Source organism: Sturnira hondurensis, unplaced genomic scaffold (genome assembly GCF_014824575.4).
Source record: "Sturnira hondurensis isolate 20B ecotype Veracruz unplaced genomic scaffold, ASM1482457v3 Scaffold0013994, whole genome shotgun sequence".
NCBI classification, from domain to species: domain Eukaryota; kingdom Metazoa; phylum Chordata; class Mammalia; order Chiroptera; family Phyllostomidae; genus Sturnira; species Sturnira hondurensis.
In genome coordinates this window covers 992907-1133041 of record NW_028086625.1, presented here as the reverse complement: position 1 = coordinate 1133041, position 140135 = coordinate 992907, and the positions used below count along the sequence as shown (strand labels likewise).

The 140135-nt window shown below is 45.7% G+C and overlaps 6 protein-coding genes, 2 long non-coding RNA genes and 1 other non-coding gene across 31 annotated transcripts; 2 read left to right on the top strand and 7 right to left on the bottom strand.

Moving 5' to 3' along the window:
* Positions 1-37826: 37826 nt before the first annotated feature.
* On the bottom strand, positions 37827-46948 carry WDR13 (WD repeat domain 13). The gene is made up of 9 exons (XM_037062414.1): positions 46875-46948; positions 45982-46222; positions 45216-45325; positions 44966-45096; positions 44060-44367; positions 43047-43227; positions 42808-42949; positions 41113-41231; positions 37827-40709 (listed from the first exon to the last, which is right to left on the bottom strand). The coding sequence occupies exons 1-9, from the start codon at positions 46913-46915 to the stop codon at positions 40525-40527; spliced, it is 1458 nt and encodes a 485-aa protein (XP_036918309.1). The 5' UTR covers positions 46916-46948; the 3' UTR covers positions 37827-40524.
* LOC118998316 (uncharacterized) lies at positions 46929-58966 on the top strand. 8 transcript variants are annotated; one of them, XR_005068841.1, is made up of 5 exons: positions 46929-47021; positions 47381-47484; positions 51806-51893; positions 52212-52310; positions 52701-52735. It is a non-coding gene; the product is annotated as an uncharacterized LOC118998316 (long non-coding RNA). The 8 variants fall into 8 exon arrangements; XR_005068839.1 differs by lacking the exons at positions 52212-52310; positions 52701-52735 and adding an exon at positions 58613-58966; XR_005068840.1 differs by lacking the exons at positions 52212-52310; positions 52701-52735 and adding an exon at positions 58613-58966 and having other exon boundaries at positions 51806-51919.
* Positions 52735-53436, top strand: LOC118998317 (uncharacterized). Of its 2 annotated transcripts, none has more exons than XR_005068847.1 (2): positions 52735-52772; positions 52977-53436. It is a non-coding gene; the product is annotated as an uncharacterized LOC118998317 (long non-coding RNA). The 2 variants fall into 2 exon arrangements; XR_005068846.1 differs by having other exon boundaries at positions 52745-52772; positions 52967-53436.
* RBM3 (RNA binding motif protein 3) lies at positions 56459-62062 on the bottom strand. 7 transcript variants are annotated; one of them, XM_037062419.1, is made up of 7 exons: positions 61955-62062; positions 61257-61376; positions 60981-61087; positions 60214-60331; positions 60017-60116; positions 59472-59553; positions 56459-56916 (listed from the first exon to the last, which is right to left on the bottom strand). In XM_037062419.1, the coding sequence occupies exons 2-6, from the start codon at positions 61357-61359 to the stop codon at positions 59493-59495; spliced, it is 489 nt and encodes a 162-aa protein (XP_036918314.1). In that variant the 5' UTR covers positions 61360-61376; positions 61955-62062; the 3' UTR covers positions 56459-56916; positions 59472-59492. The 7 variants fall into 7 exon arrangements, with proteins under 7 accessions (XP_036918314.1, XP_036918313.1, XP_036918315.1 ...); XM_037062418.1 differs by having other exon boundaries at positions 59468-59553; positions 61955-62061; XM_037062420.1 differs by lacking the exon at positions 56459-56916 and adding an exon at positions 58693-59157 and having other exon boundaries at positions 59468-59550.
* A 5227-nt stretch (positions 62063-67289) lies between these two features.
* Positions 67290-83395, bottom strand: TBC1D25 (TBC1 domain family member 25). 3 transcript variants are annotated; one of them, XM_037062413.1, is made up of 7 exons: positions 83129-83395; positions 81014-81123; positions 79479-79633; positions 69487-69614; positions 69161-69349; positions 68265-68885; positions 67290-67883 (listed from the first exon to the last, which is right to left on the bottom strand). In XM_037062413.1, exons 1-7 carry the CDS (start codon positions 83246-83248, stop codon positions 67524-67526), a joined length of 1683 nt encoding a protein of 560 aa, XP_036918308.1. In that variant the 5' UTR covers positions 83249-83395; the 3' UTR covers positions 67290-67523. The 3 variants fall into 3 exon arrangements, with proteins under 3 accessions (XP_036918308.1, XP_036918306.1, XP_036918307.1); XM_037062411.1 differs by having other exon boundaries at positions 67290-68885; XM_037062412.1 differs by lacking the exons at positions 81014-81123; positions 83129-83395 and adding an exon at positions 79819-79924 and having other exon boundaries at positions 67290-68885.
* A 2630-nt stretch (positions 83396-86025) lies between these two features.
* On the bottom strand, positions 86026-90418 carry EBP (EBP cholestenol delta-isomerase). The gene is made up of 5 exons (XM_037062410.1): positions 90293-90418; positions 88966-89284; positions 87415-87451; positions 87156-87286; positions 86026-86521 (listed from the first exon to the last, which is right to left on the bottom strand). The coding sequence occupies exons 2-5, from the start codon at positions 89264-89266 to the stop codon at positions 86304-86306; spliced, it is 687 nt and encodes a 228-aa protein (XP_036918305.1). The 5' UTR covers positions 89267-89284; positions 90293-90418; the 3' UTR covers positions 86026-86303.
* A 979-nt stretch (positions 90419-91397) lies between these two features.
* PORCN (porcupine O-acyltransferase) lies at positions 91398-102477 on the bottom strand. Of its 5 annotated transcripts, XM_037062400.1 has the most exons (15): positions 102354-102477; positions 101527-101699; positions 100165-100357; positions 99798-99841; positions 99227-99408; positions 99016-99146; positions 98883-98900; positions 97615-97629; positions 97390-97515; positions 97136-97236; positions 96009-96085; positions 95852-95915; positions 95658-95743; positions 94541-94651; positions 91399-91835 (listed from the first exon to the last, which is right to left on the bottom strand). In XM_037062400.1, exons 2-15 carry the CDS (start codon positions 101660-101662, stop codon positions 91734-91736), a joined length of 1386 nt encoding a protein of 461 aa, XP_036918295.1. In that variant the 5' UTR covers positions 101663-101699; positions 102354-102477; the 3' UTR covers positions 91399-91733. The 5 variants fall into 5 exon arrangements, with proteins under 5 accessions (XP_036918300.1, XP_036918295.1, XP_036918296.1 ...); XM_037062405.1 differs by lacking the exon at positions 94541-94651 and having other exon boundaries at positions 91398-91835; XM_037062401.1 differs by lacking the exon at positions 97615-97629.
* Positions 102478-103597: 1120 nt separating this feature from the next.
* On the bottom strand, positions 103598-103730 carry LOC118998364 (small nucleolar RNA SNORA44). Its single transcript, XR_005068854.1, has one exon. It is a non-coding gene; the product is annotated as a small nucleolar RNA SNORA44 (small nucleolar RNA).
* Positions 103731-126829: 23099 nt separating this feature from the next.
* FTSJ1 (FtsJ RNA 2'-O-methyltransferase 1) lies at positions 126830-134993 on the bottom strand. 3 transcript variants are annotated; one of them, XM_037062407.1, is made up of 13 exons: positions 134707-134993; positions 132793-132951; positions 132442-132511; positions 132251-132341; positions 131822-131900; positions 130293-130345; positions 130155-130208; positions 129961-130063; positions 129775-129858; positions 128771-128874; positions 128487-128684; positions 128226-128267; positions 126830-127098 (listed from the first exon to the last, which is right to left on the bottom strand). In XM_037062407.1, the coding sequence occupies exons 2-12, from the start codon at positions 132911-132913 to the stop codon at positions 128235-128237; spliced, it is 990 nt and encodes a 329-aa protein (XP_036918302.1). In that variant the 5' UTR covers positions 132914-132951; positions 134707-134993; the 3' UTR covers positions 126830-127098; positions 128226-128234. The 3 variants fall into 3 exon arrangements, with proteins under 3 accessions (XP_036918302.1, XP_036918304.1, XP_036918301.1); XM_037062409.1 differs by having other exon boundaries at positions 128771-128868; XM_037062406.1 differs by having other exon boundaries at positions 130155-130345.
* Between the last annotated feature and the right edge of the window lie 5142 nt (positions 134994-140135).

Below are 140135 nucleotides of genomic sequence, written 5' to 3'. Positions count from 1 at the left end.
CTCCCTCTGATTGTTCGGTAGCAAGAGCTGGGCCTCTACAGCACTTCGGTAGGGCGTTCTGCCATGACTGGGAGCAGTCATGGGGCTGAGAGGCCTCCTTTCTCCTCAAAGTATCCAGTTAGCCAGGGCCTGAGGTGGAAAGCCCCCAGTGCCGAAGGATTACAGTCCTAAAACTTTTCTTTTAAGTACACAGTGAGTGCTGAGTGCCTGGGATTCCCATCCTTCTCCTGAGACCCCAACAACCCGGCTCACTTCCCCATCCCTTACCCTTGCCTTCCCACAGCTCCCAAATTACTTTCTGCTTATCATCACCTCTTTTTTTCCAAGAAAGGAATGCCTAAACAACATCTTGTTTCATTTTATTGCTTTTAAACTTTTAAAGTTTCTTCTCTTCAGAGACTTGCTTTCTCCCCCCTCGACATTTTGTTTTTATCTAACATTCATGCAGCCCTGAGTATGTGTGCCAGGCACTGTTCTGACCCCTTTGTAAATAGGGGTCACTCACTTAAATCCTCATAACAGCCTGTGGGACACAGACAATTACCATGTCCGTTTGACAGAGGGAAATGAAGGAACGACGTGCAGAGTGGTTAAGTGATCTTCCCATTAGCTCCCAGACAGCAAGTGGGAGAGCCCAGATTGCACGCCGGGCTGGCTAGGCGCAGAGGGCGCACTCTTCATCACTATGCTCCACACCTTCCCTTTGCCTGTTACTGAGACTTGTATTTGCCTGCAATGGTAGTTCATTTTGACAGCTATATAGTGTGACTGCGCAACTTGTTTATTCATATTCTCCTGCTAACAGCTGTTTCTGGCTGCTGCTGTTGGGAGCAAAACTGCTGTGTTCACTCCTGTCCACATTAACTGGCCCACACAGGCATGCACACTCTCAGGAGAGGAGTCAGGAAGTTGTAAGATTTGCATATCTCTAACTTCACCAGATAATGCTGAACTGTGTCCCCAAGTGAATGCTAGCTCAGTCCCTGCCTGCCCTTCCCCGGGTCTCGGTCTCCCATTTGGGGACACAAAGCTCTCAGGCACACATAGAGCAGGCTGGGGGAGCTGAGCATGTCTGGAATGTGACAGATTCCTGGGTACCTGAAGGGAAATAACACAACTCGAGGTGAGACTCACAGTGCTGCCTGGAAAGCTGGTTGGCTTCCCAGGCCGGTAGGTTCAAAGATTCTCTCCTAAGCCTGGGCTCAAAGCCCCTTCCCGTGTGGCAATTCCAACCTCTATCCCACTCCTCCTCCACCCTCACAACTCAGCTCATGCTGACCCAACTCACCAGGCAATTTCCTACCTCCAGGCTTAGGCCGCCTTCCAGCCTGTCCACGGGGGCAAGCCACTGCTTTTCCTCAAAAAAGCCATTGCGTTCGTTCATTTTAACACTGTCCCTTGAGCTCTCACTCTCTGCAAAGCATATATCCAGTATCTGGCACAAACCAGGCACTCAGTAAATGAAGGAATGAACGAGGGGTTAATGTCTAATTGATTTAATGTTTTCTGAATATTTTCTAAGTGCTTTACTTTATTAGTTCATTTCATAGTCACAGACCAGGCCAGGAGATAAACACAACTGTCACCTCCGTTTTACTGATACGGAAGCTGAGGCCCGGAGCTTAGCTAACTTGCCTGTGATCACAGAGCTTGTGGAGCTGAAGCTAATTAAGTGAATTCCTAAACTGTTACGTGCCACATGGGGCTGAGATAAAATTCTGCTCCTTCTCTGCCTCTTTTGTTCTCCACTTTCCCACTCCTTTCTCTGCCTCTACATCTGTCCCCTCTAAGTCTACATCAGGGGGCCTTAAATCTCTGCTACATCTGCTGGTTCTTTTTTTTTTTTTAGATTTTATTTATTTATGTATCTTTAGAGGGGAAGGAGAGAGGGAGAGAAACATCAATGTATGGTTGCCTTTCGTGCGTCCCCTGCTGGGAGTTGGCCTGCAGGGAACTGGCCTGCAACCCAGGCATGTGCCCTGACTGGGAATTGAACTGCGATCCACTGGTTCGCAGGCCTGTGCTCAATCCGCTGAGCTACACCAGCCAGGGCTTGCTGGTTCTTTTTTAAATTAATACTTAAAACTATATTTCCTGGTCTTACTTCTAAGCAGCAGACGGGTTTAAAATGTATATTTTGTCTAAATAATAAAAAAAAAACTAAAGTAGATTTTTGTTATTTGAGTTCTTAACGGAATGAGTTTCTCCATTTTGGAATATAGTGATTTATTAATCATCTTAATACCATTTTTCATATTATTCAGATTATTGAATTAGTGTTGACCTACATGAATAATTTGGAGCTGGTTTATTTTATTTTTATGTGCCCCATCCACTCTTGCTTTTCTGCACTGAATGACAGTATTTGGGGAGGTGATGACCTCAAAGGTACTTTGCTCTCCTGGGCCTTCAAATAGATTTAAAAAGAACAAAACCTTAATCCAGCCTTTCCAGTTGTCCTCTGCAGGAGTGTGGGTAGAATACAAGTCAGTCCAACACAACTGGGAGCAGTTCTAACTTAATTCTCAGCAACCCTGTGAATGTCCAGGAACCCTAAGAATTAGGATATGCCCAGTAATTTACACCCACCTCCTCTCTCACCACCTCCTCCAGCCAAACTCCCAGGAGTCACCAAATGAAGAGTCACTTCTTGTTTATATCTTGTGCTTATTTGCTTTTTAAAAAGATTTTATTTACTTATTTTTAGAGAGAGGGAAGGGAAGGAGAAAGAGAGGAAGAGAAACATCAATGTGTGGTTGCCTCTCGCGGGCCCCATGCTAGGGACCTGGCCCGTAACCCAGGCATGTGCCCTGACTGGGAATGAAACCAGCTACCCTTTGGTTCACAAGCCCATGCTCAATCCACTGAGCTATACCAGCCAAGGCTTATTTTGCTTTATTTTGAAAGGATATTGCCTACAAGATCAACTGCCACACCTGAAGCCATGAGTAGGTAAAAAGACATAGTTCAGGAGAAAGACATGGCAGTGCCTTCCATAGTGTGGTCGTCACCACAAGATTGAGTTCACGAAGGAGACATGGGCACAGGTAGGGTCCCACTGCTGTCTGCTAAGACCAAACTGAGGCCAAGGTGGCTGAATTTCCATTGCCACACCATGCTTCTCCTCCTCTTACCTTTCTGCCCCTCATGGTCCTCTGTACCCTGCCTGGGGGGTGCTTCCTGGGAACAGGCCCAACCTAAGGAAACAGCAGTTCGCAACCCTCCAACGCAATGCTCCCTTTTAATAAGAAACATGTTAGGAGGCCTCCTTTCATTGTACCATTCTAGAATGATATTCATGTGCTTTACAAGTCTTCTTCTTCTCCTTCTTTTTTATTTTTTTGCTTTATAAGTCTTCGTGGTGTGCAGCTGTCCCCCAGCATCTCAGGCTCCTGCTCACTCAATGCCAAGGCACCCCCATCACTCTGACAACCAAAGTCTGCTTATTAGGCATTCCCAAAATATACCCCCAGGGTAGGAAGGTACAGGACCCTTGTCTGTCTTGTTCATTGCTGTGTCCCCACCATCCTAGCACAGGACCCTGCATGCAGAAGCCCAACCAGTATTTGTTAAATAATCATTGTACAGTCTGGATTTCTCTGCTGTGATTTATTGTCCTCTTCTCACAGGCCTTCCCCTGTCATCTCTTCAACCCCATGCCTGGGGAAAGGAGAAAGAAAAAACTCAGAGTGTGCAGGGGCCGACTCCTCCCACAGAGATGTTTACACTGCTCACTGATGCTAGAGCAAATGGGTGCTTCAGGGGCTCTCAGGGGAGGTGCTGATTTCTAGTCCCCGTGGGATGGAGTGAGGACAGGGTATGCACAGGAAAACAGAGACACCTGTTGAAATAATAATAGGTCAAATGTTAGGATCATAGATTCTGGAGCCCTACATCCTGGATCTGGCACTTACCTTAAAGTCTGGTGACCTCTCAGTGCCTCCATTGGCTTATCTCTAAAGTGAAGTTAGTAATATCCCTGGCTGGTGTGGCTCAGTGGATCGAGTGCTGGCCTGTGAACCAAAGGGTCGCTGGTTTGATTCCCAGTCAGGGCACATGCCTGGGTTGCTCACCAGGTTCCCAGTTGGGGGTAATTGATATATCTCTCACACATCAATGTTTCTCTCCCCTTCTCCCTCCCTTCCCCTCTCTCTAAAAATAAATAAATAAATAAATAAAATCTTAGAGTGAAGGTAGTAATAGCAGTTAAGGTTGTTGAGACTAAATTAGATAGTTCACATATAGTGATTAGTACAGAGCTTAATATGATATGTATTACTGTTGTTTTTTATGAAATAGCTGAGTTGGATAAATGAACTACCATCCCTTCAGCCTAGCATTTTCTTTTTTTTTTAAGATTTTATTTATTTATCTTTTAGAGGGGAAGGGAAGGAGAGAAGGAGAGAAATATCAATGTATGGTTGCATCTTGTACGTCCCCTGCTGGGAACTGGCCTGCAACCCAGGCATGTGCCCTGACTGGGAATTGAACCACGATCATGTGGTTTGCAGGCCCGCACTCAATCCACTGAGCTACACCAGCCAGGGCCCCAGCCTAGCATTTTCCATGTCCCCCTATCCTTTCCTCATCCTTCTCCATCAGACTTCAGGTCCCACCACCATTGGCAGATGGTCAGTGATGAGAACACATGACCACCAATGCCCTTTCTCTACTTCCCCCTGATACACAGCCCATTCTCAGAGACCTATTCTATGGGCTGGCCTGTCCAGACTCTTCCAGGGTTCTCACATTGTCCTGGAACATTCCCTGCCAACCTCAGAGGTCTTACCCATTGTGATTCCTGCTTACTCCCCGAATCTGCACAGGAAATCACTGCGCCAGCCAGCCCTCTCCGTCCCTTCTAGGTTAGTGGCTACTAGCCATGCAGCCAGAAGTCCCCTCCTACTCGCTACACTGTCCACATCCTCTAGGTCACAACCAAATCTCCCTACATGGGTGTTCTCTACATCCCTGAACCCCAATCTATGTGCCCCCAAGTGTCCATTCCCCAGCCTGTGACACCAGGTGTCCACACCCAAGCGTGTGACCCCTAGGGGTATCTACTCCCTAATGTGTATGACCCCATGAGTGTCCAAGATCCCCGTGTATGAGTCAAGGGGTGTCCACTTCCCAGTCTGTAGGTCCCACCTGTGGTCCACACCCTCAACTAAGTGATCCAAGAAGTGTGTTAACGCTGCAGCCTGGAATGGACCACAGCGGGTGTGGGGAAGGATGCAAAATGGAACAGTCTGCCTGGGGTCGTATCACTGGGGGCGGGGCGCCCATATTGCATGACCATTTTGATTTGGGGCAAGGAATACCACGGCTGCCTCATGCCCTAATGGAGAGGGGAATGTTGCAGTCCCCATTGTCCTACGACCTGTATCCCAAGACTCCCAGCCGCCTTGGCGAGCCTCAATCTCTGGTCGCGCGGCCCGGCCTCTCTCCCATCTGCAACCTTAACCACTCACCACCACCGCCCCCGCAATTGCTCTCCAGCACCAAAGCTGGCAATTGGCTCCAGGGTGGGGAAAAGCAGGACCAGGGCCATCGTGGGCTCTGATTGGTCAATGGCCATATTCTCCTCCTAGTCGCTCTTTGAAGCTACCTGGCTTCTGAAAACAACGTATCCCCCGCTCCTACTTCCATGCGCCGGCTCCTATTGGTCACGGGTTCTAGGCTTGCGTATTGAATGCCAGACCTGTGCGATGTGCGATTGAATCATGGACTCTGGGGATGTGGGGTGATGGGTTCAAATATCGCATGTATCTCTGGCTGGTGTGGCTCAGTGGACTGAGCGCCAGGCCTGCAGACTGTTCCATTTTGCATTTTGATTCCTGGTCAGGCCACGTACCTGGGTTTTGGGCCGGGTCCCCAGTTGGGGGCATGGGAAAGGCAACCGATGGCAACCTGTTTCTCACACGTGGATGTTTCTCTCCCTCTTTCTCCCATCTTTCCCATCTCTCTATAAATAAATAAATATCGCCTGTAGAAGAGTGCTTACTGCTACTTGGAGATAGTGAGATCACACACAAGGGCGTGGGGTGTGATCCAATAATAAATTCTCTAACAAACCCAGTAAGGTTTTCACACCTGTACTGGGTGGTTCCTGTGTTCATTTACTCTCTAGTTTACTTTGCGTTTGGGTTTTAGGAAAACTCTCATAAACTGTAGTAATAAAATTAAGTCCCGCCCTGGCTGGTGTAGCTCAGTGGATTGAGCGCGGGCCTGCGAACCAGATGATCGCGGTTCGACTCCCCGTCAGGGCACATGCCTGGGTTGCAGGCCAGTTCCCAGCAGGGGACACACGAGAGGCAACCATACATTGATATTTCTCTCCCTCTCTCCTTCCCTTCCCCTCTAAAGATAAATAAATAGAATCTTTTTAAAAAATTAAGTCCTGCCTCAGTGGGGTGCCTGGCTTTCCTAATACTATAAATCTCAAAGTAGGCATCTTGTGGCCTTTGGATCCAATGTACTAAAATTATTGATTTTGCTCCTGATTACAAAGTTCACAGCAGTTAAAAGCCCTAATGGTGAGGCCTCTGACAAAGTGTGTTTAAGAGAGCAAACATTTTCCCCAGCTTTCAGTGTACACAGTGATGGTTAAGGGGCATTAGGTCTGGTCGGACGGGTACAGGGTACCTGCGTGTGTTATTTACCATACATCATAGCTGATATGTCCAGTTACCTGTTTTAAAGTTTGCCATTTTTATATTACATATAAAATAGTTATATTTATAAAATATGTTATTTAGCCTGGCTGGTGTGGCCCAGGGGATTGAGTACCAGCCTTCAGACCAAAAGGTCACTGGTTTGATTCCCGGTCAGGGCACATGCCTGGGTTGTGGGCCAGATAGCTGGTGGGGGGCGTGTGGGAGGCAACTGATCGATGTATCTCTCACATATCAATGTTTCTGTGTTTCTCTTTCTCCCTCCCTTCCCCGCTCTCTAAAAGTAAGTAAATAAAAATGTGTAAAAGATTTTTTACTTTTTAACTTTTTTATTAATGAGGGAAAGATATTTTGTCAATATTTTAAAATATTTGGATGCCCAGGCATGGGGGCTACGCAATGCAGGAAGAGCAAGAGCAGGACTTGGCTGCACAGCCCTGGAGCATTCCTGAAGGCAGGGCTTTTATTTTATTTTTTATTTTTATTTTTTTAAGATTTATTTTATTTTTAGAGAGAGGAGAAAAGAAGGAGAAAGAGAGGGAGAGAAACGTTAATGTGTGGTTGCCTCTTGTGTGCCCCACACTGGGGACCTGGCCCCCAACCCAGGCATGTGTCCTGACTGGGAATCGAACCAGCAATACTTTGGTTTGCAGGCCTGCGCTCAATCCACTGAGCTACAACCAGCCAGGGCAAAGGCAGGGGTTAAAAAAAGAAAGAAAATATTCATCTTTTCAGAACATTTTTCTGACTAATTACTAATAGTGTTAGAAAAGATAGATGAAGTCCTCATGTAAAATTTGAATTAAAAAGAACTATAGCACTGCCAGGTATTTGGCAATGAATGAGCTCAAGTACCAAACAGAATCTTTGCTCCCACCACAAAACTCTGAATACCTGCTGGTGATATCTGTGAATACCCTAGTGGTTTGAATTTTACAACCAGTAAAAATAGATGCCAGGCTACCATGCGGTTAATGGCCGGTTAGCTTCTGAACCTCATCCCAAAGATATATTTTCCCAGAAGAAATAAACCATGTACCTGAAATCAAAACAAGTAAATGGAGCAAGACATCTTATAATTGGTTTATAACTAAATGCATTTGGGTAGGTTGTTTGCAAAGATGATGTTATGGACCGAAATATGACACTCCAAAAGTCATGTGTTGGTTCCCTAACCCCTCATGTGACTGTATTTAGGGATGAGGCCTTTAAGGAGGTAGTTAAGGTTAAATGAGGTCATTAGGGTGGGGTCCTAACCAGATAGGACTAATGTCCTTATAAGAAGAGGAAGAGACACCAGAGATGCTGTGCAGTTCCCCTATCCAGTGGGGGAGTCTATTTCCTCACCCCTTGAACCTGTGCTGGCCTTGTGACTTGCTTTGACCAATAGAACGCAAAGGAAGTGCTCTTACATGAGATTTAGATCCTTCTTCTATGGCCCTAGTGGAGCACTGCCCTGAGCTCTCCACTCCACGTGAGGAGCTGGTCTGGCCTACTACAAGATGATAGGGGATGTGCCAGAGAACCAGAACATGCCTGCTGACAAACGGCACCAATTGCCAGACATGTGAGCGAGGCCACTGGACCTTCCAGCCCAGCTGAATCTCCGGTTCACTGCAGCCACACCAGTGAGCAGAGGGAAATCCAAGAGAGGAACCGCCAGCTGCTCCCGGCTCAAATTGCCTACTTGCAGGATTGTAAGCAAATAGAGTTAAGTCCTCACTTAACGTCCTCAATAGGTGCTTGGAAACAGTGATTTCAAGAAAAACAACCTATAGCGCTGACCAGATGGTTCAGTTGGTTGGACCTTGCCCCCTACACGGTCAGGCCCCAATGTTTTTGACACCAGAGACCGGTCTTGTGGAAGACGGTGGGGAGGGGTGGCAGACCTCAGGTGAGCTTTGCTTCCTCAGCTGCTCTGGAGGAATGGAGGAGGGGGAGAAGTCAGGAGGGGGAGCTTCCCCTGCTCCCCTGCCCTACACCAAAAAGTTGTGGATTCCATCCCCGTCCTCATCCTTCTCATCCCCCCCCCCCGCCCCCCGCCGCCGCCCCATCAGGGCACGTACCTAGGCTTCAGATTCTATCCTCGCCCCGCATGGAGGCACACAGCAGAGGCAGCCAACTGATGTCTCTCACACATCGATGTTTCTCCTTTTTTCTCTCTCTCCCTCTCTCCTCCGGTAAGGTTTAAAGAAAAGAAAAACAACCTATAACAAAATCAGTTTTACCATAGGCTAATTGATACAAATAAGTGTAAAGTTCCTGCAGCACATTGCTGGTCACAAAAAAAAAAAAATCACCAGACTTCTACATAAAGGCCCAAAACACTTCTAGTATTAAACATTGACATAAATGTGAGGTATATATACATTTAAGAAAAAAAATAATAAAAACAAGGCCCTGGCCTGGTAGCTCATTTGGTTGGAGTATTGTCCCATACACCAGAAGGCTGTGGGTTCCATCCTACTAAGGGTACATATCTACGTTGTGGGTTCAATCCCTGGTTGGGGCACATACTGGAGGTGACCCATCTATGTTTTTCTCTCACATCAATATTTCTGTCCCCTCGCCTCTCTGTAAAATCTATAAACATACCCTCGGGTGAGGATTTAACAAAAAAGAGAATCATAGAAACAAGGAATATCATTCTTTTCCAACATACTTATTTCAGTTCAGGGTCCTGGGTAGCGGGACTCTATTCTTACAACTCAGCATGCAAGGAGAGTCCCAGCCCTCTACAGGACATCTTCCCCTCACAGAACGAGCTCACACCCACCCACACCCACACTCACTCAGACTGAGACAATGTAGACATGCCAGCTCACCTCACGCATACATATCTTTGGGATGTGGGAATACACCAGAGTCCCAGGAGGAAACCCACCCAGACCTGGGGAGAACATGTGAACTCCACACAGTGGCCCTGCAAGGAATCAATGTTTTTCTCATTGAGGATGAACAAAACATTATTCAAGGGCCCACTGTATATCATCGCAGTTAGATGCCACTAAGTTTTGCAGTCGTTTGCTTTGCAACAGAAACCAAGCTGACACAGCATTCTGTCCCCGGGGCCGAGTGAACCTGACAATATCCCTACAGGGCAAATTTACTTTGGCAGATAAAGGACCTGTCCTTGTTGGTAAGCCGGGGAACTCCCACAAGTAGATAGAGAAGGCACTCCAGGCTAGGAGCCCCACTGTGACACTGGACACTTGTCCACTTTAATTCTCTTCCCCAGAGTCAGAATCGACAGCTTTTGCTGTCTTTAAAATTGTGGTAATAACTACTGGAAATTTTTTAAAAACAAGATTTCTTTCTGAGAGAGAGGGAGAGACATTGATTTGTTGTTCCACTTATTTATGCATTCATTGGTTCCTTCTTGTATGTGCCCTGACCAGAGATTGAACTCCCAACCTTGGGGTATCTGGATGACACTCTAATCAAGTGAGCTACCCAACCAGGGCTAAAAAAAAAGAGAGAGAGAGAGAGAGTTTTATGCAGTTATGAGCATAAAGAATAAGCAAAGAAGAAGCATCACTGCAAGTTGTACTATGGGCAAGTGATGGTATATCATTTTTCCTCAAGATTTTATTTATTTATTTTTAGACAGAGGGGAAGGGACAGAAAAAGAGAAGTATCAATGTGTGGTTGCCTCTGGCGCACCCCCTACTGGGGGACCTGGCCTGCAACCCAGGCACGTGACCAGACCGGGGACAGAACCCCAGTTTCACAGGCCAGCACTCAGTCCACAAGCCTCACCAACCGGAGCTAATAGCTGCACTCTTGATGCCTTCCTGGTCCACTCTTAGTCTGATCTACTCAGTTTGCAAAGCAGAATGACGGAGGTATCTACTCCATCAGATGTCTATGTAACATCTACTACATGCCAGCATTCTGCCAGATGCTTTATATATACCCTCTCCTTTAACCCTCAGAACAAATACGTGAGGTAGCTACTTCTGTCCCCATTTTACTACTGAGGAAACTGGAGTTCAAAGAGTTTAGGGGACTTGTTTGATCATGGCCACACAGCCAGCACAAATAAAGCTGAAAATGAACTGTGTCTTTAACATCTGGTCCCACCCTGGCCAGTGTGACTCAGTTGGTTGGAGTGTCTTCCCCAAAGACCACGGGTGTGATGCTAGGTCAGGAAACACACCTAACTTTCTGGTTTGGTCCGTGGTCTGGGTGATTGTGGTAGGCAACAAATTGATACTTCTCTCTTGCATGGATGTTTCTCTCTCTCCATTCTTGTCTCTGTAAAAACAATACAAAAATGTCCTCAAGTGAGGATACAAAAAATATAAAAACTCTGGTCCCCAGCTCACCCATCCCCTCGTCTCATTCGTCTGTCAAACTCCTATTCATGCCTTGGATCTTAGCTGAGACCTCGTTTTCCCTAGGATACGTACTCGGACACCTGAGTTCAGGTTCTTTGTCTCTCATGGATGCTCCCCATGGTCCCTAGAACGTACCGCATCACATTTACTACGCTCATGTTTCCCTCCTCTGTAATTGCTAGATCTCTGGCCTTATTTCCCAATTTCAGATGTATAGCAACTGGTCCAGAAATAGCTGTTGGGATGCATGAAGAGATGTTTGGCATCGCTAATCATCAATGAAATGCAAATCAAACCATAATGAGATATGACTTTATACCTGTCAGAATGGCTATTATCAAAAAGATAAAAAATAAGTTTTGTAGAGATGTGGAGAAAAAAAGGAATACATACTCTCTTGGTAGGAATGTAAATTGGTGCAACCACTATAGAAAGCGATATGGAGCCCTGGCTGGTGTGGCTCAATGGACTGAGTGCAAGCCTGCGAATCAGAGGTTTGCAGTTCGATTCCCAGTCAGGGCACATGCCTGGGTTGCAGGCCAGTTCCCGGTGGGGAATGCATGAGAGGCAACCATACATTGATGTTTCTCTCCCTCTCTCCTTCCTTTCCCCTCTAAAAAATAAATAAATAAAATCTTAGAAAACAGTATGGAGATTCCTCAGAAAATTAAAAATAAAACGACCATATGATTCAGCAATTGACTTCTGGGTATTTATCCAAAGAACATGAAAACACTAATTTGAAAAGATATACATACTCCTATGTTCTTTGCAGCATTATTTACAGTAGCCAAGATATAGAAGCAACCATCCATAGATGAATGGATAAAGAAGATGTAGTGCATATATACAATGTAATATATTTGGCCTTTAAAAAGGATGAAATACTGCCATTTGCAACAACGTGGATGGACCTTGAGGGTATTATGTTCAGTGAAGTAAGTCCAATGAAAAGGGACAAGAATCTTATGATTTCACTCATATGTGGAATATAAAACAAAAATAGAAAGAAACAAATGAACAAAAAACCCAACAAAAACAAACTAATAGATAAAAAAAAATCAGAGTGATGGTTACCAGAGGGGAAGAAAGGTGGGGAGGAGGACAAAATGTAAAGGGGAGCAAATGTATGATAAGGAATGGAAACTAGACCTCTGGTGGCGAGCACGCTATAGTGTATACAGATATTGAATTACAATGTTGTACACCTAAAACTTACATGATGTTATTAACCAATGGTATCTCAATAATAATAAAAAAAGATGTTAGACAAAGAAAAAATAGCAGTTGAATGACTAAATAAATGAATGCGTGACTGATACACTCCAAAGGTTTCCACAACCCCCCCATAGTTTCCCATCAGACACAGAGTGCCTCCTTACTTTGGGCTGACCCAGGGCTGAGCCCCTGGGGTGAGGTACAGAGACAGAAATGAATGCGTCCCACCTGGTGGGTTCACCGCTAATTAGGGAGACAATCCAGAAAACAATTGAGGGTAATGCTGTGTGCCCTGGGTTGGAGAAAACAGTGGGGTGGAGGGAGAGCTGCCGAGGGAGGGAAAATAAACCGATGTCATGGAAGATGAAGCAAATAACATTTGGTTTGTCCAAATTAGTTTCCCAATTCAAATACATTTGAGAAGAATAACATGAATATAAATTATGAGCTGGAGAATTGAACCTGATACCTTTAGAATCAGATGCTAATAAATAGGATGAACACATTATACCTGTGAATGACATTATACAGATGGATATTATTACAAGTGGCTTGTTATTTGCCAATAATTCCAGGGCATTTTGCCTGGCTTTTGTCCCCTTCTCACGGCTTTAATCTTCTCAAGCCCGGGTCCTGCGCGGAAGCTGCCCTACTCAGTCACACATTCCCTCTCCTCCAGACTCCAGCTCCCATCCTCGCTCGGCCATTTCTCTGGATAGTTCAGGGCTGAGTTCCCAAGAAGGCTGGAAGCAGTTTAAAGATAAGAATAGTGAGTGACTCATAGTTCTGTGCCCCCTCCACAGTGCTCAGTTCAAATCAGACCAAAAATGGAGAAAAGTATATATGCGTGTGATAGATAATACACTGCTTCCACATAAATGTGTACAGCAATATGTCCTCAGACCCTACTCTAAATTTTCTGGTCTAATGATTTCAGATATCAATGCTGCAGTCATCAGCAGTTTGCCAGATGGGTGAACCACAGAAACCACAGAAACCATAGAAATGTTTAGAGGGAGTAGACTTAGAACCTAGATAAGAGGTTTCTGTGTCCCAGGATTTGGAAAATATATGGAGCTTAACTCTTTAAGTTCCATTTGTGACCCTGAAGGAAACGTACTACCCTATTTTTATTTTACCTTTCCTTCTCTAATATATCTTTTGTTTCTTTGCTAATAGGAATAGATAGTATTGTGCTTTTAATTAGAGAAAATAAAAGCGATTTTGACTCACTGTTTCAACATTGCAACTCAAAACCCAAAACATAAAGGAAAAGGAGAAAATCGCCTTTGAATCCGTTACAAAATTCTTAGGATTTATAGATATAGGATGGGTTGATACATATTTACTGTCTGTAGTTGTTCTAAAATGCATGAAAGTCAGATAAAGTAGGGGTTGAGGGTCTGGAATTGGGATTGGTTAGTCTGCATATTAAAGTTGGCGCTCAAGGTCAAGTTGTTTGCTCTCTCTAGGAATTAGCCAGCCTTGGGAGGGGAAGTCTGTCCAGGATTAACAAGACCCCAACATGTCAAACTATAAGGCATGAAAACCATAAAATATAGAAAAAATACAAAAAATTTAAAACGGTGATTAATACATAACTTCATCACAGAAGAGTAAAGTGATTTGTGCAGCGACCTCTAGATGTCTCAATTTAGTTTACTTCATTGTCACTTTTCCCACAGCAAGTTAGCATTCTGTGCAAAATGGTTGGAAATTACTTTGCAAAAACCAAAGTAGCTTTGATGCAGCATCCAAAATTGAAGTGGTGCTGCTCAGTGGAGAATAATCTCAACTGGCAAGCCCTTCACTTTAGAGATCTCCCCCTACCGTTGCTTTTCATTCAAGTCTCTGAAGCTCTATATAAACTACAGCTTCTGTTCTAAGCAGGTAATTTAAATATTGAAATTATTATTAAACAATTTTATAGTTAATGTTTCAAACCTGCTTTAGATCTCTTGTATTTCTTATGGTAATTGACTTAATCTTCCCAGCAACCCTGTGAAGTAAGCACTATTATAATCCCCATTTTAAAGACGATGAAAGTTCAGTACCAAGACTTTAAGTAAATTGCATAGCTAGTAAGTACTGAAGCCCAGGCTCACTGATTCTGCTCCCCCCTCCCCTTTAGCACCACGCTAGCTCTGCAGGAATTTTGTTCTGCTTGCGAAGAAAGGTTTAGAAGTGGCCAATTTCCTTCTTTAAAAAAAAAAAAAGATGATTACAAAATGGGAAGACTAACCACAGACTGGGAGAAAATATTTGCAAGAGACATTTGATAAAGGGCTGTTGTCCCAAATTGCAAAGAATTCTTTAAAACTCAACGATAAGAAAACACATTAACTAAACTATGGCGGTGATCATTTTGCAGCATATACATATATGAAATTATTATGTTGTACACCTAAAACTGATAGATATGCGTCAATTAGATCTCAGTTTAAAGTGTAATAATAAACTTTGAATTAATAACCCGATTTAAAAATGGACCAAGGACCTGAAAAGACATTTCACCAAAAAAGATACACAGGCAGCAATTTAGGCATATAAAAAGATGCTCCACATCCTATGTCGTCATGGAAATGCAAATTAAAGCGACAATGAGATGCCACCGCACACCTATTGGGATGGCCAGGATCCAGAACACCGGCGGCAACAAATGCTTGTCAGGATGTGGAGCAGCAAAACTCTCACTTGTTATAGGTGGGAATAGAATATGGTACAGCCACTCCAGAAGGCAGTTTGGCTGTTTCTTAGAAAACTAAACATACTCTTACCACAGGATCCAGTAATCACGCTACTTGGTATTTACCCAAAGGAGCTGAAAACTTCCACAGCAGCTTTGTTCATAATCACCAAAACCTGGAAGCAACCAAGACGTCCTTCAGTAAGTGAATGCATAGACCGTGATACATCAAGTCAATGGAACACTGTTCCGCACTAAAAGGAAATGGCCATCAAACTATGAAAAGATAAGGAGGAAACTTAAATGCATATCCCTAAGTGAAAGAAGCCTAACTGAAAAAGGTACCTACTGTATGATTCCCACAATATGACATTATACAAAAAGCAAAACTGTGCAGCCAGTAAAAACATCAGCGGTTGCCATCAGTTCGAGAGGAGAGAGGGATGAATAGGCAGAGTACAGATTTTTAGGGCAGTGAAGATGCTCTCTCTGTATGAGACTATAATGAATGTAAATTATATATACATGCCATGATGTATATGCCCAAATCCATAGAGTGTACACCAAGAGTGACCCTTAATGTAAACAATGGACTTCGGATGATAATGTTCTGTCAACATAGGCAACAAATACACCACTCTGCAGGTGCTCACAGTGGGTGAGGCTGCGTGTGTGTGGGTAGAGAGAGTATGTGGGAACCCTCTACAATTCCTGGTCAGTTTTGCTGTGTACCTAAAACTGCTCTTTAAAAAAAGCCCGTTTTAAAAGATTCAAAACAATTCTATATGCATTGTAGGCATAATGGCATTCTGAGATTACAAAGTTATGATTATAAATGAGGTTATGGTTATGATCAATCAAGACTATAGGATTTGTTCCCTCAAGACAAGCTCTGAACTGTAAATTCGTGAGCATTAGTCAAGCTGAATGACAATGCAGTAAAAAAAGAAGAAAAAACACTGTTCATCTGTTCTCTCCAAATACAGAGTAGTTAATGGTAAAAGGGAAGCCACCGCTCTTCTGTTTTCTTCATTCATTTCGGACAGAGAAGAACAATTCTTAAATTGTCTTTGATGGTATTTGTGTGACACCATTAATTCTTGTCATTCAGCATTTTTTCTCTTTCAATTCTCTGCATGGGAAAAGAGGTGGAACAAAGAGAACCCCAGGCCGGGCCCTGTGAGTCTTCTTGGCCTTCTGTTACATCCCTGGCTTCCTAATTGGGCCACAGGTGGGGAGGAGCCCCCCTGCTTCCCCTGCCTCCCTGCCCCCCGCTGCTCCCCCTGCCCCCTTCCTGCTGCTTTACCTGCCCCCCCTGCTCCCTGCTGCTCCTTCTGCCCCCTTTCCTGCTAATTCACCTGCCCCCCCTGCACCCTGCTGCTTCACCTGCCTCCCCTTGCCCCCTTGTTTCCCTGCTCCTCCTGCCCCCCACTGCTCCCCTTGTTTTCTGCTGCTCCCTGTTGCTCCACCTGCCACCCCTTCCCCCCTGCTCCCCGCTGTTCCTTTTCTCCCCTCTGGAGACTCCGGGCTAAGAAGAGATTCTTGCTGCCACCTTGTGGGAAAGTGAATAACCAAACTCAATGTTAGATTACAGTCAGAGCAGGAAACGTTGGATCTTGCTGAAGATTCATCCTTTTCATTAATTCCTTTACTAAGCAGTTGACGTGTATTTGAAATCTTCACAGGAGAAATTTCATACCTTCCTTTAGGCTTTAATCAGCCACCGAAGTCTATGGCTTTTGCTTGGCTGCAGTTCTCCAATGATTCCAAAGGGATTCAAAATTGTTTTTTATGTATTAATTTATGAACTACCTTGTTGCATGAGGCATTCTGCCAGGCTATGTGTAAGGGTGATGAAAGAGGCGTGTCTTCTCCTCTCCAGAAAGTTATCGCTAAAGGAGAGTTCAGAGGTGCAAGGGGAAGAGCTAATCAGGGTGAGCCAATAGAAGCCTAGAAAACTATTTCCCTGAACATACTCCAACCAGAGACACATACATTTTGGAAACAGAGTTAAGAAAGCCTAGAATGAGTTTATATAATTTATGAAGTGATTTCTCCCAACACGTCTAGTACCCACCTAGCACCACACATAGCTGTTACAACATTGCCGACTATATCCCTGTGCTGTGCTTTACATCCCCATGACTCTTTTGTAACTACAAATTTGTAGTTCTTAATCCCTTCACCTTTTTTACTTAGTCCCCCAACACCTCCCCCCGTGGCCCCCCCTCCCGCAACCAGCACTCTGTTCTCTATACTGATGAATCTGTTGCTGTTTGTTCACTTATTTTGTTTTTTAGATTCCACATATAAGTGAAATCATATAGCCAACTATAATTTAAAAAAATAAAAGAAAAATAAACCAAAAGACAGGGTAGTGTGCAAAGAATAGGGAACACTGGGAAACAGAATTTTGACAGAGGCACTTGCTATTAAATTCCATGCAGTTAATGAAACAAAGCCCCTTAGCCAAGAATCCAAGTTTTCCTATATCGTATCTTTCTGTCTTCATTATCATCATCATTTTTTTTACTATTACATTACATGTTATTTACTTCCTGGGAGCTCATATCACTGACTCCAAAATTCTTATGCTTTTCTGTTTCCATTTGTTTTAGGGGCCACAGGAGAAGGATGGTAATCCTGGGCCATACAGCAGAAAATGTAACATTAAATACAGGACTTTCACTTAGCAGTTCTCTCAGGTCCTGTTGCCCCAGGACACACCGTTGTCTGGATACCAGGCTCCACATTTCTTCTCCTTATTCCTCTAAGATTGTCTCTGGCCACTTCCTTTAGCCAGTATCTGCCACTGGACCCGATTTGTAGCTAATATTATGTTTTTCTTATTATTATATGATGTTTCTTTAGAAGATCCACCCTTCTGTAAAGATTGCCATTTTTTAGAGACAATATTGTTGACTTTATTAGAAATCATTAATTTATGATAAATATTGCATACATCTTTAAAATGTAAGAAATTTTTTTTAATGTAAGAAATTTTATTTTTAAAAATATTTCATTTATTTTTAGAAAGGGGTGAGGGACAAAGAGAGGGACAGTAACATCAATGGGTGGTTGCCTGCAGCCCAGGCATGTGCCCTGACTGGGAATCAAACCAGCAGCCTTCCTGTCCACATGCCAACACTCAATCTACTGGGCCACACCAGCCAGGACTAAAGTGTAAGGAAATTTAAATGCGTAATATGGAAACTAGTCAAAATTTGTATGGACTAATGAATCCCTCTCTCTCTCTCTTTCTCTCTCTCTCTCTCTCTCTCTCTCTCTCTCTCACACACACACACACACACACACACACACACACACACACACACGGTGTAGCCATGTATGGGTATGTGTAGGAGAGGGCAGAGGTTGGTTAACTTTCAAATTTGCCAACTAACAAAGTCTCAACTTCAGCCCTGGCTGGTGTAGCTCAGTGGATTGAGCGCGGGCCTGCGAACCAGAGGATAGCGGTTCAATTCCCAGTCAGGGCATATGCCTGGGTTGCAGGCCAGTTCCCTGCAGGCCAACTCCCAGCAGGGGACGCACAAAAGGCAACCATACATTGATGTTTCTCTCCCTCTCTCCTTCCCTTCTAAAGATAAATAAGTAAATAAATTCTATTAAAAAAAAAGTCTCAACTTCTAACTATTCTCATCATCATTTTATAAAAGAAAAGTTCTCTTCACATAAAAAATATGAAGGACACAAAGAGGGGACATCAGGACAACTGTAATAGCATAATCAATAAAATATAATTTTTAAAAATATGAAAGGCATAACCTCAGAATCTAGTCACATTATTGTCTAGTGCTCCGGAGAAGGAAGCAAGAACGGGTGTGAAGATGTTAAAGGCTAAACAGGAAGGAGAGAAGGACGGCAAGGAAACGTTTACTTTTCCAAGTTCTGTAAGATGGCACATCTGCTGAAGGGATAAGGAAATATGTTTGGGGGGTACTTGTAAGACTTCAGCAGATCTTTTGAGGGAAGTAGCAAACAAAGGTATTTTTCATGGTGTTAAGGCCCAGGAGCAGCTGTGGTCTCTTCTTGGTTTAAGACATTGGTGTGGCTGCACCTCGCTTGTTATTGGTGATGATTCCGTGGGAAAGAAGGAGCTAGACGGAAACCTTGGTCTATTGGTGAAAGCCTGGAAAGATCTAATTTCAAGCCAAGAAAATGAAATACTATTTTTGTGAAGACTTCTAGGAAAGCTTCTCATAACTCTAATAACGGGTCCTCGAGGAAGTCAACAGTCTTTGGTCAGGAACATGGTGGTGCAGCATCGTCTCCTAGTCCTTGTTTCTCACGTGTGGCGTGAGGGTGAACCCTGTCTGGGCTTATCTTCAGGTCTCAAACTCTGGTTAGTGTTGCTATGGTTTCTGGGGCCAGATAAAGCTTGTCCATCTTTCCTAGTCCTGGCCGTGTTTTTTTATACCTTGATCAAGATATAATTTACATTCCATAAGACTCCCCCACTGTCAGTGTACAATTCAATAATTTTTAGTAAATTTATAGAATTGGGCAACCATCGCCTGGCTGGTATAGCTCAGTGGATTGAGCACGGGCCTGAGAACCACACGATCCCAGTTCGATTCCCAGTCAGGGCACATGCCTGGGTTGCAGGCCAGTTCCCAGCAGGGGACGCACAAGAGACAACCGTATATTGATATTTCTCTCCCTCTCTCCTTCCCTTTCCCTCTAAAGATAAATAAAAAATTAAAAAAAAAAAAGAATTGGGCCCTGGCTGGTGTAGCTCAGTGGACTGAGTGCGGGCCTGCGAACCAGACGATCGCGGTTCGATTCCCAGTCAGGGCACATGCCTGGGTTGCAGGCCAATTCTTGGCAGGGGCCAGTTCCCAGCAGGGGATGCATGAGAAGCAACCGTACATTGATGTTTCTCTTCCTCTCTCCTTCCCTTTCCCTCTAAAGATAAATAAATAAATATTTAAAAAAAAAAGAATTGGGCAACCATCATTATGATGCAGTTTCAGAATTTTCCCATCACATCCAAAATTGCTCTCAAGCTCACTCACTTATAGTCACTCCCCACCCCAAACCTGACCCCTGCCGGTCCTAGGCAACCACCAACCTTTCTGTCTCTATGGATTTAGCTTTTCTCAACGTTTCATATAAATGGAGTTATACATTGTGTGGGCCTTGGTGCCTGGCTTCTTTCACTTAGTATAATGGTCCTAAGGTTCCTTCATGTTGTAGAATGTGTCCGTATTTTGTTCTTTTTTATTGCTGATAGTAATCCCTTATATAGATATATCACATTTTGTTTATCCATTCACCAGTAATGGACATTTGGATAGTTTCTAGAATTTGATTATTATAAATAATGCTACTATAAATATGTCCATAAAAATCTCTGTGTGGGCATGTTTTTTTATTCTCCTGGGTTGATTCCTAGAAGTGAAATTGCTGGGTCATATCATATGGTCAGTTCATGTACACAGTTTCAACAAACCTGTCAAACTCCCTTCCAAATGGCTCCACCACCTTATACCCCCACCAGCAACGTATGAGGATTCGTTTCCCCACATCTCCACTAAACCACTAAACCTTGGTATTATCTATCTGTCTTTTTTATTATAGCCATTATAAATGGTGTGTAGTGGTATCTTCTTGTGGTTTTAACTTGCATTTTCCTAATGATTAATGACGTTGAGTATCTTTTCATGTAGTTATTAGCCATTCTTTTTTTAAAAAATTTTTATTTATTTATCTTTAGAGGGGAAGGGAAGGAGAGAAGGAGAGAACTATCAATGTAAGGTTGCCTCTCGTGAGTCCCCTGCTGGGAACTGGCCTACAACCCAGGCATGTGCCCTGACTGGGAATCGAACTGCGATCGTCTGGTTCACAGGCCCACGCTCAATCCATTGAGCTACACCAGCCAGGGCTTGATTGTGTTTTTTAAAAATATCTTATGAATAAAGTATTTACTTGTCTTCCCTCTGTCCAACCCACAGTCAACCACTTTCTTCACGTTGCCTGTGGAGGTAAAGGACAACAACATATAGACAGAGGAGACATGGGAGAAAGAGCTATGGGATGTGGAGACAGCTTTTTCACATGGCAAAGAGGATGAGAAGGGCCACAGTCAGGCAAAAGAGTCGTATGGCGTCTGAGAGGGCGAAGCCCAGAGCGGCGTAGGAAGAGAGCTATTGCTTCAGAGGAGGGTTCCTGGCATCACCAATGACGAGGCTCCCAAACATAGTCCTAATTCCAGCCCCAGAGCCAGCCACCCCTATTGTGGCAGCACCAATGAATTTGGCTGCTGTGTCAATGTCCCTTGAAATGGTGTTGGTTTGGAAGCTGCAGCTAGAAATAAGTAAAGTTGGGCAGGGGCCATGGGGCTGCCAAGCTGCAGAGGCTCCCCCCCATCTGACAGTGTCTCCAGTCGTTTCAGCGCCACTGCAGACAGCGACTGGCTCGGCAGCTACAAGACTAGGAGAAAATGTTTACAAATCACAGAGACAAATGACTTGTATCCAGAATATGTAAAGAACTCTTGAGACTCAACAGTAAGAAAATAAGCTCAATGTTTAAAATGGGGAGAAGAGTTGAAGAGACATGTCACCAAAGAGAATATAAGGATGACAAATAAGCACATATGGAGATGGTTAACATCATTAGCCAGATTATCACTACAACGTCCTTATGTTGAGTGAAAGAAACCTGTCTGAAAAGGTCACGACCTGTGTGAGTCCATTTACCTGATATGCTGGAAAAGGCAAAACTCTAGCAATGGGAACAGCTCAGTGGTTTATAGTAGGTAGCAGTGGGACAGGGTGTATCTATCTAGAAAGGGATAATATGAAGGAATTTTTCAGGTGTGTTGGAACTGTTCTGTATGTTGGTTGTGGCGGTGCTCACACAAATATCTGTATGTGGTGAAAGCCATGTAACTGTACAATAAAATTTAAAAACTCCATTTTATGCCCTTGCCCATGTGTCTCAGTTGGTTGGACATCCTCCCATACACCAAAAGGTTAGGGGTTCAAGTCCCTGTCAGGGCACATACGTAGGTTGCAGGTTGGATCCCAGGTCCGAGCATGTATTGGAAGCAACAAATCAATGTTTCCCCCTCACATAGATATTTCTCTCTCTCTCTAAAAAACAATAAACATATCCTCCAATGAAGATTTTTAAAAATAATAATTTGCCCAGTTAAAAAATGTGTCTTTTGTAACAACCAAACTCTTTTTGTGTTAAGGATATTAACCCTTTGGCTTTTATTTCCATATATTTTCAAGTTATTTCCCTACTATGTTTGTTTGTTGTAAATTTGGGGATAAAAGCAATTTCATTTTTTAAAAAAGCTTTAATTCATTTATTTCTGGAGAGACAGGAAGGGCGGGAGAAAGAGAGGAAGAGAGAGAAACAGATTGCTTGCCTCTTGCATGCCCCACACTGGGGAACCTGGCCTGCAACCCAGGCATGTGCCCTGACTGGGAATCGAACCAGCGGCCCTTCGGTTTGCAGGCCGGCACTCAATCCACTAAGCCACACCAGCCAGGGCTCAAATACTGACTATCAAAAAGAAGATAACAGTAATTATATATTTTATACTTCTGATAACAAGCTAGATACTAAATTACTGAAAATATCAATATGAAGGATAGGAGGAAGTTACCCTGTGATTCCAATGAATCTGTTCTTGTTAGTAAAGTGATATACATCGAGCTTTTAAAAAGCAGACAACTTTTGTTTTTAAAAAAGTGGAAATAAAAGCCAAAGGGTTAATATCCTTAATACAAAAAAAAGTGATAAACTAGTTATTCATAGGAAAAGTGTAGGTTTCAGTTTGTTAGGAATTCTACATAAATATTAAAACAACAGGAATAGAAAATACAACTTCCAAGCCATTGAGGGGGGGGAAAGAAATAAAAACTCCTAAACCAATCCTGGCAGTGAAACAAATGTACATATTGTCAACATAAGAAACACCCAAACCTGTAAGGATTCTTTATGAGTTTAATCGAGCAAAACTTATGACAATTGCCAGGAAGCAAAATTTCAACAAATTGAGAAAATGCTCCAGAAAATGGTTGTGTTACCACTTATTTTATACATCAGAATCAAAGGGGAAGAAGTTACATGAAATCCACTAGTGATAGATCTGGGAGGTGGGAGAAAGCAAAGCCGGAAAACATCTGGATAAAAAGTAACATGAATAGGCACATACCTCTTTTACTTAAGTGAGTACTGAATAGTTAACAGTTAACAATTAACATGATAACAATAACAATGAGGGGATTTGTGGTCTTCCCTCTCCTGCGGCGGTAGTGCTTTGGAGGAGGGGGATGGGAAAAGGAGATTACTTTGTTTTTTCCGAAAGGATGTTATCCTGGATGCAAAAAGAGGACAGGCTCAGTTAATGTGTAGATTGCCCTTTGTTAGGGGAAACACTGCCTTAGGACTTGACTACCTGCCAAGATCTGCCTTTAGTTAGGAAATTGTAATGTCAGACCATCGTATGTGGTTACTTACATTATCTGAGTTTGTAAGTCCCACCACGCTGGTCTCCCTGAGCTTGTCAGGTTTAGTTTGTGGCCCCTCTTTTGTCCACAGTATATATTGATATTTTGTTCTAAAAAAAGATATCTAAAGGAAGGATTGAGGGTAGGAGGTGGGGGTGGGTGGTGTGGGGCAATGTGGTGGCGGGAAAAGGGAGGCAAACTGTACTTGAACAATAGAAAAGGAACATAAAAAATAAAAATCCAAGTTTAAAGTTATATAATATATAGGTGGTTTAAAATGAGATGTTATATTAATTAAAGCAAATCATTATGCTAATTAGATGAAAAGATCATTAAGCCTTCATTTTGGGGGTTATTTGTGGAATAAAAACTTGTCATAACATGGTACTTGCAGAAATACTATGTAAAACTCTAGAAAATAATTTCACTTGTGTGTGAAATATAAATTATATGTGCATAAAATAAAATGTACTTGCATTTTTAAATGTGTAATTTTATATGAGGGATAAAGTAAATGATTTTATCCATTTTAAATTTTTCTGAACTTTGCAGATGAATGATGTGTTGACTTTCCAATCAAAATAAACCCTATTTAAGAAAAGCTATTAAAAACATAAAGAAGTAGGCAGGTACTTTGAGAATAAGTGTATGGGTCATTTTTATAATATGAGGGTAAATGAAGAGTTGAGGCAATGAAATACGTGATATGATTTCAATTGGATAAATGGAAAAATGTGATTGTGTATAAGTTTGCTTACATATATACTTAAATATACTTTCTAAAATAAGTGATAAAAAGTAAAATAAAATAAGATGAGTGATAAATATTACATGAATTGTGCTGATGAACACTGGGCATTCTTATCCATGCTCATATGTATTAGATATAATTCATTGTATGTAAATATAGTCTGGCGTTTTATGCACATCAAGCCAGTATTATTGGATATATTTCTAAAAAGTCATTAAGATTTGAAATATTTATTTTGTTTCTGTAGTCCTGAATTTTTCACTATAACCAAGTATTACATTTCTATTTAAAAATGGTAAAACATGCATTCACAAGTTATTGTTACTGGAAAAACTTCATAGTATATAATAATATGGGCCAGAAGTGGAAAAGTATGATCCAAAATGATATGTACAACCGAACACAATTTTATAGAAATATACTTATATAAATATAAACATGGAGGCCTGGCTGGTGTGGCTCAGTGCATTGAATTCCGGCCTGTGAACCCAAAGGTTGCTGGTTGGAGTTCTGTCAAGGCACGTGCCTGGGTTGCACCAGGTCCCCAGTTGGGTTTGTGCCAGGGGCAACCAATTTTGGGAGAGTAACTGATGGATATATCTCTCACACATTGATGTATTTGTCTTTCTCCCTCCTTTCTCCTCTCTCTAAAAAGAAATAAAACCATACACACACACACACACATACACAGTGATTTAAAAATGTATAAACGTAAATTAAGAAATGAGAAATTATTGCTAGGATGTTGGGTTTATGTTTCCCATTTATTTCTACAGCATAGCTCCTTGTTTTCTGAAAAACTTGCCAGCAGTGTGGATGACTTTTCTAATGGTACAAGAAAACACTATTTCTGAAATTAAAGAAATCAGAACCGCGTGTGTCCTCTAGGTGAGTATTGGATGGGACACGCTAATGGATTGATGGGGACCTTTTGACTGGTCCTCTGAGGACTTGTCCCAAATAGTTACTTCTCACTTAGCACAGCTGGCCTAGGGCACTGGTTCTCAAAATCCAACGGAGGGCTTGTTAAAACGTAGGCTGGGAGCCCTATCACCACGGAGGGTCTGGAGTGAGGGGTCTTGGCATTTGCATTTCTTAAAAGTTCCCATTGTTGCAGATGCATCCCAGGACCACACTTCCGCCACCCTTAGCCCAGAAGGTGTGTGAAGCCCCACCCCTCACAGCTTGGTGCCTGTGGGTGCCTTCCTCTAGGCCTTTAGCTTCCAGCATTTCCTGACAACACAGGAAAATTTCAGGATCTAATGTGGCGTTAACTAGGGCCTACTCACAAAGCCTAGGTCAAGTAGAAATGGAATTCTACCATTATGTATGATGAGAGTTGGCAGTTTAGATTGACTTCTGACTCAAAGAAGAAACGCAAGTACTGCTGCAGTGAGCGTTTCTGGCAAACCCACGAGCCCTGCAGTAGGCAGCCTCCTTTCCAGAAGCTTTTTCCGGAGCATTTTTTCCCAAAGTCCAAGGGTGAGAAAAGAGACCATGTAGATGGGGGTGGGGTGAGGAAATGCGGGTTTGTTAGTATTTCTGGAGCAACACTGTCACCAAGAGGCACCTCTGACGAAGTGGCAGGCCATGTGGGCGAACAGGATGAGCCTGATACCAGAAAGAAAGGCAGGCTTTGTTACAGCTGAAAATGCAGAAGTCCTGAGAAAAAAGCTCCAGGAGGCAAGTTGCAGACGATCCCACTAACTGTAGATAGGACAACTGAAACAGCAACAAGGATTGTAATTGCAATGGCATGAAACACATTAAATATAAACATGCCTACAGTTCACAAGCTCAGGATGATACAAAGATAGGTCATTGGTCGCCTTGGGAAAGATGCTTAGGAAACAATTTTATATTGAAAACTGGTAAATAGAGGGAAGAATCAAGCGATCCTGTTTTCTTATACAGGCCAGGGTAAGTTCTCCTTTATACATAATATATTAGGGCTAAGAACTGAAAAAGGAAAGAGATCAGGACATTCTGTTTTATCATCCCCTTGTGAATAAATGGATCCAATGCTCACCAATGACTGACGGCATCAGTAAGAGGGAGACACCAACAGTATGTGCCTAATTATATTAAAAATCAGGGTAACATGAAAGTTGAATGGGTATTTGACAACATTTAGGAATTATTATTTTTAGTTGAAAAATTGGTATTGAGGTTAGATTTTCTAACAAGTCCTTATCTTTCAGAAATACATATTTACATACTCTAGATGAAAATAATATATTGGGGTTTGCTTCAAAATAACTGAGGGGCCCCTAGTGAGTGGGATGTGGATGAAATAAGATTGGCCACAAGTTCATAAAGGTTGGAGCTGGGTGACAAGTAAGGAATGTTGATTATTTTGCTGTTCTGTCGATTTTTGTGTACCTTTCTAATTTGCCATAATAAAAAGTGAAAACAAAATTTGGTTACTGGAATTATGCTTTTAAAATGCACAGTGCCCTTAATTCAGAGCTAGCCTTGAACACACACTTGGAACATAATTCAGTTCTATAATTTGTATACCTAGAGCTTTTAAAAAATGTGTCTTGAAGTTTTAGATGTCCTCATTTTACGCAATCCTGAGTCATGTCACCACTTACGAGTCATTTCCCAAACCCATGGCACCTACTTACTGTTAAGAAAATAGCAGTTCAGCCCTGGCTGGTATAGCCCAGTGGACTGAGCACGGGCCTGTGAACCACACGATCGTGGTTTGATTCCCAGTCAGGGCACATGCCTGGGTTGCAGGCCAGTTCCCAGCAGGGGACTCACAAGAGGCAACCATACATTGATATTTCTCTCCTTCCCTTCCTCTCTAAAGATAAATAAAGTATTTAAAAAAAGAAAGAAAATAGCAGTTCAGTCCATGTTTAGCTTTTCTTTGTCTAGTAAAGACAGGCTTGAATTACTGTGGTGCTGCATTTTATACACACTTAGAATTTGGAATTAGGGTTTATTCCGAGGGTTCTGGTAAACACAATCAGAAGTTCTCAACTTGCCCTGAGCCATTTCATAGTTAATGGTACATGGAAGAAATTCATGTTGCTCTGACCTGAGTGGCTCAGTTGGTTGAAGCATCATCCCATAAACCAAAAGGTTGTGGGTTCGATTGCCAGTCAGAGCACATGCCTAGGTTTCGGGTTCGGTCAGGGTACACAAGAGAAGCAACAATCAATGTTTCTCTCTCACATCGATGTGTCTGTCTCCCTCTCTTCTCTCTCTTAAAATCAATAAGAATGTCCTCAGTGAGGATTTAAAAAAATATTCATGATTTATCAACCACTTGTGAGAAACGAAGTTGTTGTCCTTGGTCAGCAGTGCCTCAAAACCTTTCAATGAATTTCTGCCAAATAGGAGACACACTCCTTCCTTCAACCTGCAAGGCTACCTATTTTCTCCAGCCTCATCTCTCATCACTACTCCCTTGCACTATACACTCCAACATAACTTCAATCACAATAGCCAGCACTTATCAAGTGCTCATTGTGTGCAAGGTAGTCGGTGTTCTAAATACTTTCCACATATTAATGTATTAATCCTCATAATAACCTATGAGTTAGGTACTATCATCTCCATTTTACAGATGAAGAAACTAATGCACAGAGAGGTTGAGTAACTTGCTCAGAATCACACAGGGATAAGTGGCAGAAATGAGATGGGAACCTAGGCTATCTGGCTCCAGACGTAATTTTCTGTTCTCCCAGAAATGACATAGAATTCTAAGTCACCATGCATTTGTCCATAGTCCATCTTTGGCTTGGAATTGTAGGCAACAAATTACTCATTTTTTAAAAAGGCATCGCTTCCACGTCCCTTCTCTCTATAGCAGTTCTGATTTCCCCCTCTTTTTGTTTTCTAAAACAAACCAAAGCAAACATGATTTAAAAATCATGGTTAGCCGTGTCAGCTCAGGTCACGCTCTCAATATAATTTTGCGTCCATAAAATTGTATTTCTACTGTGGAAGACTTCAAACATACAGAGGAGAGAGAATAATGCAATAAATCTCCATGTATGCATTACGCCATTGTAACAGTTATCAATTCACATCCAATCTTGTTTCATTTACAGTCTCCATCCTTTCCCCCACCCCCACTGGACTGACTATTCTGAAACAAACCAGATAGCATATCATTTTGTCCATAAATATTTCAAGATGTTCCTGTAAACAAGGACTCTTAAACAAGTTAGCGATGCCACATTATCATATCTCAAAAATTCATGAATAGTTCTTTAACATCATCACTTATCTGGTCAGTTACTTTTTCCCTTTGTATTGTCCAGTTTTCAGGGTACATGCTGGTTCACCAGCATCCTCCAAAGGCCGCCAGTGATATCTTTCAGCCTCATCATCATCTTATGCCTAGTTGATGAATTTTAATTTATTGAAGTTATTCCTTTGAAAAAATTTATTTATCAATTGTAGAAAGAAAGAGGAAGGGAGAGAGAGAGAGACATCAATTTGTTGTTCCATTTATTTATGTAGTCATTGGTTGATTCTTGCCCACAGCCTTGGTGTACTAGGACAACCCTCTAACTCACTGAATAACCCAGCCAGGGCCTGAAGTTATGCTTTTTTATGTTCAAATTGCTCCATCTTTGGCGAGTGGAGGCCTTTTAAACCTGTTTGATGTGATCTCAGTAATATTCAATAACTTTCTTGCTTTGGAGTATGACAAGACTTCTGAAATAGAATATAAGTCTGTAACATGATTATTATATTGTATTTAATGGTTCCCAGTACAATAATAGTATGTTATATTCAGAGAAATCTGGCTTCTCTCCCTGTCTCTTCCGCTTGTTCCATCCTAAGAAATCATTTTATCTTCCTTTTTTAAATTGACTTTCTTGAAAATAGCTGTTTATACATGTTTTGGTTTATCCTTCCACTAAAAATATTTAGACAGCTAGATGTTTTAGAAATAAATTTAAAGAGCAACTTCTTGGCTGTGGAATTCTTGTATTAAAATGTGTATAAACTGGGTGGGGTCTCTCTGAAGCATGCCCACATCTTTCTTCCCTCTCAGGTGTGCATTTTTGCTTCTCTTTCCTAAAGTCTAAGGGTCCCCAGGAGACTTGCAACCAGGTGAACTATGGGCAGCTCATCCCTGAAGCTGCCTCCAAAACCCCCTTTTCTCTGACTTTTTAGTGAGCTAACAGCAGCTCCGCCATGGCTCACTCCTTTCCTGGAACGTTTCTAGAGCGTCAAAGCAAAGCATGTCCCTAAGTCTCTCTCCTGTTGCTTCTTCTACCGTAAGCCCTTCTTTTGTTGCACTGTTGCTTCTTTTGTCTCTCCTATTGTTTCTTCTACCATAAGCCCTTCCTTTGTTTCACTAAGATGCTTAGGGCAAGGTTTGGGCAAAGGGTACAGAGCTTCCATGTTCTCTTTGGGCTCGCCACTCCCCAAATCTCCTGGTGTTCACCAACAGAAGCTCTCTGAACCTCATCCTTTTTTTTTTTTTTTTTTTAAATGGAGGCTTCATTACAGAGGCATAGCTGATTACCGTAAATCATGGCCTTCGGTGATTGAATTCCATCTCCAGCCCCTCTTCCTTTCCCAGAGGCCAGGGGGTGGTACTGAAAATTGTAATCCTCTAATCATTTGGTTGGTTTCCCTGGCAACCAGCCTCAATCCTTAGGTGACTTGCAAAGTAACCTCATTAACATAATAAGAGACACCTTTATCACTCCCATCACTTGGGAAATTCCAAGGGTTTGGGGAGCTGTGAGCCAGGAACTGTGGACAAAGACCAAATATAAATATAAATCACAATATCACACCCTTTGTCTTTCAAATGTTGCTGCTATTTCCCCGAGCTTAACATTTGTCTATTTTTTTTGCATATTTTCTCCTGTTTTTTTTTAACATTTGTCTATTGAATTTGTTTTGGGGTACCTTTAGTTGTTTAGTGTTTTTCAAATATATCTAGTGTATCTTAAACTATGCATTTCACTCTGAGATCTGGTTTAGCTAAATCTCACACGTTTTGATATGTGATGTTTTCATAACAATTTTTTTTCAATATTATTACTCTAGATGTTCTTCAAATTCTGGTTTATCTGTATATTGATGGAAGAGTTGCTTAAGAGAGATGTTAAAATTTTTTTCAAAGCTATTGGAGTTTTGTGATTTTGTTTTTAAAATCCAAGTTTATTACATCATGACCAGAGAATGTAATGTATATCCATTCTTCCCTTTGGAATTTATTGAAATTTTCTTCGTGGCCTAATATTAGGGTCAACAATTATTAATTTACCATGGTTACCGACTAAAAGATGCATTCATGGTTATAAGAGAATAAGCTTGCTAGAGCTTTATTATACTATTTGTGCTGTATCTACTGGGTCCATGCTAGGCTGACAAAGAGAAGTAAGTGGGCTGCTGCTGTGTTTCTATTCATTTCTTGCATTTCCTGAAGGTTATACATTTTGTACCCTGGCACTCTATTGTTGAGTACATTTAGTTTATGACATTATAGCGTTATTATGAACTGTTCTCTTTAGCACGCACGGTACGTGCTTACGGAGTCATTCTGGATCTCCTGTGCTAAATGTTGAACAATGCCATACTTTTGTGTTCTGAGCATATGACATGTTCTCAGTTAGTGTTTATTTATTTGTGCACTCCTTTTCTTTAGGCTTCCAGGACTTCAACTACTACAACTATAAACATGTGAAATGCCAGAGATTTGTTTTACAAGGATTCCGGAGAATATGTGCTAAGATCGGAAGTATCTCACCATCCACCCACTCATTTGCAATTCAGTCCCTTCCAAAGCTGATGGCTTCCAGCAGCAGCGTTGGGAAATCACCTGCATTCCTGCGACTCTTAGTTTACAGCACTTCATTCCCTAACTATTTAGAGTGCTAGTTGTCCTTTTTTCAGCACTTACTCAGAGCCAAGCATTGTGAAAAAGCACTTAAATGACATTAAATTATTGAATCTATTGAACAGTTACCATCATAATTTTTCCAGATGATAAAACCAAGACTTAGAGAATTAATTTCACCAAGGGTAAAACATTCATTTCAAGCGCTCTTCAAATATTCATTAAAGAGCAGCATGGTTTGTACCGATAAGTTTCAGAGCCAGAAATGCAATCCCGTGTGAACTTTAAACTGCCTAACTCCAAAGCCCACGTACGGAACTGATGTCCAACATGCTTCCCTTTCATGTCACTTCCCAAAGACAGGCTTTGATCACAGCCACCAAACATAGGTGCCTCTGTTGGTGTGAGCTGTTAGGTTCTTTCCATGTAGAGTTGCCTTCTGCTCATACATCAACCTTCGGTCTCGTCAGCTGTGGCCAAGGTGGCAGGAAGATTCTCAATGAACAAGGAGAGAGCCATTGTAATCTGAACCATAAGCATCAAATGGGAACCCCTTCCTCCCAGAGAGCAACGTAATTAGCAGCCATTTTAAGGCTTCTGGAATCTGGTACGGAGCCTGTGCAGGAAAGAGCATGGCAGGCCTGCGACTTGTCCTAGAAAGGCTTGCTTGCAAGGTTGGTTATTGCTATGGACTGAATTGTGTTCCCCCACATCCCAAATTTATATGTTAAAGTCCTAACCCCCTAAAGCAACTATACGTGAAGAACAGGCCTCTAAAGAGGTAAATAAAGTTAAACAAGGCCCTAAAGTTACACAAGTGTGAGGCCCTAATCCAACAGGTCTGGCGCCCTTATATGGAGAAGAGCTTGGAGATCGCTCTTTCCCCTGCACCAGAGAGGGAAGCCATGAGAGTACGTAGTGTGCAAGCAGCCATCTACAAACCAGAGAGACAGTCCTCGCCAGCAACCAACCCTGGCGGCACCTTGATGTTGGGCTTCTAACCTCCAGAACTGTGAGAAAACAAATGTGTGTGGTTTAAGCCACCCGGTTGGTGCTGTCTTGGAGGCGGCCTGAGCATCTGGGAAGTCAGATTTGGGGAGGGATCCCCACCCCTCTCTAATGCGTGGCTCACACTGTGCCTAAACTGTACAAATACTGTGGTTTATGCTGAACACCTGCCTTCCTCCCCTGACTCTGGGACTTTGGCACATGCTAGCCAGAGGGTGCAGATGGGACTGGCCTCTGATAAAAGCCTTGGACTCTTTGGCTCAGGTGGTTCTTCCTTTTCCAATGTGTCACCACAGTCCCTGCTGGAGGAGGAGTTAAGCATGGCCTGTGTGACTCCCCTGGTAGAGGAGTTGTACAAGCTTGTTCCTGGCTCCCTGCAGACTTCACCTGTGGGCCTTTTCCGTTTGGCGATTGTGCCATGTGTCCTTTCACTGTAATAAATCATATCTGTGAGTATGACTACATGGAGTCTGGAGTCTTCAAAGCAAGTCATCAACATGGGGGGTGGTCTTGAGGAAGTCTGGAATTAAGGTGTCCTGTGGGCAGGGCCATGAGCCCTCTGAAGGCCCTAGGGGAAGATCTTTTCTTGCCTCTTCCAGTTTTAGGTGGTTACCAGCAGTCCTTGGCGGTCCATAGCTAGCAGCTACATCCCTTTAATTTCTGCCCCCGTCGTCACGTGGCATTCTCCCTGTGGGTGTCTCTGTTTCTTCTCCTGAGGGTACTAGTGAGTGGGTTTAGAGCCCACCATGATCATTTTAATTTACTATTAATTACATCTGCAAACGCCTGATATCCAAATAAAGTCACGCTCACAGGTACCAGGCATTAAGACGTGAATACGTCTTTTTGAGGGAACATACTTCAACCCACAACACCTTGTCTTAGCTGTACCAAGACGTCTCATTGTTCAATAATGATTATTGACAATAACTTCTAATTTTCACTGAGCACTTACCACGTTACAGGCACTATGCTAAGTTCTTTATGTGTATTATTTTATGTGACTCTCTCTACACTATAGACAGTAGTATTAATTTTTTTAGTGAGAGAGAAAGAAGCTTTGATGCCTTTTAAGTTATAGGTTGTCATGTCCCCAATTGTTTGTTAGAAGTGAGTCACTAAGTCTAGCCCACTCTCAGGGGAAGGAGAATTAAGCACCATCTCTTCAATGAGGGAGTACCAAGGAATTAACAGACATATTTTAGATGCAGCACACTAATATATTACAAGCTAATGCTCTTCAATCGCTTGTTTTAAAATTTACTTTTAGAGAGAGAGGAAGGAGAAAGAGAGGGAGAGAAACATCAATGTGACTTGCACGCCCCCAACTGGGCATTGGCCAGCAACCGAGGCTTGTGCCCCTGACAGGGAGTTGGACTGAGCTGTTCGGGGAGTTGGACTGAGCTGTTCGTAGGCCAGCACTCAACCCACTGAGACATACCAGCCAGGACTTCAATAATTCCTTAAAGTAAGACCCTATGGAACCTAGTATACTTTCTACCAAGCCACAAGCAAGCAGTAGGACCTCTGCTCTGGGTCCTGGGCCGCAGGGGGCCCCATGCTTCGGCTTGCCTTCCTCAAAGTGGTCTAAAACCCCCTCTAGTGGCTGGGACTGGCTGCGGCCAGAAGTTCATTTGACCGAGGTGCCCCGAGTCTGGACCAGGGCCCAAGTGGGTCCTGATCTCCACTTTCTGGGGTTTTGTTTGTTTGTTTGTTTGTTCTCCCACTTTTTGTTTTTTAAATGTGTTTTCTTTACCCTATGTATGGGGTCAGACAGGTTCCTTGATGAACTCTGGTACTTATTATCCCTATAAGGCTGTCCCAGGCCTCCGTGGCAGCTCCAGGGGATCTGACCTAGCAAATGGATCACTTCTGCTGGCCAGTGTGGCTTTCTTTCACCAGATCTCATGAGACTGGGCCATCCGTGTGGTGGTGACATGCTGATTTTGAGTGACCCTCATTCATGTGGTTTACAGGCCATGATCAAAGTCCTGGATCTGAACAATCCACTGCTGATCCTTGGGCTTGCACTGCACGCATAGGCCCACGTATCAGCTCTCACTTGTCAGTATTCCAACTGTGAGGCCACCTCAAGTCTAGAGCACTCAACGCTGGCAGAGCCGGTGGGCAGGTGCTTTTGTGTGTCCTTTGCCACTAGCACCCACGGCAGGCCATTCCCTCCACAGGCTCTGCATTGGGAATCAGGCAGTCTCCAGGCATGTCTGCCTCCTCTAAGGACTTTCAAGACTATTGCTCCACAACTCCAATGGTCTCCTGGCTCTTCAATGTGGGGGAATCATGCACCCCCCAGGTCAGTCTCAAGCTATGCCAGATAAGGAACAGACTTTTTTTTTTAAAGATTTTATTTATTTATCTTTAGAGGGGAAGGGAAGGAGAGAGGGAAAGAAATATTAACATATGGTTGCCTCTCATGCGTCCCTTGCTGGGAACTAGCCTGCAACCCAGTCTTGTGCCCTGACTGGGAATCGAACTGTGATCATGTGGTTCACAGGCCCGCGCTCAATCCACTGAGCTACATCAGCCAGGGCCAGACTTTCTTTTTACATTCCCTTCTCTTTCTGCCAGGGGCCCCTTGCTTTCCTCCTCACTAGTGGTGGTGCATGGAAAGCAAGGGTGCAGTCAAGCTCGCAATTTTAGGAATACAGCGATTACCATTTAAATTCCAGAGAAGACGCCGTTAGAAGATATGTTTTTCTACATTTATTCCAAACAGGAGGCAGGAGGAAGAGGACAGCGGTGGCACTTGGCAGGGAGAGGGATTATGGGGACAGGTAGTAAATGAATGTTAACACTTTTTAAATTTAAATTTTTTTCACCCTGGCTGGTGTAGCTCAGTGGATTGAGCGCGGGCCTGCGAACCACACGATCGTGGTTTGATTCCCAGTCAGGGCACATGCCTGGGTTGCAGGCCAGTTCCCAGCAGGGGACTCACAAGAGGCAACCATACATTGATATTTCTCTCCTTCCCTTCCTCTCTAAAGATAAATAAATAAAATATTTAAAAAAATAAATTTAAATTTTTTTCTAAGCACATTTGGTATACAATAGTATATTACTTTCAGGTGTACAGTACAGCAATTTGACATGTACACATCTCAAAATGCAATCATCCCACAAAATCTGTTCAATTCTTGTCACTGTGCAAATGAGAGAGAGAGATCTGTTGTTCCACTTACCCATGCATTCATTGGTTGATTCTTGCATGTGCCCTGACTGGGGATTGAACCCACAGCCTTGGCATATCAGACAACACCCTACTCAACTGAGCTACTCAGCCAGGTCCTCAACCTGGGTTCTTTAAAAGCCTCTAAGTTAGTTTCTGAAAGATGAATCTTTTAAAGTCTAGCACACTTACAGTATCGGAAGTTCAATTTCCTCATTTTCTTGGAATTTTAGGAATATTTATATAAGTGCTTATTTCTTTGTATGTGCCAATCAGAACAGAGCTCCTTTTTTTTTTTAGATTTTATTTATTTATCTTTTAGAGGGGAAGGGAAGGAGAGAAATATCAATGTATGGTTACCTCTTGTGAATCCCCTGTTGAGAACTGGCCTGCAACCCAGGCATGTGCTCTGCCTGGGATTCGAACTGGGATCTTTTGGTTCGCAGGCCCACGCTCAATGCACTGAGCTACACCAGCCAGGGCCAGAACAGATCTCCTTTAATTTAAGAGACTTCACAAAATAATTTGTTAAAGCCTTCCAGAGACAGGAAAACATTACATACTCACACAGCATACTGAGTGACACACATGTAGACACAGAGCTTAAAGCTTCAATTTTCTACACTGTTAGCCCCAGGGCAAGAGCTGTAAGCAATGCAGACTAACAAACCAGTTGCCCAGTTGTGTCTCGCTCATCCATTCATTCATTCACAGAGCTCACCAAATGGTCAGATCATAAACTAAAACCCCAATCATTGCTGCCACTGACAGGCAATAACTTGGCTACAAACCAATCAAAAATGAACATTTAACACAGAACTAGACCGGCAGTGTGGCGTGGCCTTGGCTGTATATTGTCTCTTATTTGACCTATGTGAGAAGAAGGGTGATATGCAATATAAAGTTCTTTTTTCTGCACTTTGCTTATTGACTGCTGGTGCAATAACCTTCCTAAAACTCCACACTTACCTCTTTGCTTTCCTGCTCAAGAACCGGCTGTGGCTTCCTCCTCTTACCATGTGAATCCAGCCGTTTGTTTCCTCGGCTTCCACGCCAGCCCCTGCCATCTATCTGAATCTGCATTGAAGCCATGGTGCTTTGTGTGTGTCTAACAGTCATTTCAAGCAAGGCCAGGGGTGACCTCTGCTGCGAGTCTGCATCACTGGATGGATTTTAAGGATGACTGGGAATGTCAGTTTCCTGAGGGCAGAGGTTTTGCCTGTTTTGTTCACTATCATGTCCTGACACAGTGCCTGGCACACTGTAGAGACTCAGTCAATATATGTCAGAAGAATAAATAAAATGACTCTTGAACCCTCAACTGAGTTTGGAGGAAATAGGCACAGAATGGTGGTGAGGTGACTGACTCAGGACCATGGGTTGAGTAATAATGGAAGGACCAGGATTTTACCTGGGTCCCCAGTTACTTACCAAGTGGCATATCCGTTTCTTTTCACAGCCCCTTTCCTTATGACTTTCCTGCCACTACCCAGACCCGTCAAGGAAGCACTTGCTGGGCAACTGTCAGCTCCGCAGGGTTGGCCCCAGCTTTGGGGAGCCACCTTTCCCAAGATTATGCCCTGCCTGTGCTATTCCACATGGTGACTGAGCTGGGAAGAGGGACAAAGCTGGGCGTTTCCTCCCAACAGGCCTGTGCTCTGACTGGCAGTGCTTGCTTCAGAGCTGACCACTAGGTCACCAAGGTTTTGTGGGGCCTGCATCACAGTTCAGCTGTCCCCCGCTTGGGATAACAACAGACTTGGATGTGGACCCCAATGTGGAATTGACACCATGAGGGTATTAATGATAAAATAACTAATGGAGGCTCCAATTCAAGGTCAGGTTTGAGGGTCCTCAAGGTTGGAACGGAGCAAAAGGGCACTCATGACAATTACCAGAATCCCAAAATTCAAGGTCAGGTCAGAAGACTATAGGTGGTAGAACATCACCGACAGACACTGGTTTGAGAACTGACCAGTGGTACACTAATGGGATAATAGTTAACTAAGGTCCAGCTTCAAGGTCAGACCAGAGAAGCTCTCAATGAAGTAAAAAACACAGATTCCAAGTGAGACAAAAAATGTGGAACAGTTAATTTGAGGCAAGACTCGAGTGGCACTGAGGGCAGAATGGTTAAGAGTTCCAGATCTGCCCTGGCTGGCGTAGCTCAGTGGATTGAGCGTGAGCCTATGAACCACGATTGCGGTTCGATTCCCAGTCAGGGCACATGCCTGGGTGGCAGGCCAGTTCCCAGCAGGGGACACACCCAGAGGCAACCATACATTGATCTTCTCTCCTTCCCTTTCCCTCTAAAAATAAGTAAATAGCCCTGGCTGGTGTAGCTCAGTGGATTGAGCACGGGCCTGCGAACCACACAATCGTGGTTCAATTCCCAGTCAGGGCACATGCCTGGGTTGCAGGCCAGTTCCCAGCAGGGGACACACCAGAGGCAACCATACATTGATATTTCTCTCTCTCTCTCCTTCCTTTCCCCTCTAAAAATAAATAAATAAAATCTTAAAATGAATGAATGAATAAATAAATAAATAAAATCTTAAAAAAAAAAAAAAAAGAGTTCCAGATCTGATGTTCAATCAGAGACACAGTGATGACAGACAAATTAACAGAAGCCCACATTTGACCAGTAAGATTATTTTTACCACATGCTCATTATTTTATTTCCCCACAGGTTGTTAATCAAGAAGAGATATCCTGAAGATGATTTTAAAACAGGGTGTCAACTCTGCCACCTCAGAATTAATTTCACAATGAGAAAGCCCATGACGTCATATATGTAACAACATCCCTAATCAGCCACCTTGAATCCAGATTCAGTAAAGAACAAGAAGAGTATGAAGAAAAGAAAGTGTTAAGAGATAAATGAAGTTCTCCCAAATGATCCCGCCCACACACTGACCTTCGTTGAAACTGAGCACCTTTTTGGTGTTGCATACTGGGCAGAAGAGCCAGCAGAGCAGGCCTGAACTGCCGTCCTTGGAAAGGTGTGCTGCAAGGTTGGCCCTCGGCGGGCATTTGGAAACTTAGACTTCAGAAGGGTTCTCACCATTCTCTCGCTATTCATACAAGCACGGTGGTTTATGCTGAGCTCTTACTTCCCTTTTGGGAGTCTGGAAGTCGTGTATGTGCCTGGGAGGGGCTGCCTAGGTGACCGGCCACCAACAGAAACACTGTGCGCTGAGTCTCTCAAGGAGCTTCCCTCATTGGCAGTTTCCTGTGTTGTCACAACCCAGGACTGGGGAAATTAAGCGGATTCTGCGCAACTCCACTGGGAGAGGATCCCTGGAAGTTTGTGCATGGTCTTCCCTGGACTTCACCGCATCGGCATTTTCCCCTTGCTGATTGATCTCTGCATCTTTTTGCTGGAGGAAATCATTGCCATGTGTACGCTGAGAACGAGAGTCCTTCTAGCAAATCCTTGAGTATGGGTAGTCTTGAGGCCCTCCACCACACATGCATATGTGACCTTGATTGTGAACAGTCCAGCTCTCCGATGGCCCCATCTCATCACCATCTACCTTAAGGTCTCTCAGATGGAAGTACAGTAAGTCCTCACTTAACGCTGTCCACAGGTTCTATACTTTAAGTGAAACAACATATAATAAAACCAATTTTACTGTTAGCTAATTGACAGAAGTAAGAGTTAAGGTGCTATGTCATTCCATCAACATGATAACAAAACGACACTGAAAAAATATCATTCAAGGACCTGCTGTACCAGGTAGAAATGCTTCTGGATGAAATAACGAGATGGTCAAATAACAGTGGCTTGAAAAAACAGGTTATTTTCCTCCCTCCACAAGACTGCTGGTGTTAGTTTAGCAGCTCAGCCATGTTTGGCCAGGTTGGAGTCTCTATGACTCTGTGGACTGACGCTGAGGTCTCAAGGTGGTAGCCACACTTCCCACTGATGCATCTAGACATGGCAGCCCATCGAAGGGAAGGGAAGGGGGCAGGTGGACCAAGAGACTCTTTTGACATTTCTGGCAACTTCGACATCTCCTGGTGACTCGGGTCATTGACAAGGGATTCTGATCTATCCCGTCTATACTCCAAGCTTTCTCTCCTCATTCAGGGCTCCCCTCAAATATTGAACATCAGTTGGTAGCCTCTGAGCAGTTCCAGGTCTTGACTTCGGGCCTTGAGTGGGCATAATAGAAGGTATGGGTAGTTTGGGGTTCCCCTGGTGGTGGAGAGAAGCCCCATCCTCTCCCAGCAGAGGCCACTAGCTCAGCTTTTGAGTCCAGGGTTGGTCCCACACCGGCATGTATTCCAAGTCCTCAGCTCCATGCTTGTGGGCAACAGCTCGCTGCGCAGACAGATGTGAGGCCCAGGCAGTGGTTGCCCCAGGGCTAGGGGGAGCCTGGGCCTCCCTGAGGCAGCAGAGCCCTGCAAACTCCTAGGATGAAACCTTGTGGTAGAAGCCACCTCAACTCCACTGCCCCCACCCTGGTGCAGGTCCCTATCATGCTTGCTTCGACTACGGCAGGGTCTCCTGACAGGTCCTCCTGCTTCCACCTTTGCCCGCCAGTATGTTTGAGCAGGAATCCTCTGCTCAAAACTGTTTGGTCACTCATCCCTCACTCAGATAAAAAGCCCAAGTTCTCACCATGGTCCACAGAGCCCTTCAGGATCGGGCCTGGCCAACCTCATCACCTCACACATCAGCTTCTACAACTGCCCTCCTAGCACACTCCAGCCTCAGTGCCTTTGCACCGACTTTTCTCTCTGCCTAGAATGTTGTTCTCCCCCATGCACTACAGTTCCCTTTCACTACATTCAGGTCTTTGTTTAAATGTCAGTCAGAAATGTCTTCCCTGATCACGGCATGAAAAAGAGCTCAGCCTCCCACTCCTGCAACGGTACCTCCTGTCCTCACTTTATTTGTCCTTACAACACTCATTCTTAGCTGACCTATTAAATATTTCTGTTATCTACTTGCTTCCATTAGAAAGCAAGCCCCAGGAGGACAGGAGATTTCTGTCAGTTTAGGTCACAGCTGTACCCCCGGAGCCTAGAACAGTTCCTGGCACACAGTAAATACTCAGTAATGTCTGTCCAATGCATGACCATAAAACACTTAAAAGTGTTGCCCACGACATGGCAGATATTCAGTGAATGATTCTTGAATGAAGGAAGAAATCAATACATGCATGAGTGAGTAAGTGAACCCGTTCCCACCTTGGGCCCTACAGCTGCCCCTCTCCATTATCCTGCCCTCAGCAGCCCCGGGAGCCAGCCACCGGCACGAGCACAGGAACTTTATTTACAAACACAAGGCTGGAGCACGGGCCGGGTGGGAAGGTGGGCATGGCAGGGCCGGGAGGCTCCTACTTCTGCTCGCGCCTCCAGACGATGACCATGCCACTGGCGTCACTGGAAGCCAGGAGGCTCTCATCACAGTTGAAGCTGACGTCCAGCACAGGGGCACTGTGGCCCTGCAGCTTGTTGACCGCAGCCTTGGCCGCCCGCTCCACGTCAAAGAAGTGTACGCACATATCCTCGCTGCCGGTCACTGCCCAGGTGAGAAGGAGAGGTCATCAGGAGACGTTGCATGAGGTGATGTGAAGTCTCTGAGGTGACTCAGGTGTTGAGGGAATCATGTCCGAAGTGTGAGGTCCCAGCATGCCTGGGGAGGTCTGGGGGGGAGGGGGGGCTATCCAGATGGGAGGTTAGCTAGCCATTTCGGTTTTGTGTCTAGAAAGTGAGGTCTCTCAGCTCTTTGGGAGATATGTTTCTTATGCTGTGAGGATTCTGGGCTGGTTGGGGCTCTGTGTTCAAAGTGGAAGGCTGTTGGGATGTGACAGGTCTCGAGGCCCAGAAGTCAGGGCATCAAGGTGTCACGATATATGAGCCACACCAGCCCCAGTGCCTACCCCTCCCCAGTCACCCAGATACCCTGACCCTATGAGACTCACCCACACAGGCTCCCTGGCGGAAGGACATGAGGGGGCAGAAGATGCTGCGAACAGGGTGTGAGCTCTGCTCAATGGGGAAGCTTCTCTTCAGCTGCAGGGTCCCCTCATTGTCCACCACCCTGAGGGGAGAATGAGGACAGGTCAGGGCATGGCCTCAGCACAGAGGGGAACGCATGGTGCACTAGCCTGTGTCCCCACTCCTGTGCCTGAGTTATTTCCAAGGTTCATGAAATCCAGTTTGGAGACAGCGGCAGAAACCTGTAAAGCAGGGGCTGGTGTGTGGTTTAGTGACAGTTTGGACACTCTACCTACTGATATAAATAGGAAGCCTCTGCAGCGCAATTCACTACTTTCTCTTCCTAAGGGCCTCTAAGAGCTCTGGTGTTCAGATGTGCACAAGGAGAAGAAATGGCTGAGCAAACTCTGGCACCCCTGTACCGTGGCTACCCCACAGCTGTCCAAAGGCATGACCGAAGCTACTGCAGGTGACCTGCAGCATGTCCATAGCATCATCTGGTGAGAAAAGTGAGACATGGAAAAGGATGTAAAAGGCACCCACTTCTGGAAAATAATGATTCTCCCTTAGAAATGTGTGGGCGTGTGCATGCTGAGGACTGTGGGAGAGGGAGCAAAGCATGGAACAGTACATATGAAGTTGTTATTATGCTTAACTATGGCAGGGGGTGGCCAGTGTGGCAGGAATGAGGATGAGAGAAGGCAGAGGATGGAGAAAGAGGCAAGAAACTTAGGAGTACACTTACATGAAAAATTGTCAGTGTGTGTGTATAAAAATTTTCTTAAAGCAGATGAAGCTAATCTTTTTAAAAAAGATTTTATTTATTTACCTTTAGAGGGGAAGGGAAGGAGAGAGGGAGAGAAATATCAATGTATGGTTGCCTCTCATGCGTCCCCTGCTGGGAACTGGCCTGCAACCCAGGCATGTGCCCTGACTGGGAATCGAACCGCGATCCGTGTGGTTCACAGGCCTGTGCTCAATCCACTGAGCCACACCAGCCAGGGCTGTGTATAAAATTTTTTTAAAGGGTAAAGAAAAATCAAATAGTAAAACGGCAAGCATCTGTCAGGCACCTGTTTTCAGACCTGGCTGGACAATACTTGGGGAACTTTTAATATACCGGTGCCCAGCCCACCCTAGAGCTTCTGAAATCCCCGACCTGGACTGGGGCCTGGTCATGAGTTTTGGAGCCCTTCAGGTCATTCCAGCATGTGGCCCAGGCTGACAACTGCATTTGAGTAACATGACACATGTGTATGGGGACAGTAAACTCTCCGCCTCAAAAAAAAAAAAAAAAAAGACAGAGGAAAAGGAAAACACGTCACTATTCTAAGGGGCTCTAGTTCACTTTATACCTCAGTCTGCTCATCTGTGAAATGGTCATGATAACAGCACCCACCTCACAGGGTTGTCACCAGGATTAAATGAGGTGATGTGTATAAGAAGCTATGAATAGGACCTGGCACCAGCAACTGTTACCTAAGTGCCAGCTACTGCTACTACCATTACTGCTACAACTGAGCTCATCATTGTATTATGATGATGACGAGGAGGAGGGGGAGGAAACTGGACCTCTTTACTCGGTAAAATTAACCTGTTGAAGGAGGCAAGCCTCCCCTCCCAGTCTGATGGAGGTGGCAGGCCCTGCATCTCCAGGTGGCTGGATTGGGGACACTGACCTGTAGAGCAGCAGCTTGTTGAGGCAAGCGTTTATGAGCAGTGAGGGGTCCCGGGCCTCGCGGCTGACCCAGGAGCGGGCGGAGATACTAGTCACAGGGCTACCCTCATGCACCACCAGACGCTTGGCTTTGGTCAGCTTCCCTGTAACCATGGAGGGAACAGGAGACAAAAGGGAGAGGGCTGTATACCGGGAGGGCAGGAGCGCAAGCACTTAAATGAAGGCCTGGGGCCTGCCTACCTGTGGCCATGTCGAACAGGAAGGAGAAAACACTGCCTCGGTCATCGCCCGCCCAGAGCAGCCGGCCAGGGGCATCAAAGGACAGAGCGAGGACGCGGCCTGTCAGCTTGCTGGAGCCGCCTTTCACTTTCTTTCCCGTGGAGATGTTCATGACGTGTATGTTGTGCTTGGCATTCCCCACCTGTGGGTGAGAACCGCACACCATCATCCTGCTTCCAGCCAGTCCCACCTTGAGTCTGACCACAACAGGATTGCTATTAATGGGACTGAAATTAAATTACAGTGGGGTCGTGACGGGTAATCTAGAGGTGACTCAGGCCTATAGTCTTCCCAAGCCAGCCCTTCTTGCAATCTGACCAAGGTAGACAGCTACTGCAGGGACTACAGGGGTCACACACCCATAGTGTTGCCCCTCGGCCAGCGCTCCCTGTGCTCAGCAACGCACAGTGCTATCCCAGAGCCCTGATAGTAGCTCATCTACTCCCTGGCTGGTCCTTCCTGGAGCCTTGATTGCACTGGGGCTGCTGCTGCCGCCACAACTGAAAGGATCCCAGAGCACACGGCTCCTTGGCCAGTTCCCCCCCACTCCCCACTCAGGGCCAGGCCAGGCTTTTCATTTCCTTCCCCCACTGCCTGCCCTCTGACTCTCTATCCTGGGGTCAGACCTCAGTTGAGCTTCCACCGAGGCGAGACAAGGTTTCCAACTAGTAATCCTACTCCCCAACCAGTAGCCCCTGCATTTGGAAAATGGAAGGACTGCAGCTGATGGGACCAAAGGAGTGGCAGACCTATGACCCTGCCCCCCCCACAACTAGTCACCCCTGTATTCTACCACAGTGAGGCCATCCCAAACTAAGAACTGCATGTTCTCATTCTTACTTGTTTCTCTCTGAGTTTGACTCCCAGGGGACTATGGTGATGGACTAGAGGCAACCCCCCCATACTGATGTCCTAGAACAGCCCTCCTGGCCCAGCGTCCCCGCCCCCGGTGAGTGGGCACCCTGGAGCCTGACCACAGTGAGGTTGTTGTTGACTGGCTGGAAGGTGCAGCAGAGCAATTCAGCGCCATCAGGGTCAGGGATCTCCCGGATGCAGCAGCCGTCCTCAGAGGCCCAGATGCGCATGGTAGCATCGAGTGAGGTGGACACGAGGATGTCATTGGAGAGGGACCAGGCGAAATCGGAGACACCACGGGTGTGGCCCCGCAACACGCGGAGCACAGTGGGTGGAGCGGGCACCAGCTGGCACAGCGAGATGCTACCATCAAGGGAGCAGCAGGCCAGGCGGTGCCGGTCGTCATTGGCGAAGCGCACCCTTGGGACTGCAATGCCAAGGAGCCACTTGTGGGAGTCAGTACACTCACCAAATGCTTTTTGTTTATAAAAGGTCCTGATGTGTGAGCTGAGGGGAGAAACCCACTGCACCAGGCACAGTGGTCTGAGCAAAGGGCTTTCCTTCACTGAGAAAGGGAGTTGGAACCCCAGAAAGCCCTCTGCCAAAAGCTCCCTATATCTTAGCAGGTGCTGTATGGATTGCAAGAGTTCCGCAGTGTGAAAAGGCCGCCACATCTCAGCAAGCACTATATAATTCCCAAGGTCTTAGCAGTTTGCAAGACCCACTCTGTCCTTTGCAAGAGGATTTCTCTGCAGCAAAAGCTTTCAACTTGTTCAAGTGACTCATGACCCCAGAAGCCCTCTGCAAAAGAACTTTTTAAGATGCTGAGCCCCTTTATGGTAAACAAAATGCCTGAGATTTTGCAGACAACTTTGTAGAGGGCTTTTAGGTTTGTGAAAGGTTTCATGGATAATTCCTCCTTCAGAGTTGGGCCAGAGACTTTGTGTTCCAGAAAAGGATACACTGGGTGGTTGTCACAATTTGGGAAAATCCATGGTGGTGGGACCTGCTATCTACTGGCTCACCTGCCTCATCCACGTGCTGGTCAAAAACATGGTACATGCCCGCAAAGGCATAGTTCTCACTCAGCGATGTGTCTCCAGCCATGGCTCGACTTGCTTCTGCTGCTGACGTGGGCACCACACTGCCGGGGGGTCTGGGCCCCAACAGGAGTAGGAGGTGAGAGGAGGAAGGTACTAGTGTTCAGGCTGCCATTGCCCCATGGCTCCTCTCCTCCTCAAGAACCCCCAGCCCTGAGCTGCCCCTGGTGCCTACCTGTCCTCATAGACAGCACGGTTCATCTGTGCCTGCAGCTGGTAGGAGCCTCGGCTGACCGAACGGCGGTGTCCTCGAGCCCCCAGGGCCCGAGGATCATCCTCGAAGTCCTGTGAACAGAGACGGTCAGGGTGGGCCCATCTTGGAAACAGCCCTCAAGAACCTATGCGGTCTGGAGCATTCAAATTATATCTAGGACCAGATCTCTTCTTACCCCATCCAGTGCCACCACCATCACCTGTGTTGTGGTAGCCTCTGCATTAGTTACCCTTCTCCCACCCTTGCCCCACTCAGTAGATAATAAATGTTCTCTGAAGAAAGAGTGAATGCCTTCTAGAACACCACGCAGCTCAGTCTCTTGCTTCATTCAAGTCTCAGCTCAATTTTCACTCCTCAGAGAGGATTTCCTTCTTCATACCCATCAAAAATAGCTTCTCTTTGTCCCCTATACCAGTCCTGATTTATTCTCTCAGTCTGCTTTATTTTTGTATCTTAGCATACCTCACTATAAACTATGGTAATTATTGACTTATTTATTTGGTTTGCTGTTTATTGACCTATTTATCTTTATTGCATACTTATCACCCTATTTATCTTATTTATTGTCCGTTTATTGACTTATCTCATATATGATCTCTTTTTGCCCTCTGCTCATCCTAAGAGTCTGGAACAATGCATTGCACATAGCAGATGCTTGACAAGTCTGTTGAGTGAATATACATGGAGGCAGGTGGTATGCATGGCAGGTGGTGTGGAGGGAGCTCACCTCCATGCGGTCAAGGGTAGTGCGGCTGCTGCGGACGATGCTGTTGCTATAGGCACGAGCACTGCCTGGCTCGGAGAGAGGCCCGTAGCGCTGGCCCAACAGCTGCCCACGTAACCTCAGGTACTGCCGACGCAGTGCTGGGGGGTGCCCAGCCTTAGCATTCTCCCGCAGTAGCTGGCTGCGCCGTCGGATATACTGTGTCCGAAACTGTGGAAACGTTGGTGTGCGGTACGCGTTGTACCTGCGATGGCAGGAGGCAGACGAGCAGCAGGCACAGGACAGAGGGAATCAATCAGCTCAGGGGACAGGGAAGGAGAATGAGGTATGTGGCAGGTAGGGGTCAGGATGGCAAGTAATCAGCAGTGGTGATGGGGGTTCCTCTGGTAATGGGATGAAAATGTGTCTTCAGTAAGAATGGAGATGAGGTCAGTATGGGGATGATTGAGGCAGTCTGCAGCTTTGCCTAAGTTGATATGGGGTAACTGAGTCAATGTACACAATAGTAGGGGTCAGTCTGACTTGGTGATGGTTAGTGTGGGGCAACGGTGGGGATCGGTATGGGATGGTGGTGGGGTCAGACTGGGGAAATGATGGTAGTAAGATTAAGTCTGGCGAGCAATGGTGGGAAATAGGATGTCACCAGCCTGAGCTCCATCACCTCCCCCACCCGCAAAAGTTCTAATAACACATTCTTTTTGCGCATACCCACATATGACTGCATTTTCCCAGCATGCTTTTTAGGACCCTCTCTGGCCTGCTCTTCTGATACTGCGCATGCTCAACCCCAGCAGGCTCGCGCAGCTGCATAAAGTTCCCCGCCCAGCCTCACTTCTCTCCATTGCGCATGCACTACAGTAACTTCCGCTCCCTTGGGATCTGACCCCGCGTCTCACCTCGCGTCTACTGCTAAGACCTGCTGCCACACCGCTGCCATTACCCGGCCTCCTCTTCCGCCGTATCCGCCCGCGGGCGCCTGCAGGACAAGGGCCTGGAATGTCAGCGTCTCAAGTTAAGGGATCTAGTTCCGCCCTTTCTGCCAGGTGATCATTTCCACAGACACTGACTCCCTCCACGCCGAAATGTCAAATCCCACCCGGCCATTAGCATGGTCAGCATCCCAGCCCTGCTCTGGCAGCTCCGGGAAGGCTCACAGCAGGGATTCTGACCTGACTTCGCCCCTCCCCCAGTTACCATAGCAACGCTCCTCCCCTAGCCTAGCAATCCTTGGCTTCCCCCACCCATCTTGCCCTCACCACCCCCCGCCTTTCCTTTTCGGGTCCAAGAACAGGGCCCGGGATCAGGGACCACCTCCGGGGCTGCCTCCGGCTCTTGAGGCCCCCAGGGCGGCCCTGAGACTAGTGTTGCCCTTTCCTTCGGTCTCTCTTCTCCCTCTCCCAAGCTCCCGGCAAGATGGCTGCCTGCTGCCAGGAAGAGCTACCAAGCGTAGAGCGAATGGATGGGAATCTTCCCCATAACGTGGGAGAACTACGCAAGCGCACGAAGGTACAGTAGCTTCCGTCACCAGGGCGGAGGCTCCACCCCTTAAATTCAATTCACCCCCAGCCCCTAAAGGCACTTTATACACAAAAATAATGTCCAATAGCCATAGGGACAGGGGCGAGTATGCGAATCACTCACTAAAAATCAGATACACGACTTTCAAAAAAAAAGCATTTCCCTTTAAAGGAGTGGTGTATAAGCGGCTTTTTAGTAGCACAGTCTTGGCCAAGCAAGATTTGAAGCAGAGAATAAAACAATCACACATGCAGAGGGTCCTACAAAGTTCACGAGTTCTTCGAGTAATTGATGGGCCTCCGGACACTCCCAGGATGAGGAGAGTAGGTTCTATGGGGAGAGTGGGAGTGTGTGTGTGTGTGTGTGTGTGTGCGCGCGCGTGCACGCACGCGCGCGCGCACACACACACACACACACACACTCGGTGCCGGATGGGTGTGGTGTTGGGTTTGGTGCTTCCAGGAAACTTGGTATGGGCGTGAATCACTAAATAATTAGGCGCAACAATCCCAAGAGCCTGTCTGAATCATCCTTATTTCAACTTCAACAGGAAACCACCTCTCTCTTCATCTTAACGTGGTCAGGATATATACAGTTTACAAAGTTGAAATACAGGGTTTAGTAGCTTCCTATTGGATCTTAACCTCAATTGATACAATTCTCAAAACTATTATTACGCTATTTTTATCACAAATACTACAATCTGAAAAATGTTCTAAAGCCATCTGAAATGAGCCACATCCAAAAATGTATTGCCCTTTTTGTGGGTCCTAATAAAAATAGACCACACTGTGTTTTATGGATCTGGCACCTCCCTTGCCATGTAACTAAGCTATTGGTGTCTTTCCAGGATATTAAGTACCCTTCTATTTCATGATTACTGAGGAATAACTATTTCACTGCACAAATGCATAACCACTAATATTTATTGGACAATGTGTTGGACACTGTTCAAAGTGATTTATATGTATTAATCTGTTTAGTCATAATAACTGAATGTTTTGGGACCTATGACTATCCCAACTTTACAGACAATTAAATCTGAAGCCCAGAGAGTTCAAGGGTGGCATTTTTATTAAACTGATTCCCTATTTGTGACCAGCATTGGTTTTTTTTCCCGACATTCATTTCACCATAAAGGGTGCTGTGATCAGTGCCTTTCCCATTCACCTTGACCCTCCCTGGACAGAGTCCTGCCCTTCATCCCATCACTCACCTTCCAAAGACACATGATGGGAAGAAGTCACAGGAAAGTCAGAGAAGCCAGGGATATTTACTGTCTCACTACCAGAATTGATTCTTTTGTTGTTGTTTTTACAATATCTACATGTTAAAATTTCAAAAACTATTTTTAAAACCTCATTCCTACAAGGCTATAAGATACTATATAAAACAACCCAATTACAAGGTTGTTATAAATAAACTAATGCATAAAAAGTACTATAAATTAACTAATGCATAAAAATTAATGCATATAAATTAACTAATGCATAAAACTAGTTATAAATTAACTAATGCATAAAAGAGCACACCCAGGCTGGTGTGGCTCAGATGGTTGGAGTGTTGTCCTGTAAACTGAAAGGTCACAGGTTTGTTTCGATTCCTGGTCAGAGCATGTGCCTAGTTTGCTGGTTTGGTCTGTCCCCAGTTGGGGCCCATACAGGAGGCAACTGATTGATGTTTCTCTCTCACAATGATGTTTCCCTCTCTTTCTCCCTCCCATCCCCTATTTGTGAAATCAGTAAGCATGTCCTCAGGTGAAGATAAAAAGAAGTGTTCGTAAGACCTGTTTCGTGAATAGTTTGCTATTATTCCGAGAGGTAGTACAGTAATGTGTACAAGGCATTATACCTTGGTCACTGCCACAGGCTCTGCCAACCTGGAGCTCTATGTATTTGGGCAAGTCACTTAGCCCTTTTGTGACTTAGTCTTCTCCTCTGAAAACATTGCCTCATGGGGTTACTGGGAGGACTAAATGAGTTAATACTTATAAAATTTAGACTAACATCTGGAACGGAGGAAATACCCACTAAGTGTTGACTACTGTTAGATGTTTTAAAAACTTTTCCCATTAATAGATTTATCTGCCAGAGGGACATATGGTGCAGAACTAACGTGAATTAGGATGACTGCCCTGGCTGGTGTGGCTCAGTGGATTGAGCACTGGCCTGCGAACCAAAGGGTCACTGGTTCTATTCCCAGTGAGGGCACATGCCTGGGTTGTGGGCCAGGTCCCCAGTAGAGGGTACGTGAGAGGCAACCACACACTGATGTTCCTCTCCCTTCCCCTCTGTCTGAAAATAAATAAAATATTTTTTATTTTTATTTATTTATTTATTATTTTTTAAATAATTTTTTTAAAATTTAATTTATTTATCTTTAAAGGGGAAGGGAAGGAGAGAGGGAGAGAATGGTTGCCTCTTGTGGGTCCCCTGCTGGGAACCAGCCCACAACCCAGGCATGTGCCCTGACTGGGAATCGAACCTGGATTGTCTGGTTTGCAGGCCCACACTCAATCCACTGAGCTACACCAGCCAGGGCTAATAAAATATTTTTTTTAAATAAAAAAAAGGAATGACCACAGCTGCTTCTTTCATCTGTTATGTGTTCTGCATTTTTTTTCAGTTTTTCTTCTTAAGCTTTTACATACTCTCACTGGATTAAAAATAGGATTTTCCCTGGCTGAGTGGCTCAGCTGGTTGGAGTGTAGTCCCGTACACCAAAAAAGGTCGCAGGTTTGATCCCCAGTTAGGGTACATACCTAGATTTCAGTTTCAATCCCTGGTTGGGGTGCATACAGGAGCAACCAATCAATGTCTCTCTCCCTCCCCCACCTCCCTCCATCCCCCCTTCCTCTCTCAAGTCAACAAACATCCTTGGGTGAAGATTAAAAAATAGGTTTTGAATAATGAGCTGATGATAGAAGACAACTTTCAGTTTGTTGGGAGTTTGGGGAGAAAGGGCAGAGTTTCTCAGCATGAATGGCAAGTCAGTGGGGGGAGAAAGGAAGGTCTCAGGCCTGTGGTATAAAGTCATGAGAATCAGTTCCTGGAGGTTGTGAATGACCTTGATTACCATCTCATGATCTCTGGAAAGCCCATAGGGGACCACCGGTCCTATTCACTCTAACAGGATCAGGGCTATTTCACTGTCTGAATGACTGTTGAGGGTCCTAGCCAAATGAACAAACTAAAACAGATTTGGACAGAAAAGGCAGGTAAGCCAGAGCTGTTTGAAAAGAACACATTACAATAGTGACTCAAATAGCGGCAGACACAGGTAAGGCCATGTCTGTCCTGGACTCCTTCCTTCATACACCTCCTGCCTATTTGGCCCCCAGAGTTTAGAAATACAAAGGCGAGCACTGGACCACTTTTCATTACCAACACAGGCTAAAATGAAACCTGAAGTTGGGGCCCATCCTACGAACAAACAGGAGCATGATCTGAGGGAAGCCTGGGTAGCTTGAAGGTGACAAGAATCAAGGCCAAAGAGTAATTGGGGGAGACACGGAACTGAGGTATAACTGTAGTGCAGATGCTAAGTCCTTACTCACTTATCTCATCCCTGAAGTTCCTCCTATATGGGACAAGTGGGGGTTGGACATTTGACCATTTCCTACTAGGAAAACATTAGCCTCTGAAGCCACAGTGCTCACAGTCCTCCAAATCTGAATGGTGATAACTCTCCATGACATGAGTCATAAACAAGGTTCTTGCAGTTAGGAAAAGCCTCACAAACCACTTGAACACCCCCGGCAAACTGAAACAGAGAGTGAGCCTTCCAACACGTAGTGATCAAGCCCCTACTAGGTGCCAGGCACTGGGGCAACAGCAGTAACTCAGGCAAATGGTCTCCACTCATGGAGTTGCCCTTCTAACTGAAAAGATAAACAATAATGAAGATCATTTAGAATTTGGGACTTACTGTCATTAAAATAGTTCCCTTAGTGTTTCTGAGCTGTGGGATGGGGAGAAGGATAAGAAATAAGTTTAAGCTGGAACCAGAATAAAAAGGAGCCAGAGACACATAGCTCTGGATGCTGAATGTGCAGATAAGGCCAGTGAGGCCAGTCAGTGACCAGTTCTCAGAGGGGGAGAAATCACTTTGTGGAACTGGGGCTGCTCTGCTCTTCAGTTTGCAATTCCTTTGACTCAGTGAGAGGTTCAGGGCCAGACTGTGGGCCTGGGAAAACCGGACCCTGGGTTTGGTACCAGTCCCAGGTGGTTTAGCAAAATGGGTATAGCCCCTAGTTCTTCCCATTTTTTTATTCTGCTAATACACTGGATTACATCTCATTGCTTTTCAGATGTTAAGCCACCCTTGCTTTTATGGGATAAGCCCTGCCTGCTTTTGGTAACAGCCTGCATTTACCGAGCTCTTATACATCCATTAAGGTAATTATCACGGCCACCCTAATGAGGTAGGTTCAACATTGAGCCCCACTTTGAAGATGAGGAAAGTGACCCCTAAAGGGGTTTACTTCCCATGGTCACAGACAAAGAAAATTTTAGAACTAGCAGTTGGACCAGGCAGGAAGTAGAACTGGACTAAATTTCTCATCCTGGACATCAGAAACCACATGGTAACCAGCCAGCAGTGTGGACAACAGTTCCCATTCCTTTCTCTCTTCTCTCTGTACACCCCCCCCCCCCTGCATCAAGTCCTAAATCAATTTTCTCTCCTGTTTCTCTCCCAACCTCCTGCACTGGTAGATCCACCCTGAAATTCACAATGACCCCCAGCTGCTCTAAGGAGAAGCTGATCTCATATGCCTCCTGTCCAACTTCATCCTTTGTTCTTCCTCAATCAGGGTATGTTCTAGCCACACTGACTTAATTGCACATCCTTTGAAAACTGCACAAACTGTTCCTGGGATCTGGAACACTCTCTTCTATGTACTCATGCAGTAAACATGTCAACTCACCCCACAGTAATATTACTGATACCAAGCACTTTGTGCCAGGTACTGTTTTAAGCACTTTGCAGACATAGAAAACCTTTTAATCCTTACAACAACCCTATGAAATTGGTACAATTATCTTATGCCACAGATGGGGAAATCGAGGCAAACAGTTATGTGCCCAATAGCACTCAGTTGAACTGCACCCAGGTCACCTGGTTTCAGAATGCTTGTTCTTGATTACTACGCTATTTTTAAACCCTCGCCTGAGGATGTTGTTGTTTTTTTTAATTTGAGAAAGAAAAGGGAGAGAGAAACATCAATCATTTGCCTCCTGCATGCGCCCTGACCGGGGATCAAACCTGCAACCTAGGTATGTGTCCTGACAAGGAATCGAACCCACAACCATTTTGTTGTATGGGACGGTGCTCTAACCAAGCCACCTGCTCAGGGCATCACTACACTACCCAACACTAACTGCCAAATTATTCCGTGCGAGCTCCTCTAGTGTAGATTCATAACAAGTACCTTCTTTTCCCCCACCCTCCTCACTTGATCTGTAAGCAGATATTGTTAGTTCCACCTTCAGAATTTATCAAGAATCCAACTCCTCTCCATGTCCACTGCCTCCGCTGCCTGGATTACTGCAGTGTCCTCCTCACTGCTTCAGCCCTCACCCCCTCATGTGTCCTCACAGCAGCCAGTGGGTCCTGTGACAGCCCAAGGGAGCCCAAGGCCCTCCTCTGCTCAGACCCATGTTGTGGCTCCAGCCTTCTCACAGAAAAAAAACAAAGTTCTCCCCATGGCCAGTGAGGCCCCACAGACCAGGCCCCTGTCAGCTCTCCGACCTCACTTCCTGCCCCCTGCCCCTGGCTCCTTCTGCTCCTGCTGCACTGACCTTGTTCCCTCACACACACCAACCACACTCCCACCTCAAGGCCTTTGTACTTGCTTGCTTTTCCTTCTGCCTGTAATTCTTTCCCAGGTTTGGGAAAGGCTGACTGATTTGGCCAGTAAAGAAATGAGTCCTTGTTCAATTCGGGTGTTTGCTACTTACATAGACAGCAAAAGCAAGAATAGTCTCAGATGCCAGCTCATGTTCCTCGTGTGGGTAGCACTGAAATACAAGGGGCCAGATGACTACAGCACGAGTGGCCCGGCACCCTGCTGCAGAGGAACGGACTCCAGACTAAGCACTTCTATAGCCTGAAGTTGGGGGTGGGGGGCGGAGAGGGATAGAACACCTCTGCTCTGACCTCATCAGAACCTCAGGCAATGAGAAACTGTCTCATGACAGTTTCTTTGGTAGATGGGGAGGTTAATGAGAGCTGGCCTCAAAGCATTTCCTCATAAGCTTCTAGTGCTCTGTGTTCCGAAGATCACGGAGTGTTCTGCCAATCCTTAGATCAGCTTGCCTACCTGGCTTATGTGGAGGCGTGCGAGGCAGGCAAGAGCACTGTGTGGGAATCATTGTCCTACACCGGATATCCTCCTCATCCGCTCTCCCTCTATCTGCAGGTCTCTATTGTAGTCTCCTCCTCTGAGTTGCCTTCCCTGACCACCTCGTGAAAAATACCACAACCCATCTCTCTCCACCCCCCACTTTATTTTCCTTAATGCTTGACACTAATGTTACCTTATGCACCAGTTTAGTACTTTACTGTCTGTGGACCCCTCCAATACATGCATGATTCTTGAGGGAAATATGTCGTATTCTTTGCTGTGTCCCTATTATTATCTGGCACATACAACATTACTGGCTACATCTAACTATCAGACACTGTTCTAGATGTTCCCCATGTCTTGACTCATTTAATGGGTATTATACCCCACATTACAGGTGAAGAGACAGGTTTTTTAAAGATTTTATTTATTTATCTTTAGAGGGGAAGGGAAGGAAGGAGGGAGAGAAATATCAGTGTGTGGTTGCCTCTCGTGTGTCCCCTGCTGGGAACTGGCCTGCAACCCAGGCGTGTGCCCTGACTGGGAATCAAACTGTAATCCTTTGCTTCGCAGGCCCGCACTCAATCCACTGAGCTGTACTAGCCAGGGCAAGAGACAGGTTTTTAAGGTCCTGGGTTTTGGAGGAGGGAAGGCAGGACCTCTGAAGCTGGGCAAACAGATGTTCCTTCTGTTTGGAGAAGCCAGAAGGGTCATGATGGGTGGGGAAGCAGGAAGGGGGTTCTAGGGCCATTGTCTAGAAAATATGAATGTAAAAAGTATCAGATATCAAGAAATAGCCCTGGCTGGGGTAGCTCAGTGGACTGAGTGTGGGTCTGTGAACCAAAGGGTTGCGGTTCAATTCCCAGTCAGGGCACATGCCTGGGTTGCAGGCCAGGTCCCCAGTAGGCTGTCTTCTCTAGACACGAGAAGGCAACTACACGTGGATGTTTCCCTCCCTCTTTCTCGTTCCCTTCCGCTCTCTAAAAATAAATAAATAAAATCTTTAGAAGGTAGCATTTATATGTCACAGTGTCTTCAGGCCCTTGGAATAGAAATGCCTGCAACTATGGAGAGGGCTTTGGGAGGCAGGGCAGGCCTTCGGAAAACAGAGGACAGCTACCTACCTCCAACGCCAATGTGGAGGTCCAACAAACCACACCTCAAACAGTTTTCTTTTTAACTTTTTATTATGGAACATCTCAAACGTACACTAGTATTGATAGAATGAACTTTCATGTACCAGTCACCTAGATTCGCCAATTATAAACGAAGCATTTTTTCAAACTGCAGCCTCCACAACGTGAATGGTTCCAGTCTAGCTGACTTTGTTAAAGTACAACAAACCAAGAGACATCAGGGAACTTTGCACGTCATTCATGAAAGCACTCTTCCACGTACACAAATGGGTGGGCTGTACCCCAATGAAGAAAAATGTACTTATTACCATGGACTGCAGTCATAAAGTTAAAAATAGGTCACAAATTCTGGGCTTGGAAAACTAAGAACTAGACAGAGTAAACTTTCAGAGGTGAGTTTTGCTCACAGAAAGTTTAAAATTGAGTTTAAAAATCTGACTTGATGGCGTATTAGAAATGTCTATGCAGAACAATGCCACGTTTTTTTTAAAAAATAAGTGTCTTAAGATCTTTTTCACTTAAAAAAAAAGATTTTAGCCCTGCCTGGTATGGCTCAGTGGATTGAATGCTAGCCTGCGAACCAGTGTCACAGGTGCCATTCCCAGTGAGGGAACATGCCTGGGTTGCAGGCCCGATTCCTGGTAGGGGACGTGCAAGAGGCAACCACACATGGATGTTTTTCTCCCTTTCTCCCTCCCTTCCCCTCTCTCTAAAAAATAAATCTTTTTAAAAAAAACAAAGATTTTATTTCTAGAGAGAGGGAGAGAGAGGGCAACATCAGTTGGTTGCCTCACATATGTGCCCCACTGAACCCACAACCCAGGCATGTGCCCTGACAGGGAATCAAACTGGCAGCCTTTCACTTTGCAGTAAGACACCCAGTTGAGCCACACTGGTCAGGGATGCACAGATTATGTGTAACAATTTAGAAACCTTAATTTTCTTTGTGTATTCACTCTATGTTGAAGTCCCCCCCAACCCCACACAGGTTCTAGGGAGACTTTCCATAACCACTAACATTTCTCCAGTATATTGTATGTGTATTCTACACTAAGTGGGAAAAATAAAGATTATAAAAAGCTTCAGGCCAGGCCTGTCACCAAATTAAAAAAAGAAACAAAAACCCTTCTGGTTTTCCAGATCTTGGAACACGATGAATTACAAGGGATCATGGTCCTTATGTTAGCCTGGGGAGGGGTGGGGGATAGCAGAGGTATGCAGCTGGGCAGGGACCTGGCCTGGTTTTTTTTAAAAAGAAGATCTTAGAGAGGGAAAGGGAGGAAGAAAGTGAGAGAAACAGCAATATGCCTTGCATACCCCTAACCTGCAACCCAGGCATGTACCCTGACCTGGAATTGAACCCGTGACCCCAAGCTGGCACTCAATCCACCGAGCCACACCACCAGGGCAGGATCGGGAATGTTTTGTCTTGATAAGCAGAGGAGTCATAAGAACACTGGCTACTGATCTTTGTCCAATGTTTTTTGACATACCTTAAGTATTCACAGCATTTTTATTTAAAAGGCTATTTGAGAAAGTTTTCTACACCCCTACATCTACAATGGGGGGAAAGGGTATGGGGGTATCAGGGACTTGCCCTGTTCTATATGTTCTATACATGTTGCCTTTAACACTCTTGACCCAGCCATCAGGTGGGCACTATTCCTTTTATACATGCTGAACCTAAGGCAACAGTGATTCAGTTTGCCTGGGTTGGGAGGGGCAGGGCTTGGGATTTTCTCTGGAACTTGAAGTGCAGGGGTTGTCTACGGGATGTTTGTAGATAGCTTTTGGTAAAAGCATGATCCTGGGCTTGAAAAGTATTTGCAGCCCTCACCGGTGGGGCCCAGTCGATTGGAGCGTTGTCCCGTACACCAAAAGGTTGGAGGTTCAATTCCCGGCCAGGGTGGGTATGGGAGGCAACCGATCGATGTCTCTCTAAAATCAATAAACATATTTTAAAAACTTATTTGCAGGCCAGGAATCTAGTCTTCACAGGCCTTGGGATACAGGTTCCCAAGGCGAGTGTTTGGGAGTTTCTGGTTCTGGTGGGTTCTTGGGAAACATGCACATTGGTGAGACCTTGGTTAAACGGAAGCAGAGGACAAACGGGTATTTTTGTCAGGAAATTTTATGTATCAGCAATTTCACTGCCAAAAACCCCGACTGTTCTCTAGGACCCTTTCCTTAGAGCAAATAAATAAGAGATTGGGTGTCCCTGGGCTGGACTACAAAGCACCTTAAACCAGGAGAGCAGAACTGACCAAGGTGTCATTCAAGATATAGGAGGCTACTCATGATCTTTATTGATGTCACCTAGGGGATCATTCTGTTGCAGGAACTTTGTAGTTGACTATGGGATTCTATCCTTAGGCCACACTGGTGGTGAGGACATTTTTTCTCCCTCAGGTGTAAGAAGCAGAGAAGCCCCTCCTCACCCCCTCACAAAGCAGTAATAGTGATCCACTGCCATGGCTCCCTGAAGGCCCAGCACACAAGGCCCTTCTCTGGACCACCTGGATGGGAGGAAGGGTTCTCGGGGCCTGTCCCAACTAGCTGGTAGACCTGGAAGCAGGCTGCCAACACTGGTACTCACAATACACGGACCCATGTTGTCAGTCTAGTTTGCTACCAGACTGGGTGGCTTATACACAGAAATTTCTCAGTTACGAAGGCTGGAAGTTAGATACCGGGCTGGTTCAGCTCTGGTGAGGGCCCTCTTCCAGAATGCCTTGTCCTCACGTGGTGGAACACAGCAGGGAAGTGAGCGCTCTCTAACATCATGAGGGCCACAACCTCATGACCTCATTTAATCCAAGTTACCCCGCAAGGCCTCTCTTCCTAATACTATCGTTATCAGGGAGGGTTCCAACCCATTTTGAGGGAACATAATCAGTCTATTAATGTTAAGTCCCAGTAGTGAGAAAATAAGGCAGTTTAGGTTGTTTTGAAACTTTTGATATATTGGTACTTAGCTCAACATAAGCCAGGTGGAAGCCATGGACATAACTGACTAGAAATTTGGGATGAAAGGCTAAACCCTATGGGACTCCATCCAATGCAGCCACCAGAATCCTGACTTAAAGGGAGTAGAATTGAGGAACTCACATTAGAAGCACAAAAATAGACCAGGCCTCTGCCACCACCTTACTGACCCTGTGATGGAGGGTGTGGCCAACTGTTCTCAATTGCTATATATGCCTATTAAACGTGTTTTACCCTCAGCAGGAAATGCTGACGCGATCAAGACAATGGGACCCTAAAGAAACCCAATTCCAGTTAGGGTACTTCACCTCAAGCATACCCTGCTCTATTGCACTTGACACATTTTTTTTTTTATTAAACAAAATGGAAGGCAAAGCCCTTTTCCACGAGCAAAAAGGCTGTGACTCACTTAATAGTGAGACTTGCCCTACTACTGCCGTGGTGTAGAATGAACCCACAGTATGTCTATGGTGTGCCTGCATAGACCCAAATCAGTCCCGAACTTTAAACTTTTGGCAGTCCTTGCCCACCCCACCCCTCAACTAAATTCTTTGCTCAAAGCCCCTCTTCCCAATGATCTTCCCTATTCATAAATTACAAACTGGGTTGAGTTAGGATAAAGCACTATCAATATCGATTTGTTTTTCAGGTTTCATCTTTTTAATCAGCTCCATGAAGGACATCCTAAATGCTACATGAAAACACAACAGAATATTTTTTCTTCCAGTATTAAAAAAATATGACATTCACAAGTATTTTAAGAAACATCTATATATCAGGTCAGTGATTTCAATAAAAAACACCACCTCTAAGTAATCATGTTCTTAATTTCTTATAGTTACATTTGGAAATTGCTTCCTAAACATGGTAAACACTAAGTTTTTAAAATGTCCCTAAATGCACATGATTTCTGGGAAAAAAAAGTCTGGTCAAACATTATTAATTTTTTTTTTTGCCAGAACCAATCCTGAAAGCACAAACTAAATGCCTCAGAATTTGTCTTGAAACGGGAGAAAAAAAACTAAAAATAAAAACACACGGAGCTTTCTAAAAGGTCTTCAACAAGCTACCTTGGGAGCTCAATTCAAAAATATGTTTATGTACTAAAACAGGTGTTTCAGTGTAGCTCCAAAACTCTATAAATACAGCCATTGGAAGGACGATCCTGGATCAGAAGTTTTATTCCTTGTGTATCTGAGAACAGTAAGAAGAGGAAGAATTGTGATGCCAGGAAGGAACAAGTTGACACGCTCACCTCCTGGGGTTAAGGATACTGAGGACTTCACAAGTACACACCCTCATCTCCATGTCCAGCAGGTTACAGGGGGACAGGTTTTCTGATACCCCTCCCCATATACCCTGGAAGGCAGAACAGCCCTGACAGGCACCTGAGATCAAGGGAGGCCTAGGAATGGTGTCAGGTGGGCCAGGCGACATACATGCAGGCAGGGTAAAGGTGAGGGAACACAACAGGGTCTGTTCAGTGGCAGCCTACAAGCCTCACCTACATTAGGTGCGCATGCCTCATCTCAGTTGTCATAATTGTCTCTGTAATTTCCTCCTGCGTAGCGGTCATAACCACCCTGGCTTCTGGGGAAAAAACAGTTGCAGGGATGTATCAGATATTCCCAGATAATAGTGAAATACATTTACATATTTCATCACATTATATATTATGAACTTTAATACCTGTAAAACAGGACATATGAAGCACATGAACATTATGTAGAAATCACATAATTATATGGCTTATAATTTGTATCACACATTAAATCATACTAAACTTTACTGCAATAGACAATTAACCAACACAGTACAACACACATCATCGCATATGGCAATTACAGCACCTTACAATTTGTCAATGCATTACACATAACTCAAAACATTATACTTCTTTTATAGTTTCATTACAGTTTGTAAAACAAACACTAGTAACAGCATAGTGAAATATATATATATATATATACACACTCACCACCCCCCCCAGCAGCCTGGTTCTTAAAGAGAAAGGCAGTACCACCAGAGTGCTCCAAACTCCTTGGTTACCCACCTGCCACCATAGTCTCTGGACCTTCCATATCCGTATCCATATCCATATCCTCCAGGTCGACTGTCGTACCTGCCACTCCCATAGCCCTGGTCCCCACCACCTACAACAAACAAAATGATTATTTTAAATTGCAATTGTCCTGAGACACATTAGTAACAGTTGGTTTTCCCTCAGACCCTGTGTGTGATCAAACTTACCATTGTACTCACCTCTGGAGTAGCTTCGACCACGCCCACGGGCCCCAAAGGAACCCCCTCTGGTTCCACGGGCCGACTTGCCCGCGTGGTCCACACGGATCTGGCGGCCATCCAGAGACTAAGGTGTGAGGAGACACAAAGAGGATGGCTTGGTGGTCACCCAGGGAAATGGTGAGGAAAGAATGGGCAGGGCAGGTGGGCAAAAGAGCCCAGAAACTCCTGCTGGGCACCAGATTCTGGGTGCCATGTTCACAACAAGCTCCTTGGACCAGAATGGCCTTATCAGGAGCTACAGAATCCCACAAAATGACCTGAATCCACCGTGTTCCCCTCCTACTACTTACATCTTGACTGATCTCAGGTGAGCTCTCCTCCCCACTCCTCTAAGCTGCCCAACTACAAGGGCTAGACAGACACCTCTCTTGGTTTGAGGCTTCAGAGTCCATCCCAGAAGACTCACGAGGTCCTCTCCGGGCCAGGCCCACAGGTCTGCAGACTCTACTACCTAAGCCCAGGGCAGGTCAAGGTCAACCATCCACGGGTGGCTTCTCGGCCTCATGCAGGACCAGTCGTCGCCTCCCAGGCAGCCCGGCTCTGTCTGCCGCTGCCCTCCACCCCCTAGAACAGAAGGCAGTCACGCTCCTGTGAGTGGGCACCGTGGGGTTTGGTGGCCGCGCTGCCCCTAGCAGACACAGAGGGAAAAACAGAAAGAACAGTGGAAGTGGCAGAGATGGGGGCAGGGCCCTAATGCAGGTAGAAGGCCTCACCTCTCCATTCATGGCTCTCATGGCATCTGAAGCATGCTCTGGATTGGTGAAGGTAATGAAGCCAAAACCTCGGGATCGCTGAGTCTCTCGGTCCTTGACAACGACCACTGGGGAAGAGAGAGAGAAGATAGATGTGAGGAAAATCGACAAGTATCAGGTAGAGAATGGACCCCTCCCACTAAGCCTCAATGAAAAGTTATCAGATTCTCCAAAGCCTGGGGTCCCCGGACTTCCTCTAACCGTACCCACCCATTATGAGTCTGGCCCATGTCTCACCCTCAGAAATTGGCCCGAAGCTGCTGAAGTGATCTTCCAGAGCTTGCTCATCGGTGTTGAAGTTGAGCCCTCCAACAAAGAGCTTCCCTTCTTCAGAGGACATGGCAGTGAACTTGAGTCCTACGAGAATGTGGAAAAGGGTGGGAGAACAGTGGGAGGGAGAGGTTGAAGGAAGGATAAATAGGAAAGGAGACAACAGAAAACAGACACTAAGTAACTAAGGGGAAAACGAAAAGGCAGGACCAAGAAGACGGAAATCCGCGGGGCAGGCTCAGAGAAGTAACCATTTGAGGGCCTCCTCCGCGCATGCCCACATCCCCTGCCAACACGCCAGTCATTTTGTGACGCCGCGCAGGCCCAGAACACCCACACGTTCACTCTGTTCCCGCAGAACAAGATGGCGGTAGTCACGTGGGAAAAGCACCCCCCCACCCCCACCCCGCAAGTCTCGGCCACCGCATGATCACTCCCGCCACCAATGCCATCAGCCCCTCCTGGCACTCCTGGTGCTTGGGTACACTGTGCCAGCTTCCCACCAAACCCAAAGTTTAACCTCAGAGCACGGTACCCGCCCGCCCCAGAGAAGCCCAACCCTAGGAGTCTGAAGCCGCTTCTCTTCCCACTCGCGCGCCTTGCTCAAGAACGGCGCGGCGCACACCAGAGGCGAGGAGAGGTTCCTTAAGTCAGACAACGCTTACCTAGAAATTAGGTAGAAGAGTCAGACGGACGGCAACCGTTGAAGAGGAGATCGACTGAGGAGGTTGGGGCGCGGGAAGAGGCTTAATAAAGTGTACGTATCATACACGTCACGGAACGTCCCCCAAGCGCGCCGATTGGCTGAAGCCAGCGAGAGGCGGGGTGGAAGGAAAGGACCGCCGAGCAAAGGAAGCGAAGTGTTCATTATGCTTCTGGAACCAAAGCGAGCTTTGTGTGGTCGGTGCAGTATGACATAAGCATCCCTCCGGCCCCAGCCATTTTCATCCCTTATGAGCATGAATCTTTTCTCTCGCACATCCCTTTCTGTTCTTGCCCTCACTGCTTTGACGTCATTTTCCTATCGATTCTGACGACTTTCTCAGGATCTCGGTCGTCTTTTTCTAGGTCTCTGATGACATTATCGCCCTCTGATAACCTCCTTCTAGCCCTCTAACCTCATATCCTTTGAGGGCCCTATGGTTTATGCCCCAAGGGCCCGATATTTAACCCCCGACTTTCCCTGACCCTTCATAGTTCTTAACGTTAGACTCTACATTTTCTCAGTGTCTAATCCGGATCTCTACTTTTTATTCTGTGTACCTAACATCTAGCCGCCTGTCATGGTACCCTTTTTCCTGGCATCATTCCTTTTCATTTCTGACTTCAGCCCTCATCTTTATCTGACAGTCTCCTGAAGACAGTCTTTTGATTTCTCCACTAGTAGACTGCATGAGATACCTTCCACAAAAGTGGATGCTCCAATCTCCAAAGGAAGTAAATCCCAGTCCACAAAACAATTTTTTGCTGTCACTCAGGGTTACTGAGCCCTTGATCCACAGAAATAACTTTGACAGTACACAGTAGACTTACGCAAATCAAGGTGTGCCTGAGTCCACTACCCACAATTTGGTCTTGTGCAGCCTTCAGAGTGTCTTAGCTACCTTTGCAGTGAATGGATTTGACAGAATTTATTTCTGAGCTGTCCATCCAGGAGGAATGGCTTAGTTTGCCCTCAAAGGCTACATTTCTCATCCATAGAACGGACTTGTGTAGTTTTCTAAGGGTCAGCCCCATCTCCCAAAATACAGACTAGATTTGTTACCTTTCAGAGTACAGTGTCATATGCACCAGGACGGATGTGAACAGATTTCATTGTCCACATACACATACTGGTGGTCTTGGATAGCCCTCAGAGAATCTGAGCCTCATGCAAAAAAAAGGGGGTACTTGTTTGCTTTTCAAAGTGTCTGCCCTCTGATCATATTCAACATGTTCATGATACATCATTTTTGTTCCATGCAAATCTCCTCATTTTATTCTTTTATTCCTGCACCCGAATATAATTTTCTTCCTCCCACAGTTCATCAATTTATTGGGTTTAATGTGTATCTTTTTTGTTATATCATATGATATCCACATTTTGTCCATGCTTTTAATGAAAGTAAATGGCAGTTATATTTTGGGGTTTTTCTCCAACCAGCATTATGTTAAGATTTCTCTGTGTTGTCATGGGTGCATCTAATCTATCTGTTGCTTCTAATGGTTGCAGTAAACTTCAACGTGTACATCCACTGCATCATTTTATCCCTGGGTGTTCCCAACAAGAGACACTGGGCTGCCTCCAACACCCCCATTGCAATAAATAATGCCTTGTAAATGCTCCCTTATGGGCTAGTGTGAAATTTTCTTTTGGATGTGTACTCAGAGAAGAATAAGCTGGGGCATAGGGGATGTACACATTTAATTTTTGTAAGCAGTGCCAGATTGTTATCTGCAATGCATGGAACAACGTATGCAGGTGCTTACATGCCCTTGTCTCTGTCAACACTTAGCATTACCCAGCATTCTAAAATTTTCCAGTTTAGCTCCCACTCCCTCTGCCCATCCTTTCCGCTCCTCTCCTCCCGCTCATTCAGTTGCCCCTCGCTCTTCACTCTCTCCCCCTCTCCTTTCTTCTCCTTCTTTCACCCTCTGTCTTACACACCCCCTTCATTCCTGTCTCCTTTCCGACACTGCACTGAGAATAAATAAATAAATAAATAAATAAAAATTTCCAGTCTATCTGGTGCAAGTTTCATAATTTTTAAACTTGTATTTCAAAATGATTGATAATGATTTTGAGTACTTTTCATGTGTTTGTTTGATTTGGGGTTTCTTCATGAAATTGCTTGTTCATATCTATATTCCTATTAGGCCAGTTCCCATATTCCAATATTTCTTTTCTTGTTGATTTTCAGGGGCCCCTTGGTCCAATTACAAATCCCTTGCTGTAGCCTTTCTTCATTCTTTCATTTTCAACATTTCTAAATCTTTGTATGTGTGTGTATACCGCTGGACCTTTTAAAAAATCTAATGAGGGGGTCTCTGTGCTCTATTTTTGTAATTACTGTTAAAATTTCTGACATCAGCCCTGGCTGGTGTGTCTCAGTGGATTGAGCACCAGCCTGAGAACCAAAGGGTCTTCGGTTCAAGCCCCAGATCAGGGCTTATGCCTGGGTTGCAGGCCAGGTACCCAGTAGGGGTTGTGCAAGAGGCAACCACACACTGATGTTTCTCTCCCTCTTTCTCCCTTCCTTCCGCTCTGTCTAAAAATAAATAAAGTCTTCTCAAAAAGAAAAAACACTTCTGCCATCTCATTTCATATTCTCCATTTACAGTGGTTTTTTGTTCCTTTTTTTTCTACCATCATACTCATCCCTATTATTTTCTTTGGGTCTTTTTTATGTCTTGTGTTTCTGTTTTATCTTTCTCATATTATCTATTATACTTGTTTAAAATTATTCATCTGTCTCAATACTTCTGCTTTAGATATTGTATGCCACGCAGTGTGGAAGGCAGCCTCCAATATAGCACCTGACAATCCGTGCCTCCTGTATAGTTCCCTCCAATGTTGCACTAGGGTTGGTCTGTGTGACCAAGAAAACATCACAGCAGAAGTGACGGAATGTCACTTCTGAGGTTAAGTTATAATAGACACTGTGGTTCTGTCTTTGTTATAGTCTCTCACCTGTTTATTGGGACCACATGCTGTGAGGAGGTCCGTGGAAAGAAAGGCTCAGGTCTCTTACCAACAGTCCCATAAGTGTGCCATGTTCAAAGTGGGCCCTTCAGGCAAGTCAGGCCTTCAGCTGACTGCAGTCTTGGCTCACAACTTGATTGAAACCCCAGAAGAGACCCTGGACCACTGGGCTCAACTGCCCCCAAATTCCTGACCTTCAGAAACTGAGAACATTGATTTATTGTTTTAAGCTACTAAGTTTGGGGGCTAATTTGTTATGCAGTAATATATAATACATCCAGTTTATTTTTCTCTGGAGGTAGTAATACTGTCCTAGTGTCTAGTTATTTTGGTGCCGAGCGCATACTTCCCTGATGTGAGCAGCTAGCTCTTCTGGCTGGTAAAACATATTAAGGGAAAGCTGAAGGCCAGACTCAACTCTGCTCAATCGCCTGGACTTCAAGGGATTAGGGGATGTGTGGGGAGATAAGCCAGAGATCGGACAGTCCCAGGTACCACAGAAACAGAGCTCCCAGTCCCACCTGCTATCACACCACCTGACAATTCCTATGGCAGGGGTTTCATCTTTAAACCCTCAGATGAGGCCATCTCCCTAGGTGTCACCACCAGCAGGGTGTTTGGTGCCCTGACACTAGTCCTTCAGACACCTGTACTCGTGGCTGGGATGATTTCTGCAGTGATGGGGCAGACAAGGGCCTTCTCAAGGCAACACGGGGGAGAGGTAAGAGCCAGAACTTAAATCTCTAACCTATCCTGTATTTGCTACCTCCAGCCATCTACCACTCAAAATACCGGCCAGTTAAAGACAGTCTTCCATTTCCCTATAGGTCTTCATTGCTGTGCTAGTTTCTGGAACTTCTGTTTCCCTCTGTGGTTTCTCCAGGATTCCTTCTGGGCAAGGGAATTGGTGGTTTGTGTTGTTTGCCATCTTGGCGGGCAGCAGATGCCCCAGTTAGGTATCCTCAGGGACTAACAGAGTTTTCTTCCTTTCAGGGTTATCTCAGCCTCCTATTCACAGAAAGGAGTCCTCTGGTTCTCAGAGGTCCCAAGTTGCCATACACAGAATTGACTTGTATTGCCCCTCAAATATATGCGGTCATTAACCACAGAATGCACTCAGGAGGGTGTCAGCTGGTTACCGAAGGTGGGGAAGACTTCAGGCCCTCAGAGGGCCAGATACCTCAATATCTTGGATGCTCCTTGGTATATGTATATGGGGCTACCTGTGCCCCTTGTATGTACTTATAGACCCACAGCCTTGGAGCACCCCAGACACAGAATGGTCTCGTCCTGCTCTTCCAGTGACTGAGCCCTTATCTGAGGAATGGTCAGCTTCCCCTCCAATATTGGGGTGTGATGGGAGCCTTTTAAGAGTTAGTTCCAGCTTTACATGGTATTCTTGGGGAGACAGATAAGAAGATGACTGCCATAATGCCCCTCATCTCTGTTAACATTGCCCTGTGCAGCAATTTCTGGCCAGAACCTAGCACAGCAAGGCCACCACTGTAGGACCCCAGTTACCCTACCTGTGGTTTGCCACATCCTTGTGGACAACAGCATCTGACCTGTGACACAATCCACCTTCGGAGAATGTAAGTGGGAAAAAGGACTTTCTTTTAGTGATTAACTTCTAAATAACTTCTTCTAGGGCCTGGGCTTTATTGATGCTTGATTTGTTTGTCCACAGCAGTGGGATGGAGAAGGCAAATAAAAGGAATGTGTTGGTGAAACAGTTAATACAGATACCTGTGAGCTGGAAATCCAGCTTAGGGCTTAGGGCCTTAGGCATGGTAAGGCTACAGCCCCTCAAGCTGGCCCTAAAGCAAGTGACAAGAATAGGAGCCTTAAGCCCCTGCCTAGGACTGCCAGCATTACTGCAGAAGACTCACAAGGAAGGGTCTAGATCCTGGAACCAATGACGTGTGGAAAGCTAGAGGGGGTTGGCCGAATGTTTCGAAGTAGCCCATACTTCCCAGTCTTTGGGATGAATCTTGCCCTTTTCGAGCCAGGATCTCTCTCATTCCTCATTCAGGTGCTTGTCCTGAAAGCACATATTCACAGCCCCAATCCAGATCCCTATGGGCAGACAGACGTACTGCACCACAGCCTTAAGGCTTCCTCAAGCAATCCTTGCCCTGGGCTCACCTTGTAGAACCAATTCTCAGCATCCACTCTCCCACCACTGGGGAAGAAGGCTCTGCATGACCCGCCCTCCACCAAGGGAACTATTTCCGCTCCATCATTTGAAAAGCCTCTGAGAACTCCACTCACAACAAAAACCAGAAAGAGGGCAGAGAAATAAATAGACCACAGTGACCTTCGTGTGTGCAAATTACAGTTGTTAAAAACAAAGCAACAAAAACAGAAAAGAGGCTGTAGTCTCAATGGGATGGTGCCGAAGTAGAGCCCTGTACTCTCAGACCCGCAGAGAGAGGCTCTCATACTCCATCAGGTCTAGGGCTGGCAGGCGGGGAGGTGGGGTCTCACGTGGAGGCCCTCATGGCAAAGAATGCAGATGTGGCGGGGCTGACGGTGGGCTGGAGGGAGCCTAATCAAGATGAGGCTGTAGCCTCAGCCCCCTCCTCTGAGTCCCACACTTCGGACTGCAGGTAATCAGCAAAGAGAGCCTTGGCCCTGCGTAGGACGCGCCCCAGGTGGTGTTTTCGCACGAGGCGGTCAAAGTGCATGGCCAGCTCGTTGTAATCCAGCCCATTGCGCATGATGTGGTCACGGTGCTCCAGAAGGATGGCGAGGCAGAGAAACAGCATGAATGGGTTTCCCCGGCCAAACTCCTGGGGCGGGGGCAAGCCCAATGGGTGTTGGGGTGGCAGGGACTTCCCAGGGTCTTGTGGGGAGCCCGCCTCTGGCATCAAGGGGGATCCTGCAGCTGCATCACCAGCAGGAGAGGCCTCCTGGGAGGATGGAGGAGATGAGGAGGATGGGGAGTCAGGGCGGGAAGAGGAGGAGAGCAGTGGGTCTGAGGAGTTGAGCAAGGGCTCGGAAAGGGACTTGGAGCTGATGAGGGAAATGGGATGGGGCAGCTGGACCAGGGGGTCCCTCCTGGGTCTGGTGTTATCCCTGAGTTGCTGGAGGTCATCCAGACTGGCCTGTCTTAGGAGACGCCCCCCACCACCAGGCCCCTGGCCGGTCATGGCCAAGTGGTCAACTGCATCTTCAAAAGCGCTGCCTCCCCCACCGGCAGGCCTTAACATGTGCCTCTGTCGTACGGGCCGCCCCCTGTGGCTACCGAAGCCAGTGTCTGTCCCTTGGCCGGGGGGTCCAACGAGCTCTACCTCATGTTCAGGAGGATCTGGGGGCAGTGAACTCCAGGTGACCTCAAGCATGCGGAGGGCGTCATCGAAGGCGAACTCGCGCTTGAGCTCGAGCAGCAGCCAGCGGTAACAGAAGAAGAGGTCATCAGCCCCAGCTTCTTGCAGATACTGGTAGAAGTCGGGGTCAGCGTGTCGCAGCAGCAACTTCAGGTGGGCGAACTTGGTGGCCATGGCACGGCCATCAGGATGGAAGTTTGCAGCTAAGCGCTTCATGATGCCACAAAAGCAGACAAAGGCATGGCCTTCATGGTCCATGACAGCAAGGATGGGTGAGGCAAGGTCACTCATGCCCTGGCAGTAGGACACCTGTGGGTGGGTAACGGCATAGGTGGTGAGCAGGTCGTGCAGTGCCCGCAGGTGTGGGCCATCCTCGGGCCCTGCATAGTAGGGGTGGGCCCGGTCGGTACGCAGCACATCCTTGAGGACAGTGCTGCGGATGAATTCCAGGTCCTCGGGGCTTGCTCGCTGAGCCCACTCACTCTTAAGCTGCTCATACTCCCGACTCTTGCGTTTCATGTAGTCCATCCGTTCACGGCCTGTCAGCCCGTCTGGGTACACATTCAGCAAGTACCTCCACACCACCTGGCCAGGGACAAAAAGGATGAGGCTGAGGTCCTACAGATGAGCCGCCACACCCCAGGGTACATCTGTCACCACCTGCCCACCTGCCCTGGACCTTTGTCCTCCTTCAGAAAGATCTGCCTTTCACCTCTGACTCCTAGCGCCTGGTAAAGGAGAGCCTGCTGCACTGGACCATCACCACTCCATCCCACGACCGCGTGGTCCACTGCATGTGTCTCATGAGTTACTCGTGACTGCGGGAGTGATGGGTCCAATGAGTGGCTAAGGAAGCTCACCTTTCGCAGGGAGGGCTCCACACCGCCATGATAGATCCGCAGGCGCAGCTCCTCGGGGCGGGAAAGCTGGCCCTCGTGGTTCAGGTATGTGTGGAACTCAGCGTCACTCAGGGGTGGCTTGAAGGGCTTGACATCCTCCCCATATGACCAACTTAGCACCTGCTGGACCTTAGACAAGGTGCGGCCCACCTGTGAAGGAGCGGGGGAGGCCACTTGTCAGGTGGGCAGGCTAGGGGCAGGTGCCAACCAGCAGGCTCAGAATGAGAGGAGCCAGGTAGGCCCTGCCCTACAACCACAGAAGGGCCCCGGGGGGCCCCTGAAACCACCTGAGAGAGGATGGACTGAGTAAAGGGCAGGGCAGCCGTGGTCAGTGACGACCGTTTCTCAGCCAGCAGCACGTCGGAGCCGATGACATCCTTGGGGCTGATTATGTCCCAGTCTTCCAGCAGTGGGCCTGGACACACGGAATGAAACAATGTGAGAATGGGGATGAGAACTCCAGATCTCCGGGCGCGGTTCCTCTCCTACCAACACCAGGCTACCACAAGACAATGAGCGACTCCCACCCTCTCTTTCCATGTCATCTAAACCATGGAAAAAAAAAAAGAGCCATAAATAATGCTTTTTAAAAAAATATATTTTATTGATCACTTTTTCTATTGGACTGTCTTTTATATTAGGTAACTGTCTCACAAAATTGCTGGGCAGACTCTAAAAGTAATACTTACTATGCGCCAGGTACTATGACAAGGTCTTAGCTTTTAATATATACAATAAGAATATGAGACAATATTGCCATAGTACTAAGTGCCAGGAGGTATTCTGAGCCCTTTGCAAATATTAGCTTATTTTATATTCACATCCACCCTATCAATTAGGCACTATTACTACTGCCACTTTCTATGAGAAAACAGGCACAGTCAGGACTAGATAGTTGCCCAAAGCCCTACAGCCAGGGAGTGAACAAACCAAAATTTGAAGCCCAGGTCCAAAGCTAGAGTTTCCACACTCTTAATCTATATTCATGCTACCAACATGAAATGGTTGGTTTTTAAAAATTATTCATACTCTTTTTAAAAAGATTTTTTAATTTATTTTTAGACAACGGGGAAGGGAAAGGAGAAAGAAAGGGAGAGAAACATCAATGTGTGGTTGCCTCTCATGCCCCCCACTGGGGTCCTGCCCCGCAACCCAGGCATGTGCCCTGACTGGGAATCAAACCAGCGACCCTTTAGTTTGCAGTCTGGCGCTCAATCTACTGAGCCACACCAGCCAGGGTTATATTCGTGCTAGTTTTTCTCCCACAAACAATATAGTTTACCATGATCATTGTTATTTTTATAGACAATGACAAAAGGGTTAGTAAATGGCCAAGATTCTACAGCTAAGCCTATGTAGATTTTAGAAAAAATATTTTTGGAATAGGTATGTTGTGTATGTTATACAGAGGAAACAATGCGATGCTTGATTTTCTCCAGTTCTGGCCTTTGGAACATCAGGAGAAGTCTGTCCCTTCTCTTGACCTTTTTTCCAACTCAAATGTGATGTGGACAAAGCAACAGTAAGACCCAGTGGCTTTCAAACTCTATTACGTGAAACAAATCAACTTGGATTTGTATAATGTGTTGTCACTTGCAGGCAAGTGCCATCCCTAAGCAGCATTTCCATGGAGTTCACTGTATGTTGTCCCTCAGAGCTAAAGGGGAAGCAAACCCTAGGCCTCATTTGGACGTCACTGCCCCTCCGTGGATGTCTCAGGGTGGACTGCAAACCGAAAGGGTCCAAAAGGGGAGCCTGGGAGCTCATCTAGATATGACCTCTTCCTCTGTTCCTCATGTGAGTTAACAGTGTATCTGTTCAGTTGCTTAAGCCAGAAACTTGAGAGATGTCCTTGCTGTCTCCCGCTTTCTCAACTCCCAGGGCCAAACCTTTGCTAAGCGCCATGGCTTCTGCATGCAGGACATACTTTAATCCCACCACCTCTCTCATTTGCACTTTGTCACCCTGTCTCTCAACTGAATCTGCCATCTAACCAGTCCCTCTTCCTATTCGCCCCTTTCTACTCTCTCCTGACAGCTGCCAGAGTGGTCTTTCTAAAACAGTAATCAGAGCATTAAAACAAAGCAGATAAAATGGAGGTCATACTACTGAATAGGTAAAATGGAGAAGACCAAAATAATGGTTTGAAAGAAAAACTCTAGAAAAACCCCTTCAAGGCACAGAGCTAAAGCTTCATCATGATTCAAGTGAAAAAGTCGAGAGACCTGGAGACCTAATATATACATACTGGGAAATGCAGGGGGGAAAGGGGGATAAGGAGGAGACAGTATAGTCGTACAGGCATGAAGGAGAAGGTCCATGAGGTGAAGAAATGACCCACCAACTCGTAGATGGCATTATTTAACAAACAACACATACATAGCAGGCCTCCTCTGACTCTATCCAGATGCTGGTGAAGTGCCCAAATTCCAAGAAGGAAGAAAAACGCTTGCCAGCTTCCAAAGACAAGGATGAGGCTGCTTACAACAGAAAGAAGGTCAGAATGGTGATGGGCTTGTTCCACACTCTGGAAGCAAGAAGACAGTAGTAGCTCGCAGTACCTATGAAACACTGAGAAGAAAGGCCTAAGATCCAAAGGCTCCATGCCCAGCCAAAACAATACATATCTATGGTGGCCAAAGAAAGACATTTTTGATCACTAGAGTACATCTAACCCCTGTACCTTTATCAGAAGAGAACAAAGAAGTACTTGAAGGAAACGACTACAAGGGTTCAAGGTAGGGAACGCAAAGGAAGGGTAAAGGGCGACGGGCCACAAGTTTGTAACATATATAGTGAAACATAAGCTGACAGAGACACTGTGATTGGGAGTTTGTAATCTCAAGTGTTACTTTAGCATTCCTGAAACATAAGTAACCGACTCTAAAGACAAGATAGTGATAGCCTGGAATTTAAAAAGAAACAAAAATTACTGTTTCAGCAAAACCCAGAAGTTAAGGGTTAGGGATCAGAGGAAGAATTAGACTTAGACATGTTCCAAAGCCAAAGCTTCCATTTTAGGGCTAGGAGGGCGGGGAACCCTGGAGTGGAAAAGTGCTCTAAAGATGTCACTGCCAATTGTGTAGAAAAGCATAAATCCAGCTATGGGATTTTTACGAGAGACATCTAAAACTAGGTGACAGAGAAAGGGGGAAAATTGAAGAAACCTGAAGGGATATTGTACCTGGCACACACAAACAGAAAGCAAGAGCAGCAATATGAATGTCAGAAAAAGCATCACTCAAGGCCAAAAACATTACAGGAAAATCGATATTGATTTTAAAAAGGAAGAACCCATTAATAAAATGGGTAAATGATTTCTACAAGTACAAACTCATCTAGTGGCAAAACCTGATCTGAACTAACATGAGATTAAACATAGTCTTTATGTAACCCCACTAAGTGTGAATGTGCACACATCTTCCTGAACAAACACCCAAGTGTTCCATTATGGGGTGTGACCTCAGACCCTGTTTGCAGTATTATATAATATATGCTATATGTACTGCATGTCCTCATCAAAATTTTGTCAAGCTTCCCAAACCCTAAATTAATATGTAAATGCTGTGCAATGCTAATCAGAAATCTAATGGAGTTTTCCATAGACATGGATAAAATTATTTTAAGGTTCATATGAAACAATTCACATTCAAGAATAGTTAAAAAAAAGAATAGTTAAGAAAAAGAAGAGTCAAGAAAAGAAGAGTGGGAAGATGGCAAAGCTTGCCTTATTAAAATTTACCACAAAAGTATTGTAATAAAAATATGATGTTAGCTAGCATAGCAATAGACAAAGAGAGCCAATTGGTGGAATGCAATAGAAAGACTAGACGTACATGTTAATTTCAAGTGCACATGGAAGCTCAATATTCACAAAAGTAGCATTTCAAGTCACTGTAGAAAAGGTAGTTATTTTAAAAAGATGCCTGCACACTTGCCGGTGTGGCTCAGTTCGTTAGAGCATTGTCCTGTACACCAAAAGGTTGGGGGTTCTATCCCTGGTCACAGAAGATACCTAGCTTGTGGGTTTGAGGACCAGCAGGGGCATGATGGGAGGCAACCAATCAGTGTTTCTCTCTCTCTCTCTCTCTCTCTCTCTTTCTGTCGTTCCCTTCCTTTCTCTCTAAAATCAATAAACATATATTTTAAAAAAAGATGCTGGCATGCCTTGGCCAGGTAGCTCAGTGGGTTAGAGCATCGTCCAGATATGCCAAGGCTGCAGGTTCGATCTCTAGTCAGGGCACATACAAGCAGCAAACAATGAATGCATAAATAAGTAGAACAACAAATTGAAGTTTCTCTCTGTCTCTCTCCGTCTCTCTCTCTCTCTCTCTCTCAAATCAATTTAAAAACCAATGCTGGCAGCAATGAATAAATACCTATCAATAATAACCTTAAATGTAAACAGATGAAATGCTCCAATAAAAAGACATAGGGTAGCTGAATGGATAAGAAAACATGACCCACACATATACTGTCTACAAGAGACTCACCTCAGAACAAAAGACTAACACAGACTGAAAGAGAAGGGACGAAAGAAAATATTCCAAGCAAATGGACAGGAAAAAAAAAGCTGGGGTGGCAATACTTACATTAGACAAAGTAGACTTCAAAACAAAGGCCATAACAAGAAATGAAGATGGTCACTACATAATACTTAAGGAAGTTATCCAACAAGAGGATATAACTCTTGTAAACATATATGGACCCAACATAGGATAGCCTAAGTATATAAGAAAAATTCTGGAGGACTTCAAGAAAGAGACCAACAGCAATACAGTCATCATAGGGGATTTTAACACCTCACTGTCAACAATGGACAGATCTTCCAAACAAAAAATCAATAAGGATATTGTGGCATTGAATGACACCCTAGATCAAATGGCCTTAACTGATATTTACAGAGCATTTCACCCCAAAGAAGTGAAATATACATTCATTTGAAATGCACATAGATCATTATCAAAGACAGCCTACATGGTAGGGCACAAAACAAGTCTCAACGAATTCAAGAAAACTGAAATCATATCAAGCATCTGCTTGGATCACAATGGCTTGAAATTAGGAATCAACCTCAAGGAAAAAACTCAAATATCATTCAAATACATGGAGACTGAATAATATGTTATTAAATAATGAATGAGTTAACAATGAAATTAAGGAAGAAATCAAAAAGCACCTAGAAACAAATGAAAATGAACACACAACAATTCAAACCTATGGGACACAACAAAGGCAGCCCTGAGAGGGAAGTTCTTAGCAGTACAGACTTACCTAAAAAAGATAGAAACATCTCAAATAAACAACCTAACCCGACATCTACAAGAACTGTAGAAACAACAAAAAACAAAGCCCAGAGTGAGTAGAAAGAAGGAACTAATCAAGATCAGAGCAAAATTAAATGACATAGAGACTAAAAAAAAAAATACAATTCAACAGATCAATGAATACAAGGAGAGGGTTCTTTGAAAAGATAAAATTGACAAGCCTCCAACCAGACTCATCAAGAAAAAAAGAAAGAAGACCCAAATAAATTAAATCAGAAATAAAAGAGAAGTAACAACTGATACCACAGAAACACAAAGTATTGCAGGAAATTACTATGAACAATTTATATGCCAAGAAATTGGACAACCTGTGTGAAATGTATATATTTCTAGAAACATACAATCTTCCAAAACTGAATCGAAAAGAAGCAGAAAGCCTGAATAGACCAATAACTGGAAAAATTGAAGTAGTAATCAAAAAACTCCTGGCAGCCCTGGCTGGTGTAGCTCAGTGGATTGAGAGTGGGCTGTGAACCAAAGGGTCACCAGTTCGATGTCCAGTCGGGGCACATGCCTGGGTTGTGGGCCAGGTCTCCAGTATGGGGCATGAGAGGCAACCACACATTGATGTTTCTCTCCCTCTCTTTCTCCTTCTCTTTCCCTCTCTCAAAAAAAATCTAAAAAAAGAAAAAAGAAAAACCCTCCTGGCACACAAAAGCCCTGGACTGGATGGCTTCACAGAATGATTTTACCAAACATTCAAAGAAGAACTAACTCCTATTCTTCTCAAACTACTCCAAAAAACTCATGAAGAGGAAAGAATCCCAAACTCTTTTTACAAAGGCCAGCATTACCCTAATTCCAAAAGCAGGTAAAGACACAACAAAGAAAGAAAATTACAGGCCAATATCTCTAATGAACATAGATGCTAAAATCCTCAACAAAATATTGGTAATCTGGATGCAGTAATACATTAAAAAGATCATATACCATAATCAAGTGGGATCAACCCAGGGACATAAAGTTGGTACAATATTCTCAAATCAATAAATGTAATACATCACGTAAATAAAATGAAGGACAAAAACCACACGATTGTATCAATAAATGCAAAGAACATTTTATAAAATCCAGCACACATTTATGAAGAAAACACTCAGCAAAGTGAGAGTAGAGGGAGCATTCCTCAACATAATAAAGGCCATATAGGAGAAACCTTCTGCCAGCATCACAGTCAATGGGCAAAAACTAAAAGCTTTTCCCTTGAGATCAAGAACAAGACAAGGATGTCCACTTCCACCACTCTTATTCAACATAGTATTGGAAGTTCTAGCCATAGCAATCAGACAAGAAAAAGAAATAAAAGGCATCCAAACAGGGAAGGAGGAAGTAAAACTGTCATTATTTGCAGATGACATGACAGTGTACATAGAAAACCCAACTTCCGGCCAAGACAGAGGTGTAGGTGGAAACACTGTACCTCCTCGCACAACCAAGTTTATGAACAACAAAGATTTATAAACCAGAATGCAACCAAAACAGAGAAAATTGAACTGTACCGAAGTCTGACAACAATGAACCACCCATCCGGACCGGTAAGAGGGGCACAGTCAATGGCTGGTGGAAAGGGGGTGCGGTAGGGAAAAGCAGCGAGACTGATCCAGGTGTACAGGTGGCAATGGGCAGACCCAGTGAGGGCACAAGGTGGCTGGCTGACCATGGTCACACATTCATGTGCAGATAAACCAGGTGAAAAAACAGACAGTGAGACAGACTGCACAAACCATGGCCCCAGTGCTGAGAAATAAAACCGAAAAGCACCAATTGGAAAAACTTTCAGGGGGCGAGGTGCCAGGAGAGGCCCCCAGGCTCACAGAGAGTTCGTTGGAGAGACCCACGGAGTTCTGGAGGATGCATAGGCCCACACACCTGGGAACCAGCACCAGAAGGGTCCAATTTGCTTGTGGGAAGCAGCAGAGAGGACTGAAATCTGAGAGCAGAAAAAAATGCCAATGGCCCTCTCTGACCACGCCCCCACATATAGGGTCACAACCCAGCTACTTGGGTTGCTCCACCCTGGTGAACACCTAAGGCTCCGCACCTCATATGTAGCAGGCGCGACCTGACCAAAAATGGCTCAATCAGAACAAATCAAAGCCCCAGAGCCAATACTTCTAAGTAACCAAGAGATAGCCAACCTATCAGATGCACAGTTTAAAACACTGGTGATCAGGATGCTCACAGAATTGGTTGATTATAGTCACAAATTAGATGAAAAAATGAGGGCTACACTAAGTGAAATGAAGGAAAATGCACAGAGATCCAATGGTGATGGAAAGGAAACTGGGACTAAAATCAATTGAGTGGACCAGAAGGAAGAAAAAATGACCAAACAGAAAAGAACAAAGGAACAAGAATTCAAAAAAAAATGAGGAGAGGCTTAGGAACCTCCAGGACATCTTCAAACATTCCAACATCCGAATTATAGGGGTACCAGAAGGGGAAGAGGAAGAGCAACAAGTGGAAAACTTACTTGAACAAATAATAAAGGAAAACTTCCCCAATCTGGTAAAGGAAATAGACTTCCAGGAAGTCTAGGAAGCTCAGAGAGTCCCAAAGAAGATGGAACGAAGGAGGAACACACCAAGGCACATCATAATTACATTAGCCAGGATTAAAATGAAGGAGAGAATTCTAGAAGCAGCAAGAGATAAGGGGACAGTCACCTACAAAGGAGTTCCCATCAGACTGTCAGCGGATTTCTCAAAAGAGACCTTACAGGCAAGAAGGGCCTGGAAAGAAGTATTCCAAGTCATGAAATCCAAAGACCTACATCCAAGACTGCTCTATCCAGCAAAGCTTTCATTTAGAATGGAAAGGCAGATAAAGCACTTCTCAGATAAGGTCAAGTTCAAGGAGTTCATCATCACCAAGCCCTTATTATATGAAATGTTAAAGGGACTTAGATCTAAGAAAAAGAAGATAAAAAATATGAACAGTGAAAGGACAGCAAACTCACAGTTATTAACAACCACACCTAAAACAAAAGCAAACTAAGCAGACAGCTAGATCAGGACCAGAGCCACAGAAATGGAGATCACATGGAGGGTTAGCAACAGGGGCGGGTGGGAGGTGGAGAAGGGGGGAGAAGGTACAGAGAATAAGTAGCATAGATGGTAGGCAGAAAATAGATAGGGGGGGAGGGCAAGAATAGTATGGGAAATATAGAATATAAAGAACCTGTAGCCCTGGTTGGCGTAGCTCAGTGGATTGAGTGCGGGCCTGCGAACCAGAGGATCGAGGTTCGATTCCCAGCCAGGGCACATGCCTGGGTTGCAGGCCGGTTCCCTGCAGGCCAACTCCCAGCAGGGGACACACGAAAGGCAACCATACATTGATGTTTCTCTCCCTCTCTCTTTCCCCTCTGAAGATAAATAAATAAATAAAATATTTAAAAAAAACTTGTGACACATGGACATGAACTAAAGGGGGAAATGGGGGAGGGGGTGTGCAGGGTGGAGGGGAATGAAGGGGGGAAATGGGACAATTGTAATGGCATAATCAATAAAACCTAAAAAAAGAAAGAAAAAAAGAAAGAAAACCCTGTAGACTCCACCAAACAACTACTCGACCTAATAAGTGAATTTGGCAAAGTAGTGGGATATAAAGTCAATATTCAGAAATCAATGGTATTTTTATACAGCAACAATGAATTATAAGAAATAGAAATTAGGAAAAACATTCTATTTACTATAGCAACAATCAAAATAAAGCACCTAGGAATAAATTTTACCAAGGAGGTAAAAGACCTGTACTCAGAAAACTATAGAATATGGAAAAAAGAAACTCAGGAAGATACAAATAAAAGGAAGCATATACCCTGTTCATGGATTGGAAGAATTAACATCATTAAAATGTCCATACTACCCAAAGCAATCTAGAGGTTCACTGCAATTCCTATTAAAATACCAATGGTACGTTTCACTGATCTAGAACAAATACTCTAAGAATTTATATGGAAATGGCCTTAGCTGGGGTGGCTCTGTGGATTGAGTGCTGGTTTTGCAGACCAAAGGGTCACTGGTTCAATTCCCAGTCAGGGCACATGCCTGGGTTGCAGGCCAGTTTCCAGCAGAGGACTCAGGAAAGGCAACCGTACATTGATATTTCTCTCTTTCTCTCCTTCCCTTCCCCTCTAAAGATAAATAAATAAAATCTTAAAAAAAATAAAAATAAGTAAACAAATCTTTAAAAAACAAGAATACAGGCCTGGCTGGTGTGGCTCAGTGGACTGAGTCCCAGCCTGTGAAACAAAGGGTCGCTGGCTGGATTCCCAGTCAGGGCACATGCCTGGATTGCAGGACAGGTCCCTGATAGGGGGTGCGTGACAGGTAACCACATATTGATGTTTCTCTTCTCTTTCTCCATTTCCCTCTAAAAATAAATAAGTAAAATCTAAAAAAATAAAAAGATAAAAAAAGAATACAAATTGTAAAAAAATACAATAAAAATTTAAAAAATTATAGAAACTATAGTGTACTGATGTTAAAAAAATAATACAAATGGATGAGTGCAAGATGAGTGAATGAATAAATACAACTATCATTATAATCAGCATTGTTATATTTACATATTATCATAATTGAAACATACAATCTATAGCTTTATTGTTATATTGCATTATATAATTATATATTACTAGATTATATGCTACCATAGTAAATATAAAATGATAATTATTGTTATTAGAGCTAATACTTTTTGAGTATTCACTACACAGCCATGCACAGTTACACAGGTACTTTACATAAATTTCCCTGTTTAATCCTCCCGATAGCCCTAAGATACCATTAATCAATAGGTAAAGAAAAGTGGCCAAGCCAAGACTTGGGCCTAGGCTACCGTGCTCCCTAACCCAATGTGAAGGAGGGTATTGCAAGGGGCAGAGTCATCATATGGGGACATGGTAGGTAGGTCCCAGAGCAATTCTGTGAAGGACACTGGGTACTCACTGTCCTCAGTGGGCCGAATGTCTACACGCAGCTGCAGGTAAGGTTTGGAGGCTGTGGCGAAAGCCGTGCTGAGATCCCAGTCAGACAGGAGTGAGAGGTAAGCTTCCTGCCCCAGCCGATCCCGGCCCAGGTAGCTGATGCCAAAGTTCTTCTTCCTGCTCATGAGAGGTGTGGCAGCTCTCAGTGCCCCAGTTGCCCTGGAGGCTTTAGGGACACTTTTCAAAAGAATCAAGGGATGGTAGATGGTGTTGACAACTATCTACTATATACTAGGTATTATGCTAAGGATTGTGGGCAGGTTGTTCATCTTTGCTACACAAACACAGAGACAGACACACACCTGCTTATATCTGGAGGACACATTGGAAACTGGTAAAATGTTGGTACCTTCTAGGGAGGGTGACAGGGTAGTTGAAGGATAGAAGTGGAAAGAAAGCAGTCTTGTTTCTGCATAAAAAAGCAATCTGTATGATTGTCATTTTTCACAACAAAAGATGTTTAAGCAAAATGGTCAAATAACAACTAGAAATTTGTTCTTCAGATATACTTATGTAACTATGCGAAGAGGCGTGTCATGTGATGACTACTGTAACCATGGAAACATCCAATACCCATCACTTTTGTACTCTTTTGAGTTTTGTTACCATGCGCAAGTATTCCTACAAAATAACCACAACAAAATAACCATCACACCTGCCCGTGAGGGACACTACTTTTTCATCTACCAGGTTGGCAAAATCTCCAGTGTTTTCTAATAACCAATGTTTATGAGGGTGTCAGGGAAACATATTTAATATGCTGCTGGTGAGATTATAAATTGGTAAAACCTGTCTGGAGAACATTTTGGAACCATCCATTGAAATTTTTTAAAAGGCTTTTTAGTTATTTTTAGACAGAGGAACAGAAAGAGAAAGCGAGGGAGAGAAACATCAATGTGTGGTTGCCTCTCGCACGCCCCCTACTGGGGACCTGGCTGGCAACCTAAGCATGTGCCCTGACTGGGAATCAAACTGGCAACCCTGTGGTTCACAGGCCGGCACTCAATCCACTGAGCCACACCAGCCAGGGCCAATTAATTGACATTTTTAAAAGCACAGACCCACCCTGGCTGGTGTGGCTCAGTGGACTGAGTGCCGGCCTGTGAACTGGATGGGATGTGGGTGGTTCCTGGTTCAGCTCCTGGTCAGGGCACTTGCCTGAGTTGTGGGCAAGGTCCCCAGTTGGGGGCACATGAGAGGCAACTGATAGATATTTCTCTTACAGAACATCAATGTTCTCTCCTTCTCTTTCTCCCTCCCTTCCAATCTCTCTAAAAATAAATAAATAAACTCTTTGAAAAAAATAAAAAGCATACCCCCTTTAATCCATGACTAGATTTCCTCAAATGCTCCAAGATACACCTATATGGCTGTTCACTGTGGGTTTATTTATGATAACAAAACAACCTACCGAACAACAATAACAAAAAAAAAATCCAAACAATTGCTTTTGAGGTAGGTTGCCCACTGGTTGACTACCAGCATCCTATTACTCACCCATTCAAGTCAAATGCTCTGATGAGGATGTGCTGTAACACATCAAGTGAGGTGATCTGGGGGTCAACAGCAAAAGAGCGGAACTCAGGTGGCAAGAAGCTCTCACATTTCTGAGGAGAGAAGACATGACGGAGGCTATCAGAGGCATATCATCATGCTGAAGTGGAGTGAGCAGTAGGAGGCAAGGTCAGAGAAGTGGCAGGGACCATATCAAGGCAAGGTGGGCATTCTAGATGATGGTGAGGACTTAAGTTTTTGCTTTGAGTGACATGGGAGCATTGGGAGGGTTCTGAGGAAGGAAGGATGTACTCTGACTTAAGATTTACAGGATCCTTCTGGCTGCTCTGTTTAGAACAGAGTGGAGGTCAAGGGAGACAGCAGCAGTCTAGTGAGGAGGGGGGTACTGCAATAGTCCAGGTACTCAGTCCTTCCTCTATTTCCCTTCGACGATGGTTGCCAGGATCATCATGTCCAGTCTGACCTTTATTAAATCAGTCCTCCATGCTGCAACCAATGTAGTACATCAAGCTACAACACTCCCCTGCTTAAATATCTTTTTTAAAATTGCTGGTCAAGTACAGTTGTCCCCATTCCCCACTCCCCACTACTCCCCCTTGCCTCACCCATCCCCACCTCCCACCCTCGATTCTACCCCCTTTGGCATTGTCCATGTGCCCTTCATACATGTTCCTTGATGACCCTTCCCCTATTTTTCCTGCTTAAATATCTTGAAAGGGTTCCCAACAGGTGGGCCTATAGGACCTCAGCCAGCCTGTCTCCTGTCAGCTTCTTATAACTTTACATGCTGGTACTACCAAGCTGCTGAAAGTTACTTTGAACACACCCTTGGTTTCAGGCCTTTACTTGTGCTGCTTCTGTTCTCTTGAGGGTCCTTCCTACTTTCTTCAAATGGTTCACTCAGCTCAGGTATCATCTCTTTTCTGAACATCCAAACTTCTACTTTAGAGTTTCCTCTAGGACACTGAAGGGATCCAATTACTTCTTCTCTCCAGAATCTACCCTTTTCTTAACATGACCAGTACCACCACCCTAGTCCAAGTCACCATCGCTGCTTGCTGGAACTAGTGTAACAGCTTTCTTTTTCTTTTTAAGATATTTTATTTATTTATTTTTAGAGAGAGGGGAAGGGAAGGAGAAAGAGAGGGAGAGAAACATCAATGTGTGGTTGCCTCTCATATGCCCTCTACTGAGGACCTGGTCCGCAATCCAGGCCTGTGCCCTGACTGAGAATCAAACCAGCAACCCTTTAGTTGGCAGGCTGGCGCTCAATCCACTGAGGTACCCCAGCCAGGGCTAACAGCTTTCTTACTCAGAGTACACACCAAAGGCCCTTCACAATCTCCCCTTTCTCACCTCTGTGATTCACCTTCATCCATTCTTACCCTCACTCCCTTGGCTCCAGCAATAAGGGAGCCTAAGGGCACATGCCAAGCTCATCCACACCTCCCAGCTTTTGCCATTGCTATTTATTCCCTCTACCTAGAACACTCATCCCCCTGATAGGCACATGCTGACTCCTTCTAATTCCAGTCTCTGCTTCTTCAATACCTCTCTGGGAATTTCCCTATACAACCTTGGGTAAAGTAACACCCTAGTTCAGAACCTTTTTATTATTTCCTCATGACATTCACCAGTGTCCGCAGCATCTCATTTATTTAGCTGTTCGTCTCCCCCACGAACTGTGAGTTCATCCAGGTAGAGACTTGCACAAAAGTGTACTCTCAACACATGCTAACTGACTTCGGTGCCTCCTTTTCAGGCAGCACCCACCCCCTTCCCCATTGCTCAGGGCCTCACTCCTCAATTATTAAGCCCCCTCCTACATCCCTATAGCCTCTCTTCTCTACCCATAATCTCCACTCATCCAACTCCATAGGCCCCTACCCCTTCATTTTCGTCGCCACGCCTTCCAGCCCTGCCCCACATTCCCAGCTCCAGTTTACTCCAACCCCTGCCACTATCACTAGACCCTCAAGCCTCGCCCCTAAGATAACACCCCACCTCCTCAGGTCCCGCCCTCCATCCTAGGACAGCCACCACCTTCTCCTTCCATGACAGCCCCGGGCAGTCTGGTTGAGCGTCAGCCAACCTCACCTTGACTCGAACCCGTACCACCTCTCGCTCCTCCTCCTCAGCCGCTGCTGCTTGGACTCCCCCGCCAGGTGAGGGCGCTCTGGAGCCGGCCAAGTCCGAAGACCCAGGGGCCGTCGCCATCTCGCCGCCACCCCCTTTAGGGAGACAGGTGACAGTTGCCTCCCTACCTCTGCGCGCGCTCCTTGTGAGGCGCCCGCAGCCCCACCTTGCGCCCGGGCGCAGGCGCGAAGGGCGCTACGCGACCCTAGCAACCCCTGCCACCGCCCCTCCCACCTGGCAGAGTGGAGGTCGCCTCTGCGCGTGCGTATACAGTACCGTAGCCAGAAGCCCCGCCCCCAATGTCGGGCATTTTGCCTTACTTCAGCCAGTGCGCAGGTGCCTACTTAGGCCCCGCCTTCCCTTGTCGCGATTTGGTTGTTTGGGTAGTTTACTTCTGAATTCTCGTAGTGTTAAAGTGATGACCTATTGGAGCGAGAGAACTGAGGGGTGGGTTGGGGTGGGGAAGGAAGGTACTGCGAGGTGAAGTTAAGTCCTTCCACAGCCTGCACCAAGTTGGCTCGTGCCTCAGTTTCAGATGATGTCATCTATTTCAAATGCTGTGGCCATCTCTCGTAATGAATACGCTGAACGGAAAAATAATCCCTTTTCCAGAATTAAGAAAATAAGATTTATTTACTTTTATAAAGAGGGGAAGGGAGGGAGAAACAGGAGAGAAACAGCAATGATATATAGGATTGGTTGCCCCTCTCACAGGCATTCAGCTGAGGTCCTGGCCGGTAACCCAGACATGTGCCCGGACCTGGAATCTAACGACATTTCGGTTCGCAGGCCAGTGCTCCATCCATTGAACCACAACACCCAGGGCAAAGTTGGCCTTCATTTTTTTAAAAAGATTTTATTTATTTGTAGAGAGGGGAGGGGAGAGAAGGAGAGAAACATCAGTGTGTGGTTGTCTCTCATGCGCCCCCTACTGGGGACCTGGCCTGCAATCTAGGCATGTGCCCTGATTGGGAATCAGACTAGCCACCCTTTGGTTTGCAGTTCGGCACTGAATCCACTGAGCCACACCAGCCAGAGCAGTATTAACTTTTTAAAGAATATTAGTGCCCCGGCTGGTGTGGCTCAATGGATTGAGCGCGAGCTTGCGAACCAAAAGGTTGCTGGTTTGGGTATATACCTGGGTTGTGGGTCAGGTCCCCACTAAGGCGAGAGGCAACCACACACTGATGTTTCTCTCCCTCTTTTTCCCTCCCTCCCTGTCTCTAAAAATAAAATCTTTAAAAAAAGAACATTAAGATTCTATTTTTGTATCGTTTAAAATACATTGTTGCCTTGATATTTATATTAAACTGACATCTATTTTCTGGAATGTATAAATGGGAAATTTTTTTGAAAACCAGAAGAGGGCTATTGGCACATTTATCTTGCCCCATGTGGTGGAATCAAAAAATACTTATGGCAGTGCTGGATTTTTTTCTTGATGGAAACAAGGAGTTTCAGAGTCTGCTTTTCATTAAAATTATAGGGTGGGATGAGTAAAACATTAGCCTGTAGCTTGGAGGTTATCCTTAGAGCACAGGTTTTAGATGTGGGTATGATGCGGTCAGAAGCCTCTGTCTTGGATGTGGACAGCCTTGGATGGAAAGGTAATGGAAAAAGGAGACCAAAAAGGAGGTTCTTACCATGTTTGGGGGAGAACTTTTTCTTTCATTTATTTATTCTTCCATTCAACAAATACATATTGTATGCCAGATAGTTTACATATATTAATTCCCTTAATCTGCATAAAAACCCTATGAGGTAGCATGTTACAGATGAAAATACTAAAGGTCAGGAAGAAACATGCTTAAGGTCAAGGGGATAGTGAGTGGCACAGAGAGTAGACCATGCAATGGATGGAAGGTAAGGCTATGCTTGACATGTTTGAGGAAGAGCAAGAAAGCCAGCATACCTTAAGAAATGATGAAATAAGTGATAGATATGAGGTAAGTTAGTAACTCATGGCTTTGGACTTAATACTGAGGCATTTCTCAAAAGTTACATTGTAGGCTTAAGCACAGCCAAGATTGGGACTGAAGTCCTGCTCTGCACAGGTCACCTGGAGCCAGCCTACAGGTATCTGTAGTTTTATTATTCATTCTTTATCACCTCCTCAAAATTCCTCAAGTATCCATTTGTTTTATGACTGAAGGTCTGATGTTAATGACAACTGTGAGATGAAGGATGAGGGGTATCTGTAGAGCAAATGATGGAAATCTGTGGAATAAGTGATAGGATGTGGGGTGAGTGATGGAAGATCTACTGGGTAATTGGGGTTTTGGGTGTGAGTGATAGAAGTCTGTCAGGTGAATGATGGGCGGTTTATGGAGCAAAAGAAAGGCTGTTGTGGGGAGAGTAATAGCTGTTTTAAGTGTTATCGGAGGGTCTGTGGACAAGAGCTTTGTGGGGTCTCTTGGGTAAATGATGGGGATCTTTAGGGTAGTGATGGGTGAGTGTGTGGGGTCAGTGATGTGGGTCCTTGGAGTTAACAAGGTGTCTGTGGGGTGCCTACTCAGGAGGCAAGAGGCTGAGGAAATTCTAGAACTTGAAGATTTGGGAAATTCTCAGCCCATTCCTATTGCAAAAAACGAGAAGGTGTGTTCTGGCAAGAACTTCAAGGGCGTGGGTAGATCACTCCTTCAAAGAGACTGCAGGTGTGTGACTCATGAATATAATCAGCCATCTTGGGAATCTCCAGGGTTAGTGATCAGGGTTTGTGAGGTGTATGTGATTGAAGGTCTATATGTAATGAGGATGGGGATCTATGGCTGAGAGAATGGTGGTCTGTAGAATGAGTGAGTGGTGGAGGGATCTGTGGGGTCAGTTATGGGGCATCAGTAATTAAAGATCTCTCAGTGTTAGGGTCAAAGACTTTTATTTCTTGGTTTTAAAAAATGCCACCACTGCAAACCTCTTAGGTTCTCTTGGACTTTTGTCCCAACGGCTCCTGGCAGTAGCTCCACACAGCTCCTTTCTTCCCCATTTCTGGCCCTTTTGGTGCCTGCCCATCAGCCTGAGTTTTGACAGATCAATTCACTTTATCCTTTCAACCTGTGGGAGCAAGAACTGGACTCTTCTGGCAGGTGAATTGTTTGTCATCAGCCAGTGTTCAAGCCTAGTCCATTCCTCATTAGTTCTACTTGCTCTTGGTTTTTGTGGCTTTGGCATCCAGCAGGCTCTGGGCACGGGTGAGCTGCTTCACAGAATCAAACACGAGGATTCCGGGCAGCACCAGCCACAGGGCATTCATGAAAACAAAGTAGAACCAGAAGTAAAGTGGGTGGCCCAGCTCCCCATGCTGGAATCCATCACGGTACTCCGTCAGAAAGTAGAGTAAATCCCCATAGATCTGACCTGTGGGAGGTGGAAGGGAAAGGGGTAAACCCTGTGAGGAGCTATTCCAAAGCATTTTCCAAGTCATCACTTACAATCTCAGGACTTAGGATTCCCAAATTCAGAGACCTAAGAATTCTGAATTCATATGGCTGCAAAGTTCAAAGATCAGAAAAGTGAGAATTCTAGAAATCAGAACCTGAGAATTTCAGAACCCAGGAGAGTTCATATTTTCAGAATTTAAGGGAGCTCAAAATCCTTTAATTCAAGACAGCTCAGGATTCCAGGACTAAAGAGAACTCACATTTTTAGAATTAAATAAAGCTAACCATGTAAGAACATAAGAAGACTAGATCTCAGATGAAAGAGGCTCAAAATTCTAAGCCCAGAGGACCAAAGGGCTTCCTGCCAGCATCGACAACCTCATGTAACGTTCAGAGGAGACTTTGTGATGGAAGAGGAGGAGAAATGAACACTTCCTGCTTGAGAAGATAGGCTGAGAGGGGATGGCTGTTCTGGAACTTCAAGGAATGTGTCATGCAGTCTGACTCAGCCCTGGATAGGCATAATTGAGAGATCCCACCAACATGGATGCCACCCATGTATTCGCATCCCTGATAATCCCTCCAGCAACAAGTGTGGGTCCTCTCCTCACCTACGGAGACCACGAGCTGTAGGACAAAGCGGAGAGGCTGCTGGCGGAGAAAGGCAACCACCACCCAAATGCTTAGTGGTCCCCACAGGAGAGCTGTCATAGTCTCCATGCATATTGTGAAGTTGTCATTCCTGTGAGAAAAAGAATGGTGTGACACTGGCATCACTGTGCTCTAACCACAGGGCACCCCATTAATGCCCCCTGACTTACCACCACCCCAAACCAATTCAGGTATCCCTTGATAGAGGCAAAGACTTACAGGATGTATCGGCTGTCTCCCTTGGCATACTCTTTCCCTGAAGAAGACAAGAGACATACGTGAAGAATAAAGGCAGGAAAAAAAATAAAGGCAGGAAAAGGAACTAAGGGCCTATGTAATAAGGCAGGCTTTATAACCTCTCCATGCCTCCATTTCCTTATCTGAAATGGGGTAGCTGTTTGGATTTTAGAGTTAATATATATGTACAAGATAATGTGTGCAAACCTCACATAGAACAGTAAGTCTTTCTGTGATTGCATGGTATTCAATAAATATCTGTAGAATAAAAGGAGGCAGATATAGATGATGGAGTGAATGAAGTAGTCAATGAGAAAGAGGGAGGAGAGGAAGAGGGAAAGAGGGAGAAAGGGAGAGGGAGGGGGGGGAGAGAGAGAGAGAGAGAGAGAAAATGAAGGTGAACAGATGAATTAATAAAAGAGTGAGCAGAAAATCAGTAAGAAAAAGGCAGATTACACAATATAAAACAGTTAGGAGACTGGAGTACATTCTTCACTTAAGAGGATTTCCAAATGGTTATTAAGTAAAAGTAAGTTAAAACCACGTAATGAGCTATCATTCACATCTACTAGATGGACTATAATTTAAGAAACACCTGACCATTACAAGTGTCAGTGACAATCTAGAACTCTCATATACCACTGGTGAGAATATAAAATGGTACAGCCATTTTTGAAAACAGTTTAGCAGTTTTTCATAAAGTTAAACACACACCTACCATACAACCCAGCCACTCCTCCATATTTACCCAAGAGAAATGAAATCAGATGTCCACACAAAAACTTGTATAACGTATAACAATGTTCATAGCAGTTTTCTTCATGAGGCCAAAAAGGAGTATTGCTTATAATAGCAAAAGCCTGGGGGAAATCCCACCAATACTAGACAAGTGAAATAATTCTGTGACATCTATGCTTTGAAAGCCCTTTATGAACTGATGAGGAATGACCTGGCTTAAAAAAGCAAAGTTCAAAAAAGACAGAAAGCTGTACTTGAACAACAATTAATTAAATAAATTAAAAAAGCAAAGTTCAGAAGTATATATAGCATGTTATCATTTGTTTACACAGGGAAAAATAAAAACAATGATGACAGCAATAGTTGTAGAGCACGTATTGTCTGCCAACTACTACTACTACTACTAGTAATAATAATAAACACTTATATGGCATCTACTGTTTGCCAAACACTGTTCTAAGTGCCTTACATATATTTGGATATTATCCCTCTTTTACGATTGAGCAAACTGAGGCTTCTGTGTAAAATTTATGTGTAAATAAACTCTGGAAAAAACAAGCAATTGTTAATAGTGGTTAATAATTGGCAAAACTTGGTGGACAGAAAGTAGATTTTCTCTATATACCTCATTACATGGTTTGTGTTTTTTTGACCTATGTGAATATATGTGACATGAAGTTAAGTTAAATTTTTAAACAAATTAATAGAAGAAAAGTTGGTAGGCAGCTAAACATTTAGGCCAATCCCTGCATAGAAAATTCCCTACCACAGCACATGAAAGAACTCAGGACTCACAGAGTTGGGACAAGAAGGCTTGGTCTCCAAGAAGGTCCTTGTGGTAGAAACTGAACCAGCCTTCAATCACTAAGTGAATGAACCCACACACTGCAAACCAGCACAGGGACAGTCGCCTCCAGCTTCCCAGTGGGATGACAGCAGCACGTCCTGACAACAGCCATGTGGTCACAACTAAGACCCCAGAGGCAGAGAAGAGGCCAGCCAGTATATGCCAGGTAGGGCAGTCATTAGGCACAAAGTTGTCCAGTTTCAGGTGCCGAGGCCAGTATGGGTGCAAGGGACTGGCATTGGTAGCCATATCTTTGTTGGCTGAAGGCTGTGAGTGGATAAGTAGAAAGAAGAGGAGTAAGAGGAAAATCTGAACAAATAAAATGCACAGAATGAGATCATAAATTCAAATCCAAATTGTTTATTATCACAAGAAATGCAAATGGACTAAATTTATTAGTTAATAGACTTGTAAAACTGGACTAAACACAAAAAGTAATTATATGCTGTTTTAAAAACGTGGCTATGCCCTGGCTGCCACAGCTCAGTGGATTGAGCACAGGCCTGTGAACCACATGATCCCGGTTTGATTCCCAGTCAGGGCACATGCCTGGGTTGCAGGCCAGTTCCCAGCAGGGGACTCATGAGAGGCAACCATACATTGATACTTCTCTCCTTCCCTCCCCCCCTAAAGATAAATAAATAAAATATTTTTTAAAACGTGGCTATAAGGCCACAGGAAGACTGAAATCTTGTTTCTGCCCTCTGGGAGCCATATGATGTGGTAGACACAGTAACCAGACCAGTTCCCTGCCATCAGGGGTCAGTGTCGGCTGAGAAAGATGCAGACACCAGGTTGAGTCCCATTGGAGGGGTAGGTGTCTTGCCCCGTTCAGCGGATAGCTATTCCCTCTCCGCAGCAGGGCAGAAGGGATAAGACTAATGAGAATTACAATCCTCAGGTTCAGTGTGTGGAAAGCCACACGCTTCCCACACGCTTCCCGCAATAGCATACATTACCTTTAACCTGCAAGAAAAAGCAAAGTGGAAAGCACAGGACTAGCGCTCGTAGCGCTTACCAAGGAAAAGGAGAGTTAAATATAGAGACCACCAATCAGAACTAGAACCCTCTCTAGTCCAGCTGCCCAATGAGAAAGAGGACTTTCTGTAGTCTGGACAACCACGCAGTAGCCGGGGTATCGCGCAGGCGCATGGGGGTGGTAGGAAGGGTGGTGGGGTGGAAGGGAAGGGTCTCATACTGGCGCGTCTCTGGGAGGGCCGTTTAGCAATGGAAAGCTAAGGGATGGCGTGGCAGTCCAGGCGCGGGGGCACTCACCCAGTAGCGCTGTCAAGAGCGGCTTCTCCTACAGGTTCCTAGGTTTCTTGGGGCTGTTCTGAGGGCTCCCTCAAGACACTAGGGTTACAACCCTAGTTCAAACCTACTTCTTTAGTTTTTTCATCTTACGGAGTTGGCCAATAGAGGGACTTGGGAGGCGGCCCGTGTTGCCTCCAACCAATAGGAGCTCTCTGTGTGCCTTCGGCCCCGCCCTCAAGCATGGTGCCATTTTCGCTGTTGGCTGAGCCACAGTCAGGAGGTGGGTGAAGTCCGGAACGGCCGAGGATGGTAGGCGTTTCCTGCTTGAAGCCTACCCGCAGCTAGTCTAGGCTTCAGTTTCCCAACCCTTGTCAGTCGTCTGGGAAAGTGAGTAGTCATCTTTATCGTCTGCGATTGAATCAGCATTGCGTTGCGTCCTTTCATCTTTGCCCTGATTTTCTAAGCAGGTCAATTAGTCAGTTCCCAGACAATCCTTCAATCTTAATGCCGGAATGCGCAATAAAACTATACTAAGACAGATCACATCCTGTACACTACGCCTCTATCCTCTACCTTAGCGTTCAGGACCTCTTAGCGGCCACCCTCACGTCTCTCGACTTAAAGTCAGAAAAAAGTAATCCAAACTCCTTGAGGGCCACTTGACATGGAGACCCTCAATCTCCCCGTGCCAGCTCGAAAAGAACCAATCGGAACTCCACAACTCTAAGCCCGTGGACACCCGGTTCACACAATCAGAACTCAGACTCATACCAGACCTCCTATCCAATCACAACCCTCAGTCCTAAGGATCAGTAAACATCAGCTCTGCCTTGCTTTCCATTGCTTCTATCTCAGTCAGAGCAACCAATCAGAATGGGGATCCCTCAGTTTTCCAGCTTATTGGTATCAGGCGTCCCCCATATGTAACTGTCCAATTTGTCCAGGCCCCATTCAAATGAAGCAGTGCCATCTTCAGACTCATCATCCAATAATAAACAATAGTAGATTAACCACTCTAATCACAACCTGCTTCCTGTTCGTGGTTTCTAGCTTCCAAACCTTAATCTAGGCTGTGCCCCTTTTCTCACTCACTTCTACTCCCCACTGAGCAGTGAAGAAAGAGTCTTTTGTATATTTCCTACTTTTATTTGACAATAACAAACTGTATATAAAAAGGGAGTACGAAAGTGGGGGGTCCGTGGATCTCCTCCACTCTGTTTCTCCCAGCATCCCCCACCCCTAGGCCCCAGCAGGGACTACCCCCTTTCCACCTTGTGATGGGGTGGGGATCAGCAGGCATGGAAATTGTGTGTGTCTGTGTGTGTGCATGTGTAGATGTGTTGGGGGGGTTCTATGATGAAGAGGGGTCAAGAACTAGAGAGGGGGCCTTCCCTCACCCTCCATCAGAGCTGGCACCCTGAAGAGGGATCTTGAGGGAGCTGGGAAGGTCCACAGATGTGCCTCAGGCTATGAGACGGTAGAAGATCCAGCATCCAAAAGTGACCCAGTGACTGGCCCAGCTGAGCTCTGACCACTTGTGTACAGTATATGCCATGCCGTAGCCCTGTGGGAGAGAAAGAGGTGATGGTCCCACTCAGTAAGAACAAACAAGGCCTCAGGAAAGCCCATCCTTTGCTGAAGGCCATATCTGTAACTCCATGATAACCCCAGGTGAGGCCCCAGAGAAGAGACTAGGTACATATAAAAGGCAAGCAGATTTACTTTTTTTTCTTTTGTTTTCTTTAAAAACCATTTTAAAAACTAGACAAGACACCTTGGCTGGTGTGGCTCAGTGGATAGAGTGCTAGCCTGCGAGAATCAAAGGCTCACTGGTTCAATTCCCAGTCTAGGGCACATGCCTGGGTCGTGGGCCAGGTCCTCAGTAGGGGGCACATGAGAGGCAATCGCACATTGATGTTTCTCTCCCTCTCTTTCTCCCTCCCTTCCCCTTTCTCTAAAAATAAATATATATTTTTTTAAAAGACAAAAATTGGTAAAGGAGGCAAGTAGACTATTCTCAGCAAAGAACAAACACAAATGGCTCTTAAACACCTGGCTTCACTCCTAATCTTCCCCCTGTCGAACTGGCAAACACATCCAGGAAGTCTGAGAGGCACCCTGTTGGTGGGGTGATAGACATGTTCATACACTGCTGTTGAGAGGGCAAAAAGGTAACTTCTTTTATCAACCATCAAGAGTAGATCCTACCGTTCTGTGTTCATTTGTGTGAATCCACATGGACACGAGGATATTAGTTGCTGCACTGTCATTTGCAGTAGGAAAGGATTGGGAAGCACCTGGATGTCCACTGATGAGGGACAAACTACACTGTGTCATATCCTTACAACAGAAGTAATGGGTGAGGACACTCTATGTTCTAATGTGGAAGATTTTCAAAGATTTACATAATAAAGCAACATGTAGCATTGTGTCATTCATGAGATACCTCTAGGGTAAAAACCAGGGGAAGGGAATGAAAATGTATTTTTATATTTGCTTATCATGCTTAACTTTTTAAAGGATATTTTAAAAAAATGAATGAAAGTGTTTACCTGTAAGAGGGTGGTAAGTAGATGGGTAGGAACAAGACTTCCCCTGAATAAGTTTTTTTTAATTTTAATTTTTTAAAAGATTTTATTTATTTATTTTTAGAGAGAGAGGAAGGGAAAGAGAAAGAGAGGGAGAGAAACATCAATGTGTGGTTGCCTCTCACGTGCCCTCTACTGGGAACCTGGCCTGCAACCCAGGCATGTGCCCTGACTGGGAATCGAACCAGTGATCTTTTGGATTCGCAGGCGGGCGCTCAATCCACTGAGCTACACCAGCCAGGGTCCCCTGAATATCTTTAATACTACTTGGGTTTTTGACCCTTGTGATATATATTAACTACTTTTTAAGTGTTTTAATTAAAATAAGATAAAAACTTTATTTAAGAGGAAGCAAAGCCCAGATTTTGCATACTCAACCAGAATAAAAAATTAAAAATTGTTTTTAATGAGCCCTGGCTGGTGTGGCTCAGTGGGTTGGGTGTTGGCCTGTGAACCAAGGGGTCACTGCTTCAATTCCCAGTCAAGGTACATGCCTGGGGTGTGGGCAGGGTCCCCAGTTGGGGGCATGTGAGAGGCAACTGATTGAAGTTTCTCGAATATTGGTGTTTCCTTCTCTCCCTCTTTTCTCCTCTGTCTAAGAAATAAATAAAGTCTTTGAAAAGTTTGCTTTTAATGATAAAAATGATATAAATAAGTTTTATTTTAATGAAAAATAAAAATTTAAAAGAGAACAACAGCACTAAAAAAGAGAAACAGAACCTGGATCCTTCAAGAGCCATATGAATAAACATTATTTTTAAAACTGTTTTCCATTTAAAAAGAAGTAAAATCTGGAGTGTGCATACTCTACATGAATAAAAATAAAAACAGTATGCACATTTTAGAGATATTACTTATTTATTTTTAGAGAAAGGGTAAGAGAGGGAGAAAGAGAGGGACAGAAACATCAAAGTGTAGTTGCCTCTCGCAGGCCCCCTACCCGGGACCTGGCCCACAACCCAGGCATGTGCCCTGACTGGGAATCGAACTGGCAACCCTCTTTGGTTTATGGGTCAGCACTCAATCCACTGAGCCACACCAGCCAGGGCATAAAATAGTATATACATTTTATTTTTAAAAATATTTTATTTATTTTTAGAGAGAGGGGAAGGAAAGGATAAAGTGGGAGAGAAACATCAGTGTGTGGTTGCCTCCTATGCATCCCCCACTGGGGACCTGGCCTGCAACCCAGGCATGTGCCCTGACTGGGAATCGAACCAGCAACCCTTTGCTTCACAGGCCCGCGCTCAATCCACTGAGCTACACCAGCCAGGGCAGTATATATATTTTAATATACATTTTAAGGTAGAACCCAGAGCTTTGACACTCAAGCTAAGTAAAGATATTTTAAAAAATAAGAAAGAAAACTCGCAAATTCTACCTAAACAAAAATATGATGAAATGAAAAAAGTAAAAGCTGGGTTTTACACTCCATCTGTATAAAATAAATCTTACAGGTAAACTGAACATATTTTGTGCACTTCACCCAAATAAAGGAGCCAGCAGTGCGAATCAACTGGAGGGACAATGGGAAAGAAAGGACTGGGAAGCACTGGGTGCACAAGCTGAAGACACCACACAAAGTCCTCATGCCTCACCCTCCCTGTCCTGCTTTATCTTCATGGTTCCCATGAGCAGGTGGCACATCCCTGGGCGCCCCCAACCCAGGGCCCCATCTCACCTGCTCCTCTGTGGTATCGTCCACATCGACATCGAACAGGGAGCCCAGGTAGGCCAGGTGGAAGATGGCCAGGGCTCCAAAGAGCAGGTTTAAGGCTCGTACCCCCAGGCCCTGTTGGGGGACAGGTGGATTTGATTGGCAGCTGGACCTACTCACTGCCTCTCAGTACCACCTGGGCAGGGGAGCCCAGGGAGATGCACAAAGTGCAGTGGGTTCCAGGAATGAGGATATCCACAGCACCCCAGGGGTGGGAAGAGATGGTTCAGAGCTCAAGAGGTATCCAGGGATGAGGGTACTGTTAATATTGAGGGCATCCAGGTTGATGGAGATGCGAGTATTCAGGCAAAGGAGGCAGAATGGTGGGGCTCTGAGTCAGGGGTTTATGATAATAAACATCGGTTGTCAGATGGGAGGCAAATCTGAGGTTGTCCGTACTTCTTATTGCAAACAGAATAAAACAAACAAAGAAGCAAACAAACAAAAGCAAATCTCCACCACACCTTAAAGGCCCACCATTCTCCCCCTTGCTCACTTTGCTCAGGCCACACTGGCTTCCTTGCTGTTCCTCAAATATTCCAGGCCCTCTCCCATCTCAGGGCCTTTACACTGGTTCTTCCATTTGCCTTGAATGCTTCTATCCCTCACCTCCTTCAGTTAAAGTACTCAAAAGACACCTCCCCGCTTAAAATCTAATCCACTTACCCCCGATATTTCCCTTCTCCTTTCCTTTGGCAATAATCACAGTCTAACAAACTATTATACTTTACTGACATTTTTTATTTACTGTCTCCCCTGTTAAAATGTGTGTCCCAGAGCACTGAAATTTTATAGTCTGTTTTGTTCACCATTGTTTCTCCAGCATCTAAAACCATGCCTGCTACCAGCAGGTGCTCAATAAATGGTCACTGGGGACAATGAATGCCTGGTGTGTATACAGCAGGTGCTTGAAAAATGTTTGTTGGAGACACAGGTGGCAGCGAACAGAGATGAGGTTCTGGGGATGGCTCAGGCACCAGGAAAAGAAGCTGGGCACCTTGAGACAGATAGAAGATGGAGACAGAAATGACACTTTTGAGGGGGAGTGTTGGGCTGGAGGTTGCCCAGGCTGAACTCTCACCAAGCGATGTTGGTGTGAACAGTCTGGTGGGCACCGTTTGGACAAGACGCAGGCACTGAGGATCCGAGCCAGGCGCTTCCGGAGGACTGGGATAGATGCGGGGAGGTAAGGGGGTTAGGTTAGCCTTAGGAGACAGTGGTTCCAGTCCCCTACCAATCTTCCATCCTGTCTGCTAGACTGGGCTCTGAACTCACCATGTTCCACATAAGTAATAAAGGCCAGGGACAGCAGCACCGCAGCCAGGTGGAAGCTGAAGCCCTGGTGGGGACCCAGAGAGCAATGAGGTGAGTGAAGAGGAGGCCCTGCCACCCCTGCCCATCTTCCACCCTAATCCCACTTCACCCTGCTCACATGCAGGAGGGCACTGGCTGCATAGGTGACCAGCACGGCTGAGAAGGTCCCCAGGCGGAGAGCATTCTTGAAAACATCTGGAAGAGGGGATGTGGGTCAGGAGTCTCCCAAGATTCCTTCTTGCCCTTCCTGGGGGGCGCCACAAGGCAGGGTGAGGATATACACAACATTTTGGAAGCCCCAGGAAAAAGTCTTTATGATGGTCTCATACTTCGTATGTCTAAAATTTGGCCCCTGAACTTCCCTCCTAACCTGCCCCTCGCATAGTCTTCCCAAGTGTAGCCAAAGTCAATCCCACCCTTCCAGTTCTTCAGGGTAAAAACCTGAGAATCACACTTGATCTGTCCTCTCCCCACTCTCACAACCAAATTCGGCAAATCCTATCATTTTTACCCTCATAATTTATCCAGAAGCCAATCTCTCTTTTCCACGCCCACTGCTGCTTACCACCACCCCTGGCCTGGACTACTGCAGTGTCCTCCTCACTGCTTCTGTCTTTGACCCCTCCCCATCTGTCCTCACAGCAGCCAGTGGGTCCTGTGACAGCCCAAGGGAGCCCAAGGCCCTCCTCTGCTCAGACCCATGTTGTGGCTCCAGCCTTCTCACAGAAAAAAACAAAGTTCTCCCCATGGCCAGTGAGGCCCCACAGACCAGGCCCCTGTCAGCTCTCTGATCTCACCTCCTACCACTGGTCCCCTTGGCTCTCTTTTAGGGTTTTTGCAGGAGCGGTTCCTTTCCTCTATCTGTTATACTTCTCCCTCACATATTCACGTTGCTTGCTCTCTCACCTCTTTTCTCAAATGTCATCTCCTCTCAAGACTGGCTTGGGCTCATTTATGTTAAATGGTAACCTCCTACTCTCACTGGCAGCACTCCCAAATCATTCTTTCCTGTTTTTTTTTTTTTTACCGTAGCACTTATCACCATCTAGACTATTGTGTATTTTTTCTATCTGCCCCCCAACAAAAACGCTAGCTCCACAAGGGCAGGGATTTGGGGGTATTGTTTTTTCACACTGCAGTATCTTCAGCAACTAGCACACAGTAGGTTCTCAGTAAATGTATGAATATGTGAAAGGGCCTGAGGTAAGGACGTTCCACTCTTGGAGTGGTGACCTGGTGACTCACAGTTATTTAGCCAATAAGACATGGGCAGGTTCCAGCTTGTGACAACTTCCACCATGGACCGAGGCAACTCCACGTTCAGTGGCTTGGACACTGTCAGGTCCCTGTGAGCAAAAGAAATACAAATTCATCTGGGATCTCAATCTAGCTGACTGCCACACTTTTGTCTCGGCTATTTCCTCCCCCAGGAGCACCCCCTCCCTGCAGCCCCTCCAGGCAGCACCCTATGGGAGAGGATGCCCCCCAGCCCTCCCCACCATTCCAGGTGATCCTTCTCCTCAGTAAAGCCAGCTCCCGCCAATGTAGCCGTGGCCTCGGACAAGAAGCCCACAAAATAGTTGCTGAAGTGGAAGGAGACGGCACTCTCGTAGGCTCGCAGCCACCTGGGGAAAAGGGAACGGGGGGGAAGAGGCATCATGCCCAGGGGCCAGCATGACACCCCACCATGTGTCATCATCCCCAGCCCCACTCTGTAGACTCACCTTACCATGGTGCCCCTAAGGCCCGCAGGGGTCAGGAAGGCAGCAGAGAAGAAAGGAAAGAGAGTCAGAGGCCCAGGAGGCTGGCCTGAATTATATGTAGACAAGACAGAAACATAGTGGCAAAAAGAGGTACAGTGTGATAGTCACACACATACATACATTGTCAGTTTCATGGGGCTCAAACAGATGTGTGAGCTGCCCTATGACAGTCTTGCAGCCTCACACATCCAGACCCAGCCACTGTCAGAGGCCTGACCTAACAGCCCCACACTGTGACACAGCTATGTGGCCAGGCACAAACACTATCAGACTCCCAGCCTCGTAGCTCTCAAACCTGACTCACTGACCATAAGACGCACAAAAGCCCTGTAGTGAGGCACAGAGATCATCAAGCACCCTGCCATGACCACATACACAAGTCCACACTCAAGATAATCATCCTGTCAGTCATATAACAGACAGTAAAAAACAGGCAGAGTCCCGCATTGAAAAAAGAGTCGGTTCTGGAATCAGGCCTGGGATTAATGCCTGGCAGCTTAACTGGGTGACACCGGGTAAGTCGCTCCAACTTCCAGAGCCTCATTCAGCATCAGACACAGCCAGTGGCCAATGAGTGGGGGAGGAAGGGGAGTCATACAATCACACAGCCGGATGAAATCCTGTAGTCATACCGGAGGCCGATGGTCAGCCCTGCACACAGGCACAGAGTGGGTCACAACTCCTCAGCTAGACAACACCATGCAGCCAGAGAAGGCAGACCCACAGGCAGAATCCATCACAGGCAGGCACATAACATGCTACAGGCAGACCCATTCCCAGCCAGTGTTACAAGGCAGACTTACCCAGTGATAGCCAAACACCCCATCATTGACAATGGCACAGCCAGACAGTCAGAACTCCAGTCCCACGTAGGGAATCAGTGGCTGAGAGACAAACAACCCATACACACGCCTAGCCAGAGTCACAGACAGGTCAGCATCACCAACCAACACATACTTGTCACTCTCTGTTACAGTCATGTAATTTGCTTCTAATGGTGAAACAGCAGACCAGATGGACATTCATATACAGTATATGTCAGAGTGTCAGTCATATGCAGAGTCACAGAGCCAATATTGGCCAAACAACAGCCACAGACAGACACTGTGTTTCTGTCCAGTCATGGGATAGAATGGTCAGATGGTCTTAGATTTAACAGAACCAAGGGGACAGACTGTGCCCCCACCCCCCAGTTAGCCCACTCGCCCTCAGCACCTGCCCTCATTTACCTGGCTTTGCGTTTCTTGCTGTAGTAACAGAAGACAGACAGAAGCATTAAGAGACAGGCTCAGAGCTGGGGAGACCCCAGGTCCCTACCCAAACCCCTCACTGCAGGGCAGAGGCCTCAAAGTCCGTGCTCACTTTCGAAGGAGGCGGTCACCATCAAGGGGGATGAAGTACGGGAAGAGGTAAGGACCCACACAGGTGGACAGCACAAGGCACAGCAGGGCCAGTGCCAGGCTCCGAGCCACCTTCTGCAGCCATCGGCGACTCTGTGGGAATCAAGGGTCCATGAAGACTGCCCCGTGGGGGTTCCCATAGTCCCTGCCCACCTGTCCACCCAGAACCTCACCAGCGGGCGACCTTGGACAGCCTGTAGGTAGCTGTGGAAGGATATCCAGGGCCCAAAGACGATGGTGCCCACGAAGTAGAGGTAGCCCATGAACTCCACGGGTGAGGGCACCGCACCCACCTCGCCCCGGTCCAGGTCGAAGCCCAGAGACACCGCCTTCATGGCCACGATCATCTGGGCCCCTATGTGTGGTGCCCACGGTCAAGTGAATGGGCAGAGAGCAGGTCAGCATGGGGATATGGGGAGCACCAGGTGAGGGGTGGTAGGAAAAGAGCAGTGGTCCCAGGGTGGACAGGTAGGCACGGAGTCAGATGGGCAGACGAGTAGGTAGGCCCAGGACTGGCAGATGCCCTTTTTCAAAAGTCAGGCACATACATGGGATGGGAAAGGCAGATGGGGGGGAAGGCGTGGTAGAGAGAGACAGAGATGTGAAGGGAATCTGAGGCCTGCACGTCCAGTGAGTTGGGCAGATAAGGGATAAAAGTAGGGAAGGAAAGACAGGGTTGGGGGAGTTAGGAGATGTAGAATGGGGCAGGGGCCTGGGGCAGGCGAGAGAACCAGGGTGTCCTACCTCGCATCTTGTGCCATGTCACAGTGTCCACCATGTGCATCTCACTGAGGAAAAAAGGTGGCAGTCTTGGGCGCATGACTCCCATGGCCTCAGAGACCACAAAGGGCAGACAAAGGTTCAGAGAGGGTTATGTCTTCCCCTGTCCTGCACAACCTCATGGAAGAATAATTCTCCAGGATTCCCTCCTCCAGAGGGAGCTCAAAGTCCAGCCTATTCTGTACAGCCTTTAGAAAGAACTAGTCTCCCGCATTCCCTCCTCCAGGAACCCCTCACCCACTTCCTGTCCTGGACAACTTCACACGGAGCAGCCAGGGGCCCTGCTCCACTCATCTGCCAACAGTATGAGAATGAGGGCTCACACCCATACCCCATGAGCAGGTAGATGAGGATGGTGACGGAGAGGAAGACGCCGCGATGGGAAGAATGTCGGCAGAGGAACAGCACGAGGTAGCATAGGAGGCTGAGCAGCACAACCCAAACCATGTGTAGCTGGAAGAAGTGGTAGAGGCTGAAGAATCCACCTGCCACGGTGCTTGCATGCTTCAGGTAGGATGGTAACCCTTCAGGCAAGAGAGGGAGAGAAAACAAGAAAGGGAAGTCGGGTGGGCTGACAGGAAGGGAGGGCAAACTGAGAAGAGAGCCCAGCCTGGGCAAAGGCCTAAAGGTTACAATGTGGTGGGATTGCAGGGGGACTCAAAGCAATGGGAGGGGGCAAGAGCGGTGGGCAAGGCCTGGGTTTAAAGAAAAGGAACATCTATGAAGGATATTTGGAAACCCTGGGAGAAATGTGAGTATCAACTTATATTGCATAATATTATTGCATCCAGATTAAATTTCTGAAGGGCGATGGTTGAGACGGTGGTTGTTGGGGGAAGATGTCCTTATTCTTTGGGGACACACACACCTATAGATTTGGGGTGAAGTAATTTAGGAAGATGATAGATAGAATGGGCATTAGTGGGAAGATATTGACAGTTGTAGAATCTGGTAATGCACATATGGATGTTCATTGTACTATTTTTCAACTTTAACTTCAGTAACTGACATATTTCAAAGCAATAAACCTAAGAAAAGTAAAATAAAATACCTTTTATTTTTTAAAAATACCTTTTAAAATAAAAGAAGAAGATAAAAGAAAGTGTAAAACCTTTGAATTTCAGGTTTCCAAAATTCTCAGCATCCTATAGGGACCTTGGGAACTTGTAATCTTATCATTTGGATATAGTCTTGCTATGATTGTAGAAACATTCCAGAATCCCAGCATCCAGAAATCTCATCATACCCTGATTCTGGAAATCCATAATACCAGCATTTTGAAGCCTAGAATATGAGAATTTCAACTTATCAGACCCCCAGACCCTGTAATGTGGTACTTTGGGATTCCATAACCCTTTGACATCAGCATTCTAGAATCTTATAACCTTGGGATGTAGACATTTCAGGATCCCCAAGTGCAAGAACCTCAACTTTCCAGAATCTTAGAATCCAGGAATACCGAAAGGCATGGTTTGGCATGGTTGGACATGGCAGCATGCCACAGGGTGGCTGGGTGTAGTAGGATGTGATGGGCTGAAATGGTGGTTGGCCTGGTGTGATGTGGTGGACTGGACATGTTGGCATCTGGCTTGGCATGGCAAGATGTGGCAGAATAAGCTGTGGCTTGGTATGGATGAATGTGGCAGGTGTGATATAGATTGGCATGGTGGTACACAGTGTGGCAGCCACTTACCGAGCCTCCAGAAGAGGCGGCAGGCGAGGCAGATGGCAAGGAGCAGCCAGATCTGGTCAAGGCCCTGCTGGGCAGTAGGCAGGAGACAGCCCTGCAGCAGCTGCTGGAAAAATTCCTGGCGGCTGAAGGTGGCCATTGCAGCCCCCCACGGATGGATGGACAGATGGATAGATCTGTGAAAGTGGGGACACAGAGCTGAGATGTCCATGGGGCAGACCATGCTCAAGGAATAGACTTGAGCGCTCAGATTTCAGTTTTGGGCTGTCCAATCCATGTAGACACAGCATACTGAAGTATTGGGGGAGGGTGTGAGTGTCAGGTACATCAGACTGAGCCGCCAACTGTGTGTGTGTGGGTGTCCTGGGTGCCCACACACAGCTCATGACCTGTGGTGAATGAAGGACCTGTGTTTCTCCTATGTTATGAGGAATCGGGGTCTGATGGGGAATGAATGGTGTACATTCCAGGCCGGTATATCAAATGGGGGAGTCTCTGGTTTCCAAGGTAGAGTCACTCTGTGTGGAGGGCAGAGAGGGAGATTCTGTGACATTTGGGGGCCATGTGCATCTCTCCTTGTACGGACATGAAGGGTGTCCTGTATCTCCAGCATGCCCCATCTCACCCCCACCCGGCCACTCCTGGCCACCAACAAAGCCCTGGCCCAGGCCCAAGGGCTTCAGGAAGGTGGTGGTGGTGGATGGGGATAGAGGAGGGGGCTGTCTGAAAGGTGATGGAGAGGGGACCCCAGAACACGCGCTGCAGACCAGTGAAGGGAGGCCGGCTTAGGATGGAAGCAGAGGAGCCGCGAGCGCATTCCTGCGACCTACCTGGCAGGAAGAAAGCTGCGGTCCTAGGGGCCTGGGACTCACCGCTGCCGCCGCCACCGTCGCCACCTCCTCCCGGCAGCCTCCCCAGCAGGCCGCAAGGCCGGGACCAGCTGCGGCTCCCTGGGCAGCGCGGCGAGCGGGCCCTTTAAATCCTGGGGAGGCCCGGCTTGCCACCTCAGCCAATGAGAGGGCAGGAGCGGGGCGGGACTGGAGGAGGAGGAGGGAAGCTGCAGGGTCGAGGGAAGGAGGAACGCGAGGTTGAGAGGTGCCAAGTGCTGCGGGATGAGTACCACATTTGCGCCCATACCTTTCCGGCTCCTGAACACTCGCGTCTGGAAGTCTTCTGATCGTCCTAAAACAAACTTTCCAATCGTCAGATTCCTAATTCTTGGAAGCTGACATGGGAAAGATGGGATAGGGAGGAGGGAAAGCCCGCTCACCTTGACTATTCACCCGCGCACGTCCTTTCGACACTCCTGAATCACAGATAGGAAAATAAGCCAAGGTCTCTCCTATTCCATCCTTTTGAGGGAACTAAAGGAATTTCCAATCCTCCCCACCCCCAGGGGCAGGCTAGAAATATATGAAAGTATTGACGATGTAACCGAGGAGCACCAGTTAGGTACCAGTGCTTCCCCTAGGGACTCCTTGTGAGCTCTTTGCTGGTTGTTGAGAACTTATTTGTTTGCTTAATTTCCTGTCCTTTAATTTTTCATCCTGAATTAAGGGTGAACCCAGCAACTAGTGAGTATTCCCCGTGAACCGGGGTGCTAGTATGGACCACCGACCGACACAGAGCATTTATGAAGCTTTTAGAGCATCCTCAACGGTAGTTTGTATCAGGCTCTATACGCACCAACACAGGATTTATACTACACTCGCTGTCTGCCTCCCCTACCGTGCAGTGTCTGGGCACTCCACTCTGTCCTTAGGCTGATGAAGGGCGTATTTTTTCCAAAGGAGCATCTGCTGTGCACGTACTGCATGGTTATCTATGACATGTAAGGGAGAAGGAAGCCCAGGTACAGCTGGGACCCTACCTTGACCTAAGGAGGTAAGGAAAACAGGTCCTAATTAGATTAGTACCTGAGCATATGGAGCTGGGCAAGCCCTGCCCACTCACAGGGCTTTAGTGTACCTTTCTGTTAAAAGAATGGGATTAATCGTCCTTTACTTGGAAATACCTGTGATAATTGAAGAGAAATATGTAAGTCCCTCCTCTTTATTTTATTTTTTTCCTGAGATATTATAGGAAAGGCGAGTGGCAGCTGCAGATATTATGCAGACCTGAGCTGTCAAAGTCTCTCCAGGTTGCTCTCCAATGCAGTTGGAAAGTCCCCCCTCTTTAAAAAAACATTAACGTGAGGTTAAATGGAGTTTTAACTCATACATTAATACTCATGTATTACAAATGAAAACTATTCCCTGCACAGGTAGCTTAGCTGGTTAGAGTCTGGATGCCCCAAGTTGCAGGTTTGATCCCTGGTTAGGGTACATATAAGATGCAGGCAATGAATGAGTAAATCTATATTTCTCTCTCTCGCTCTAAAATCAATAAAAAAGAAAAGTACTGAACCAGTAAGAATATATACAATGAATAAATTATGTATACCAGATATAAATGTATATGAATGCTAATTTCTTTTCCTCTTTTTATTTATTTTGTTCTTTTTGGGTAGTTCCTTTTCTTAACAGCAGAATACGGCATACATTTTATGCATTAGACTTCATTTTCATTTTTTTCTGTTCTCAAACATACTTAAGTAGAGTCAACAATGAAGCACAGCCCATGCCAGAAATATTTCCCTTAATTGCCAAATGACATTTGAAACTGAAAGATCCTCACTACACATCACACTGAGCTTCGCAGACTTGTTTCCATCTAGTTTTTTCATGTATGTGATAAAGAACTAGTATCTAGATTCTAGGATGTATAAAGGACCACCTACCAATCAATAAGAAAAGGACAAACAATATACCAGAAAATAGACAGTGGACATGAATAGGTAATTCACAGCAGAAGTTCCCTGAAGTGGCCAGTAAGAATAACCTATGAAAAGATAAACCAATCTCTTTCATTATGCAGGAAATGCAAAATTAAAATAATAGATACATTTCACATCTACTAGGTGTGGTGCTTCATATTTTTAATCACTGGAGCTTAGGAGACAAGTGGGTACTTAATAAATATCTGCCAAGTAATGCAATATAGCCTTTGTAGTCATTTTGCATTATGGCTTCTGGAGCATTTTAAATGGTCCCCCCCAAATTAAAAGTATGCAAATCAATAAAATAAGATCACCTTTTTGCTTATTAGATTGGCAAACATTGTCAAGCCTCATAATATTTTATCTATTTATCTATACTTCTGTTTATATATTTTTCTAAACTATTAGATAGTAGTTGCAGTCATGATGCCCTTTCAACAAAATAGTTAAGTATGAATTTCCTAAGAGCAAGGACATTTTCTTATATTCCTACCAGTAGTGTATGAGGGTTCCAATATCTCCACATTGTCATCTCCACTTGTTATCTGACTTGATTCTAGCCATCCTAGTGGGTGTACCAATAACATTTTTCTATGGGAAAAGGAAATCTTGGGTCAAGAGCTGCATTCTGTTATCAGGTCTTTTCAGTCTCCTTCAATCTGAGCAATGCTGCAGTCCTCCCTTAACTATCCTAATCTTGATGTTTTCTTTTTTAAAAAAGATTTTATTTATTTTTAGAGAGAGGGGAAGAGAGGGAGAAAGAGAGGGAGAAAAACATCAATGTGTGGTTGCCTCTCACATGTCCTCTACCAAGGACCTGGGCTGCAACCCAGGCATGTACTGTGACTGGGAGTTGAACCAGCAACCCTTTGGTTTGCAGGCGAGCACTCAATCCAGAGTCACACCAGCCAGGGCACTATTTCCCTTTGTAATTAGTAAATATCTTGTAAGGACATAATTTGAGATTGTGTAACTCTTCCATTTTCTTCAAACTTCCATTCACTAGTTTAGCATCCATTGGTGATTCTTGCCTGAAGCAATTACTAATATTAGGGTGGCCAAATGATTTTCTTTTACATGTACAGCTGGGATTTTACTCTAAGGAACAGCTTTCCCTTCTTCCCCACATATTTATTTATACATTTGTTTATTCGTATCAACATGAGACCCATAGATTCTTCTTTTAATTTACAGGCTAAAGTCAGTTTCTATATTTATAAAAGTAGATAAATTGAGGTATATTTTACATACCGTAAAATTTACCTGTGCTAGTTGTACAATTCAATGGTAGTTAGTATATTTTATAGATTTGTGTAAAAATCACCACAGTTTAATTTTAGGACATTTTGATCATTCCAAAAAGAAACTTTGTGCTCAGTAGCAGTTACTCCCCATCTACCTCTCACAGCACGAGGCAATCACTAATCTCTTTCTGTCTCTATAGATTGATTTGCTTATTCTGGACATTTCATAGAAATGAAATCATACAATTTGTCATTTTTTTGTGTTGTATTTTGTTTCTTTTACTGAGTATCACTAAACCAGTATTATATGAAACGTTAAAGGGTCTTCTTTAAGAAGAAGAAGAAGAGCCCTGGCTGGTGTGGCTCAGTGAATTGAGCACGGGCCTGTGAACCAGAGGATCGCGGTTCAATTCCCAGTCAGGGCACATGCCTGGGTTGCAGGCCAGTTCCCAGGGGACACACGATACATTGTGTGTCCTTGGCAGAGGCAACCATACATTGATATTTCTCTCCCTCTCTCATTCCCTTCCCCTCTAAAGATAAATAAATAAAAATATTAAAAAAAAGAAAAAGATAAAAAATATAAACAATAAAATGGGAGTATATATCTATCAACAACTGATTCTAAAAACCAAAATAAACAAGAAGAACAGAAACAGAATCATAGATACAGAGAAGGTTTTGATGGTTGCCAGATGGGAGGGAGTTGGGCAGATGGGCGAGAGGTGAAAGGATTAAAAGTACAAATTGGTAGTTACAGAATAGTCATGGGGATGTAAAGTTCAGTGTAGGAAAGATAGTAGTCAGAGAACTTGTATGCATGACCCATAAACATGAATAATGGTGTGGGGATTGCCGGTGGGAGTGCGGGGGGCTGGGTAGAAGAAGGCAAAGACAGAAAAACTGGGACAACTGAAATAGCATAAGCAATAAAAATACACATAAGAATTTTTTAACAGTAAAATTAAAAAACACAAAGAAGAAAAGCTGCTTTTCACATGAGGAACCAAACAGTCTTTCTTGCTGCCATCCAATAGTCCATGTTGGTTTGAAGTTATTTATTTTAGACAAAGGGGAAGGGAGAGAGAAAGAGAAGGACAGAAACATCAATGTGTGGTTGCTTCTTACATGCCCCTCACCAGGGACCTGGCGTGCAACACAGGCATGTGCCCTGACTGGGAATCGAACTGGTAACCCTCTTTGGTTTATGGGTCAGCACTCAATCCACTGAGTCACACCAACCAGGCCTTGTTGGTTTTAAGATTGAGGGATTTAACTTCACAAAGACTGGCTTTTACAGAGTGTTTAAGTTTTATCAACAATGTTGGAGCCTCTGCCAGTGGTTACGCCCTGACGCTGCCATCAGAGCCACCCATTTCACAGAGGCAGCAACTGAGGTCACAAGTAATAAGCCACATGAGGGGCCACCTATAGAGAGATATCTGTGATTCAAGCCCTGTCTATCTGGGCTACAGGAGATTTTAGAGAGTTAGCATTTTTTGTTTGTTTGTTTCTTTTTTTTTATCTTCGCCTGAGGATATGGCTTTTTGTTTATTTGCTTATTTGTTTAGATTTTATTAATTAATTTATTTTTAGAGTGAGAGCAATGGAGGGAGAAAGAGGGCAAAAAGCATCGATGTAGGAGAGAAACACCAATTGGCTGCCCCTTGTACTACCCCAACCAGGGACCTAGTCAACCCAGGCGTGCATTCTGACCAGGAATCCAACCAGGAACCACTATTTGCAGAACAACACCCAACCCACTGAACCACACCAGTTGGGGCATGAGGATATGTTTTTATTGATTTTAGAGAGAAAGGAAGGGAGAGAGAAAGAGAGAGAAGACAGAGAGAGAGAGAGAGAAAGGGAGAGAAACATCATGGATTGGTTGCTTCCCATACATGTGCCAACTGGGAATTGAACCCACAATTTATGCCTTGACCAGGGATCAAACCTGCAACCTTTTGATGTATAAGACAACGCTCCAACCAACTCAGTCACCTGACCAGGGAAGTATTTGTTTCTTTGTGGGATCCCGGGCTTCCCAGAAAATCTGATCAAAGCCCTCTCCTTAGGAACACACTGGGAAAGAGAAAAGCAGCCTCCACATCCAGGAGCTGGCCTGGCACTCACAGCCAGGCTTTGGCATCCTCCTGTTGAACATGAACAATTTCACAGACCACCCGCTTCAGACAAGGCCACTCTGCGACTGGGATATATTGAAACAAAATCAAGACTACTCTATAATCACATCTGAATACAGACAGAATATGAACATTGTCCAAGCCACACAAATGACCCTCTGACCCTCCTACATAGAATGATCTGTAATAGTCCAGAAGAATAAACTTCCCTCTTTAGAAAGACTCTTCCTCACCCTGCCTGGCGTAGCTCAGTGGATTGAGCGCGGGCCTGTGAACCACACGATCGCGGTTCGATTCCCAGTCAGGGCACATGTCTTGGTTGCAGGCCAGTTCCCAGCAGGGGACTCATGAGAGGCAACCATACATTGACATTTCTCTCCTTTTCTCCTTCCCTTCCCCTCTAAAGATAAATAAATAAAATCTTTAAAAAAAGAGAGAAAGATCCTTCCTCAATGTTACAAACTGATGCTTGATGAATACACAACTGCACAACAACTTTGGAGCAGAGCTGCAGTGAGAGGCTGACAGCTGGACAGATAGATCCCTCAGAGGAACGGAGCAGAAGAGCCTAGAGCGCTGACATTCCTGGGAGGGCCATCAACCTTGAATGGACATCTAAGATGAGAAGGAGCTTTTTATTACCTCCTGGGCAGCCTTTGTGCTATTAGGTCCACTGCGTGCTTGGAAGTCTCCCCAGAGACCTCCTGGGGCCTTTTGTCACACTGCCCTAAATTCCACCGTTAGATTAATTCTACCACTTCCAGTGAGGCATTGCCTTCTTTCACAAAGATATTTAACCATTTCTGGGAGACATTGACATTTTACTCTATTACCTTTTAAAAATTTATTTATCTTTAGAGGGGAAGGGAAAAAGAGAGGGAGAAAGATATCAATGCATGGTGGCCTCTCGTGCATCCCCCACTGGGACCTGGCCTGCAGCCCAGCATGTGCCCTGACTGGGAATCAAACCACAATCCTTTGGCTCGCAGGCTCATGCTCAATCCACTGAGCTACACCAGCCAAGGTGACATGTTACTATATTACCTTTTAATCTGTCACAGGAGATAGAATTTCTGGTGGCTGAGAGAGATGAGGTAACTTCACTGCATAAACCTGAGGAACTCCAAATGGTGGGCAGGGAAGGACAAAAGCTGCCAGTGATTTCACTGAAGGATACAGTGGTGGTCTACTGTAGTAGGCAGGTGTTCCTTTTGTCAACTAAGTACCCCTTCCATCTTCTATTAAACACCACCCTCCATTTTCTTTTGGCGACATACCACGCCCCATCCCAGTGCATGCAGTTCTTATGGGGCTAAGTCCTTCCGGACCTTCTGAAACTCTAGGAGTGGACCTGTGACTAACACATTCCACCAGAGCAGCCCGTCATCCTGAGCACAGAGTCAGGAGAGCCAAACCCAACCACATAACCTAAAACTGGGACTACAGGGAAAGAGCTCTTTCTATACCTTGGGGCTCCTAGCTGTTAGGTGGAGGTAAGGTGGCCCCACATGAGGGGCAGCCACTACATGAGGAGGGCCCACTGAGGGTGAAGCTGCCAATCAAAAAGTAGAGCCCACTCCCAGTGAGAAGTAGGGTCCTTAGCTGTGGGGTGCATGCCCCGTGCTCTCTCTCCCTTCAGTTACCTATGTATTTTTTCCTTCAGCTGGTTGGAATTGTACTTCTGGCACTTATAACCCACAGGTCCCTGAAGACTACATCTGCTTTCCCACCTTTTCATTCCCTAGTGGAGTTATTTGCTCATTTTTAAGGTTGGATCTCTGAGGTCAGAACGATGCCACAGCCAAGAGTCGGGGAACCCTCAGGTCTCAGTCCAGCCCTTTGGCCCCTACAAGTTCCTCAGACAGGCCTGGATCCAAGCGTCTTCCTCATTCGCCAAGAAACTCAGGCACCTGGGCTCTTGGCCAACTTTCCCTTTCAACCTGCTAGGTAACTTCCTAGGTTATGGAAGGGAGTGACTTTCCCCTTCTTGTCTGCTGTGCTTTGTCTCCAGAAGCAGGGCCCGGCCTGGGAGAGCTTTTGCTTCCAGCTCTAGTACTTTTGGAGACCATCAGTTCTTCCATCAAAGGTGGCTGCCAAGTCAGCAATTCCCAGCTCCAAAGTGCCCATTGTGCAGATGGAGAAACCAAGGCCCTTAGAAATGACTGCCCCCACGGTACCACACAGTTACTTGTAAGAATTCACCTTTCCTTATGCTCTTCCTCCTTTGTCCTCCAGGTCCCAGGATCCCATGGGTGGGAACATGGAGTGCCAAAGACAGCAGGCCAGGCGTATCCTCACTGGCCAGAGATCTGACTCACTGATTCATCATCCAGGAAGCATTGCTGAGTGTCTTAGCCAAGGATAGAGCAGCTGGGTCCGGCTAGGCCAGCCTCCAGCAGTCCCAGCATCCTTTCCCAAATGTCTTCCACTAAAGTTCTGTAAAGCAAACACACCTAATGACTGACAGCTGTATTTTTTGAGCGCTTACTCTATACCAAGCTATTTAAAGAGCTTCATGTCCGCTATCTCACTTACTCTTCTCCACACCACTCTAAGGCGGGAACCATAACTATCTGCATATTATTAATAAGGAAACTGAGAGGCTCAGCAGTTCAAACAATCCACCCAAGAATAAAGCCTTTCCCATAGGTGTCACCAGCATAGCGTCTAGGATGGCAATGGGGACATTTCAGCAGCTGTATATCCTGAGTAAACCTACCCAAACTACCACTGGGATGGGGATCTGACTGTGTCTTAGATCTGAATTAAGGTACAGAACAAAGGCTGGGAACCAAGGGGGGGGCTCACCCCAAAGGGATCATTCCACATCCTCAGAATGGGGATGTGTTACAGCTCCCCATTCCACGTCCTGTGCAAAGCACAGTCCCCTGCCTGCAGGAGCAGGGCAGAGCTCAGAATGGCCTGGATTCAGCTCTGTCTCCCAGCCCCTCCCTGAGAGACACTGGAAGTAAGTCTCCCTGCCCCAAGGTGACCTCAGCTGTACTATGAGCTGGTAGACCCAGTTAAAGGATAATTTCCAAAATGATAACATCACTACATACAAATAGAGAATGAATATGTGTCAAAGACCTTATTTAGGCCTTTTATCATTGAAAGAACTGACAAGATATAATTAATTCTCAAAGGAGAATCTGCAGAACAGATAGATACATAGGCTACCATGATACTGAATGAATTTGCCAATAGATGACTAGAATATTTGTAATCATCTTTTCTAAGGACATACATCACTTATATCTTGAAAGGACCAAGTGTATTTGCATGCTTGTGAATAGGAATTGTCAGCCCTGTACAAGTTAACTTTTGTGTTGTACAGGCCCAGAGACAAAGATGTGGTCGGCTTATAGAATCAGATAAGCTGGAAAGACACCAGAATTCCATTGAAAGGACACCTGGGGCTAGTTTTGCCCGTTAACAAGCCTTTCAGAGTCTTTCCTGAAAATGCCTAGGGCTGAACCAGACAATGACTGAAACTTTTCCATCTCAGAGGCACCCCGGGCTAAGGCGTGCCTACCCATCGGGGGAGGTCCACTTTCAGACTCTTCTCCTGACTTCTTTTGCCTTTAAAGATCTCAATGCTGCCCTGGCTGGTGTAGCTCAGTGGATTGAGCGCGGGCTGCGGACCACACGATCGCGGTTCGATTCCCAGTCAGGGCACATGCCTGGGTTGCAGGCCAGTTCCCGGTTCCTGGTGGGGGACACACGAGAGGCAACCATACACTGATATTTCTCTCTCTCTCTCTCTCCTTCCCTTCCCCTCTAAGATAAATAAATAAAATATTTAAAAAAAAAGATCTCCATGCTGAATGATGCCACTAGCTTTGTGAACTTCAGAAGAAGAGGCCCCTTCCTCCTGACGAATGCAGCCCTAAACTGGGACCCAGGGCACAAGAGAAGCTGGGGCTGCATTTCTGTCCCCACTCTTCTCCTTGGCCAGGCATCCTTTGTCAGGGCACAGTCTGTGCAATTGTCACAGTGGCCCGATGCTGCCTGACATTCACAGTCAGTAGTGGTGACCCCCAGGAACATCTAAAAGAAAGTCATCGGCTCGGCGTTGAGGTGAGAGCACAGAAGGGTCCTGACACTACACTTGAGGGGCTTTTGGGGGGTGACGCTGGGCAGGCTGGGGTGCTGAGATGGGAAGGGGAGACCCCTCTGCTTTCCCCAAATCTGTTTTATATCTGGGTCAGACTCGGAATTCAGGAGCAGCAGTCATCCCTTGTTCAGTCAGAACAAGGAGGAGAGTTGGGTTCCCTGTGCCTCCCCTGCCAGGCCCGAGTGGGTTGGTGGGGGACTGGGACTAGTGACGGAGGTGCCCCCTCCAAGCCCAGGGTTGTGTCCCTACCAGGTCTGGCCTTCTTGCTGCTGATGGGCCAGTGGGCATGGCTCCCCCGGCCCATTTCTAAGCCTTGCTCCTGTGGGCAGGTTGGGAGGACTCAGAGGTGGCAGAGGAGCAAGAGGGAGGTGCGGTCTTGGGGAGAATCGACCTGCCTGCTCACCACCTGTGAGCTACTCTTTCAGCATAAATGCTCCCCTGGGTCTGGGCCACAGACAGGCGAGCTATTTGGCAACAAGGAACACTGAGGCCTAGAAAGGGTAGGTGGCTTACCCTAGGCCCCTGCGGCCCATGGAACCTTAAATATCTTCTGAAGTGTAGGCTGCCTGCTCTAGAGATAGAGAGATGACTCCCCCTGCCACCAACACTCCTTCATTGCTGGGCCCCTTCCAGGCCTGGGCACTCAGTCTCTTACAAATGATGAAAGAACCACAGGCAGCTTCCCAACCAAACTGCTGTGCCACGTCCAGGCCTTTGCCTTCTGAGTTGTCTTTGCCTTAACTTCCTCCTCCCTACTCCCATCCCTGCAGGTCCAGGTTCCCTATCTTATTGCTGTGGGCTCCTTTCTCTGCCCCTACTTATCCCCCCACCCTCTCCACCCCCGAAGCCTTACCTGAGGCTCTTCTCCCTGCTCTGAGCAGTTTTCTGGCATTTCTCCTTCATATCGTGATGACTTATAAGCATTGCTCATCTTTCTTGGAGCCTGGAGTCTGGCCACATTATCTTTGGGTTGCCACAGAGTCCAGCACAGTTCTCAAGTTGGGAGCATGGGCTGAGTGGAGGGAGGGGAATTTTACAAGCTCCAGCCTTGTCCCAAGTAACAAAGTTTGAGAAAGTCAAAGGGGTCTTGACTTCTGCTCCCCTGGCTCTGTTGAAACCTGGATTCCTAGAGGAAGTGCATTCCTTGCATTTCCTTACAGTCTCAGCTAGGTGTATAGGTGGAATTAAACTTGCATACCCACCCCCTCACACTGCCACACATGCATTCACAGATGCCATATGTGGACCTCCAAGGAGACATGTGCACAAAGTCCAAGATCTAAGCCCACAGATAGGTACATCTGAACACATGACCACACCTATGGATGGGCCCCTGAAGGTATGCCCTGACCCAGAACCATGGCCACACCTGAAACCATACACACACATACATAAGCACTCAGAGTTACATATGCATAGATAATGAGGTCCAGGCCCATGTGCACAACTGCACCTGTCCACACATACACGTATATTCATACAGAACCCACGTGCACAAGCACCCAGACCCAGGCCCCAGGCCCATTGACAAATTTGCCCTTTTGTGTGCCTGTCCACACACACACACACATTTACCAGCACCTAGGGGCCCAGGCCTGAGCACATGGACACACCTGCACTCATGTACATACACATTCATGGCTGCCTGGAGGTCCCTGTACACAAACACCATGGTCCAGGCTACTGGGTGTTTGTACATTCATGCACACACATGTATGCATGCATGAACACCCCTGCCAGGAGACATTAGTACAGATATCCAAGTCTGGGCCCCTGGAAATACCTGGACCCATGCCACACACATGCCCAGGGGCAGGCTCTCAGGAGTACACATGTACCAATACCCATGGCCAGCCCCATGTGTGCACCTGTACATTCACACTTGCATATGCATGGTCACCCAGGATATATAGGCACAGACACTAGATACACAAGCCTGGGCTAATATATACCCCTTGCGCTTGTGCACTAGCATGCAGCATACATGTGCAGCTTGGGGCACACATGTACACACAGACACAAACGCTCAGGCTTGTACCCCCAGCCATAAGTGTTTGAACATGGAATCTCATTCATAAGCACATTCTCATGCATATGCACAATTGCTTTTCACAAACTCTTGTTAGGGTACAGGCTGCTATGTACCTGCTGGGCTCATCTCCATAAAAATGACATTACATCCAGACCAGCAAAGCCTGAATGCACATATACATACCACATATGCATGCCTATACAAATGAATGCATCATAAATGTGCACATACAAGCATAAGGACATCATGCACACAATTTTACACATGCTGAGATGCACACATGTGTGCACACTCCTCCATGCAGGCATACACACCCAATTACCCTTTGAAACTCTCATTGTCCAACCCTGCCTCACTGGTAATTGCTCCCAGGTTCTGTATCTGGCAGAACTTTCCGGTGTGATGCGGGCTGTGGACCATGACTCACCCTAGCTGCCCCCAACACCTGTCATCTAGGGAGACTCAGACATTTGCCACTTTTTATGGCTTCCACCAGGCCTGAGATGACACCATTACAGCTACTCTCCTGAACTGAGGCATTGATGGCTCTAAAGTTATGTACGTATTCCATGGGAAAAACGACCTGGCATGAACCAGGTTTGGGCAGAGCTTTAAAAGCAGACCCGTTCTGAAAGCTCCCCAAACAATTCTCACTCACCTTACTCACTGCAGTGTGGTCCATGGTCCATGAAGTTCTGTGGACAAAGTCCCAGAATCCGATCCATGGAAGTGCTGTGGATTTCATCTTGGGTTTCCCAGGGCCGCACATCCCTCTCTGAGCTCCAGAGCTACTTTCAACTAGACAAGGAAGCTGTGTCTGATTTTCCCTTCTTTAACTTGTACCCCTGCTGCCTTCACACATGGCCAAAAAGAGTCTCCTGAATTCAGACCTGAAACTGAGATGCAGTGTGTTAGTCTGTTCAGGCTGCCATGACAAAATACCACAGACTGAGTGGGTTAAACAACAGGCATTTATTTCTTCATAGTTCTAGAGGCTGGAAGTCCAAGATCAAGGTGCCATTAGGATTGGTTTCTGGTGAGGACTCTTCCTGGCTTGTAGAGAGATGGCTGCTTTCCCACTGCATCCTCACACGGCCCTTCCTCTGTGCGTGTGTGTGAGGAAAGAACACACTGGTGTCTCTTCCTCTTCTTATAATGCCACCAGTCTTACTGGATTAGGGTATACCTTTATCTCACCATTTAACCTTTATTATCTCCTTAAAGGCCTATTTCCAAATGCAGACATTGGGGGTTAAGGGACTAACATATATGAGTTTTGAGAGAACACAGTTCAAGTCCTAACAGCCAACAAACAGAGCACTACCTTAAATGGCTTCAGGATGCTCATGGCACCTCCTTTTCCTCGGAGGCATTCCTGAGACTTGTCTGTGCAGATACCACTTGGAGAGGAGGAGTAACAACAGGCATGATCACAACCCTCTCATAGAGAATTCTTTATTGCGTGCAAAGCATTGCACTTAAAAACACTCGCATTTATTGTGGTATATTTTACTCAGTAAAATTTCCCCTTTGTAGTGTACAGTTCTCTGAGGCTTGACAAATAAAATAGTTGGTTAACTGCCACCACAACTGGGACATGGAGCAGTTCTCTCACTGCAAAATAGTCTCCGCGTGGCCACTTTTTAAAAAAGATTTTATTTATTGATTTAAGAGAGGGGAAGGGAGGGAGAAAGAGGGGGAGAGAAACACTGATGTGCGAGAGAAACACTGATTAGTTGCCTCTCACATGTCACAGGAACCAGGGACTGGCCTGCAACCCAGGCATGGGCCCTCATTGGGAATGGAACTGGTGACCTTCATTTTGCAGGCTGGCATTCAATCCACTGAGCCACACCAGTCAGGGCTGGGCGGCCGCTTTTGAACCCAGCCCCTCCCTTCACCGCTAACCCCTGAGAACCACTGATCTGTGTGCTATTCCCATTGTTTGACCTTTTCCAGAAGGCCATACAATGTAATCATACAGTATATTGTTATTCGGGCTCCATTCACTTAGCATTGAGAATTTGAGAGTCATCTATGTTGTATGCATCAGTAGTTTGTTATTCATTACTGGGTAATAAGTAAGAATGTATCAGTTTATTTAGTTGCCGGTGGAAGGACATTTGAGTTATTTCCAGTTTGGGGCAATTACGATGAAAGCTGCCATGAATATTTATGTACAAGGTTTTTTATGAGTTTTCACTCCTCTGGGATAAATACCTAGAACTTATGGCTTATGTGGTGTGTGTTTCACTGAATGAGAGACTGCCAAACTTTTTTTTCAAAGTCACTGTACCATTTAACGCTCCCACCAGCACCATAGAAAAGTTTCATCCTCACTGATATGGTCAGTCTTTTTAAGTTTTGCCATTCTGTACTGGGGAGCAGTGTGAGGGTCCCTGAAAATAGCAGAGTGTATTCCTCATAGACCTTAATTGGGGGGAAGGGAGAAGTGGATGATAGGGCACTTAAGATACTTTCCATAACAATGGCAAGTTAATAGCTGTGCTGCTGCCTAGGGCAAAAGGTGTACTTGGCATATAGTTAGTGATTTGTGACATAGCCAGGGGAGGTGGATGCCCCTGTGTCCTGGGGAACCCTTGTCCTGACTAAAGATAGCGGCCAAAAGAAGGTAAAAGATAGGGGGGAACAGGCAAAAGTGACACATCATAGGAGGAGCAGCACGTGGAGTCACATAGGGTGTTCCGGGCTGAGAATTTAAAATAAGTGGGGAAGCTGAGATAGGTAGGTGCAGCCATGCAGTCTGCAGTGAAATAGTAGAAGCTCTGCAGGCTAAGAGAGAGGAAGAAGCCATGCGAGAGGAAGGGTGTGAGGAGAGAGCTGATGGAGCTGTGCAGGCACCCAGCAGAGCTTATGAAGCTGTGCGGGGAACTGCCTAACCAAGCACAGACTGAACTGTGACCAGGAATGCAGACTTCTGCTTCTCTGAAGGACGTACAGAGAAGTGACTCTCTTGGGACATGTACCTCCCTGGACTTCACCGTATCCAGTGTAACATGGCACACGTTTCCCTGAACCGCTACATGAAGGCTGAGGACAACACACTCCAGATTCTGAAGGAGAGGGCTGCTGTGAGAAGATGGCGACTCTGAAACCCACAAGAACATCTTACAGAGGGGATGGAAACCTGTTTGTGCAGCCAGCTTAAGAACACATAAGCATATGGGGAACTTCTGGGCATGGTTTTGGCTTATAGCCATTTGGGGAGCAAGGGAAGTGCTGGGTTTTGTGGGAGAACAGGGCTCTAAGCAGGAGTGCACGCAGATCCCCACCCTGAGGTTGGAATCCAATGAACAAAAACCTGTTTCCTTCAACGCTAATTGTTGGGTCATGTATCAACACGCCATGTGGCTGAGCTCTGGTTTGCTTGGTTACAGTTCTAATAAGCATATAAGGATAATATGGTTTTAATTTGCATTTTCCTAATAACTAAGGATGTTGTGCATCTTTTCACATGTTCGTTTGCCATGTATATTTCCTCTTCCATACAGTGTCTGTTCAAATCTTTTTTAAAAATTGGTTGTTGGTTTTATTATTGTTAAATTGTGGGAATTCTTTATATATTCTGGATATGGGTTCTTTGCCATATAATGCATTTTCTCCTAATCTGTGACTTATCCTTTCACTTTATATTATACTTTTATATCTATTATTTTGCTTCATTTATTCTTTCAACAAATATTTTTAAAGAACCTGCTGTGTGCCAGACCCTGCTTTAGGTACTAGAAACACAGAAAGGAACATAACAGACAGGTCCTCCTGTCTTTTGGGACCTCCTATATACTTGATATTATTCAATAGACACTGGAAAACACTAAGTTAACCTGTTAGATATTCTATTTGTTCCTCCAATCCATTCTTCCTCCTTCCTGTCCTGCTCTGTGTCCCAGAAGATTGACTGTATGGACTTCAAAAGCCAGGTTCTGCCCCAAGTGGATCCCAGCTGGGTTGGCCAATGAGAAGCCCTGACAGGTGGCTGGACAGAGAGAGCTGTGTGTTCTCTGCTCACATCCTTGCTGCTTCAGCAATGTATTTCTGGCTGGCGCTGGCTCCAGCTTCCTCTAGGTTTCAGGCTCAACTTTGGACACCCTAAGAGTCACAAACTTGGGGTCTGCATACTCCTGGGGTAATACAGACAGGGACAAGGACATGACTGAGGACATGTGAAAAGGGGACTAGACACTACTAAATTCAAATGACTGTGGTGTAGATGGTCCTGGAATATCATAGGTTCCACTATGGACAACCCTATAGTCACACTGCTTGTGGTATGGGCTCTGTTGGGGTCACACCAACTGGAGCAGAGACACCTCTCAGAACACACAGATGGGGGTGGCTACTCCTGTGGTCATGAATAATTTGGTGCGGAAATCCTCCGATCACACTGAATGGAGGGTTAATGCCTCTGTGGTCATAGGCACTGGTGTATGATTTCTTTGATCACAGGGATGGCAGGTGGCACCCTCCCCTGGACCACCTGGGCTGAAGTGTGAACCTGCCGGTAGTCACAGGCATGGGAATTTCATACTGCTGGAGTCACACTGAGAGAGTTTACTGTCTTGGAGCCACGGAAACTGGGATGTAGACACACTGTGCCAGAGACTGTGGGTTTGGACACCACTGGGGTCACATACATTTGGGATTGGATGTTGCTTCCATCACAGAAACTTAGGTTTGGACACCCCTGGGGCCATAGAGACTGGGGAATGGAAACTCATTTTTTAAATGTATCTTCTTTTCTTTATTTTATTTTTAGAGGGAGAGAAACGGAGGAAGACAGAGAGAGAAACATTGATTTGTTGTTCTACTCATTTATGTACTCACTGGTTTGATTCCTGTATGTGCCATGACTAAGGACTGAACCCGCAGCCTTCGCATATTGGGACACCGCTCTAACCAACTGAGCAACCTGACCAGGGCAAAATAACGGGATCTCAGATACCCTTGCCTAACATTGTCATTTATTTTTTAAAAGATTTTATTTATTTTTATTTTTAGAGAGAGGGGAAGGAAGGGAGACAGGGAGAGAAACATCAATGTGTGGTTGCCTTTTACATGCCCCCCCACCCGCCCCACCGCAGGGACCTGGCCAGCAACCCAGGCATGTGTCCTGACTGGGAATTGAACCAGTGAGACTTTGGTTCACAGGCCGGCACTCAATCCACTGAGCCACACTAGCAAGGGCTGTTACTATTTTTTTCAAATTTCATTTTAGAGAGAGGGGAAGGGAGGGAGAAGAGAAAGAGAGGGAGAGAAACCTCAATGTGAGAAACATTGTTCGGTCGCCTCTTATATGCCCCAACTGGGGACTGAACCTGCAACCCAGGCATGTGCCCCAACCAGGAATTGAACCAGGGACCTTTCACTTTGCAAGAAAATGCCAGAGCAACTGAGCCTCACTGGTCAGGGTTAACATTCTTTTAAAAAAAAATATATATATATATATATATAATCTTTATTATATTTTCCATTGCCATTTAGTCCCCTTATACCTCCCGCCCCCCAGCAATCACCACACTGTTGTCCATGTCCACGAGTCCTTTTTCTTGTTTCATCAATCCCTTCACCCCCTAACCTCCCTCAGCTTAGCTGTCATCTGTTCTCCTTCTATGAGTCTGTCTCTGTTTCACTTGTTAGTTTAGTTTGTTCATTACATTCCACATATGAATGAAATCATATGATATTTGTCTTTCTCTGACTGGCTCATTGCACTTAGCATAATGTTCTCCAAAGAGTAAAATTTTCTTTCTTTCTTTCTTTCTTTCTTTCTTTCTTTCTTTCTTTCTTTCTTTCTTTCTTTCTTTCTTTCTTTCTTTCTTTTACAGCTGAGTAGAATTCCATTGTGTAAATGTCCCATAGTTGTTTTATCCACTCATCTACTGATGAACACTGGGGCTGCTTCCATATGCTGGGGATTGTAAATAATGCTGCAGTGAACATACGGGTGCTTATGCTCTTTGGAGTTAGTGTTTCGGGTTCCTTTGGATATATTCCCCAAAGTGGGATTGCTGGGTCAAAAGGCAGATCAACATTTAACTTTTTGAGGTATCTCCACACTGCTTTCTTTCTTTAAAAAAGATTCCTTATTTATTTATTTTTAGAGAGAGGGAAAGGGAAGGAGAAAGAGAGGGAGAGAAACATCAAAGCACGGTTGCCTTTCACCCCCCACCCACTGGTGACCTGGCCTGCAACCCAGGCATGTGCCCTGGGCTGGGAATTGAACCAGTGACCCTCTAGTTTACAGGCCCACACTCAAGCCACTGAGCTACACCAGCTGGGGCCTCCATACTGCTTTCCACAGTGGCTGCACTAATCTGCATTCCCACCAACAGTGAAAAAGGATTCCCCTTTCTTTACATCCTTGCCAGCACTTATTTAATTTTTTTTGCTTTACTGATGATAGCCATTCTGACAGGTGTGAGGTGGTATCTCATTGTGGTTTTTATTTGCATTTCTCTGATGATTAGTGATGTTGAGCATCTTTTCATATGTCTATTGGCCATCTATATGGCCTTTTTGGAGAACTGTCAATTCAGGTCCTTTGCCCATTTTTTAATTGGGTTGTTTGTTTTTTGTGTGTTTTGTAAGTATTTTATAAATTTTGTATATTAACCTCTTATCAGATCTACTGGTGAATATGTTCTCTCATTCTGTGGGTTGTCTTTTTATTTTGTAGATTATTTCCTTTGCTGTGCAAAAACTTTTTAGTTTGATGAAATCCCATTTGTTTATTTTTTCTTTTGTTTCTCTTGCCTGGGGAGATATATCCGATAAAAATTTTTTATGAGCAATGTCTGAAATTTTGCCGCCTATATTTTCTTCTAGAATTTTTATAGTTTCAGGTCTAAAATTTAAGACTGATTCATTTTGAATTTATTCTTGTGTGTGGTGTAAGAAGGTGGTCTAGTGGGGGTTGGCTGGGATGGGAGTAAAAGACAGAAAACTGTATTTGAACAACAATTAAATTTTAAAAAGTATTTAGAAAGAAAAGAAGGTGGTCTAGTTTCATTTTTCTGCATGTATCTGTCCAATTTTCCCACCATTTATTGAATAAACTATCTTTAGCCCATTGTAGGTGCTTGTTTCTTCTGTCAAATATTAATTGACTATAAAGGTATGGGTTTATTTTTTAAAAGATTTGATTTATTTTTAAAGAGAGGGGAAGGGAAGGAGAAAGAGAGGGAGAGAAACATCAATGTGTGGTTGCCACTTGCATGCTTCCCACTGAGGATTTGGCTTGCAACCCAAGCGTGTGCCCTGACTGGGTATTGAACCAGGGATTCTTTGGTTCTCAGGCTGGAACTTAATCCGCTGAGCCAAGATGGTGTGGGTTTATTTCTGGACTCTCTATCCTGTTCCATTGATCTGTGTGTCTGTTTTTATGCCAGTACCAGGTCGTTTTGATTATTATAGCCTTGTAGTATAGTTTGATATTAGGTAGCATGAGTCCTCCAACTTTGTTCTTCTTTCTCAGGATCACTGTTGCTATGTGGGGCCTTTTGTGGTTCCATATAAATTTTTGAAATATTTGTTCTAGTTCTGTGGAATATGTCATTGGAATCTTGATAGGAATTGCATTGAATCTATACATTGCTTTGAGGAGTATGGACATTTTAATGTTAATTCTTCCTATCAGCGAACACAGTATGTGCTGACACTTTTTGTGTCTTCATCAATTTCTTTCTTCAGTGTCTTATAATTTTCTGAGTACAGGTTTTTTGCATCCTCGGTTAGGTTTAGCCCAAGGTATTTTATTCTTTTTGAAGCAATTGTGAATGGGATTGTTTTTTTTAAATTTCCCTTTCTGTTAATTTGTTATTGGCATATAAAAATGTAACTGATTTCTGACTATTAATTTTGTATCCTGCTACTTTGCTGAACTCATTTATCAGTTCTAGTAATTTCTTGGTGGAATCTTTGGGGTTCTGTATGTAAAGTGTCATGTCATCAGCAAACAAAAATAGTTTTACTTCTTCCTTCACAATTTGGATGCCTTTTATTTCTTTTTGTCTGATTGCTGTGGCTAGGACTTCCAGTACTGTGTTGAATAAGAGAGGTGAAAGCAGACATCCCTGTCTTGTTCCTGATCTTACGGGGAACACCTGTAGTTTTTTGCCCAGTGAGTATGATGCTGGCAGTGGGTGTCATATATGGTCTTTATTATGTTTGGGTAAGTTCCCTCTATTCCTACTTTGGTGAGAGCTTTTATCATAAATGGGTGCTGGATTTTTATCAAAGTTTTTTCTGCATCTCTTGATATGGTCATGTGGTTTTCATCCTTCATCTTGTTTATGTGGTGAATCACATTTATTGATTTGCAAATATTGTACCATCATTGCATCCCTGGAATAAATCCCACTTGATCATGGTGTGTGATCTTTTTGATGCATTGCTGTAGTGAGTTGGCTAATATTTCATTGAGGATTTTAGCATCTATGTTTATCAGTGATATTGGCCTGTAATTTTCTTTCTTTGTAGTTTTAAATATATTTTTTATTTATTGACTTTAGAGAGTGGGAGAAAGAGAGAGGGAGAGACAGAGAGAGAAAGTTGGTTTTTCACTTATTTATATATTCATTGGTTGATTCTTATATGTGCCCTGATTGGGGATCAAACTCTCAACCTTGGCATATCAGGATGATGCTCTAACCAACTGAGCTCATGGAGTGGACACTCTTGAGGTGGCTTGACTGGGGCGAAACCACCCTTGGAAAATCACTTGCTGAGCAGTGGACACCTACAGGGGTCACCCAGACTGGAGTGTGGACACCTCTGTGATCACACAGCTGGAGATGCATACACTCCTGGTGCCACTGAGACTACGGTGGGGAAACTCCTGCAATCAAACACACCAAGTTGTTGCCACTTCTGAACTGTCACCAAACATGGGGCAGACACTCCTGGGGTCATACAGGCTGGGCTGTGGGTATTTCTGTGGTCAAACTTTGGGATGTGTACACAGCCAAGGTAAAACTTGCTGGACCCATCTGGGGCCATAGGGACATGTGGGAGGACTCACTTGTGGTCCCATGCACTGCAGTGTAGAAACATTGTTGGGATGTGGACACTCCTGGCATCATACAGAAGGGAGTTTGGCTATTTTCCTTTGGCCACACAGATGACATAGTGAATGAGTGTGGGGCCATTGAGACTAGTGTGGTCACTCCTTGGTCTCACACCAGGTGGAAAATTCTGGAGTTGTAGGCTGGGATGTGATATTCTGGAAGTCACAGAGCCCGGGGCATGGAAACTTCTTTGGTCATACAGCCTGTAGTGTAAAACCCAGGAAGTTACACAGCCAAAGCTGTAGCACAGACTGGGCGGTGGCCCCTTTTGTGATCACACAGAAAGTTGATCACCCTGGAGTTATGCAGAGAGACTATTGTGTGGGCACTTCTGGAAACAAAGGTTGGCTGTGGGCCCTCCCAGGGTTACATAAACTGGGGTGTGGCCACACCTGGCATTTCATGGTCTGAGGACTGCTCACTCTTAGGGGATACTGACTGGGGGTGGGGGTGGAAAGCGCATGGTAACAGACTGGGGTGTGGACAATTCTGCAGTTACATCAACTGCAGATGTGTTCGCCTGAGGACATGCATTGGGGCCTGGAGACTCTTGAGGTCACACAGAGAGGGTGGGCACTCCTCTGGTGACAAAGGTTGACATATGGCCATTGGTGAAGTCACCCAGACTGAGATGTGGGTACTACTGCACACTCACATATTTGACAGTGGGCATCCCTGGGGTCACATAGACTGGAGTTTTCACAACTGTATAGTCATAAACTTCGGGATATGGACCCTTAGGGGGTCACCAGATTGTGTTTTGAATACTTCAGGTGTCACACAGACATCACAGCTCCTGTGGTGACCCAGACTGTGTTGTAGATATCCCTGGGGTGATAATGACTGGGGTGTGGTAACCCCTCAGGTCGCAAAAACTGGGGGATGGACACCCATTGTTATTATATAAAGAATTGACAGCCCTGGCTGGTGTAGCTCAGTGGATGAGCGCGGACCTACGAGCCAAAGGATCGCAGTTCAATTCCCAGTCAGGGCACATGCCTGGGCTGCAGGCCAGTTCCCAGCAGGGGACTCACGAGAGGCAACCATACATTGATATTTCTCTCCTTCTCTCCTTCCCTTCCCCTCTAAAGATAAATAAATAAAATCTTTAAAAAAAAGAATGGACAAACATATGGTCAAATTAACTGGGCCATGTACACTTTTGGGGTGACACAGACTGGGTTATAGAGAGCATCGGGTCACACACTGGCAAATAAACATTTCTGTCATCACAGATCAGGGTGGAAACACTCCAGGAGTCACTCAGACTAAAGTAAGTATTCCACTGAGGACACTTGGTCTGAGGTATAAGTGCCTCTGTGGACAAACTGACTTTGGCATGGAAAGTTCTGAAGTCACGCAGAGGTAGGGACACTCCTGGAGTCACAAAGACTAGGGCATCCACAATAAGGGCCACACAGATGGAGAGGGGCACTACTGAGGTCAGAGATGGCCTGGACCAGCTGGTCCCTCGAGGACCACACACTCGGGGGTGTAGACACCACCAGGTCACACAGACGAGGAGTTAGACATTGTTTCTGTTGTAGTCACTTGCATGTATATAGATGCAAGATGTGTACAGATGGGGATGGAACAACTAGAGGCACAGCTTCAAGCGAGTACACTGGCGGGTCCCAAAGGCTGTGTTCGTATTTGTGCAAATTTAGATGTGAACACTCCTATGAAGACAGAGACTGGAGTGGGCACACTACCGGGGCCTCACAGACTGCAGTGTTGATACTGCTGAATTTGCATGGTATCGGGCGTGGGTGCTCCCATGGTCACAGAGCCTTTTTTTTGTCTTGCGTTCCTGTAGTCACAGTGAGCTGGGTGGGAAGGATCCTGGGTTAATACGCTGTGGCGTGCCCCCCAAACCGTAGGGTTACAGAGACTTGGTATGGGCCCTCCTAGGGTCACATGGTCAGGTGGAGAAACACCTAGGATCACAGACTAGGATGTGGACAAAGAATATTGAGTTTCTAAAAGTATGGGAGGGAGCTGCAGAAACCAGTTCTGCCGGAGTAGTTACCGAGTTTGTTGGCTCCTGTTTGCCAAACTGGAGAAATTCAAGACTGCAGTCAAGACACACTTCCTAATATTTCTTTAAGAGAACAGCTTTTAACATCAAACATTGTTCTGGGGAACACTTTGGCATTCGGTTAAACCTGTGGACCTCTTAACAGAATATTTTAAAAAGCACGCACATGCAAAAAGATACTCAAATACACAGGATGACTACGAAAATCAATGATAACAGTACTGAGGTTCCTCAAAAGGTTAAATAACTACCACATGACCCGGCAGTTCCGCTTCTGGATATTTACCCAAAGGAGATGAAATCACGATCTCAGAGAGGCATCTGCACCCTTATGTTCACTGCAACATCATTCAAAACAGACAAGATATGGAAACAACCTAAGTGTCTGTCAACAGATGGACACAGAAAATGTGGCGCAATGTGAAATGTGAAAGCTGCATGTATGCCAATCCTACTCCTAAGAACAGATTGGGAGGATGCATAGCCATAAAAAATGAACTGCCGTGTGTGGCAATATGAATGGATTTGAAGGTTAGGGTTAGGAAGATAAGTCAGATAGAGAAAGACAGATACAGTTGGACTTCGCTTATACGTGGAATCTAAAGAAAATGAACTCAGGGAAACAGACCAGATTGGTGGTTGCCACAGGTGAGGGTGGGATGGGAGAAAGAGGTGAATAGCCAAAAGGGACAAACTTCCAGCTATAAATAAGTCATGGGGATGTAATATATAGCAGGGTGACAATAGTTAATAATATTGTATTGTGTATTTGAAAGTTGCCAAACCAGTAGATTTTAAAAATTCCCAACAGGGCAGGGGGTGAGCAGGGTTGGGAATATAAGACAGAAAGCTGTACTTGAACAAGAATAAAAAAATTATTAAAAAAATAAATAAAAGCAATGTATTTGTAAGAAAAGGGGGCTACAGTTTAAATAAAGGCGACTTTTCAGAAAAAAAAAATAAATAAAGGCCCTGGCTGGTGTAGCTCAGTGGATTGAGCACAGGCCTGCGAACTAGAGGATCGCGGTTCAATTCCCAACCAGGGCACATGCCTGGGTTGCAGGCCAGTTCCCTGCAGGCCAACTCCCAGCAGGGGACGCACGAAAGGCAACCATACATTGATGTTTCTCTCCCTCTCTCCTTCCCCTCTAAAGATAAATAAATAAATAAAATCTTTAAAAAAACAAAATAAAAAAAATAAAAATTCTCAACAGATGAAAACATGTATAACTATGTGATCTAATGGATGTTAACTAAACTTATTGTGGTGATCACTTCACAATATACACACGTCAAATCAATGTGCTGTTATATAATATATAACTCATAACATATATAACATTATATAATAATATATATTATACAATATATAACTCATGTATTATATTTTAATGAAACTGGGAAAAATATGACCACCTGTAGTATAATGAAACAACACTGGGATGCAGTAATATAGGAATTTTTTATTATTAGATCAAATTTTAAGATCTTCCATGACTTCAAGTAGTGACAAACATGAACAATATCTCAAGATGCCTGCAACAACCCTACAATAAAAATGAACTTATTGGTATTGGTGGTAAAGTCACAGGCACTGGTTTTACAATCATGCTTTACTGCTAGAATTTTTATTTGGGAATAAAGCTACATTTCAATGATACTAGTGAAAATTAAGATGTAATCTTTTTTTCCATCAAGTTCATGGATACCCCTGACTTCTGTCCAGGTTAAGAACCCGAGACTATCGGGGGGTGGGAGGGTGGGCAGGGCTGGGAATATAAGACATAAAACTGTACTTGAACAAGAATTAAAAAAAAAAAAAAGAACCCCAGACTATGGGGTAAATTCCGGACATGGGACAGCCCTTGAAAGAGTTAGAGAAGAGGCAAGATTTCACAGAAAAACCCCTTCTCCAGTGGAAACAAACTTTCCTTGATGTTTCCTTCCTGGCTGTGTCCTTGGTGGTCGTTGCAGGTTCCCACTTGGAGCTTGTGTGCTGGATCCATCAGTGAGCTCATATTTGAAAAACAAGTTCATCAGTGCAAGTTCTGGCTCTCCTGATAGCAAACAGCTTCTGAGTTGTCTCACATTACCAGCTATTAAAAGGTCAAAGAAAAAGCTTTAAACAAAAATGTATTTTCCCACTTTTTGCTACTTAATCATGGTTCACTCGGCCCCTAATATTTTTGTGAAGTTTTTTTTCCCTACTTGTATTGTAAACAGGGACATACAGAAAAAAAAATGCACAAAACATATACATGTTCCACTTAATGAGTAATAATATAGGGTATTATTTCATGTAATTGTAGGATGTTCATTTTCATTGCCAATAATTCTCCACCACGAATATACCACAATTTAATGACCCATTCTACAGTTGATGGATCATTGGGCTGTTTCTAGTCTGGGGGTACTACAAATACTGCCAGCTAGGAACATCCCAGTACTCATTTCTAAGCCGCTGTCAGAAAGGGATGTCTTCTAACATGAGGTCCTGAGGATGACAAGCCCTCCAGCACTGCCGGGTTTGGCCCACTGTGCTACAGGTAAACTGGCCCCCCACTGCTCCCTCACACCCCAGGCCCAGTTCCACCTCAGGACCTTTGCATTTGCTATTTCTTCTCCCAAGAATGCTCTCCCCTACATAAATACATGAATTCCCTTCCTTGTTTCCTTCCAGTCTCTGCTCAAACATTACCTCTGTGAGGCCTTCTATTGACAACCCCTTTAAAATGTATATGCTGTCACCCCCAGAATTTCTGTAATTACCCTGCTTTATTTAAATTTTTTTCATGTGCAATATTACTTTACATATTAAGTATAACATATACATAGTGAAGTGCAAGCTCTAGGTGTGAGTACATACATGTGTGTGTGTTGGGGGGCAACGCCTGCATTCAGACTGTGTTATTGTTTATTACCTCTTTCCCAATCTAGAAGCTCTATGAAGGCCATGGGATTTATCTGTTTTCCCCACTTTACCTCTAAACCTAGAACAATGCCCAGCACACTGTATGCACTTAATAAATGCTTAGAGAATGCCTCAATATGTAATATGTAAAATGCTTAAAGCAGTTCCTGACATATAATGTCACATGCTCAGTAAAGGTTTGCTGACTGAAATCTTATCAGTTGATGTAAAAATGTCAAAGGTGAAAATTTTGCTAATCTTTTTCTTAAAGGTGTCCTTTTCTCAAACTCTTTGACAAAGAGGCAGATTTACCTTAATGTGTTAAGGTGAACAATTCATTTCACTGTCTTCCACCTACCCAAGAAAAAGAAAAGGGATTCAGATACTTGGCTAAGGTATTCCCATTCATTATTCTTGGTTTCACCCACTGATTTTTATAGCTACGGGGAGGCAGGGAAGAGAATTTTGACCCCCCAAACCATGTGATTTGGAGGCAGAAAGAGGAGTACGGGGAGGGGTCACTGTGGGTGCACAGAAAGGGCACTGTAGGCCCCGGGCCACATGTTTCCAGACCTCAGAGGCCAGCAGGGTGTGGCACTGCGGGGCAGCCAAGGGCTTGGGCAATGTGTCCATTGTGCTGATGGGGCAGTCCTGGGGGCGGGTCTCCTTGGCCAGCTGCCCCTTCTTCTTCAATGAGCATGCTTCCTGGTACGGTGGCGAGATGGGGGGCTGCGTGGGTGGAGTGTATTTGTACTCTGAGCCGTCCTCCAGCTGCAGGGACACACGGTAGGAAGATGGTAAGGACCTGGGAATTTGGGTAGCACCCCCAGTCTGCCTACTGTTGGCTGGGCACTCACGTCCAGTGGGTAGCTGCGGTCTGAATCATAGGAGCTCAGGTCCCCACAGGTCACGAATGGCACAATGATGCGGGAGGGACCATCTAATTGGTTGAAATCTGGATCTGACAAGCAGGGAGAAATAAGACAGGACAGGGCTGGGATGCCTGGGACCAGGCATAAGGCAGGCTGAAGCGTGGGTACCAAGGCCTCCCCACACATCCACCAGCTACTCTCATACTCCTCCACCGGAAACTCTACATTCGGTTCAAATCACCACTTCTAAAACACTGCCCCAACCCCCGACTTTTTTTGCACCACACACAAAAATATTTTTAAAAATCCTCACCAGAAGATATGTTTATTGATTTTAGAGAGAGACAAAAAGAGAAACATTGATCAGTTGCCTTCTATATGTGACCAGACCAGGGATTGAACCAGTGACCTAGGTCTGCGCCCTGACTGGGGATTGAACCCACAACCTTTTGGTGTACAGGATGACACTCCAACTGACTGAGTCATCTGACCAGGGAATCACACTGCACTTTTATGTCTACCTGCCTTTCTATATAGCCCGGACCTTGTCTCAATCCCGCTCGCTGCATGAGCGGGCAATGTACCTTTTCCTGCTAGGAGTCAGGTGAAAGAATCTCATGGGGCAAAATTACCACGTGGGTAAGGTTTTCACCTGGGGGAGTGACTGAATTTTCCTAGGTTATAATCTCCTTAGGTGGGTGTCTCTGCTTGGTGCAGAACTCAGGACCCTCCTTGGACAGAATTTCACCAGGTCCAAGTGTAGTTACCACGAGGGTACTGGGCTGAAGATCCTCCTGGGATATAATATCCATGTGGAGCAGAGGGCGAGGGTGAATTTCCACCAGGGGTGGGGCCGAGGAACCTCTAGGGACAGAATTCCCACAAGGAACAGTCTCTACCAGGGGTGGGGCTGAGAGCTCTCCAGAGGCATAAATCCCACAAGGGGGCGGAGTCTCCCTAGGGACAGGGCTCAGGGCTCTGGCTCTCACCGTATGAATGGTCCAGTAGGGGTTTGGTCAGGTCCGGCAGAAAGCCCTCGGGAGGGTCATAACCCTGACAGACAGCGAAGGCCTCTGTGGGTGAAAGGTGGAGTGAAGGCAGACTGTCACCTCTACCCAGGGGCTGGACAGGTCCCTGAGATTTGCACTGCCTGCCTGACCCTACTCCCCACTGACCAATACTGGAGTTGCGGCTGCTCCTAGGCTTGGCACAGAGCACACTGGAGAAGAACACACGCAGCTGGCTGTAGATCAGCGTCACGTCCCGGCCTCGGAAGATCTGCAGGGTGGCGGGGCAGAGGTAAAAGGCATGAGTGAGCATGACCCTCAGGGACCCGTCTCTGTCCCCCACCAGGTTTCCCAAGGCTTACCTTGGCTACAAAGCAGCCCCCAGGCTTCAAGACATGTGTAGCAATGTTCAAAGCCTGTGGGCAGGACAGATAGCTAAGGCTGAGGCGGAGGTCGCTGGAGGGTGATAAACTGAGGCAAGGGCAACCAAGGTTACTCACGGCTAGGAGGAGCTGGGCCTGCATATACTCATCAACATCATGGAGGCCAGTTACTGCGGCAAGAGGAACGGCATTAGGGGAGCCATCCAGTTCTAGCTATCTTCTTTTCCCAGAGAGGTTAGAAGGCTAAAAACATTTCCCAGGCTCTCTTACTGGTGAGGTTCTGCATGTGAATTATTACCTGTCAACTAGATGCATATTCTGAGCTTCTAATTCCTAGGAGCTCATTTTAATGCTCAAAACCACCTTATCTGCCACTCTCTTTATTATCATTTCTACCTCCAATCTAGACTTTTAACTCCAGACTCAGATCCGACTTGACATCTCAGACCTGACCTGTCCAAAACCAAACTCCTAAGCTTCCTGCTCAAATGCGCTCTTCCTACCATCTTTCTCATCTCGTCTGATCCCTCCAGTTGTTCAGGCCAAAAACCTTAGTTGCCTTTGACAACTTCCATTCTCTCCTCATGCCCACATTCAAGCTATTAGCAAATCCTCTTGGCTCTACTTTCAAAAGACCTCCTGAACCAACCCTATGCATCACTACTGTCATCAGTCACCTGGACTACTGCAGTGGCCTCCTCTTCCCCAGGCCCCTGGCTTCCACCCTTGCCTCTCACACTGCTCAGAGCAGCCAGAGGGATCCAGTCACAACTCAGAGACAGGGATGGCCCTTGGCTGCTCATAACCCTCTCACAGTTTTCTCTTGAGTTCCTACCTCAGTGAAAAAGCCCAACTTTTCACTGTGGCCTGTAAGGATCCACTCAAGGATCTGTGTCCTGTGACCTCACTGACCTTACCTCCTACCACTCTTCTCCTCACTCTGATCTTACCACATTGATCTCCACACTTGTGTTTACATGCCAAGTACCCTCCCACCTCGGGGCCTTTGCACAAGCTTGGCCCTTTGCTTGGATGGTTCTTCCTCCAGGCAGTCCTCTGGCTTACTCTCTCACTTTAGGTCTTTGTGCTAACACCTGTGAGGCCTTATACGTCCACTGTATTTAACATTCCAACAGGACTCCCCCTTTCCCCCTTCCATTGATTTCCCCATGGTACCTATCACCTTCTGATATGCTACAGCTCAATCATGCTTCTTTTCTAGCTGTTCCCACTAGAACACCAGCTCTATGAGGGAAGAGCTTAGTGGAATTTTATTCACAAATGTTTTCCCAACATGTACGACAGTGCCTGACACATGATAGGTGCTCAGTAAACATGTGTTGAATGGATGACTGACTAAAATGAATGGGCAGTAAGAGGGACTTGAGAGCTGCAGAGAGCATAGAGAGGAGATAAGAGAAGAGGGAAGGTAGGCAACAGACAAAATTGAAGTGGTAGAGAGTGAGGAGGGAGAAGACAGAGGCAGAGAGCAGGCAGCAAGGCAGGGAGAAGGTGCCAGATGTTGGGAACAGCTGACAGAGGAGGAGAGGTAGGGAGTCAAAGTGGGAAAGAAGCTGCCAACAAAACAGGAAATACAGAAAGGACACACGCAGGGTCCCCCACCTGGCCTCCCAACCCATGTTTACCATCGGGAGCCCCGTCGCACACCACTAGGTCTGCAGGACAGCCCTCAAAGTGCTGGATGATCTCCTTGGCAGTGGACAGCTATGGGAGAGAGGGTGAGTGAGTGGCCTCAAGGTCCCCCCATGCTGCAGCCTTCTAACCCCACCTGCCCATGGCCCTGCTGCAGGCCCTGGGTCACTCAAATGCTCAGGATTTGCCTAAGACCACACTCCGTTTGTGGGGATCCAGTCCTATAATTTGTTGCCATCTCTCTGGGATGACATTCTGCTGGCTCTGTTTCTCTGCCTCTCTGTTATATTCTTGGGTTCTCTCAGTCACTCCGTCTCTGAATCTTTCTCAGTCTGTTTCTCTGTCTCTTGCACTATCTGTAGCCCCTAGGTTGGGGTATCTTTGCCCAGGAAACACCTCAACATCCCCAGCCATGTTCTTACCTGGGTGATGTCGCCCTGGATCTGTAATACACCTGGTAGTGGAGCCATAGCCTGAAGGTCCACAGCCACCACATGGCCGGACCCCTGGCTCCTGTGGACAACATGGCCCATGTCAGCCCAGTTTTTACTTCTAGCCTGCCCTCCACCTAGCCTGCCCTCCTGGGCGCCCCCATCTGGGACTCCACACTCACCCAATCTTCTGGCTCAGCACTTGGCTCCAACTGCCTGGGGCTGCACACAGGTCAACTGCCCGTGTCACGCCTGAGCACACACAGGAAGGTGTAGTGTCAGTTGCACTCACCTCTCCAATCTGGGAACTCTGCAAAGTTCATTGCTCTCCCCAGGGGAAGCACCCACATCTATCTGCTGCCCAGGGGGCCAACTCCTCTTGAGTATCTGTACATCTTCTTGCCTGGCCCCTTGCCCCACAGACCCGTCCCCCAAATCAGCCCACCCACTACAGGTTGCTTTGCAGACCTAGCTCATTTGTCTGTTCCCTGTGCCTGCCCCATCCCCTAGGGACTTGCCAGCCAGGTAGGGACCTTGGAAGAGTTGGAATTCCTCATTGAGTTGTAGCAGCTTGAAGGCACTGCGGGCACGCCAGCCATTCTCCTTGGCCAGGCGGTAGTAGACATCCCGCTTGTCCTTCGACGTCCGTCCCATCTCACACACTGTTTGCCCAGGGACCTGCCAACAGTAAGCTGATGCCACCCTGTATCAGTAACTGGGTGAGTGGGCCACCACCTACCTCTGCAGGGCAGCCCAAAACACACAAACCAAGTTGGGCTCACCTGACTCTCATGAGGGCTCACTCAGCAGATCGGAAGACTGGAGCGCAGTCACTGACCAAACTCACATAGCCTGAAGAACCCCAGCACTGAATTCTCAGGCTCCACCACTCACCCCACAGAGCCCATTACTCACCCCAAAGATCCCCCAACCCAACACTTATCTCACAGATGACGCATTACTGTCAAAATTCACTGTCACCCACACTCTGTATAATAAACTCTGTGACTCTATCAACCCTTCTCTGCCCATCTTATTCCCATTAACATCTCACTGTTTCCCCAGCTGTCCTCATTGCCCCTAGATTCATATATCCCTATTAGCTCCCCCATTAATCCCTTGCTTTCATCCTCATTATCTCAATACTACCTCATTGTACTCCCCACCCCCTTAATCTCTCTCTCCCTACCCCATTCCCCATTAATTCCTGAAATGATTAGGTCCCCAGTAATTCCTTTATTACTACAATGTTATCAACACCCATTAATGCCTAGTGGATCATGGCCTATTAGCTTCCCATTAAGCTCTCAATTACAATGATTTATCAGCCCCCTATGAACTCAGCCCTCCAATGAATCCTTCCTAGATCACACCATTAGTGCCCTGAAATTCCTTCATTATCACACACTCAGGTTACTTCTGAGTGATCAGTTTCCCATTCTCCCTTCACTGCCCACCTGGACTCCCAATAATTACTTGATGATCACACCCCAAAACCTTACTATTATCCTTTCTTTGCTCACTGTTAGCATTAATTCCTCGATGCCCATACCATGATCACCCATTAAAAGCCTTTGACTATGGCCCTGGCTGGTGTAGCTCAGTGGATTGAGCACAGGCCTGTGAACCACAGGATCCCGGTTGGATTCCCAGTCAGGGCCCATGCCTGGGTCGCAGGGCAGTTCCCAGCAGGGGGTGCACGAGAGGGAACCATACATTGATATTTCTCTCCCTCTCTCCTTCCCTTCCCATCTAAAGATAAATAAATAAAATCTTTAAAAAAAAAGCCTTTGACTACATGTCTTCCACCTCTCACTCTCACTTCTTTGATCACTATCTCCATTAGTTCCTTGATCATGACCCTCCACTGGCCTCTACTACTCCCTCCATAACCTCATCATTATTCTTTTCATTACTATGCCTACCACTCTTCATTAACCTATTGAAATCATACCTCCACCAACCCCTCAGGGATCACATCCCCATCTGCCTCGCATCATTTTTTAGTTCCCACTCTACCACCCCCTCATTCATCAGTGAACATACCCCACTAGTCCCCATGATCATGTTGATCATTAGCCCCTACTGATTCCTCTATGAAGCCCTAGCAGACCTCCGTACACTCATGCAGCACCCCCCTCCATTAACAGCCCTCTGGCCATACCCTCGATACCTCCTCGACCTTAATTCAACGGATCATGTCTCTTTTGGGGCCTTCAGAGCACCCTCAATGCGGCTCCACTGGACCCCTGCCACTCCCAACCTCCCCCCTCAGCCCACCCCGCAATAGTGGTCCCGTTCTAAACACAAACGTTGGGTCTGCAGCCTCCCTGGTGTCAGCCGCCCAGACTACGTAGCTCTTTCCTCTTTCCTTCACCCGCGGGACAGTGCAGTCGTGCCTCCACTGTTTTGGCCTGGACCCACGTCCTCCGAGCACCTGGGCCTACCTTAGTTTTCGGAGTGGGGAGAAGAGGAATTAAGGAGGCCGGTCAGCCAGCAGCCGGAGCCGCGTAAAGAGCGCAAACTGGTGAGAAATCTGAGCGCTTCAGTTTCCGTTCTTAGCTGATCCGAATGCCTTATTGCACACACCTAAGGGCTACTGCAGTGTGGCAAGTCTATCCTCGTGGAACACCAAGGGTGGCGCGAGATATAGACCCGACCGGAACTTAGAGCATTAGTCCAGTCCGCTAATATCGACTTCGCTGGGCTGGAGAACTGCGCTTCCCAGCATGCAACCGGCGCGACCAAAGCGCGCGCGGAGGTGGGGGGGGGACTCGTGCATGCGTAGTTGAAACGTTGCGAGGCGCGAAAACGGGCTCTGCTTTTTTTGTCCCCCATTTACGGTTGTGTAGAGGTACTTCCCCGCTCCTCCCTTCTAGCGGAGATCGGTTCGTTGATCTTATAGACTACATTTCCCAAAATGCAATGAGAACGACAGCGCCCGTTCATTTTAGGCGTGCAGCGAAGTGAAATTACCGCTGGAGTCTTGAACGTGAGAGGAAGGAATGTGGGTTAAAGTGCATCCCACACTAGGCTGCAATTTTGAATTTCACTTCCCCAAAATGATATTGCTGCCCGAACTGTACCATTTTAGAACTTCAGTTTGTCCATCTATGAAATGGGGATAATAAGTACTACAGATTTCAGAGTTATTTGGAGCAATAAATATGGGCTCACGTAAGAAACATCCAAGCCGGTAGAAGATTTTGAGTTTGAGTCACACTGACAACATACTGGGGAGGAGAATCTCAAATGCTCCTGAGGATAAGAGTTTTGCAGCTTCTTTTATGCATTTGATATTAAGGAGAAAATGTACATGGAAGATTGGAGAAAGCAAGGCGGGGATTGGTACAGGATAGTTAGGATTATGTGCTCTCTTGAGGGTTAATATCCTTTTTGAAGGGTATTACTTCTGATATTTCAAAGGTGTGTTAAATTAGATGCACAAGAACAATGGACAGGGCTGGCTTAAAACTTTCACTAAGAAAGTTAAAGGTCTGGCCCAGGCCAGTATGGCTCAGTGGATTGAGCACCGGCCTGAGAACTGAAAGACTGCTGGTTGGATTCCCAGTTGGGCCCCCAATAGGGATTTGTAACGGGGTCCAAAAGAGCTTGGAGATGATCAGCTCCACACCACAGGGCCACACCTGCCTGGCCTGCAGCAGTTGTGGCCAATTGTGAGAGGAGCAAGAAATGAGGCTGCAGGAGAAGATTGGCACTGGGATTTAAACGGAGGCATGGCAGCTATTTGGGGGCTCTCTCTTTGGGAGTCTGTGTCTCTTTCGTGGACCACGTGGCTTTGGTGTCTTGGTTGGGACCACGAGGCTTTGGAAGTGCTCCCTTTTGCCATGCAGAGGGTGCTGGGAGGACTGTGAGCGTTTATGGAGAACTTTAGTTTGTATTATTTCAAATAAATAATTCCTTTCCCTTTCACTGATCTCTGGTATTAAGAGACATGTTTCCTCAGGCAGCGGGCAAAATGAACTCAGTCCTGGGCCTCCCCAGAAAAAGGGGTGGTCTTTTATATAGTTCAGCCCGCCCCCGCCCCTGTTTGTTCTGTAACATTACCCATGGCCCTAGGCATTATCAGGCCCTGGGGGAAGCTAAAACTGTTAAGTTTCAGAACTTGCTCCTGCCCGCGCAGCTAGAAAGGGGCAGAACTGGGAAAGCTGTCGCTGTTAACCGCTTTGCTCTGTGGCTCCCTCCCCTGAAGGCTGCTGAGTTTTAATGAAAAGCAGGGGTCTGCTTGGAAGAACTGACAAGAACCCAAACTGACTTTAAAGAGACTCAACAGGATTCCAATTGTCACCCAAAGATCTGCTTTCTTGAACCATCAAAAGCCTTAAATGACCCCGAGGAAGGGCCCTACTGATATGAACTAATAAAGTATTATTTTCCCTGACACAGCCTCAGTACCTAGGTCAAGCTTAAATGTATCTGTTACTTCCAAAGCAAGTTTCCCACCCCCAACACCAGATTTCACTTTCCTTTTATTTTTCCTCCTACGAGCATATGTTGAGCACCTGCTATTTTCAGTGCCTTGCAATTTAGCTGAGCTATGGGGTGCAGAGTTGGATGAGCGTTAGTGCATGCCCTAGAAGAGTTCACTTGGCAGAAATAAACAAAATAATGATGATAATATGATACTCGATAAGTGGCATTTATGGAGCACAGGCTGTATACCTGGTGGCCCTGTGCTGGACAATGTTGGAGGGTGGGGAAGGCCCTGGGAGAGAAGGGGAGGGTAGGAAGGGGAAGAGAGTGATCAAAGCAGAAAGCTGTTACCCAGAGGTGGTGGGTGGGGATATGTGTTTCATTGTCCAAGTACACTAGTTCCTTGGACAGGGCACTTCAGATTTTTCTTGAAATCTAGACAGCTGCCTAACTCCCTGCCCCCCTTAGCCATCCGGGCCAAGGCCTCTGCTGACAGGTGTCTCTTTCCTTGGCCTGCCTGTAGCATAGATGTGTAATGGCTGTGGGAGGAGGAGGAGTATCAGAGGAGAGAGATATCGGAGTAGGTCAGGATAAACAGGGGAGTGTGTGTGTGTGTGTGTGTACATAACCCAAATGCATCTCATCTGCCTGTACATGTTCTTGGCCACAAACATACATATGGGAACTCCACATGTATCTTCCTATGTAACTTACCCAGTTGTGTCTTGTGTCTATGGCTGTCCAATTCATGTTTCCTTTTTGGTATCTGTGTGTTGGTACTGTCTGCTTGGGCAACTCATCTACACCAGGCTCTGTGTGTGTGTGTTCTTTGAATGTTTATGTGTCTGCTTTGTAATGCTTATGGGTGATTAGTGTGTTCATCTGTCTCTTCTGTGTGTCTCACTATGTATGTGTCTTTCTTCTCTGTTGTCAGCTGTGTGAACTTGATAGGGGACTCAAGAGCTGGAAAATTTTGGTTTAAGGTAAAAAGTTATAAATCTGGGAAGTAATGTATATGTTAAAGCTTTTGTTTCAGAACCTACAGATAGGTCCTGTCCTGGCTCTTGGGAAAACAGCTGACCTCCTGGGGCACTACTAAAGGTTACTGCCTGGGGACCAGTGGAGGCATCCGGGCCTTTGTGTTCCAGGGAGAGACAGATGACCACGTGCCCCTGGGGACAGCTATCTGCCCAGGACAGGAATGTTGCAGCCTCTTTCACCCAATCCTCCCTGAATCTCAAAGCCCTCACCCAACCTTGTTTATTCCCCATTATAAAAAGTCTGGCCTGGAAAGAGAAGACAAGATGGTCTGTTGGGGTATGAACCCGCCATCTTCTCAGATGGCCGGCCATCTGAATAAAGCGCCCATAAAAAATCAATCACTGTCATTGCTTATTGGGTTTGGTAGTGACAAGCAGCCCGAATGCTGGTGTCTTCTGGTTTCAAAATCAGATTTGTTTGTGTATTTTGTGTGAAGCTGTGAGCCTGTGTGTGATTTGCCTTTCTCTTGAGTGTGGCTCTGAGTTCATGGGTGATGATGTCCATGAATCTAAAGTGGCTCCAGGTGAGCCTATCCTTGTGCCACTCTATGCTCTCTGGGTGTGGTCTAAGGCTGTGGGTGATGATGTCTGTAAGACTAAGTCACTCCATGTGGCTGTATGTGACTACTGTGGGCCTGGGCTCTCCGTGTGCAGTCTATGTGTATTCATATCTGTCAGTGTGTATTCTGTGTATGTGGCTGTGAGTCTACATGCAATTTTGTGTCTCTGGTCCTGGCAGGGTAGCTCAGTGGGTTGGAGCACTGTCTCCAGGGTTGTGGGTTCAGTCCCTGGTTAGGGCACATATAACAAGCAATCACAAATGCATGGATGGGTGGAACAAAAAAAAAATCCATTTTCTCTTTTTTAAATAAATTTTAAACATTTTTTTAAAAGTTTGTACCTCTGTGGGTGATGGGTGTCTGCCTCCATCGCTGAGCCCCTGGATGGAACTGTCATCCCTGAGTGTGGGGGAGCCTCTCTCCCGCAGTGTTGAAGTAAATGCCCTATCTCTTGCCCTCCTCCAACTGCAGGTGGGGTGGAGGCATCTAAGTTAACTTTGAATCCCAGCCAGCCCTTGGCTTTTCTGGGAATTCTGTGTTTCCTGTGGGGGATGGAGGAGTGGGTGGAGGGGCCCAGACAGAGGCCTCTTGTCCACTTGGGCCTCAAGCAGCCCAGTAGATTTGGGCCAGAACCCCAAGTCCATCTGACCTGATTCCCTGCAGGAGACGCATACTTTGCCTCAGAGAGACAGGCTGTTACATACCTGGATGGAAGTGGACTGGATTCCCCTCCCTGCCCCCACCCCCACTCCCCGTATAAGACAGACGGACAGTGGAGCTCCTCGGTTGGGGTGTGAACAGGCCCCACCCAATGCCAGAAGCAGAAGGAGGGAAACTGAGTTATAATTAAAATGTCTTTGCAGAAAACAAAAACAAAAACAAAACAAAACCCGCAGGTCAGATGGGGCCCGGGCTGCTAGTCCCTGAGCAAGCACCTCAGCCGCTAAATGGCCGCTGGGCGGGATGGGCCTGGCAGGGGCCAGTGGGCCAGAGCTCCGTGGTTCTGGGGTTCCCCAGCCTTAGTCTGAATTCTGCCACTTAAGGAGCTAAGTGGAGCAAGGAGGTGAGGGGGGGTGCTGGCCGTGGTGGGGGGTTTGGAGACCCCAAGGCACAAGTGGAAGTCCCGGGAGGGGGTGTTGAGGGATTTCTGGAGATCTTTTTAGCACTAGTGGAGAATTGAATGCGAGGGGGAGTCCTTTGGTACCTTGCACTCAGGGAGTGAATTTAGGATTGGGTGGGAGTCCTCAGAGGGTGCTCACGGCTGAGGATGGAGCTCCATGAGAGTCCCCCGCGTCCCAGGAAGGGAATTAAGGGCTTGGGGGAGGGGGTCTCCTGGAGGCAGTTTTAGCAATGATGGGGGCCTGGAACGGGGGTTTCTGGGCTACCGCATTTACAAGGAAGTGAGCTCTGGGATTGAGTTTTTTTCAGAGACATTCCACCCAGAAGACAGAGACTGTAGGCTGGCCCAGGGATCAAACAGACACCCCTCTCACTCCGGGAATGCATCAAGTCCTGGAGGAGGCTTCTGATGAAAGTCTCAGAGACAGCTTATCCTCCGGAGGGGAAATTAGGGCTCAGGCCGGATTCCTGAGACACCCCAAGTCCAGGAAGGATCTCAAGTCTGGAAGTGTACACAGCTACTTCTGCCAAAAGGAATTTAAAACTTGACAGGGGACCTAGAAAATACCCTTAGTCCCTAAAGGGGATTAGGGGGACCCAGGGGATTCCTGGATCACTTCTGTCCCTGGAGGGGGGCTCAGTTGGGGAATTGTCTCTGACTTGTAGTAAGGATATTCAGGACTATGGCAGATAGAGTTTGCAGTGTCAGGGCTGGGGTCTCCA

What these genes read in the sequence shown, in the direction of transcription:
- FTSJ1 (XM_037062406.1), bottom strand. Translation starts at nt 132,913, where the DNA reads ATGGGACGGACGTCGAAGGACAAGCGGGATGTCTACTACCGCCTGGCC. An exon ending in ACCGCAGCTACCCACTGGAC is followed by an intron (nt 128,685 to 128,770) that starts GTGAGTGCCCAG and finishes GTGTCCCTGCAG; the next exon opens with CTGGAGGACGGCTCAGAGTA. An exon ending in ACACCCTGCTGGCCTCTGAG is followed by an intron (nt 128,268 to 128,486) that starts GTCTGGAAACAT and finishes TTTCTTGGGTAG; the next exon opens with GTGGAAGACAGTGAAATGAA.
- WDR13 (XM_037062414.1), bottom strand. Translation starts at nt 46,915, where the DNA reads ATGGCAGCGGTGTGGCAGCAGGTCTTAGCAGTAGACGCGAG. An exon ending in CTACCCTTGACCGCATGGAG is followed by an intron (nt 45,326 to 45,981) that starts GTGAGCTCCCTC and finishes CTCTGTTCACAG; the next exon opens with GACTTCGAGGATGATCCTCG. An exon ending in CGTGCTGTCTATGAGGACAG is followed by an intron (nt 45,097 to 45,215) that starts GTAGGCACCAGG and finishes GTTGGGGCCCAG; the next exon opens with ACCCCCCGGCAGTGTGGTGC.
- EBP (XM_037062410.1), bottom strand. Translation starts at nt 89,266, where the DNA reads ATGGCTACCAATGCCAGTCCCTTGCACCCATACTGGCCTCGGCACCTG. An exon ending in AGCCTTCTTGTCCCAACTCT is followed by an intron (nt 87,452 to 88,965) that starts GTGAGTCCTGAG and finishes TGTCTTCTTCAG; the next exon opens with GGAAAGAGTATGCCAAGGGA. An exon ending in GGAGACAGCCGATACATCCT is followed by an intron (nt 87,287 to 87,414) that starts GTAAGTCTTTGC and finishes TTTTTCTCACAG; the next exon opens with GAATGACAACTTCACAATAT.
- RBM3 (XM_037062419.1), bottom strand. Translation starts at nt 61,359, where the DNA reads ATGTCCTCTGAAGAAGGGAAGCTCTTTGTTGGAGGGCTCAACTTCAAC. An exon ending in CTTCGGGCCAATTTCTGAGG is followed by an intron (nt 61,088 to 61,256) that starts GTGAGACATGGG and finishes TCTCTTCCCCAG; the next exon opens with TGGTCGTTGTCAAGGACCGA. An exon ending in TCCAGAGACTATGGTGGCAG is followed by an intron (nt 59,554 to 60,016) that starts GTGGGTAACCAA and finishes TTTTTTCCCCAG; the next exon opens with AAGCCAGGGTGGTTATGACC.
- PORCN (XM_037062400.1), bottom strand. Translation starts at nt 101,662, where the DNA reads ATGGCCACCTTCAGCCGCCAGGAATTTTTCCAGCAGCTGCTGCAGGGC. An exon ending in CTCATCTACCTGCTCATGGG is followed by an intron (nt 99,842 to 100,164) that starts GTATGGGTGTGA and finishes TTTTTTCCTCAG; the next exon opens with TGAGATGCACATGGTGGACA. An exon ending in TATTACTTATGTGGAACATG is followed by an intron (nt 95,744 to 95,851) that starts GTGAGTTCAGAG and finishes CATCTATCCCAG; the next exon opens with TCCTCCGGAAGCGCCTGGCT.
- TBC1D25 (XM_037062411.1), bottom strand. Translation starts at nt 83,248, where the DNA reads ATGGCGACGGCCCCTGGGTCTTCGGACTTGGCCGGCTCCAGAGCGCCC. An exon ending in TGGTACGGGTTCGAGTCAAG is followed by an intron (nt 81,124 to 83,128) that starts GTGAGGTTGGCT and finishes TTCTCTCCTCAG; the next exon opens with AAATGTGAGAGCTTCTTGCC. An exon ending in AGAGCATTTGACTTGAATGG is followed by an intron (nt 79,634 to 81,013) that starts GTGAGTAATAGG and finishes TCTCATGAGCAG; the next exon opens with GAAGAAGAACTTTGGCATCA.